Genomic DNA, 109,634 nt, shown 5'->3' with positions numbered 1-109,634 from the left:
TCTGGCAACTGCTGTCAGATTATTGTTTCCAGTGTCTCAGTACAATCAGTCGGTCAGTCAGTCAGCCAGTCAGTCAGTAAGCCAGTCCAACAGTCTTCCAGTCAGCCAGTCAGTCAGTCAGCAATCAAATTCTACTGGGTTGGCAGGTAGCCTAGTGGTTAGAGCGTTGGACTTGTAACCACAAGGTTGCTAGATTGAATCCCTGAGCTGACAAGGTAAAACTCTGTTGTTCTGCCCCTGAACAAGGCAGTTAACCCACTGTTCCTAGGCCGTCATTGAAAATAAGAGTTTGTTCTTAAAACTGACTTGCCTAATTAAATAAAGGTTAAATTAAAAAAAATCTGTCAGTCAATCAGTGTCTCAGTGCAGTCAGTCAGTAAGCCAGTCAGTCTTCCAGTCAGTCAGTAAGCCAGTCAGTCAGTAAGCCAGTCAGTCTTCCAGTCAGTCAGTCCTACAGCATTCCAGCTGGCTCTATAGAGGCTGGGTGGAATGGAACCAGGTCCAAGGTTTGGCCTCCCTCTGGGCCACAGTATTCACCAGAGGTGTGGACTCGAGTCACATGACTTGGACTCGAGCCAGACTCGAGTCACAAATATGATGACTTGCAACTCGACTTTGACTTTAACACCAATGACTCGTGACTTGACTTGGACTTGAGCCTTATGACTCGACCTGACTTGATACCCTCCTCAAGCCCAAATATTAAAAATGATGCTATTAAAAAAAGTGTGCAGCATCAACTCTTCATTTAACGGATTACAGTTTGAATCGGACAGCAGCCAATCAAATTGTGCCAGCTGAGAAAAAGTTGTGCGTGGCAGTGCAGAGGAACATCGGCGGGTGAATTCAGATGGAGCCCTTGGAAAGATGATACACAAAATTGTTATTTTCGGATATAAAGGCGACGCTGTATCAACAAAAAACGGATTGCAACTTACAAAACATGCAGGAAGAAAATGACAGACGGAGGCGCAACAGTTTCCAACTTTGTTTGACATTTGAAGCTGCACAAAGAACGGTAAGTCGTGGCTAATAAACTAATTATTACTCTTGTTAAAAATATGAAATGGTATTACATCTGGTGAAGAGCACATTATGACTTGTTTACGACACAAAACTCAAAGTTCAGGACTTGAGACTTGACTTGATACTTGCCTGTCTTGACTTGGGACTTGACTTGGGACATTGAGTGCTAAGACTTGAGACTTACTTGTGACTTGTAAAACAATGACTTGGTCCCACCTCTGGTAATTGCTGTACTTCCACTAACAAGATGAGGAGACAGAGAAAGGATGTCCCTCTCCACTACCCTGGGACAGAATATAATGGTGCTGCTGTGTCTCAACTGCTCTAGGTTGACTTACAGTGTCAGAGGGTAACAGAGGCAACGTTGTTGGGTTACAGTAATTGACCTTATTCACACAGGGGTTTTCATTCCTACTCTGGAGCAATCATGGCCGACACGTGAATAAGGTCTATTGTGATTAATCGAACAACATTCCTTCACTTCTGTTGTCACCACTGGTTATGAATGGTCAGCTCATTCCTCAGGCACTCAGAGCTGTTGTCCATCTGTCTGTCTGTAGGTGTGTGTGTGAATGAGGTTTATATACAGACACAGATCCTTCAGTCCCCTTGATGTCAATGTCATGGTGTGTGTCTACTGTAATGGGGGTGTGTCTACTCTAATTGGGATGTGTCGACTGTTACTGGGGTGTGTTTACTGTAATTAGGGTGTGTTTACTGTAATTGGGGTGTGGTTACTGTAATGGGGGTGTGTCTACTGTAATTGGGGTGTGTCTAATGTGATTGGGGTGTGTCTACTGTAATGGGGGTGTGTTTACTGTAATTAGGGTGTGTTTACTGTAATTGGGGTGTGGTTACTGTAATGGGGATGTGTGTGAGTAAGACCAACTACCATGAATAACCCTTCTTACACCACTCCAACTACCCTGAGTAACACTTCTTACACCACTCCAACTACCCTGAATAACCCTTACACCACTCCAACTACCCTGAATAACCCTTCTTACACCACTCCAACTACCCTGAGTAACACTTCTTACACCACTCCAACTACCCTGAATAACCCTTCTTACACCACTCCAACTACCCTGAATAACCCTTCTTACACCACTCCAACTACCCTGAATAACCCGTCTTACACCACTCCAACTACCCTGAATAACCCTTCTTACACCACTCCAACTACCCTGAATAACCCTTCTTAAACCACTCCAACTACCCTGAATAACCCTTCTTACACCACTCCAACTACCCTGAGTAACACTTCTTACACCACTCCAACTACCCTGAATAACCCTTCTTACACCACTCCAACTACCCTGAATAAACCTTCTTACACCACTCCAACTACCATGAATAACCCTTCTTACACCACTCCAACTACCCTGTATAACACTTCTTACACCACTCCAACTACCCTGAATAACCCTTCTTACACCACTCCAACTACCCTGAATAAACCTTCTTACACCACTCCAACTACCATGAATAACCCTTCTTACACCACTCCAACTACCCTGAATAACCCTTCTTACACCACTCCAACTACCATGAATAAACCTTCTTACACCACTCCAACTACCCTGAATAACCCTTCTTACACCACTCCAACTACCCTGAGTAACACTTCTTACACCACTCCAACTACCCTGAATAACCCTTCTTACACCACTCCAACTACCCTGAATAACCCTTCTTACACCACTCCAACTACCATGAATAACCCTTCTTACACCACTCCAACTACCCTGAATAACCCTTCTTACACCACTCCAACTACCATGAATAAACCTTCTTACACCACTCCAACTACCCTGAATAACCCTTCTTACACCACTCCAACTACCATGAATAACCCTTCTTACACCACTCCAACTACCCTGAATAACCCTTCTTACACCACTCCAACTACCCTGAATAACCCTTCTTACACCACTCCAACTACCCTGAATAACCCTTCTTACACCACTCCAACTACCCTGAATAACCCTTCTTACACCACTCCAACTACCCTGAATAACCCGTCTTACACCACTCCAACTACCCTGAATAACCCTTCTTACACCACTCCAACTACCCTGAATAACCCTTCTTACACCACTCCAACTACCCTGAATAACCCTTCTTACACCACTCCAACTACCCTGAGTAACACTTCTTACACCACTCCAACTACCCTGAATAACCCTTCTTACACCACTCCAACTACCCTGAATAAACCTTCTTACACCACTCCAACTACCATGAATAACCCTTCTTACACCACTCCAACTACCCTGTATAACACTTCTTACACCACTCCAACTACCCTGAATAACCCTTCTTACACCACTCCAACTACCCTGAATAACCCTTCTTACACCACTCCAACTACCATGAATAACCCTTCTTACACCACTCCAACTACCCTGAATAACCCTTCTTACACCACTCCAACTACCATGAATAAACCTTCTTACACCACTCCAACTACCCTGAATAACCCTTCTTACACCACTCCAACTACCCTGAGTAACACTTCTTACACCACTCCAACTACCCTGAATAACCCTTCTTACACCACTCCAACTACCCTGAATAACCCTTCTTACACCACTCCAACTACCATGAATAACCCTTCTTACACCACTCCAACTACCCTGAATAACCCTTCTTACACCACTCCAACTACCATGAATAAACCTTCTTACACCACTCCAACTACCCTGAATAACCCTTCTTACACCACTCCAACTACCATGAATAACCCTTCTTACACCACTCCAACTACCCTGAATAACCCTTCTTACACCACTCCAACTACCCTGAATAACCCTTCTTACACCACTCCAACTACCCTGAATAACCCTTCTTACACCACTCCAACTACCATGAATAAACCTTCTTACACCACTCCAACTACCCTGAATAACCCTTCTTACACCACTCCAACTACCCTGAGTAACACTTCTTACACCACTCCAACTACCCTGAATAACCCTTCTTACACCACTCCAACTATCCTGAGTAACCCTGGATTGGCTCAGATCTGAATCTAAATGGTCCATGAAGATAATATATTGAGGGAACACGTAGACGGTTGGTGCCCTTCCTTGTCTCTGTCTATCTCTGTCTAGCTGTCTCTCTGTCGTTACAGGGAGGGGGGTACGTTTGATTGTTTCCCACTCTCCTCTCTCTGGAAACAGACAGTACTTTTCCTCCATCAGTCATTGACTTAATAAGTATCAGTAGAACGATTGCTTCCATCTCAGCCACCCCTGGGAGAGAGAGGCAGGGAGGTGAGAGCTCTGGAGAGTCGAGATGGGGTGAGTAGAGAAAGAGACAGGGAGCTGGGGGCTCTGTAGAGTCATGATGGAGTCAAGATGGGGTGGGTAGAGAGAGAGACAGGGAGCTGGGGGCTCTGTAGAGTCAAGATGGAGTCAAGATGGGGTGGGTAGAGAGAGAGACAGGGAGCTGGGGGCTCTGTAGAGTCATGATGGAGTCAAGATGGGGTGGGTAGAGAGAGAGACATGGGGATGGGGGAGCTATGAGGTGGGTAGAGAGAAGATCAACCAAGGCAAAATACAGTTTAGAAAGAGAGGAGATGGGGAGATAAATGATATGTATAGACAGGAAATAGGGCTCGTCAGGTAGGAAAACAGGTAGGAAAACAGGTAGGAAAACAGGCCTACAGTGGAACAGGTTGTGAAAAGCTTATTAGGTGAAGATGGAGTTGCTGCATAAGCATTCCCAAACTAGATAGGGTGTCAAATCAAATCAAAGTGTGCGCCGAATACAACAGGGAAATGCTTACTTACAGACTCTAATCAATAATGCAAAAAGGGTATTAGATGAACAATAGGTAAGTAAAGAAATAAAACAACAGTAAAAAGACAGGCTATATACAGTAGCGAGGCTATAAAAGTAGCGAGGCTACATACAGACAACGGTTAGTCAGGCTGATTGAGGTAGTATGTACATGTAGATATGGTTAAAGTGACTATGCATATATGATGAACAGAGTAGCAGTAGCGTCAGGTTGACTAGCGGTTACGATTGTCGGGCCATGAACCGAAAGGTTGCTGGTTCAAATCCCCAAGCCACCTAGGTGAAAAATGTGCCGATGTGCCCTTGAGCAAAGCATTTAATCCTAATTGATACTTTAAGTTGCTCTCGATGAGAGTGTCTACTATAATGTAAGATAGTATAGCTGCTCCCTTGAGCAAAGCATTTAATCCTAATTGATACTTTAAGTTGCTCTCGATGAGAGTGTCAACTATAATGTAAGATAGTATAGCTGCTCCCTTGAGCAATGACAGATACTTTCTGAAAACAACTATTTTATAGATGTATGAAAGAGAAAACTGATAACACCTTACAAGCCAAAACAACGAAGCTCAGCTTCAATGCCCTTTTGCCCTGAGACATTTTGTTCAAGAGTTGCAGAGAGACGCAGAACTGTTTTTTCATTTAAAAAAAACAAAAAGTTAATCTGCAGAAGGAAGGTGTGACTCCTCAGCCAGCAGGGTCACTTCCTCTGACTGACAGGCCAACCTTACTGTAGAGAGAGAGAGAGAGATGGGGGAGTTATGAGGTGGGTAGAGAGACTCTGTTCACAAACAGACCCCACAAACACAAACCAACCAAATCACGAGAAAACTAAATTTGGTGGAAACTGAGCTGCACTTCCTAACCTCCTGTCTAACTCTCTACTGGGTGAAATACCACCATGTGCCATCACAGAGCAAGATTTGTGACCTGTTGCCACAAGAAAAGAACGAACACCGTTGTAAATACAACCCATGTTTATTTATTTTCCCTTTTGTACTTTAACCATTTGCACATTGTTACAACACTGTATATAAACATAATATGACATTTGAAATATCTTCTGTGAGTTTAATGTTTACTGTACATTTTAATTGTTTATTTCACTTTTGTTTATTATCTCCTTCACTTGCTTTGGCAATGTTAACATATGTTTCCCATGACAATAAAGCACAATGAATTGAATTGAGAGAGGCAGAGAGAGAGAGGCAGAGGAAGAGAGGGGGGGGGGGGGTATGCTCCCCAGCCAGCAGAGTCAATTCATCTGACTGACAGGCCAACCTTACTGTAGAGAGAGAGAGACAGAGAGAGAAAGAGCCTTTGTGCTATGTATCATGGCTTTGTGTGTCTCCAGCGATGACAGACTGACTCTGTTAAGCTACTGAAGTGAAGGAAATGTGCTAAATGGATCAAGACACATAACATGGTCTGTCCGTCCAATCAGCTCCTCCCTCCATGAACCTCCAGACAGAGGGAGACCAAAGTTCTTGGGCTTCACCGGATAAAACAACCCATTACAGACTCTGGAAATGTGTCTTTCCTCTTCTTCTCATCTTTCATTTAAGTCGTCACTTAAAATAAGTACAAAAGCCATATTTTCCATGGGGAATATTAGTTTACAAGACAGAACCAGTGGTTGTAATGTGATGGCACTCATTTTCCTTCCTTAGCCTTGCTCATAATAATATAAGTTTACACCGTGCTCATCTGAGATGTCATCTCCCTCACAGTGTTGTGCTTGTCAGTACACTTCCTCACTATATCAGTTGTTGAGGGATAAGATGGTTGGGCTCCAAGTCAAACAGATGGTTACTCCCAACTTGAACATGTATGAATTTCCCATTTCAAACCTGATATATAACTAGTGATTTCCTGTTCCAATACAATCTGAGAGAGATATTGTGTTGGGATGTCTTAATGTCCGCTGTAGCCTTTTATAACTGTGTTATATTATCCCCTCTCCCTATGCTAAGTCACTGACTTAGCAGGACCTGCACTACCACAGCTTGTCTGTTGTCAAGATGTTATCCCTGTTATTTTATCCCCTCTCCCTATGCTAAGTCACTGACTTAGCAGGACCTGCACTACCACAGCTAGTCTGTTGTCAAGATGTTATCCCTGTTATTTTATCCCCTCTCCCTATGCTAAGTCAATGACTTAGCAGGACCTGCACTACCACAGCTAGTCTGTTGTCAAGATGTTATCCCTGTTATTTTATCCCCTCTCCCTATGCTAAGTCACTGACTTAGCAGGACCTGCACTACCACAGCTAGTCTGTTGTCAAGATGTTATCCCTGTTGGAAAATCTCCAGAGGTGAGGGGGAAAAGACTCCCATTAAATTCACTGCATCAGATGTTTGCAGAATTATGTCTTCCTCTTTGGGGAAGGGCAAATAAACATTGCAGTCAATAACCAATTAGTCAGCTAATATTACTAAAATTGTTACTAACTAGTTACTAAAAGTTTGCATGCCAAAAATATTCTGCAGTCACAGACGTGTTCATTCTATATATAATTCCTAACAGGAAATTGCTCAAGCGAAGCATTGCTCCTCTCTCACAATCTCTCAAGAGCTTTTTTTTTTTTTTACAGCTACAGACACGTTGGTTAACTAAACTGTATTGAACTGTCTGCAGGTTTAGTCAAATGTGAAATATGATACGATAACTCCAAGCAGGTATGTTGATTAAAATAAGTGCACCCCGGTTTAGCAAAAATAATGAATAATAATTTTGATCGACACAATAAAGATGTCTTACCGAAGTAAACTTCCTTTGTGCATTTTGGGCACTTCGGCATGGTGATGTGTTGGTCTCCGGGATAGAAAGAAGTATCCTAGTTGAATTAATGCTCACAGCAGTTATACAGCAGCAACAGCCCACCTGTCCGTTCTTAACCACGCCTCGTTGTGAAATGCAGATGTTTGCGCGCCTTAGTATTTATACCGCTCAGGAAATAGTTGGGCTCCGCGGAACTGAATAGAGGGTGAGGCTTTGACAGTGTGTGTGTGTGTGTGTGTGTGTGCGTGTGTGTGTGTGCGTGTGTGTGTGTGTGTGTGTGCGTGTGTGTGTGTGCGTGTGTGCGTGATATATAAATATATATATATAGAGAGAGAGGGAGAGAGAGAGAGAGAGAGAGAGAGGAGAGAGAGAGAGAGAGAGAGAGAAAGAGAGAGAGACAGAGAGAGAGAGAGAGAGAAAGAGAGAGAGAGAGAGAGGAGAGAGAGAGGAGAGAGAGAGAGAGAGAGAGAGAGAGAGAGAGAGAAAAAGAGAGAGAGAGAGAGAGAGAAAGAGAGAGAGACAGAGAGAGAGAGAGAGAGAGAGAGAGAGAGAGAGAGAGAGAGAGAGAGAGAGAGAGAGAGAAAGAGAGAGAGAGACAGAGAGAGAGAGAGAGAGAGAGCGAGGGCGCAAAATACGGAAATGATTGGAGTTGAGTCCGTGTGCATCTAAGATCTAAGTCAGGAAATCATGTCAGAAACGTTTATGTGCACTGGCCTATTCCTTCATGATAGTTATAGGTTTGATCCCTATAGCCTACATTCTAAATAATTGAATTGAATTAAAAAATATATGCATACAACTGTAATCGCTGCCAAAGGTATATATATATATCAGTTATTAAACCATGTTGAAACTTACAGAGCCTTCAGAAAGTATTCATACCCCTTGACTTATTCCACATTTTGTTGTGTTACAGCCTGAACTTAACATTTTTTAAATATATTTCCTCCTCACCCATTACACACAATACCCCATAATGACAAAGTGAAAACATGTTTTTAGAAATGTTTGCAAATTTATTGAAATTGAAATACAGAAATATCTAATTTACTTAAGTATTCACACAGTGATTACAGTTGTATGTATATATTTTCTCTCTCTTTCTCTCTCTCTCTCTCTCTCTCTCTCTCTCTCTCTCTCTCTCTCTCTTTGGCAGCGATTACAGTTGTATGTATATATTTTCTCTCTCTTTCTCTCTCTCTCTCTCTCTCTCTCTCTCTCTCTCTTTGGCAGCGATTACAGTTGCGAGTCTTTCTGGGTAAGTCTCTAAGAACTTTGCGCGCCTGGATTGTACAATATTTGCCCATTATTATTTTCAAAATTCTTCTAGCTCTGCTAAATTGTTTGTTGACCATTGCTAGAGAACCATTTTTAAATCTTATTTCAAGGATATTGCCCTGTGTAGATTTCACCTTGTGTTTTGGGTTATTGTCCTGCTGAATGGTGAATTAATCTCCCAGTGTCTGGTGGAAAGCAGACTGAACCAGGTTTTGCCTGTGCTTAGCTACATTTATTTTTTATCCTGAAAAACTCCCACTTCCTTAACGATTACAAGTATACCCATAACATGACGCCGCAAGCACTGTGCTTGAAAATTTGGAGAGTGGTACTCAGTGATGTGTTGGATTTTCCCCAAAGATAACACTTTGTATTTAGGACAAAAAGTACATTTATTTTGTCACATTTTATGCAGTATTGCTTTAATGCCTTGTTGCAAACAGGATGCGTGTTTTGTAATATATTTTTTTCTGTATAGGCTTCCTTCTTTTCACTCTGTCATTTAGGTTAGTGTTGTGGAATAACTACAATGTTGTTGATCACTCATCAGTTTTCTCCTGTCACAGTCATTAAACTCTGTAACTGTTTTAAAGTCACCATTGGACTCATGGTGAAATCCCTGTGCGGTTTCCTTCCTCTCTGGCAACTGAATGATTCCTGTAACTTTGTAGAGACTGGGTATAGTATATTGATACACCATCCAAGGTGTAATTAATAACTTCACCATGCTCAAAGGGATATTCAATTTCTGCTTTTTAAAATGTTTACCCATCTACTAATAGGTGCCCTTCTTAGCGAGGCATTGGAAAACCTCACTGGTCTTTGTGGTTGAATCTGTGTTTGAAATTCACTGCTCGACTGAGGGATCTTACAGATAATTGTATGTGTGGGGTACAGAGATAAAGTAGTCATTAAAAATGCATGTTAAACACTGTTATGGCACACTGAGTGAGTCTATGCAACTTATTATTTGACTTGTTAAGCACATTTTTACTCCAGAATTTCTATCAGCATGTTAAATGTGCAACCAGAGGAAAAATAACTCTGGACCACCTATACTCCACACACAGAGAACAATACAAAGCTCTCCTTCACCCTCCATTTGGCAAATCTGACCATAATTATATCCTCCTGATTCCTGCTTAGAAGCAAAAATGAAAGCAGGAAGCACCAGTGACTAAATCAATAAAAAAGTGGTCAGATGAAGCAGATGCTAAGCTACAGGACTGTTTTGTTAGCACAGACTGGAATATGTTCCGGGATTACTCCGATGGTATTGAGGAGTACACCACATCAGTCACTGGCTTCATCAATAAGTGCATCAAAGATGTCATCCCAACATTGACCATACTACGTACATACCCCAACCAGAAGCCATGGATTACAGGCAGCATCCGCACTGAGCTAAAGGCTAGAGCTTCCGCTTTCAAGGAGCGGGACTCTAACCCGGAAGCTTATAAGAAATCCCGCTATGCCCTCTGACGAACCATCAAACAGGCAAAGCGTCAATACAGGGCTAAGATTGAATTGTACTATACCAGCTCTGACGCTCGTCGGATGTGGCAGGGCTTGCAAACCATTACAGACTACAAAGGGAAGCACAGCCGAGAGTTGCCCAGTGACACGAGCCTTCCAGATGAAACCTAATCTATGCTCGCTTTGAGGCAAATAACACTGAAACATGCATGAGAGCACCAGCTATCCGCAGCCGATGTGAGTAAGACCTTTAAACATGTCTCTAGCCATGAAGTGCTTTGAAAGGCTGGTCATGGCTCACATCAACACTATCATCCCAGAAACCCTAGACCCACTCCAATTTGCGTACCACCCCAACAGATCCACAGATGATGCAGTCTCACCTGGACAAAAGGAACACCTATGTGAGAATGCTATTCATTGATTACAGCTCAAAATTCAACACCATAGTGCCCTCGAAGCTCACCAATAAGCTAAGGACCCTGGGACTAAACACCTCCCTCTGCAACTGGATCCTGGACTTCCTGACGGGCCGCCCCCAGGTTGTAAGTGTAGGTAACAACACATCTGCTACACTGATCCTCAACACTGGGGCCCCTCAGGGGTGCGTGCTCAGTCCCCTACTGTACTCCCTGTTCACTTCTGACTGCACGGCCAGGCACGACTCCCACACCATCATTAAATTTGCCGATGACACAACGGTGATAGGCTATAGGGAGGAGGTCAGAGACCTGGCCATGTGGTGCCAGAACAACATCCTCTCCCTCAATGTGATCAAGACAAAGGAGATGATTGTGGAAGACAGGAAAAGAGGACTGAGCACGCCCCCATTCTCATCGACGGGGCTGTAGTGGAGCAGGTTGAGAACTTCAAGTTCCTTGGTGTCCACATCATCAACAAACTAAAATGGTCCAAGCACACCAAGACAGTCGTGAAGAGGGCACATCACCAACAAACTAACATTGTCCAAGCACACCAAGACAGTCGTGAAGAGGGCACATCATCAACAAACTAAAATGGTCCAAGCACACCAAGACAGTCGTGAAGAGGGCACGACAAAGCCTACTCTCCCTCAGGAGACTGAAAAGATTTGGCATGGGTCCTGAGATCCTCAAAAGGTTCTACAGCTGCACCAGTGAGAGCCTGGTATGCTGCTCGGCCTCCGAGCCACTACAGAGGTCCTGGAAAGGTCCTGGAGCGCCAAGTCTAGGACCAAGAGACTTCTAAACAGCTTCCACCCCCAAGCCATAAGACTCCTGAACATCTGGTCAAATGGCCACCCAGACTATTTATAGCCATTTATGGCCACCCCCCTCTTTATACCACTGCTACTCTCTGTTGTCATCTATGCATAGTCACTTTAATAACTCTACCTACATGTACATACTTCCTCAACTAACCGGTCCCCCTGTCACGTTCTGACCTTTATTTCCTTTGTTTTGTCTTTATTTAGTATGGTCAGGGCGTGAGTTGGGGTGGGCAGTCTATGTTTGTTTTTCTATGTTGGTTTTTGTGTTCAGCCTAGTATGGTTCTCAATCAGAGGCAGGTGTCGTTAGTTGTCTCTGATTGAGAACCATACTTAGGTAGCCTGGGTTTCACTGTTGGTTTGTGGGTGTTTGTTTCCGTGTGAGTGTTTGTCGCCACACGGTACTGTTTCGGTTTTCATTTTCATCACATCGTTTATTGTTTTGTATTTCAGTGTTCAGTTCGTTTTTAATAAATCGTCATGAACACTTACCACGCTGCATCTTGGTCCAATCCTTAATCTGCCGGTACACCCCCCCCCCCCCCCCCCCGCACATTGACTCTGTACTGGTACCCTGTATATAGTCTCACTATTATTATTTTACTGCTGCTCTTTAACTACTTGTTACTTTTATCTTTTTTTCTTATCCGTATTTTTTGTAAAACTGCATTGTTGGTTAGGGGCTCGTATGTAAGCATTTCACTGTAAGGTCTACAACACCTGTTGTATTAAGCATTTCACTGTAAGGTCTACAACACCTGTTGTATTAAGCATTTCACTGTAAGGTCTACAACACCTGTTGTAATTCAGCATTTCACTGTTAGGTCTACAACACCTGTTGTATTAAGCATTTCACTGTAAGGTCTACAACACCTGTTGTATTCAGCATTTCACTGTTAGGTCTACAACACCTGTTGTATTAAGCATTTCACTGTAAGGTCTACAACACCTGTTGTAATTCAGCATTTCACTGTAAGGTCTACAACACCTGTTGTAATTCAGCATTTCACTGTAAGGTCTACAACACCTGTTGTAATTCAGCATTTCACTGTAAGGTCTACTACACCTGTTGTATTCAGCATTTCACTGTAAGGTCTACAACCCCTGTTGTATTCAGCATTTCACTGTAAGGTCTACAACCCCTGTTGTATTCAGCATTTCACTGTAAGGTCTACAACACCTGTTGTATTAAGCATTTCACTGTAAGGTCTACAACACCTGTTGTATTAAGCATTTCACTGTAAGGTCTACAACACCTGTTGTAATTCAGCATTTCACTGTAAGGTCTACTACACCTGTTGTATTCAGCATTTCACTGTAAGGTCTACAACCCCTGTTGTATTCAGCATTTCACTGTAAGGTCTACTACACCTGTTGTATTCAGCATTTCACTGTAAGGTCTACAACCCCTGTTGTATTCAGCATTTCACTGTAAGGTCTACTACACCTGTTGTATTCAGCATTTCACTGTAAGGTCTACAACACCTGTTGTAATTCAGCATTTCACTGTAAGGTCTACTACACCTGTTGTATTCAGCATTTCACTGTAAGGTCTACAACCCCTGTTGTATTCAGCATTTCACTGTAAGGTCTACTACACCTGTTGTATTCAGCATTTCACTGTAAGGTCTACTACACCTGTTGTATTCAGCATTTCACTGTAAGGTCTACTACACCTGTTGTAATTCAGCATTTCACTGTAAGGTCTACAACACCTGTTGTATTCAGCATTTCACTGTAAGGTCTACTACACCTGTTGTAATTCAGCATTTCACTGTAAGGTCTACAACACCTGTTGTATTCAGCATTTCACTGTAAGGTCTACTACACCTGTTGTATTCAGCATTTCACTGTAAGGTCTACAACCCCTGTTGTATTAAGCATTTCACTGTAAGGTCTACAACCCCTGTTGTATTCAGCATTTCACTGTAAGGTCTACTACACCTGTTGTATTAAGCATTTCACTGTAAGGTCTACAACCCCTGTTGTATTAAGCATTTCACTGTAAGGTCTACAACCCCTGTTGTATTCAGCATTTCACTGTAAGGTCTACAACCCCTGTTGTATTAAGCATTTCACTGTAAGGTCTACAACCCCTGTTGTATTAAGCATTTCACTGTAAGGTCTACAACCCCTGTTGTATTCAGCATTTCACTGTAAGGTCTACTACACCTGTTGTAATTCAGCATTTCACTGTAAGGTCTACAACACCTGTTGTATTCAGCATTTCACTGTCAGGTCTACAACCCCTGTTGTATTCAGCATTTCACTGTAAGGTCTACTACACCTGTTGTATTCAGCATTTCACTGTAAGGTCTACTACACCTGTTGTATTCAGCATTTCACTGTAAGGTCTACAACACCTGTTGTATTCAGCATTTCACTGTAAGGTCTACAACACCTGTTGTAATTCAGCATTTCACTGTAAGGTCTACAACACCTGTTGTATTCAGCATTTCACTGTAAGGTCTACAACACCTGTTGTAATTCAGCATTTCACTGTAAGGTCTACAACACCTGTTGTATTCAGCATTTCACTGTAAGGTCTACAACACCTGTTGTAATTCAGCATTTCACTGTAAGGTCTACAACACCTGTTGTATTCAGCATTTCACTGTAAGGTCTACAACACCTGTTGTATTCAGCATTTCACTGTAAGGTCTACTACACCTGTTGTATTCGGCGCATGTGACTAATAACATTTGATTTGATTTGATTTAGGCTTGCCATAACAAAGGGGTTGCATAGTTTTTGACTCAAGACATTTCAGCTTTTCATTTTTAACTCATTTAAAAATGTCTAAAAACCTCATTTCACTTTGACATTACGGCCAGCGTAGGCCAGTGACCCCAAAATAAATACATTTAATCCATTTTAAATGCCAGCTGCAACACAACAAAATGAGGAAAAAGTCCAGGGGTGTAACTACTTTCTGAAGACACTGTACTCTGCTCACGAGGCAACACCCGGCTTCAAAGTTCCATTTCCTTCCTTAGTGTGCAGGTGCTGATCTTTCAATACAACCCCCTGCCATGTCCACTGCAAGCTGTGACATACTGAACACTGCAGTGACTCAACGCTGATAGAAAATCAAACAGGAAAAGCCACGTGAATATGAAGTTGTTTTGAGCAGAACACGATCATCATTTTTTAAACTTTATAATAAACGTATCATAATAACTTTATGTATATTTTTAGACTGGAGAGAGTGCCTCACCATTCAATGTATTGTTAACACATCAGGTCCTGCCTGCACTTCAACACACACACACACACACACACACACACACACACACACACACACACACACACACACACACACACACACACACACACACACACACACACACACACATCCTATTGCCCTAAACAGCGTCTGATATGAAATCATTTTTATTTGTCACATGAGCCGAATACAACAGGTGTTGTAGACCTCACCGTGAAATGCTGAATACAACAGGTGTAGACCTCACCGTGAAATGCTGAATACAACAGGTGTAGACCTCACCGTGAAATGCTGAATACAACAGGTGTAGACCTCACCGTGAAATGCTGAATACAACAGGTGTAGACCTCACAGTGAAATGCTGAATACAACAGGTGTAGACCTCACCGTGAAATGCTGAATACAACAGGTGTAGTAGACCTTACAGTGAAATGCTGAATACAACAGGTGTAGACCTCACCGTGAAATACTGAATACAACAGGTGTAGACCTCACAGTGAAATGCTGAATACAACAGGTGTAGACCTCACAGTGAAATGCTGAATACAACAGGTGTAGACCTCACCGTGAAATGCTGAATACAACAGGTGTAGACCTCACAGTGAAATGCTGAATACAACAGGTGTAGACCTCACCGTGAAATGCTGAATACAACAGGTGTAGACCTCACAGTGAAATGCTGAATACAACAGGTGTAGACCTCACAGTGAAATGCTGAATACAACAGGTGTAGACCTCACCGTGAAATGCTGAATACAACAGGTGTAGACCTCACCGTGAAATGCTGAATACAACAGGTGTAGACCTCACCGTGAAATGCTGAATACAACAGGTGTAGTAGACCTTACAGGGAAATGCTGAATACAACAGGTGTAGACCTCACAGTGAAATGCTGAATACAACAGGTGTAGACCTCACCGTGAAATGCTGAATACAACAGGTGTAGACCTCACAGTGAAATGCTGAATACAACAGGTGTAGACCTCACCGTGAAATGCTGAATACAACAGGTGTAGACCTCACAGTGAAATGCTGAATACAACAGGTGTAGACCTCACCGTGAAATGCTGAATACAACAGGTGTAGACCTCACCGTGAAATGCTGAATACAACAGGTGTAGACCTCACAGTGAAATGCTGAATACAACAGGTGTAGACCTCATCGTGAAATGCTGAATACAACAGGTGTAGACCTCACCGTGAAATGCTGAATACAACAGGTGTAGACCTCACAGTGAAATGCTGAATACAACAGGTGTAGACCTCACCGTGAAATGCTGAATACAACAGGTGTAGACCTCACAGTGAAATGCTGAATACAACAGGTGTAGACCTCACCGTGAAATGCTGAATACAACAGGTGTAGACCTCACCGTGAAATGCTGAATACAACAGGTGTAGACCTCACAGTGAAATGCTGAATACAACAGGTGTAGACCTCACCGTGAAATGCTGAATACAACAGGTGTAGACCTCACCGTGAAATGCTGAATACAACAGGTGTAGACCTCACAGTGAAATGCTGAATACAACAGGTGTAGACCTCACCGTGAAATGCTGAATACAACAGGTGTAGACCTCACAGTGAAATGCTGAATACAACAGGTGTAGACCTCACAGTGAAATGCTGAATACAACAGGTGTAGACCTCACCGTGAAATGCTGAATACAACAGGTGTAGACCTCACAGTGAAATGCTGAATACAACAGGTGTAGACCTCACCGTGAAATGCTGAATACAACAGGTGTAGACCTCACAGTGAAATGCTGAATACAACAGGTGTAGACCTCACAGTGAAATGCTGAATACAACAGGTGTAGACCTCACCGTGAAATCGAATCAATCAAAAAGTAACAAGAAATGTACATAACAATAACGAGGCTCCAGGGGGTACCGGTACCGAGTCAATGTGGGGGGGTACAGGTTAGCCGAGGTCATTTGTAAAGTGACTAGATAATAAACAGAGAGTAGCAGCAGTGTAAAAACAAAGGGAAGGAGGGGTGTCAATCTAAACAGTCCGGTGGCCATTTGATTCATTATTCAGCAGTCTTATAGCTTGGGGGTAGAAGCTGTTAAGGAGTCTTTTGGTCCTAGACTTGACGCTCCAGGACCGCTTGCCGTGCGGTAGCAGAGAGAGCAGTCTATGACTTTTTAGGGCCTTCCTCTGACACTGCCTGGTATAGAGGTCCTGGATGGCAGGAAGCTTGGCCCCAGTGATGTACTGGGCCGTTCACACTACCCTCTGTAGTGCCTTGCGGTTGCAGTTGCCATACCAGGCAGTGATGCTCTCGATGGTGCAGCTGTAGAATCTTTTGAGGATCTGAGGACCCATGCCAAATCTTTTCAGTCTCCTGAGAGGGAAAAGGTGTTGTCGTGCCCTTTTCATAACTCTGTTGGTATGTTTTGGATCATGATAGTTTGTTGATGGTGTGGTCACCAAGGAACTTGAAACTTTCGATCCGCTCCACTTCAGCCCCGTCAATGTTAATGGGGGCCTGTTTGGCTCTCCTTTTTCTATAGTCTACTATTAGCTCCTTTGTCTTGCTCACATTGAGGGAGAGGTTTTGGTCCTGGCACCACACTGCCAGGTCTCTGACCTCCTTCCTATAGGCTGTCTCATCCTTGTCAGTGATCAGCTCTACCACTGTTGTGTCGTCAGCAAACGTAATGATGGTGTGGGAGTCGTGCTTGGCCACGCAGTTGTGGGTGAACAGAGTACTAGAAGCACAAGCACAAGCATTTTGCTACACTCGCATTAACATCTGCTAACCATGTATATGTGACCAATACAATTTGATTTGATTTGATACAGGAGGGGACTAAGCACGCACCCCTGAGGGGCCCCAGTGTTGAGGATCAGCGTGGCAGATGTATTGTTGCCTACACTTACCACCTGGGGGAGGCCCGTCAGGAAGTTCAGGATCCAGTTGCAGAGGGAGGTGTTTAGTCCCAGGGTCCTTAGCTTAGTGATGAGCTTTGAGGTCACTATGGTGTTGAACGCTGAGCTGTAGTCAATGAAAGGCATTCTCATATAGGTGTTCCTTTTGACCAGGTGAGAAAGGGCAGTGTGGAGTGCAATAGAGATTGCATCATCTGTGGATCTGTTGGGGTGGTACGCAAATTGGAGTGGGTCTAGGGTTTCTGGCATGATGGTTTTGATGTGAGCCATGACCATCTTTTTAAAGCACTTCATGGCTACAGACGTGAGAGGAGGGGAAGGGAGGGAAGGGAGGGGAAGGGATGGGGAGGGGGAGGGGGAGAGGGGAGAGGGAGAGGGAGAGGGGGGAGAGAGAGAGGACAGGAGGGAAGGGGATGGGGAGGTGGGAGAGGAAAGGAGGGGAGGGGAAGGGATATCAGCTGACTGACGTCTTTGTAATTAGCTCTTGAAATATTATCTGACCCTCCTACCGGTTCCACCTGAATTACAGGGAACCTTTATCTGATAAATGATCAAAGAGGTTCCATCATTTCTATAGATGATTGAAAACATCCTCCTGGCATGGGCTGCGCTCAGCAGGGCACAATGTTGTGGAACACTCAGGCAGAAATATATCATGCAGAATAAAGATGGGCTCCCAAGTGGCACAGCGGTCTAAGGCACTGCATCTCAGTGCAAGAGGTGTGTCACTACAGTCTCTGGTTTGAATCCAGGCTTTCCTTATCCGGCCCTGATTGGGAGTCCCATAGGGCAGCACACAATTGTCCCAGCGTCGCCCGGGTTTGGCCGGGGTAGGCTGTCAATGTAAATAAGAATTTGTTTTTTAATGACTTGCCTAGTTAAATAATAATAATAATTATCTTACATGTAGAACACAGACTCAGCTCTATATCATAACATATTTCCACAACGTTTAAATATTTAATTTTAACAGGGAGTCCCATTGAGACCAAGGTCTATTTTGCAAGGAAGCCCTGCATCTCACAGATTACACAACAATTACACAATCACGGCAGCATTGATCACACCTCTGTTCTTGGGTTAGGCTGCAGTTGGCCTTTACTACAGCCTAGTAACCATGCTTCTACCCATGTGATCACAGCTACTGTGTGTTTGTTGGTTACAGTCTCTAACAGACAATCTAGGACAGCGTAGGAGTTGAATTGGCTTGTGGATACAGCGATTACGGTGTGGTGTCGTCACAAATGTCTTTGCCAAAGAGACAGGGAGTGTTTTGAGCCCGTTTCGGGCCAGCCCTGTCAGGCTTGTGTAATGATTACAACATGTTGCACACCCCGCCTAGGTCCAGAGAACAGTTAAAACACACACAATTGAACCTACAGTATATGAAGTGTGTGTTTAAAATGCAAACATCTACCAAGCTCTATGAGCACACTCACGCACGCATGCACGCACGCACGCACCCACCACACCACCACACCACACCACTCACCACCACACACCACACACCACACCACCACACACCACCACACCACCACACCACCATCACACCATACCACCACACCACCACACCACTCACCACCACACACCACCATCACACCATACCACCACCACATACCATCACACCACCACACACCATCACACCACCACACACCACACCACACCACTACACCACCACACCACCACATACCATCACACAATCAAACACCACACCACCACCACCACACCACCACACAATCACACACCACGCCACCACACCACACCACACCACTACACCACCACACCACCACATACCATCACACAATCAAACACCACACCACCACACACCACATCACCACACCACCACCACACAAGCACACACCACACCACCACACCACCACAACACCACCACACGACCACACACCACCACACCACATCACACACCACCACACCACACACCACCACACCACCACAACACACCACATACCACACCATCACACACCACACCAAACCACCACACACCACACCACACACCACCACACCACACACCACCACACCACCACACCACACCACACCACCACACCATCACACACCACACCAAACCACCACACACCACACCATCACACCACCACACCACACACCACCACACACCACCACACCACACACCATCACACACCACACCACATCACACACACCACCACACACCACATCACACACCACCACACCACCACACCACCACACACCACCACACCACCACACAATCACACACCACCACACCATCACACCACCACACCACACACCACCACACACCACCACACACCACCACACCACACACCATCACACACCACACCACATCACACACACCACCACACACCACACCACACACCACCACACACCACACCACCACACAATCACACACCACACCAGACACCACCACACCAGACACCATCACACACCACCACACCACCACACCACACACAACCACACCACACACCACCACACCACCACACACCACCACACAATCACACACCACACCAGACAACAGCACACCACCACACCACACACCACTCCACACCAGACAACACCACACACCACACCACCACACCACCACACAATCACACACCACACCAGACAACACCACACACCACACAATCACACACCACACAACACCACACACCATCACACCACACACCACACCACACCAGACAACACCACACCACACCAGACGACACCACACCACACCAGACAACACCACACCACACCAGACAACACCACACCACACCACACCAGACAACACCACCACACCAGACAACATCACACCACACACCATCACACCACACACCATTGTTCATGGAGGTTTTGTGTACTAGAGCTCCTTCTCTCTCTCCTTCTCTCCCTCCTTTTCTCCCTTATCTCCTCCATTCTTCACCTCTCTACCCCTCTCTCACTCCCTCCTCTCCCTACCTCTCCTCTCTTCTCCACCTCCCTACTCCTCTTTCTATACCTCCTTCTCCCCCTCTTTCTCTCTCCCCCTCCTTCTCTCCCTATCTCTCCTCTTCCCCCTTCACCACCTCCCTACCCCATCTCTCTCCCTCCTTCTCTCTATATTGCTCCTCCCTTCTCCACCTCCCTACCCCTCTCTCTATCCCTCCTTCTCTCTCTCTCCCTCCTTCTCTCCCTCTCTTCCTCCCTCCTTCTCTCCCTACCTATCCTCTCCTCTCCTCTCTTCTCCACCTCTCTACCCCTTTCTCTATCACTCCTTGTTTCCATATCTCTCCACTCCTCCCTTCTCCACTTCCATACCCCTCTCTCTCTTCCTCCTTCTCTCCCTCCTTCACTCCTTATCTTTCCGCTCCTCCTTTCTCCCCCTCCCTACTCCTCCTTTCTCCCCTCCCTACAGCTCTCCCTCTAGACTGATGTTTACAGTTGACCAACCGGGCCACACTATACTAAAGACCTTCCAGCACATGGCAGAGGCACAGCTATGTCTTTTTTCCCTCTGGGGCTCACTCATCATCTCCATTCGGATGCTTTTAGCCCGTTCTCACACACACAGGCGCGCGCACACACACACACACACACACACACACACACACACACACACACACACACACACACACACACACACACACACACACACACACACACACACACACACACACACACACACACTTTCAGCCCATTCCCATCAGGCCTCTCCCAGTCTGTAGCCTGCAGCATGGGGCTTCCTGTGACAGACTGAGACACGCTCGCTATAGCTGGATGAGAGGATAAGAGAGGGAGAGAGAGAGATAGAGAAAGGGGGAGGAGAGAGGGAGGGAGAGAGAGGGGGATGAAGGGAAAAGGGGGGAAAGAGAAGAGGGGAGAAATAAGAGAGGAGAGAAAGATTGGACTCAGATTATATAGAATACAGCATTCAGAGGGGATCCTTAAAACTGTCACTGTCAGGACAATGAAGGAGATTAAGAAAAATAATATGGGTAGAATTGATTTTATCATGTATGACCCACTGGTCAAAACAATGTTGAATCAATGTTGTTACCATGTCATTTTATCTAAATAATTCAATGTGGTGACGTTGAATCAATGTTGTTACCATGTCATTTTATCTAAATAATTCAATGTGATGACATCAACGTAAGAGAATTCTGTCTTTTTTTCACCTTTTTTTCAACTTTGAACCTAAATCCAATGACAGGGTGACATGTTTTGTTGATTTCACGTTGAATTCACGTTAGCTGACCACTCAATCAAATGTAAATTAAATATAGATGTTAAACTGATGTCTGTGCCCAGTGGGTAAGTACAGATCAACTCCCGCTCTCTAAGCTAATAAAAACAATCAATTTCCTGCAATGAATCTGTTAAGAATCTCCGGTAGCTTGTTTAATTGGAACTGGGACATTTTTGGCCTCTTTTATTTGCGGGAGTAGCATAGCTCCACAGAATGATGGATCTGGATCTATCCAGAGGGCTGAGAGCAGAGAAAGAGGAGAGTTAAACACAACAAAACATACAGGCTGGGATCAAGACTGTTAGTAAAACAACCCACGGCATGGTTTAGTTCATCAGTCCTGCAAATCTGTCAGACAGAGAAGGAGGGAGAGATGTAAAGAGAAAGAGCCAGGATTGAGTGGAGAATATGCTGCAGACAGAGGGAGGGAGGGAGCCAAGATTGAGAGGAGAATATGCTGCAGACAGAGGGAGGGAGGGAGGGAGGGAGGGAGGGAGGGAGGGAGGGAGGGAGGGAGGGAGCCAAGATTGAGAGGAGAATATGCTGCAGACAGATGACAAAGCGAGAGAGTGAGAGAGTGGAAGGGATAGAGAGAGGGATATGGGGAGGGAGGCCAGCCAGTAGATTCAAGCTACAGGACAGTGTCCTGGACAGAGACAAAGGGACAGTGAGGAGCTGTCAGAGCATGGGAAGTGATTGTTATTCACATGCTCTCTCTCTCTCTCACACACACACACACACACACACACACACACACACACACACACACACACACACACAGACAGAGACAAACAGACAGACATACACAGACACACGCACACGCACGCACGCACACACACGCACACACACGCACACACACACAGAATGACAGACACACACAGGAGAGGTTCTGTAGGGTCACCAACTATAGGACTGGCTGTCCTATCTATTCTCTCTTAATACTCCCATTACCTCATTATACTGATAACCCCACATTATGGTGTCATCATCATGGGAAACTTTGAGCCACTAGCAACGCTTTGATGAGGTTGCTAGGCGGATTAATGTTCCCACCACATCAGAGCTTGTCCTGATAGGCTCCATAAACACCTGTGCTGTCAATCAACTGGGTAATGACACATCACTGAGTAGCAGACAGACTGTATCCACTGTGTACCACACCCATGCTTCAAATGTTACAAACGTCTTCCATAGATGTATGATTGGTTGTCACACCAGTGGCAGCTCTGGTGGTTAAATGACAGAACATACCTTTTTATTGAGATACTGTAGGATTTAAACATATCATATCCTGAAAGAGTTTTTACCCAAAATTCCTCATTTTTGCTCTTACTATTATACTTGACATGTTTATGGGATTTATGTAGGTCCTTTGTATCATGTAGTTTTATCCGAGTCTTAGCTTTCTTCCTTTTTTCCCTCCAGCCCCTCAGAGCAGATCCAGCCTGTCCACATACACTACATTCATCATGAATAGCTGTAGGACTACAGAGCAGATCCAGCCTGTCCACATACACTACATTCATCATGAATAGCTGTAGGACTACAGAGCAGATCCAGCCTGTCCACATACACTACATTCATCATGAATAGCTGTAGGACTACAGAGCAGATCCAGCATGTCCACATACACTACATTCATCATGAATAGCTGTAGGACTACAGAGCAGATCCAGCCTGTCCACATACACTACATTCATCATGAATAGCTGTAGGACTACAGAGCAGATCCAGCCTGTCCACATACACTACATTCATCATGAATAGCTGTAGGACTACAGAGCAGATCCAGCCTGTCCACATACACTACATTCATCCTGAATAGCTGTAGGACTTCAGAGCAGATCCAGGACTAACAAGTCATAGAGATCAAAATGTTGGCTACATCCTTGTTGTTACAGAAACACTTGACTCTGTGAAAGAGTTGACGACTGCACCAAATACAACTTGAATTGTTTGCGACTGTTCGACTTTGCGTCATAGTATTATGATTGTTGTTTCTGTGTAGTTTCTCACATAGAAAACATTCCAGAGCCTCTCTGCAAGAAGTGAGACTACAGACAACTTCAATTTGTTTGACTTGGATATGTGTCAAGAAGTGGCTTATTGTCGAAACAAATATACTACCCACACATGCAGACACACACTCTCATACTCTCTGGACACCAATATGGGAACATGTAAATAGTGCATCTGTCCTGGTCTGTTCTGGGTTCTAGGCATGTACAGAAAATGTGAATGTTTAATATTAGCGTTTAGTATTTGTGAGGTGATCTACAATAAAAGGCAACATGTAACAAGAACATTTCACAGAAGTTTCTCATAATTGGATAATAGGATAATCGCATGGAATCCTTTGAGAATAGGATCAGAAAACAATTATCTCAACCCAAACCCACCACCCTCAAACTGTTGTCATAAAGAGCCATTTCAAGCCGGGCACAATGTTGGCAGGAACAGCTATTTGTCAGAAAAAAACCCCAAAAACAAACAACAGGATTAAAAGTGATGGTTTGCTAGGCAACGGGTAATTATTTATCAGGTTTGTGTGTCCTGTGCCATGGTTACGAGAAGATTCATCAAAACAGGATATGAAACGGTGGTGTGCTGTTGATGATTGTCTACAGTTACTTCCTGTTCTCTCTGGGTAGAGTCAGATTTGATGAATTGAAAAAATCTATTTTGTATTTCTATTTGTAATTCTTATTTATTTATAATTATTTATTATGGATTCCAATTAGCTACTGCCAAGGCAGGAGTTACTGTTCCTGGCGTCCAGCAAAATGAAGGCAGTTATATACAATTAAAAACATGACATTACATTTCACAACAGATGTCACAACACGTTAAGTGTGTGCCCTCAGGCCACCACTCTACTGCCCTGTTCTGAGAATTTCTGGCACCTGACCACAAGACTGGACAATAGTCCAGCTGTGACAAAACTAGGGCCTGTAGGACCTGCCTTGTTGATAGTGCTGTAAAGAAGCTATACTTAGCTATACTGTTGTATTAACATGTTTTGACCATGACAGTTTTACAATCCGGGGTTACTACAAACAGTTTAGTCTTCTCAACTTGCTCAATTTCCACATTATTCATGTGTGGTTTAATTAATGATTTATATGCTCATATAATATGCACATACATTTACACTGATTCTAACGCACACACACTCACATACATGCTGCTGCTACTCTGTTTATCTTATATCCTGTTGCCTATTCAGCTTACCCCTATACATATCTACCTCCATCACTCCAGTATCCCTGCACATTGTAAATATGTCACTATTCTGTATAGTTCTGGCCATTCCTTGGACACTGTGCTAACTAACCTCCAAACGAGCTTCAATGCCATACAACACTCCTTCTGTGGCCTCCAACTGCTCTTAAACGCTAGTAAAACCAAATGCATGCTTTTCAACCGTTCCCGCACCCGCCCGCCTGACTAGCATCACCACCCTGGACGGTTCCGACCTAGAATATGTGGACAACTATAAATACCTAGGTGTCTGGCTAGACTGTAAACTCTCCTTCCAGATTCATATTAAACATCTCCAATCAAAAATCAAAAATCAAATCTAGAATCGGCTTTCTATTTCGCAACAAAGCCTCCTTCACTCATGCCGCCAAACGTACCCTAGTAAAACGGACTATCCTACTGATCCTCGACTTCGGCGATGTCATTTACAAATACTTATTTTCCACCATAATTTGCAAATAAATTCATTAAAATCCTACAATGTGATTTTCTGGATTTTTTTTCTCATTTTGTCTGTCATAGTTGAAGTGTACCTATGATGACAATTACAGGCCTCTCTCATCTTTTTAAGTGGGAGAACTTGCACAATTGGTGGCTGACTAAATACTTTTTTGCCCCACTGTAGGTCCTTGGTCTGTGGCTACTGGTGTAATACGAAGCATTCCAGAACACTCTAGACTAGGGCATTAAATACTGTGCTGCTGTTGCTGCTGCTACAGTTGTAAAACAAACTTTTCAAAACAGATGTGTTTTAAAGGTGATTCGTCTTTCCTGCTAATAAACGTTGACAGGAAGGAGCCCTGATTACCATCACAGGGTGTTTTATGATTAAACGTAATGTCTCCAATTATCTCCACACTAAGGCAATAGCCCTTTGCTACACAATTCATGTTTTGAATTCCTTATGAGTAGAACCAGGAGGTTTCCCTGAACACATGACCTGACCAGGAAAAGCTCTGGTCCTTAGTTATTAAACAGTACTTCTTGAGAAGGTACAATAATGTTGCTGGACCCCAGGAAGCGTGGCTGCTGTTTCGGCAGGAACTAATGGAGATCCATAATAAATACAGATAGAAACACACTAGATGTAGATATTAGGACCAATAAAATGCAGACTATCCACAGCGTTTTATGACATCAACAACTGTCAATAAGAGTATAGGTCTACCTACTATCAGAACAGTGGAATAAAAAAAGCCTATTTAAATATTTTAGTGATAGCCTAGCTCCCTGGGTGTCTCCAGTGATTTGTGTGAATGACCTGTCAAGAAAGACAGAAGGAAAGAGAAAGAGAGAGAAAGAGAGAGAAAATATATGCGCAGGGTGCAAGTGTTTCTGGAATATTTATGCTTTGTTTTATCTGGAGTGGATTTCATCAGACAGCAAGAAATCAAAACCATACAATTCCTTCTGTGTGCTGAGGCCTGTATAAAATGAATTGTTAATTTACAGTACATCTACTCCCCTCTCCTTGGCCACAAAATCACCCAAAAATACAGTGTAAAAACTCGGGGTTGTAGGTTTTGTTCCATAAATTGTTATTGATCAAAATACGGAACATTGAGAGGTGCCGAATGGTTGCTGACTTTCTAGTTAATAACACCTGCCATCACATTTTCTATCCAATAAATTATAGATACGAATAGATTCGTATACACTGCAGGGATACATTTATCAATAATACAAGCACACGTTGTTTTATTACTGTACTATTGGAGATTTCTTTTGGTTAGAGAGTTACTATATATTTTCTGCAACAAAAATTAAAACTCGCACAAACTTTTTTGTGTCTCCTTGTCAAGTGTTCATTTATAATGTTGAGGAACTGAATGTGTCTACTCTCATTTGTAGGTTTGGCTAGCTCAAGGCCATCGTCGGCCAAACAAACTATCCTAGAATCTGAAGGCAGTTCCCACACTGTGCTGAGACTGAGACTGTGAGTCCCAAACCACCCATTTACCCACCGTTTTGGCCTCAACATAAAAGGTAGTCAGTCAGTCACAAAATAGGCCTAGATTCAAGACCCATATCTGGCTAGATCAACAGAGCGGGCTCCATAAATCATTTTAGCACAATTATACAACTTCTGGTCATATTGTCCATGTTCTAGGGCCCATTTGTGGTGCCAGTTTGTCCTCACAGGGTTATATTTCAGGAGCAGACAGTCTCTCTGGGGAAGACTTGGGTCTCTGTGTGTTTCTGCCATGGTAACCAAAGATTATTGAAGGATGACATCATCAGCGCTCTCCTGTTTGAAAAGAGCTCAGCAGTCGTGACAGTCCTGATGGTTTCAGTTGTGGGTGTGTGAAAAGTCATGCCTAAAGAACTGGCTTCTGTCAACTTTGGAAACTCTCTCCCATGTGAATGGTACCACTCATTTCCCGGCAACCTACTCTGGGTAGCCTACAAAGACAGAGGAAAATTCAGCATTGAATTCACAACTCTAAATAATCCTGATAAGTGGTGAACGTTGAATAGACATTAGTTTAAAGCTGTTGTTATGGTGTTATGGCGAGGTTCCACAGAGCAGAGGGAGTCAGGATGGAGTGAAGGAGGGAAGTAAGGAGAGGGGGAAGGAGGGAAGAAAGAAACAAAGGAGGGGGAAAAAGATTGCAGTTTTAAAACTGCAGTAAAAGTGCAGTAACTACAGTCGACTGTGGTATTTTGGACGCAGTAATTGCAAAATAACTGCCGTGTACTGCAGTTGAACTGCACTCTACCTGCAGTTATACTGCACTCTAACTGCTGTTATACTGCACTCTACCTGCAGTTATACTGCACTCTAACTGCTGTTATACTGCACTCTAACTGCAGTTATACTGCACTCTAACTGCTGTTATACTGCACTCTAACTGCAGTTATACTGCACTCTAACTGCTGTTATACTGCACTCTAACTGCAGTTATACTGCACTCTAACTGCTGTTATACTGCACTCTAACTGCTGTTATACTGCACCCTAACTGCTGTTATACTGCACTCTAACTGCTGTTATACTGCACTCTAACTGCAGTTATACTGCACTCTAACTGCAATCGTTTTTCGTAAGGGAGAGAGGATATTTATTTTGATTAAGAATTATAGGGTCTCCTTTATGGCTTAGTGTACCATTGAGGAGGACATACTGCTACAGTACACCAGAAAGTTCTCCATGACAACCCCCACCATTCAGAAGGTCCTGCACTCCTCCACTTTAACAGGCAATTTCAAATCACACAGTGGTTTTCTTTTGATTATTTGAAAAGGTTTAGGGTTGGTTTGAATCTCAACTGAAATTGTATTTAAACCCTGGACACTGTAGCGTGCTGTACAGTATGTAAGTAATCTTCTAGCTACCAGAGCTTTGAAGGTATTCATTTCCATCCCGTCGTATACGCCACATAAATCCCCTTTCAGATCAATCACTGTACCCATACTTCACAAACTGCAGGAAATTGCATGTCTCCGCAATTTTTTTCACTCATAAGTCATGCAAGGGGACAAGCTAACAACCCTGGCCCTGAACAGTAGTTCCACTAATAGAATAACTAGTCTAATGTAGGATTCATTTAGGGGAATTATTATTGGGCTATGATAGTCCACCTGGATAGTATTGACTTTGTATTGATTCCTGTCCAGGGATTGGGGAAGTTGTTCATAATGTGGGAACGTCCGTCGGCTTTGATCCAACAGACAGAGGTTCTGGTGGAGTAGCAGACCAGAGGGAAGCTTGAAACACGGGATGCATCGTCTCAGGGCTGGATTCATTCCATATCGCGGAAGTCTCGCGGAAGATCCACGTTAAAATGTAAAGGTCATTTCCGATTGAGCCGACATATGCAGCGTTTACCCTGAATGTCGTATCCGCGAACGCGGGAGCGTTGCCTTTAGATTTAAATCGAGCCATTGTGCGGATCCTATGCGATACTTCTGCAATACGGATTTAATCCAGCCCTTAGTCTTTTGTACAGAAACAGCTGTGGCCACTGTTTCTCCCATGAACCATTCTCCTCTATCTAGTGAAATGGCGTGAGGAGTTCATGTTAAGAAAGGCCTTCATCCTGAGTTCCCTCAGCTCCTTATGAGACCAGGCTGGAATTGCAGGAAATTTGCTTTAAAACCACAACATATTCTCTCCATCCGTGGAGAAAAAAAATGTGTAGTGCAGGAAATTCGCTATAAATGGCAAAGTGTTCTCTCGGCCTCACAGAATTTTGAAATAAAAGATCAATAACAGAGGTTTGTTTTATGAACTGCCCTCTTGTCCAGGTCTCCCTTGTGAGATAAACTGGATAAAAGGTTAAAAAAGGCTCTATAATAATGAGCAGATGTTGATCTCTGATGTTGGTCTCTGGTGTTGATCTCTGATGTTGATCTCTGGTGTTGGTCTCTGGTGTTGATCTCTGATGTTGATCTCTGATGTTGATCTCTGATGTTGATCTCTGATGTTGGTCTCTGATGTAGGTCTCTGATGTTGGTCTCTGATGTTGGTCGCTGATGTTGGTCTCTGATGTTGATCTCTGATGTTGGTCTCTGATGTTGATCTCTGGTGTTGATCTCTGATGTTGATCTCTGATGTTGGTCTCTGATGTTGATCTCTGGTGTTGATCTCTGATGTTGATCTCTGGTGTTGGTCTCTGATGTTGATCTCTGATGTTGATCTCTGATGTTGATCTCTGATGTTGGTCTCTGATGTAGATCTCTGGTGTTGATCTCTGGTGTTGGTCTCTGATGTTGATCTCTGGTGTTGGTCTCTGATGTTGATCTGTGATGTTGATCTCTGATGTTAATCTCTGATGTTGATCTCTGATATAGGTCTCTGATGTAGGTCTCTGATGTTGGTCTCTGATGTTGGTCTCTGGTGTTGGTCTCTGATGTAGGTCTCGGATGTTGGTCTCTGGTGTTGATCTCTGGTGTTGGTCTCTGATGTTGGTCTCTGATGTTGGTCTCTGATGTAGGTCTCTGATGTTGGTCTCTGATGTTGGTCTCTGATGTAGGTCTCTGATGTAGGTCTCTGATGTTGGTCTCTGGTGTTGGTCTCTGATGTTGGTCTCTGATGTAGGTCTCTGATGTTGGTCTCTGATGTTGGTCTCTGATGTTGGTCTCTGATGTAGGTCTCTGATGTAGGTCTCTGATGTTGGTCTCTGGTGTTGGTCTCTGATGTTGGTCTCGGATGTTGGTCTCTGGTGTTGATCTCTGGTGGTGGTCTCTGGTGTTGATCTCTGGTGTTGATCTCTGGTGTTGGTCTCTGATGTAGGTCTCTGATGTAGGTCTCTGATGTTGGTCTCTGGTGTTGATCTCTGGTGTTGGTCTCTGATGTAGGTCTCTGATGTAGGTCTCTGATGTTGGTCTCTGGTGTTGATCTCTGATGTAGGTCTCTGATGTTGGTCTCTGGTGTTGATCTCTGATGTAGGTCTCTGATGTAGGTCTTAAGGAGCTTTATTTAGAGTCTCGTGAAAGGTGACAGAGAGTATTTTGTTTGCTGACTTCTCTCTCTCACCAATGTTGATAGAACTCTGGTGGTTGCATTTGTGGTCTGCTGTTTACGATGTCTTTCATAAAACCGGCCCATTATGTATGACAGAACTGCGGAAAGCACCAGTAATTCAGTACAGAAGTAGGCTACAGAGTACGGGTCTACGTCTCAAATAGCGCCCTATTCCCTACATAATGCACTAATTTTGACCAGAGCCTTATGGGGCTTGGCTTAAAGTAGTGCACTACACTACATAGGGCACAGGGTGTCATTTGGGATGCATCCGGGTCTGCGATTATGACAACCATACACACCAGGATAGATACAGTAATGAAAAACACACATTAGTTAAACACGCTAACTCACTGCTTCACCATAGAGACCAATCTGAGAGAGAGTATTTACTCTGCCATTAGGCTTTCAGATGTTAAGCAGTTAGGCATAGCTCGCAGGCTGATACTCCACAGAGCAGAGCACCATGGCGGGGTTCACCCCTGGCCAGTGACGGGTGGTGGTTACACTATTTCCCCTCTCTGTACTTTCCCTTATGTGCTGTTTTCCATTCTAACTGCATGAAGATATCCTCGTCATCTCGTTTGCAGAAATGTTTGAATCACTCTCTCTGATGTGGTTCTGGCAGTTCCAGAAGCCTCCTGTGAATTCTAGAACATCTCCTCATTGCAGTGCTAACTGGTGGGACACTGAACAGATTCCATCCATAAGGTTCCGGAGGTGCATTTATGAGTATGATTGAGAGAGAAAAGAAAACAGAGAATTTGACAAACCCGGACAGGCCTAGAAATTAGTTGATTGCTAATGGCATGTTGTTTGTTCCTTCCCTGCTAAAATATACTGTACATGTTCGGTTTGATGCAAAAACAAATCTGCAGTCAATTAAATATCCAAAATCATGTGGAGCTCAGATGATTGTTGTTCATGAATAAACCACCACAGTGCTGAACACTTCTATAACAGTGAGGTTACAAAGATCATCGGATAATAAACTCATTTGAACTACTATTGTCCCTCAGAATGAGTTTCCTTTAAACTCGTTCAAGGGGAGAATACTTTTAACCGAACAACATTCTTCTCTGTTGGAAGGAACCAGGACGGTTGTTACTGTGGTTTCCTCTGATACAATCCTGTCTCAACCAATCAAATCGGGTTTCTTTTGGCGGGGATTTTAAAACCACATATCTGGCAACCCTATCACTGCCTGTCCTGCTGTGTTCCAGTCTTGTGGCTAACATGGCAACCCATAATAAAGTGCTAATCACATATCTTCTCAATGAGAGGTCGGGATGGATTTCAAGTCATTTGGGATCCAGTTCCATTAGTGTCCTGTATAACAGAGCTTCAAACAATCTAATCTGATCCCTGTAACGTCGTTCTCTATAATCTGACAACTCAGACATTTATTTTTATTTATTTTATTTCACCTTTATTTAACCATGTAGGCAAGTTGAGAACACGTTCTCATTTGCAACTGTGACCTGGCCAAGATAAAGCAAAGCAGTTTGACACATGCAACAACATCCCTCAATCTGAATCAAAACCAGCACAGAGCCTTTACTGAGATCAAAAATATAGGACTCATGAAGGCCATTGGAGAATAGAGACCAAGACAACTAACTTCCTCTCCAACCTCTCAAAGGGGGACATGGGGATTTAAATTTAAGACTGTCTTTCTCTATCTCTATCTCACTATCTCTCTCTCACTTGCTCTCTCTCTGTCTGTATGATATAAAAAGTAAGAAGGTTCGAAAATAAAACTGGAATGCACCAAGTCTGAGAACCTCGGTGCGTCTCCATGGCAACCGTCTCCCCCCTCCAAAACACAAATAAACTCAGTCTCGATTTTCTCTCCAGATGAAAAAAAGGAGGGAAAGAGAGAGAGCAGAGAAAATGCTTTCCCAAGCGGTGTAGCTGTAGAGGGGATCCTGTGGTGGTTCTGCAGTATGTGGGAACGCGTTCAGACCACTGAAGAATTCAGTACAATAATATCTGGAGCTGCAACTGTGAACTGAACTGGGCTGGCATGCTAGAATGGGATTTTGGTTGTGCCCTGCTTTTCCCGCCTGTTGACTTTAGTTCTGGTGAATGTAACAGTGCTGCACTATATTGTGAAGTTAGGGTGACCGAGGTTAAAAAGCCACAGATGTCAAAAAGCAACAGGCCACTCTGTGACTGAGTAGAAAACTACACAAGAAAATGTAGGCTATTCTTATTCTCAGGAATTATGTTAGCTATCCTTTTCACAACAAGTGTCAGGAGAGACTTGACACTTTGTATTCAACTTGAATGATTGTCTAATTGACACCTGTTCCACCTCTTTCGCTCATTATCTACTTACCCTCACTCATTATCTACTTACCCTCAAACTCATTATCTACTTACCCTCAAACTGATTATCTACTTACCCTCAAACTCATTATCTACTTACCCTCAAACTCATTATCTACTTACCCTCAAACTCATTATCTACTTACCCTCAAACTCTTTATCTACTTACCCTCAAACTCATCTACTTACCCTCAAACTCATTATCTACTTACCCTTCAAACTCATTATCTACTTACCCTCAAACTCATTATCTACTTACCCTCAAACTCATTATCTACTTACCCTCAAACTCATTATCTACTTACCCTCAAACTCATTATCTACTTACCCTCAAACTCATCTACTTACCCTCAAACTCATTTTCTACTTACCCTCAAACTCATTATCTACTTACCCTCAAACTCATTATCTACTTACCCTCAAACTGATTATCTACTTACCCTCAAACTGATTATCTACTTACCCTCAAACTGATTATCTACTTACCCTCAAACTCATTATCTACTTACCCTCAAACTCATTATCTACTTACCCTCAAACTCATTATCTACTTACCCTCAAACTCATTTTCTACTTACCCTCAAACTCATTATCTACTTACCCTCAAACTCATTATCTACTTACCCTCAAACTCATTATCTACTTACCCTCAAACTCATTATCTACTTACCCTCAAACTCATTATCTACTTACCCTCAAACTCATTATCTACTTACCCTCAAACTCATCTACTTACCCTCAAACTGATTATCTACTTACCCTCAAACTCATTATCTACTTACCCTCCAACTGATTATCTACTTACCCTCAAACTCATTATCTACTTACCCTCAAACTCATTATCTACTTACCCTCAAACTCATCTACTTACCCTCAAACTCATTATCTACTTACCCTCCAACTGATTATCTACTTACCCTCCAACTCATTATCTACTTACCCTCCAACTCATTATCGTCCTCCTACTAACCGCCTCCAGCACTTTGGTCCTCCACTCCCCTCAACAGTTTATTTGAACGGTTCATAATACACCATTTATGAGGCGTTAACAAACCGTTTGCTCGCCATTTATTAATCATTACTCCCACATCTGTAAATGTTAGTAAACTAGTTAGTCACACATGTACATATTTCATTAAACACCCTGAGTTGTGTGATTATTCTTTGACCAGGTGCTGCAGGAATGTCTACCAATGTCATTCCCATGTTTTTGTGAGAAATGACTCTGGTCACTCAAAACATTTATAAAGTATTTATAAAGTATTTATAAAGTGTGTGTGTGTGTGCTCGTGCGTGTATGCATGCGTGCGTCCATTTGTGCGTGTGTGTAATGTGTATAGTTGCTTATCTCTGTAGTGAAGGCGGAGAGGAAACTCAGTGATAGCTCCCTCTCAGAAACATGGCCGCCTCCAACCAGAAGATAAAGAGCAGAGGAAAGGTCTGGTATTGGTGTTGGAACAGAAACCAAAGGGAACTGGTTAGCTGCTGTTGGATGGCTTCACTAGCTAATCTATGATGTGATTCCCTGCCTGGACTGGACTGTGTATACTACAGTAGACCAGGGGCCAACTGTTTACACCAGGGGCCCAGAGACAAATCAACACATCCCTGTGTGTCCTCCACTGGCCCCCAATGTCCCCAATGCCAACTCTCATCACAAAACAGACACACAGCAGGCAATAACATGCAATAACATACAGTAGACACATACATCATATCAATTCCTACAGACGCCCATCCATAACCCCTGTACAAAAAGCTCATAGAATCTTCTTTGATCAAGTGTTGGTCTTTCCGCCTCATAGGGCCAATAGGGAGAGAGGAACATAGTCAACTTTGGTATAGGAAAGCAGAGGAGAAGGTGGAGGAGAGGAGGGAGGGAGGATTTTGGCTCCTGGCCTTGACAGGGGCAGGGAGCCATGGTCTTGAGTGTCTCTGCTACTCTCATCAATTGGAAATGTTAGTGTGCCTGCCAGGCCGGCCCACCTAGAGGAGTGGGAGGATCGGGGGGGGTAGTCAGGGCCGGTCCAGGGTTGGCGGTCGGTGGGTACAGAGTAGTAAGGACCAGGTCGGCCTGGGAATCTGTCTTGGCCCTCAGGGTAGCAATGGAGCCCTGAGTCCCATTTGAACCTCCTATTTCATCATTGTATCATTACGACATTAAACCTGATCACAGTTTTAAGGGGTAGTAAGTTCATTGCTCTCTTTCTCTTCAGCATGAGCAGCGAGGATGTCCTAAGGAGAGAGAGAGAGAGAGAGAGAGAGAGAGAGAGAGAGAGAGAGAGACAGAGGAGTCATCGATGTGAAGCAGACCCATCTGGGATCCAAGTAACACATCTGTGTCTAAGCCTGAGCATGACTCCAACTGCATTCCTTTTGATTGGTCCTGTTTATCTCCTCCTATCTGACTGTCTGTACTACCCAGGGCCTTGTTCACATCAGATAGGAGGAGATAAACAAGGCCCTAGGTAGTACAGACAGTCAGATAAAAGGAGATCAGCAAGGCCCTGGGTAGTGGACCAAGTGGTCCACTGGAGTCTTGGTTCCATTTTAGTGACACGTACAGTCCCTGAGATCCAATAAGCCCAGACTCTGACCACTTCACTGAGGTTTGGGACCAGACCATCTGTTAGATGAGTCCCAGTAGATATTTCTATTTAGGGCTGTAGATGATGGTGGAAATATTATTTTATGATGTGAGTCAAAATCTCTTCCCTCAATGAGGAAGCAATGGTCCAGGACAGAATATAGACAGAATAAGTAGAGGACTAAGTGTGTCCCTCTGTTGAAACAATAGTCATTAAAGGGATAGGGTAAGATTTTGGCAATTAAAACCTTTTTTTGGGGGGTCCTACTAATCATCCCAAACAACCCAAATAACCCAAACAGGTACCTCAAAGTACCCCAAAAAAACTAGAGTACCTAAAAGAACCCCAAAGTTCCCAAAAGAACCCAAAACAACCTTAACCCTTGTTTTCTACTTACCCAGAGTCAGATGAACTCATGGATACCATTTTTATGTCTCTGTGTGCAGTTTGAAGGAAGTTAAATGCAGTGTCTGGACCATTGATAACTAGCGTTAGTGCAATGACTGGAAGTCTACAGGAGCAGCTAGTACGCCAAAATCTCACACTATCCCTTTAATGATCATGCAGATGACGTTCTAGTACTGTGGTGGGAGCTACGCAGCTGTACCTGTTCCTGTTCTATAGACTGAAACTGTTGTACACAGTGAGGTAAGACTGAAACTGCATAGTAGGCAGTAGGCATTATTTTGTTTGTGTCTGTATCTTTGTGTGTGTGTATGTTTGTGTCTGTCTGTCTGTCTGTCTGTCTGTCTGTCTGTCTGTCTGTGTGTGTGTCTGTGTGTCTGTCTGTCTGTCTGTCTGTGTGTGTGTGCGTGCATGCGTTTGTGTGTTGTTCTACTCATCCTATTGAGACAACCTGGAGGCTAGGTAAGGTCAGTTAGTTCTGCTCTAGGTAAGGTCAGTTAGTGCTGCACTAGGTAAGGTCAGTTAGTGCTGCACTAGGTAAGGTCAGTTAGTGCTGCACTAGGTAAGGTCAGTTAGTTCTGCACTAGGTAAGGTCAGTTAGTTCTGCTCTAGGTAAGGTCAGTTAGTGCTGCACTAGGTAAGGTCAGTTAGTTCTGCACTAGGTAAGGTCAGTTAGTTCTGCTCTAGGTAAGGTCAGTTAGTGCTGCACTAGGTAAGGTCAGTTAGTGCTGCACTAGGTAAGGTCAGTTAGTTCTGCACTAGGTAAGGTCAGTTAGTGCTGCACTAGGTAAGGTCAGTTAGTTCTGCACTAGGTAAGGTCAGTTAGTTCTGCACTAGGTAAAGTCAGTTAGTTCTGCACTAGGTAAAGTCAGTTAGTTCTGCACTAGGTAAGGTCAGTTAGTTCTGCACTAGGTAAGGTCAGTTAGTTCTGCACTAGGTAAGGTCAGTTAGTGCTGCACTAGGTAAGGTCAGTTAGTTCTGCACTAGGCAAAGTCAGTTAGTTCTGCACTAGGTAAGGTCAGTTAGTTCTGCACTAGGTAAGGTCAGTTAGTGCTGCACTAGGTAAGGTCAGTTAGTTCTGCACTAGGTAAAGTCAGTTAGTTCTGCACTAGGTAAGGTCAGTTAGTTCTGCACTAGGTAAAGTCAGTTAGTTCTGCACTAGGTAAGGTCAGTTAGTTCTGCACTAGGTAAGGTCAGTTAGTTCTGCACTAGGTAAGGTCAGTTAGTTCTGCACTAGGTAAGGTCAGTTAGTTCTGCACTAGGTAAGGTCAGTTAGTTCTGCACTAGGTAAGGTCAGTTAGTTCTGCACTAGGTAAGGTCAGTTAGTTTTGCACTAGGTAAGGTCAGTTAGTTCTGCACTAGGTAAGGTCAGTTAGTGCTGCACTAGGTAAGGTCAGTTAGTTTTGCACTAGGTAAGGTCAATTAGTGCTGCACTAGGTAAGGTCAGTTAGTTCTGCACTAGGTAAGGTCAGTTAGTTCTGCACTAGGTAAGGTCAGTTAGTGCTGCACTAGGTAAGGTCAGTTAGTGCTGCACTAGGTAAGGTCAGTTAGTGCTGCAGTACAGCCATCTGTAATAGCTACATATGTTCTGCCATGTTGAGTTGATCCCAGGATTCAGGTCTCTCAAACACACACACACCCACACTTGGACTGGCATGGCCGAACCCTCTCTCCACACTACATGATGGCTGATGGGGTTGATCTCCTCTCTCTGATAAATGAACCAGAATACCATCACCACCAACAGCCAGTTACAAATTAGTCTCTCTGTCTGCGTCCCAAACGGCACATAGAGGCCACTGGACTGGGAGAGTCAGAGAGAATTATTTGTGACTCACATTCAGTCCCAAATAGGTCTCTGTTCCCTATATAGTGTGTAATGGCAAATTAAATATAAAATGGCAAATTAAATATAGAAGTCCCATTCAGTTAAGTGATTAACACGTTTTCTAGTTTTCCTTTCTGTAATACACAAGATTCTGTTTGTGCAAGGTCGATGTTCACTAGACTTGAATGTTATGGACAGTGCTCCTATCTGCTGATAGTATTGGCGCCAGTCACACTGGTTATTATTGTATTCTGTGAGACTGTGTGGTTCACTGCCTTGTGTTATGTCTTTTGTAACGTGTTTCCAGAACATATGTGATAAGGATATAAGGCTCAGAGACCCTGTGCTGAAGGTGTCTCGCATTTGCAACTTAAACCAGATTTTGTTTGACTTCATCAATAACTGCTTTCTTTTTTCTTCACCTGGAAAGTCCCATTACAGAGCAATAGAGAATAGTGTCCCATTACAGTGCAATTGAGAATAGTGTCCCATTACAGTGCAATGGAGGATAGGGTACCATTACAGTGCAATAGAGAATAGTGTCCCATTACAGTGCAATAGAGAATAGTGTCCCATTACAGTGCAATAGAGAATAGTGTCCCATTACAGTGCAATAGAGAATAGTGTCCCATTACAGAGCAATAGAGAATAGTGTCCCATTACAGTGCAATAGAGAATAGTGTCCCATTACAGAGCAATAGAGAATAGTGTCCCATTACAGTGCAATAGAGAATAGTGTCCCATTACAGTGCAATAGAGAATAGTGTCCCATTACAGAGCAATAGAGAATAGTGTCCCATTACAGTGCAATAGAGAATAGTGTCCCATTACAGTGCAATAGAGAATAGTGTCCCATTACAGAGCAATAGAGAATAGTGTCCCATTACAGTGCAATAGAGAATAGTGTCCCATTACAGAGCAATAGAGAATAGTGTCCCATTACAGAGCAATAGAGAATAGTGTCCCATTACAGAGCAATAGAGAATAGTGTCCCATTACAGTGCAATAGAGAATAGAGTCCCATTACAGTGCAATAGAGAATAGTGTCCCATTACAGTGCAATAGAGGATAGGGTGCCATTACAGTGCAATAGAGGATAGGGTACCATTACAGTGCAATAGAGAATAGGGTGCCATTACAGTGCAATAGAGAATAGGGTGCCATTACAGTGCAATAGAGGATAGGGTACCATTACAGTGCAACAGAGAATAGGGAGCCATTACAGTGCAATAGATAACAGGGTGCCATTACAGTGTGCAATAGAGAATAGGGTGCCATTACAGTGCAATAGAGAATAGGGTGCCATTACAGTGCAATAGAGAATAGGGTGCCATTACACTACTCAATAAATTAATGTTAACTAATCAAATTGGTCGTGTACACAGATTTGCAGATGTTATCGCAGCTGCAGTGAAATGCTTGTGTTTCTAGCTCCAACAGCAATAATACCTAGTAATCACATAATCCAAAAAGTAAAAAGAAAATTAAGAAATATCAGAACGAGCAATGTCAGAGTCTCGAGTAGGTGGACCATTTCAGGTTGTCAGTGATGTGCACGCCGTGGAACTTGAAGCTTTTGACCATCTCCCATGTGGCCCGTCGATGTGGATGGGGGCATGCTCTCTCTGCTGTCTCCTGTAGTCCACGATCATGTCCTTAATTTAGTTGATGTTGAGGTTATTTTCCTGGCACCACTCTGCCAGGGCTCTCACCTCCTCCCTGTAGGCTGTCTCGTCGTTGTTGGTAATCAGGCCTACCACTCTTGTGTCATCAGCAAACTTGATGATTGAGTTGGAGACTTTGTGGCCACGCAGTCATGGATGAACAGGGAGTACAGGAGGGGGCTAGGCACTACCTTCATAACTTGGGGTCGGACCATTTGAAAGTCCAGGACCCAGTGCACGGTGAAGGGTTCAGACCCAGAGCCCTGAGCTTAGTGATGAGCTTGGAGGGCCCTGAGTTTAGTGATGAGCTTGGAGGGCCCTGAGCTTAGTGATGAGCTTGGAGGGCCCTGAGCTTAGTGATGAGCTTGGAGGGCCCTGAGCTTAGTGATGAGCTTGGAGGGCCCTGAGCTTAGTGATGAGCTTGGAGGGCCCTGAGCTTAGTGATGGGCTTGGAGGGCCTTGAGCTTAGTGATGCACAAGGAGGGCCCTGAGCTTAGTGATGAGCTTGGAGGGCCCTGAGCTTAGTGATGCACTTAGAGGGCCTTGAGCTTAGTGATGAACATGGAGGGCCCTATGGTGCTAAAGGCTGAGTTACACATGGCTCTGATCTCTGATTGTTCCCAGATGCTGTCACAGCTTTCAAGATAAAGCAACGTTTCATGTTGAAGAATCCTCTTCAGTTCAAACCCCACTTCTCCTAACCCGTCTTTCCTCCCTTCTTCCCTGCATTCCTACCTCTTTCAATACACCCCTCCCTCCTCCCTCTCTTCTCCCAGGCTTTGGACCCCTTACATACGCAGTGTGTGAGCATAGAAATAGAATGTTCTATTCCTTCCATTTCTATGGAGGAGACATCTGAGCGTCATACTGTCCTTGTTTTGACTGTGAATATTGTCTGTCATCCTGAGCCAACTTTGTTCTAGTAGCCCACTGCAGCTCTGTCCAGCACTACTGATCAAGCTAGTCCAACACTTTCACTGTAGAGAGAAACAACAGAAGGGGGAGAGAGAAAATGTCAGAGTGAAAGGACAAACAAAAGAGCCAAACAAAGATTTTTTATTTTTATTTATTTATTTTTTTTATTTCACCTTTATTTAACCAGGTAGGCTAGTTGAGAACAAGTTCTCATTTGCAACTGCGACCTGGCCAAGATAAGGCATAGCAGTGTGAACAGACAACACAGAGTTACACATGGAGTAAACAATTAACAAGTCAATAACACAGTAGAAAAAAGGAAAGTCTATATATACATTGTGTGCAAAAGGCATGAGAAGGTAGGCAAATAATTACAATTATGCAGATTAACACTGGAGTGATAAATGATCAGAAGGTTATGTACAGGTAGAGATATTGGTGTGCAAAAGAGCAGAAAAATAAATAAATAAAAACAGTATGGGGATGAGGTAGGTGAAAATGGGTGGGCTATTTACCAATAGACTATGTACAGCTGCAGCGATCGGTTAGCTGCTCAGATAGCAGATGTTTGAAGTTGGTGAGGGAGATAAAAGTCTCCAACTTCAGCGATTTTTGCAATTCGTTCCAATCACAGGCAGCAGAGAACTGGAACGAAAGGCGGCCAAATGAGGTGTTGGCTTTAGGGATGATCAGTGAGATACACCTGCTGGAGCGCGTGCTACGGATGGGTGTTGCCATCGTAACCAGTGAACTGAGATAAGGCGGAGCTTTACCTAGCATGGACTTGTAGATGACCTGGAGCCAGTGGGTCTGGCGACGAATATGTAGCGAGGGCCAGCCGACTAGAGCATACAAGTCGCAGTGGTGGGTGGTATAAGGTGCTTTAGTGACAAAACGGATGGCACTGTGATAAACTGCATCCAGTTTGCTGAGTAGAGTGTTGGAAGCAATTTTGTAGATGACATCGCCGAAGTCGAGGATCGGTAGGATAGTCAGTTTTACTAGGGTAAGTTTGGCGGCGTGAGTGAAGGAGGCTTTGTTGCGGAATAGAAAGCCGACTCTTGATTTGATTTTCGATTGGAGATGTTTGATATGGGTCTGGAAGGAGAGTTTAGAGTCTAGCCAGACACCTAGGTACTTATAGATGTCCACATATTCAAGGTCGGAACCATCCAGGGTGGTGATGCTGGTCAGGCGTGCGGGTGCAGGCAGCGAACGGTTGAAAAGCATGCATTTGGTTTTACTAGCGTTTAAGAGCAGTTGGAGGCCACGGAAGGAGTGCTGTATGGCATTGAAGCTTGTTTGGAGGTTAGATAGCACAGTGTCCAAGGACGGGCCGGAAGTATATAGAATGGTGTCGTCTGCGTAGAGGTGGATCAGGGAATCGCCCGCAGCATGAGAAACATCATTGATATATACAGAGAAAAGAGTCGGCCCGAGAATTGAACCCTGTGGCACCCCCATAGAGACTGCCAGAGGACCGGACAGCATGCCCTCCGATTTGACACACTGAACTCTGTCTGCAAAGTAATTGGTGAACCAGGCAAGGCAGTCATCCGAAAAACCGAGGCTACTGAGTCTGCCGATAAGAATACGGTGATTGACAGAGTCGAAAGCCTTGGCAAGGTCTATGAAGACGGCTGCACAGTACTGTCTTTTATCGATGGCGGTTATGATATCGTTTAGTACCTTGAGCGTGGCTGAGGTACACCCGTGACCGGCTCGGAAACCAGATTGCACAGCGGAGAAGGTACGGTGGGATTCAAGATGGTCGGTGATCTGTTTGTTGACTTGGCTTTCGAAGACCTTAGATAGGCAGGGCAGGATGGATATTGGTCTGTAACAGTTTGGGTCCAGGGTGTCGCCCCCTTTGAAGAGGGGGATGACTGCGGCAGCTTTCCAATCCTTGGGGATCTCAGACGATATGAAAGAGAGGTTGAACAGGCTGGTAATAGGGGTTGCGACAATGGCGGCGGATAGTTTCAGGAATAGAGGGTCCAGATTGTCAAGCCCAGCTGATTTGTACGGGTCCAGGTTTTGCAGCTCTTTCAGAACATCTGCTATCTGGATTTGGGTAAAGGAGAACCTGGAGAGGCTTGGGCGAGTAGCTGCGGGGGGGGGGGAGCTGTTGGACGAGGTTGGAGTAGCCAGGCGGAAGGCATGGCCAGCCGTTGAGAAATGCTTGTTGAAGTTTTCGATAATCATGGATTTATCGGTGGTGACCGTGTTACCTAGCCTCAGTGCAGTGGGCAGCTGGGAGGAGGTGCTCTTGTTCTCCATGGACTTCACAGTGTCCCAGAACTTTTTGGAGTTGGAGCTACAAGATGCAAACTTCTGCCTGAAGAAGTTGGCTTTAGCTTTCCTGACTGACTGTGTGTATTGGTTCCTGACTTCCCTGAACAGTTGCATATCGCGGGGACTGTTCGATGTTAGTGCAGTCCGCCACAGGATGTTTTTGTGCTGGTCGAGGGCAGTCAGGTCTGGAGTGAACCAGGGGCTATATCTGTTCTTAGTTCTGCATTTTTTGAACGGAGCATGCTTATCTAAAATGGTGAGGAAGTTACTTTTAAAGAAAGACCAGGCATCCTCAACTGACGGGATGAGGTCAATGTCCTTCCAGGATACCCGGGCCAGGTCGATTAGAAAGGCCTGCTCACAGAAGTGTTTTAGGGAGCGTTTGACAGTGATGAGGGGTGGTCGTTTGACTGCGGCTCCATAGCGGATACAGGCAATGAGGCAGTGATCGCTGAGATCCTGGTTGAAGACAGCGGAGGTGTATTTGGAGGGCCAGTTGGTCAGGATGACGTCAATGAGGGTGCCCTTGTTTACAGAGTTAGGGTTGTACCTGGTGGGTTCCTTGATGATTTGAGTGAGATTGAGGGCATCTAGCTTAGATTGTAGGACTGCCGGGGTGTTAAGCATATCCCAGTTTAGGTCACCTAACAGAACAAACTCTGAAGCTAGATGGGGGGCGATCAATTCACAAATGGTGTCCAGGGCACAGCTGGGAGCTGAGGGGGGTCGGTAGCAGGCGGCAACAGTGAGAGACTTATTTCTGGAGAGAGTAATTTTCAAAATTAGTAGTTCGAACTGTTTGGGTATGGACCTGGAAAGTATGACATTACTTTGCAGGCTATCTCTGCAGTAGACTGCAACTCCCTGCATTTAGGAGGAACACGTGCAGAATAACATGCTAAAATTGAATAAATAAATTCAAAGACATACTACCAAACAGCCACACCAAGCTCCATCCAGACCAACATCCAACCACCAGTTTGGATGTTCCACCAAAACAGCCACATCTGACCAATGACTCTTACAATACAAAGAGTAAATCCAGTATTGTACATAGTATAACATTATTCTAGCTCAATCTGGAATAAAGCTATTTATTTCAGCCAGAAAAAAAAGACAAGAAAAGTCAAATGAACATACAATTTGAAACAATGATGCCCTCTTATGCTTGGGATATGTAAAGGCATGTAAGATTCCTACTACAATACCGCCCCGTAGTGGATCTTAGTAAAATAACAGCTACAGACATGGTGTAGGGTGAAGTTGCCCCAAGACGCTTATCTTGGGTCAGTTTAGCATTTCCCCCACTAATGGTTGGGGTGAAGATTGGCAGAGGGGAAGCTGATCCTAGATCTGCACCTAGAGAAAACTTTACCCTGGAGCCAGACACACACTGAATGAAACAGTGACTCTATGGACTAACCTGGACCCATAACATGTCAGCTTATAGATACTAGCACATTTTGTAAAGGACCAAAACACTTATTTCATGAGTATTGTAACATTTTAATAAACAGTGCTTTCCCCATTTTTTATTACAAAAACACACAGATAGTAAAAATCTAATTTAACCAAATAAGTTACATTGTAGTAAAAAGCACTTGAGATTCCATTCCATTTTACATCCTTAGTGTGAAATGAACCCCCATAGGAAAATAGCATACAAAGTATGCATTCATAGAGTTTAATTCATAGATATTCTTAATGTAAATCAAATGTAAAGTGTTTTATTCCCTTAACTAATTGAATGAAAGTGAATAAGGCTTCCAGCTTCTTGGCCTTTCGTGGCATGCCCTCCCTCAACTTCCTCCTTAATTCTGTTTTACAGTATTAAAATAACATGTCAAAACAAACAGTTCCCCATGACCATCTTGTGGGGAGAAAAATAATAATTAAAAAAAAGGATAAGGAGAGATACATTGAGGTTACAAAAGTAAATAGTCAGGATAAAACCTCTTCTCTCAACTGGCTAAATTATATTTCAGAGTGATATTTGACTAGAAAAAGCAAACTTGCAAGCGGCATTCCACACACTCACAAACACTCCAGAATGCATACACATCACACACTCACAAACACTCCAGAATGCATACACATCACACACTCACAAACACTCCAGAATGCATACACATCACACACTCACAAACACTCCAGAATGATTACACATCACACACTCACAAACACTCCAGAATGCATACACATCACACACTCACAAACACTCCAGAATGCATACACATCACACACTCACAAACACTCCAGAATGATTACACATCACACACTCACAAACACTCCAGAATGCATACACATCACACACTCACAAACACTCCAGAATGCATACACATCACACACTCACTAACACACACACCAGAAGAGGCTGGTGGGAGGAGCTATAGGAGTATGGGCTGTTTGTAATGTCTGGAATGGAATCGCTGGAATGGAGTCAAACACGTTGTTTCTGGTGGTGGCAGGTAGTCTAGGAGATAAGAGCATTGGGCCGGTAACCAAAAGGTTGTTGGTTGGAATTCCTGAGCTGACTAGGCAACAAAATATGTGGATGTGTCCTTGAGCAAGGCACTTAACCCTAATAGCTCCTGTAAGTCGCTCTGGATAAAAGTGTCTGCTAAATTACTACAATGTAAATGTTTGATACGGTTCCATGTATTCCATTACAATGAGCCCGTCCTCCTATAGCCCTCCCCGCCAGCCTCCTCTGACACACACACACAGTGCATAGTACCCAGGTAGGTTTAACTGGGTCCGGTAATTGGAGCTGTTCCTCTCTGCTCCCCACTGTGGCTGACTGCTTAAAGAGAAGAATCTTCAGCCTGCTCGCTTGTTGCCTTGGCGACAGATAGAGTCTGGTCTGGCGCTTGGAGGAGGCAATAGAGATAGAGATATGGAGCTTGGCAGAACGAGATATGTCGACAATAAGATAGTCAGATAGGTAGAGACATCCTTTTCTATAGAATAGGCTATAGAAATAGAATGGACATACCCATTAAAGTCAACATCATTCAACAGTCAACATCATCATGTTTTCCTCACTCTTTCTTCATGCCGTAATGATGTGGTTAGTGCTATCCCAGAATCCTTGGGATGTCCATACCCTAAACCCTAGCTTTAAACCCTCACCCTGACCTTAACCCCTACCCTTACCTTACCTAAACCGTTTTAAATTTGGGTGACATCTGGATACAAGGAATAAGAGGGAGTGTTGTCATCAGGGATCACGTGGTTCTTCTATCTACTGCACATTTACAATTCTGTTTCACATCTCTTCTCTACTCAGACTGTCATTAGATGTAATTCTAAAACCTCACAGTTCAAAGCAGACAGCGAAAGCAATGTCTTAAATAACACTACACTACAGTCAAATGAGAAAGAGATCTCCAAAGCAACCTGCCACAAAAACAATCCAAAATCACAATAATACAAGAGACAACTGTGACATCATTAATAACAATATTATTAACAAAAAACAACATTAACAATTTGATATAATAAGCAAAAAAGCAACAGTAATTTGTTGGATATAAAAATAACCTTTGTAAAATTGATTGTCGTTCATCCAAAGATAAAGTGTTGAAAACATCCAAGGCCTCGACAGTGAGGAGAAACACCACATGATGACTATAAAACAAGTGATCAGGGTAGGGATCCAACTGAGAACAGCACTTGAAACTAAGATGAAACCAGTTCGGTGAACTGAGGACCCGACGCATCTGTGCAAGCTTTTGACAGCCTTGAGTGAGTGAAAAAGTCCCAAACAGGAAAAATACAGAAACTCGCACAACAATGTGTGTTCTGTTCTCTAAATGGTTCCTTCCTTCACATATAGGTAAGCCTCCACACAGGCAGTGTTACGAGAGACGGAAGAAGTGAGACATCCCACTTTTTCTGGTTAATGTATAGTCAATGAACGAAGCGGATCAGACCCAGCTACTAATGCATTGGTGCCTATGGGAGAGCCACCCCCTTAAGCAGACTGGAACTGACCATTTTTTTCAATGGTAAACTGCCTGAGTGGGAAATCTTCATTTATCCACCATCTTTGGTGTTACCACCACATCAGTCTATCTGGGCTTTTCATGACCTGGAAGTCCTTTCAACTTCAATATTGCATGGTCCCAATCACTCATATGGTGTCCTTCTATTCATAATAACATATCAAACTGGAGGATCAGAGAGTAGAGAAAACAGTGGCCACGCCGGGTTGCATTGTGGTTCATGTAGTCTTGCATTGCCAGGCATCACAAACTATTCTAGTTTTTAAAGGCTGGGCTGAGGGTGTGGCTATATAGTTCCCACCTGATGAGTCTGTGTGCTGTGTTGTGATTGGCTGAAAGTGCTGACAGGAAGAGGAAGAAGCCAGGGGTGGATGGCAGACAGGAGAAAGAAAAGTATTGGTGTTAGAGAGAGAGATGGCATGGCTTTCTTTCCTACCCTACTGTGTGCCTGAGAGAGAGTTAACCCCTGAACACTTCACAAGCAGGTTAAAGGGAAGAGGGAGAAAACACGTGAGAGAACTTGTCCCTGAAAGTGTCAAGATAGGAGATCCTGTTCCATGAAACAATAAAAAAAGCAGTTTGTTTATAAAGACAGTTTTTTCCCAGAGAGAAACGCTGCTAAAGCAGGCGTAACAAGAGGGCGTAACAAGAGGGCGTAACTAGAGGGCGTAACAAGAGGGCGTAACAAGAGGGCGTAACTAGAGGGCGTAACAAGAGGGCGTAAAAGGGGGGCGTAACAAGAGGGTGTAAAAGGGGGGCGTAACAAGAGGGCGTAACAAGAGGGCGTAACTAGAGGGCGTAACTAGAGGGCGTAACTAGAGGGCGTAACAAGAGGGCGTAAAAGGGGGGCGTAACAAGAGGGCGTAAAAGGGGGGCGTAACAAGAGGGCGTAACAAGAGGGCGTAAAATGTCCCTTGAGTGTTAGTAGCCGTAGCTGAACACTCAAGGGCGCTAGGGTTCTGAGGCCTCAGAGTTCTGCTCTGTTCTGTTTGTTACCGCTCACCCTGACCGTGGAGAGGGCTGTCTGTCTGTCTGTCTGTCTGTCTGTCTAAGCCAGATAGATTGAGCGTACACTTGCCATAATGGCAAAGACAGGTGGGGTGGGCTCGTTTTCTATCTCTATGGTCTTAGTGCCAGTCCTCATCTTCCTCTTCATCATCATCTTCCTCAGACGAGTCATCGTTTGTGCTGTCTCCTCCGGCTGTGTTCCCCTCCCGTTCTCCGTCCTGCCGGGCGGCCAGTAACGCTGCAGCCTCTGCTGCCGCCTGGGCCGCTGCCCTCTCCTCCGCCTCCTTCTGCCTCAGCGCTGCGGCCTTCTTCTCCTGCTCCGCGTGACTCTTCATGTGGGCACTGCGGCTCTTCACCTTGTAGAAGATCCTAAGGGGAGAAGGAGGAGGAGGAGGAGAGGCTTTCGTATCTGTGGACAAGCACTGTATGGTGTTGGTTTATTGTTCGGTGTAGAAAAATAGGTCCGCACTTCAATTCGAGGAGTGTAGACATTGTCTTTACACAATCACTGTACTGTGTGTGAACCTTGAATCTGAAGGAAGGAGAACTGATGAAGTCCAGATGCCAGAAACATTTGTCCACGTGTAAATGAAATATCAGTTTTCCTCACTTCATAATCTAGGTTCACAAACCATACAGTGCTTGTGCAGAAGAGAAGGTCTGCTCTCGTGGTTTTTCTACGGTGAATCTAGAACTGTGTGATGTGCAACACCATGATAAGGCAGAATACTGCAGAGTAGTCTACAGTATATGGGCCAATGAGGACCCGGATAATGGGCGTGTTGATAATTAGTACACAGTTAGTCGCTGGGCAGAGCTGCATAGACTGGGGGCATGGCATGCCATATCACTGCTGTGTTTCAGTTGCTAGGAGACAGTTGATAATAACAGGACTGCGGTTGCTAAGGGTGAGCTCTTCTATCAAAATCGTCCAACTTTGCTTTATTCCTTCCTGCTCAAACAACCACCAAGGAGCACTTCTCACTATGTTATACACGCATGCACACACACAAACGCACTCACCCACGCACACAAAGTGCTCGGAGTGCTTCTCAAATCAGTGTTTTTGCAACCAACAACATCTCCAATATTTCAACATATCCCAACCAACCAGTAGAAGGCAGTTATCCTGCAGATGTTGTCGATATCTCAGTACCCTTTGATCAAGGTTTCTTCTCCAATTTACAATACACATCACTACTACTAGTCCATACGATTCAGAGTAAACAACTTCTACTTGCAAAACAGCAGGTTGGTATTTATTGTCATGAATCTTGCCCTGGAGGCAGCTCTGCAGAGTGGTCACTAGCTGGCACAGACACAATGTCATAAAATCTGATTTTAAACCTAACATTTACCCTAAACTTAACCACACTGCTAACCCTAATGCCTAACCCTAACCTTAAATTTAGACCAAAAAGCTATTTTTGTCAATGATTTTATTTTTTATACATATATCCAATTTGGACTTTGCAGCTGGCCCAACAAGCAGAAATCGCCCAGTTCTGCCTCAAGGGCAAAATTCATGGTAATAAGCGTCAACCTGCTGCAAAATACAGACAGATGTTTTACACTTTGCAATCAATCAATTGGAATAGCTTTATCCAAATCTTGGATCTCAAGACTATGTTTCTTTTATATGCAAATACCTTTAACCAGAAACCAACTGAGCCTCCAAATACCTTTAAACAGAAACCAACTGAGCTTCCATGTACCTTTAACCAGAAACCAACTGAGCCTCCATGTACCTTTAACCAGAAACCAACTGAGCCTCCATGTACCTTTAACCAGAAACCAACTGAGCTTCCATGTACCTTTAACCAGAAACCAACTGAGCCTCCATGTACCTTTAACCAGAAACCAACTGAGCCTCCAAATACCTTTAAACAGAAACCAACTGAGCTTCCATGTACCTTTAACCAGAAACCAACTGAGCTTCCATGTACCTTTAACCAGAAACCAACTGAGCTTCCATGTACCTTTAACCAGAAACCAACTGAGCTTCCATGTACCTTTAACCAGAAACCAACTGAGCTTCCATGTACCTTTAACCAGAAACCAACTGAGCCTCCAAATACCTTTAAACAGAAACCAACTGAGCTTCCAAGTACCTTTAACCAGAAACCAACTGAGCTTCCATGTACCTTTAACCAGAAACCAACTGAGCTTCCATGTACCTTTAACCAGAAACCAACTGAGCCTCCAAATACCTTTAAACAGAAACCAACTGAGCTTCCATGTACCTTTAACCAGAAACCAACTGAGCCTCCATGTACCTTTAACCAGAAACCAACTGAGCCTCCAAATACCTTTAACCAGAAACCAACTGAGCCTCCAAGTACCTTTAACCAGAAACCAACTGAGCTTCCATGTACCTTTAACCAGAAACCAACTGAGCCTCCAAATACCTTTAACCAGAAACCAACTGAGCCTCCATGTACCTTTAACCAGAAACCAACTGAGCTTCCAAATACAGTACCTTTAACCATAAACCAACTGAGCTTCCAAGTACCTTTAACCAGAAACCAACTGAGCCTCCAAATACAATACCTTTAACCAGAAACCAACTGAGCCTCCAAATACAGTACCTTTAACCAGAAACCAACTGAGCCTCCAAATACATTTAACCAGAAACCAACTGAGCTTCCAAGTACCTTTAACCAGAAACCAACTGAGCCTCCATGTACCTTTAACCAGAAACCAACTGAGCGTCCATGTACCTTTAACCAGAAACCAACTGAGCCTCCATGTACCTTTAACCAGAAACCAACTGAGCTTCCATGTACCTTTAACCAGAAACCAACTGAGCTTCCAAATACAGTACCTTTAACCAGAAACCAACTGAGCCTCCAAGTACCTTTAACCAGAAACCAACTGAGCCTCCAAGTACCTTTAACCAGAAACCAACTGAGCCTCCAAATACCTTTAACCAGAAACCAACTGAGCCTCCAAATACATTACCTTTAACCAGAAACCAACTGAGCCTCCAAATACAGTACCTTTAACCAGAAACCAACTGAGCCTCCAAATACAGTACCTTTAACCAGAAACCAACTGAGCCTCCAAATACAGTACCTTTAACCAGAAACCAACTGAGTCTCCAAGTACCTTTAACCAGAAACCAACTGAGCCCCCAAGTACCTTTAACCAGAAACCAACTGAGCCTCCAAGTACCTTTAACCAGAAACCAACTGAGCCTCCAAATACCTTTAACCAGAAACCAACTGAGCCTCCAAATACAGTACCTTTAACCAGAAACCAACTGAGCCTCCAAATACAGTACCTTTAACCAGAAACCAACTGAGCTTCCATGTACCTTTAACCAGAAACCAACTGAGCCTCCAAGTACCTTTAACCAGAAACCAACTGAGCCTCCAAGTACCTTTAACCAGAAACCAACTGAGCTTCCATGTACCTTTAACCAGAAACCAACTGAGCTTCCATGTACCTTTAACCAGAAACCAACTGAGCCTCCAAATATAATACCTTTAACCAGAAACCAACTGAGCTTCCATGTACCTTTAACCAGAAACCAACTGAGCCTCCAAGTACCTTTAACCAGAAACCAACTGAGCCTCCAAGTACCTTTAACCAGAAACCAACTGAGCCTCCAAATACCTTTAACCAGAAACCAACTGAGCTTCCATGTACCTTTAACCAGAAACCAGCTGAGCTTCCATGTACCTTTAACCAGAAACCAACTGAGCTTCCAAATACATTACCTTTAACCAGAAACCAACTGAGCTTCCAAGTACCTTTAACCAGAAACCAACTGAGCTTCCATGTACCTTTAACCAGAAACCAACTGAGCCTCCAAGTACCTTTAACCAGAAACCAACTGAGCCTCCCAATACAGTACCTTTAACCAGAAACCAACTGAGCCTCCAAATACCTTTAACCAGAAACCAACTGAGCTTCCATGTACCTTTAACCAGAAACCAGCTGAGCTTCCATGTACCTTTAACCAGAAACCAACTGAGCCTCCAAATACCTTTAACCAGAAACCAACTGAGCTTCCATGTACCTTTAACCAGAAACCAGCTGAGCTTCCATGTACCTTTAACCAGAAACCAACTGAGCCTCCATGTACCTTTAACCAGAAACCAACTGAGCTTCCATGTACCTTTAACCAGAAACCAACTGAGCTTCCAAGTACCTTTAACCAGAAACCAACTGAGCCTCCATGTACCTTTAACCAGAAACCAACTGAGCTTCCATGTACCTTTAACCAGAAACCAACTGGGCTTCCATGTACCTTTAACCAGAAACCAACTGAGCCTCCATGTACCTTTAACCAGAAACCAACTGAGCTTCCATGTACCTTTAACCAGAAACCAACTGAGCTTCCAAATACAGTACCTTTAACCAGAAACCAACTGAACTTCCATGTACCTTTAACCAGAAACCAACTGAGCTTCCATGTACCTTTAACCAGAAACCAACTGAGCTTCCATGTACCTTTAACCAGAAACCAGCTGAGCTTCCAAGTACCTTTAACCAGAAACCAACTGAGCTTCCAAATACCTTTAACCAGAAACCAACTGAGCTTCCAAATACAATACCTTTAACCAGAAACCAACTGAGCTTCCAAATACAATACCTTTAACCAGAAACCAACTGAGCTTCCAAATACAGTACCTTTAACCAGAAACCAACTAAGCCTCCAAGTACCTTTAACCAGAAACCAACTGAGCTTCCAAATACAGTACATTTAACCAGAAACCAACTGAGCCTCCATGTACCTTTAACCAGAAACCAACTGAGCTTCCATGTACCTTTAACCAGAAACCAACTGAGCTTCCAAATACAGTACCTTTAACCAGAAACCAACTGATCTTCTAAGTACCTTTAACCAGAAACCAACTGAGCTTCCAAGTACCTTTAACCAGAAACCAACTGAGCCTCCAAATACAATACCTTTAACCAGAAACCAACTGAGCTTCCAAATACAGTACCTTTAACCAGAAACCAACTGAGCCTCCAAATACAATACCTTTAACCAGAAACCAACTGAGCTTCTAAGTACCTTTAACCAGAAACCAACTGAGCTTCCAAATACAGTACCTTTAACCAGAAACCAACTGAGCTTCTAAGTACCTTTAACCAGAAACCAACTGAGCTTCCAAATACAGTACCTTTAACCAGAAACCAACTGAGCCTCCATGTACCTTTAACCAGAAACCAACTGAGCTTCCATGTACCTTTAACCAGAAACCAACTGAGCTTCCATGTACCTTTAACCAGAAACCAACTGAGCTTCCAAATACAGTACCTTTAACCAGAAACCAACTGAGCTTCTAAGTACCTTTAACCAGAAACCAACTGAGCTTCCATGTACCTTTAACCAGAAACCAACTGAGCCTCCAAGTACCTTTAACCAGAAACCAACTGAGCTTCCATGTACCTTTAACCAGAAACCAACTGAGCTTCCAAATACAGTACCTTTAACCAGAAACCAACTGAGCCTCCAAATACAGTACCTTTAACCAGAAACCAACTGAGCTTCCAAATACAGTACCTTTAACCAGAAACCAACTGAGCTTCCAAATACAGTACCTTTAACCAGAAACCAACTGAGCCTCCAAATACAGTACCTTTAACCAGAAACCAACTGAGCTTCCAAATACAGTACCTTTAACCAGAAACCAACTGAGCCTCCAAATACAGTACCTTTAACCAGAAACCAACTGAGCCTCCAAATACAGTACCTTTAACCAGAAACCAACTGAGCTTCCAAATACAGTACCTTTAACCAGAAACCAACTGAGCTTACAAATACATTACCTTTAACCAGAAACCAACTGAGCCTCCAAATACAGTACCTTTAACCAGAAACCAACAGAGCTGCCATGTACCTTTAACCAGAAACCAACTGAGCTTCCAAGTACCTTTAACCAGAAACCAACTGAGCCTCCAAATACAGTACCTTTAACCAGAAACCAACTGAGCTTCCAAATACAGTACCTTTAACCAGAAACCAACTGAGCCTCCAAATACAGTACCTTTAACCAGAAACCAACTGAGCCTCCAAATACATTTAACCAGAAACCAACTGAGCCTCCAAATACATTTAACCAGAAACCAACTGAGCCTCCATGTACCTTTAACCAGAAACCAACTGAGCCTCCAAATACATTACCTTTAACCAGAAACCAACTGAGCCTCCAAATACATTACCTTTAACCAGAAACCAACTGAGCCTCCAAATACAGTACCTTTAACCAGAAACCAACTAAGCCTCCAAATACATTACCTTTAACCAGAAACCAACTGAGCCTCCAAATACAGTACCTTTAACCAGAAACCAACTGAGCCACCAAATACAGTACCTTTAACCAGAAACCAACTGAGCCTCCATGTACCTTTAACCAGAAACCAACTGAGCCTCCAAATACATTACCTTTAACTAGAAACCAACTGAGCCTCCAAAGACAGTACCTTTAACCAGAAACGAACTGAGCCTCCAAATACAGTACCTTTAACCAGAAACCAACTGAGCCTCCATGTACCTTTAACCAGAAACCAACTGAGCCTCCATGTACCTTTAACCAGAAACCAACTGAGCCTCCAAATACAGTACATTTAACCAGAAACCAACTGAGCTTCCATGTACCTTTAACCAGAAACCAACTGAGCCTCCAAATACCTTTAACCAGAAACCAACTGAGCCTCCAAATACAGTACCTTTAACCAGAAACCAACTGAGCTTCTAAGTACCTTTAACCAGAAACCAACTGAGCTTCCAAGTACCTTTAACCAGAAACCAACTGAGCTTCCAAATACCTTTAACCAGAAACCAACTGAGCCTCCAAATACAGTACCTTTAACCAGAAACCAACTGAGCTTCCATGTACCTTTAAACAGAAACCAACTGAGCTTCCAAATACCTTTAAACAGAAACCAACTGAGCTTCCAAGTACCTTTAACCAGAAACCAACTGAGCCTCCATGTACCTTTAACCAGAAACCAACTGAGCCTCCATGTACCTTTAACCAGAAACCAACTGAGCCTCCATGTACCTTTAACCAGAAACCAACTGAGCCTCCAAATACCTTTAAACAGAAACCAACTGAGCTTCCAAGTACCTTTAACCAGAAACCAACTGAGCCTCCATGTACCTTTAACCAGAAACCAACTGAGCTTCCATGTACCTTTAACCAGAAACCAACTGAGCCTCCAAATACCTTTAAACAGAAACCAACTGAGCTTCCATGTACCTTTAACCAGAAACCAACTGAGCCTCCATGTACCTTTAACCAGAAACCAACTGAGCCTCCATGTACCTTTAACCAGAAACCAACTGAGCTTCCATGTACCTTTAACCAGAAACCAACTGAGCTTCCATGTACCTTTAACCAGAAACCAACTGAGCCTCCATGTACCTTTAACCAGAAACCAACTGAGCCTCCAAATACCTTTAAACAGAAACCAACTGAGCTTCCAAGTACCTTTAACCAGAAACCAACTGAGCCTCCATGTACCTTTAACCAGAAACCAACTGAGCTTCCATGTACCTTTAACCAGAAACCAACTGAGCTTCCATGTACCTTTAACCAGAAACCAACTGAGCCTCCATGTACCTTTAACCAGAAACCAACTGAGCTTCCAAATACAGTACCTTTAACCAGAAACCAACTGAGCTTCCAAGTACCTTTAAACAGAAACCAACTGAGCTTCCATGTACCTTTAACCAGAAACCAACTGAGCCTCCATGTACCTTTAACCAGAAACCAACTGAGCCTCCATGTACCTTTAACCAGAAACCAACTGAGCTTCCATGTACCTTTAACCAGAAACCAACTGAGCCTCCATGTACCTTTAACCAGAAACCAACTGAGCTTCCAAATACAGTACCTTTAACCAGAAACCAACTGAACTTCCATGTACCTTTAACCAGAAACCAACTGAGCTTCCATGTACCTTTAACCAGAAACCAACTGAGCTTCCATGTACCTTTAACCAGAAACCAACTGAGCTTCCATGTACCTTTAACCAGAAACCAACTGAGCTTCCAAATACAGTACCTTTAACCAGAAACCAACTGAGCCTCCAAGTACCTTTAACCAGAAACCAACTGAGCCTCCATGTACCTTTAACCAGAAACCAACTGAGCCTCCAAATACAGTACCTTTAACCAGAAACCAACTGAGCTTCCAAATACAGTACCTTTAACCAGAAACCAACTGAGCTTCCAAATACAGTACCTTTAACCAGAAACCAACTGAGCCTCCAAATACAGTACCTTTAACCAGAAACCAACTGAGCCTCCAAATACAGTACCTTTAACCAGAAACCAACTGAGCCTCCAAATACAGTACCTTTAACCAGAAACCAACTGAGCTTCCAAATACAGTACCTTTAACCAGAAACCAACTGAGCCTCCAAATACAGTACCTTTAAACAGAAACCAACTGAGCCTCCATGTACCTTTAACCAGAAACCAACTGAGCTTCCATGTACCTTTAACCAGAAACCAACTGGGCTTCCATGTACCTTTAACCAGAAACCAACTGAGCCTCCATGTACCTTTAACCAGAAACCAACTGAGCTTCCATGTACCTTTAACCAGAAACCAACTGAGCTTCCAAATACAGTACCTTTAACCAGAAACCAACTGAACTTCCATGTACCTTTAACCAGAAACCAACTGAGCTTCCATGTACCTTTAACCAGAAACCAACTGAGCTTCCATGTACCTTTAACCAGAAACCAGCTGAGCTTCCAAGTACCTTTAACCAGAAACCAACTGAGCTTCCAAATACCTTTAACCAGAAACCAACTGAGCTTCCAAATACAATACCTTTAACCAGAAACCAACTGAGCCTCCATGTACCTTTAACCAGAAACCAACTGAGCCTCCATGTACCTTTAACCAGAAACCAACTGAGCCTCCAAATACCTTTAAACAGAAACCAACTGAGCTTCCAAGTACCTTTAACCAGAAACCAACTGAGCCTCCATGTACCTTTAACCAGAAACCAACTGAGCTTCCATGTACCTTTAACCAGAAACCAACTGAGCCTCCAAATACCTTTAAACAGAAACCAACTGAGCTTCCATGTACCTTTAACCAGAAACCAACTGAGCCTCCATGTACCTTTAACCAGAAACCAACTGAGCCTCCATGTACCTTTAACCAGAAACCAACTGAGCTTCCATGTACCTTTAACCAGAAACCAACTGAGCTTCCATGTACCTTTAACCAGAAACCAACTGAGCCTCCATGTACCTTTAACCAGAAACCAACTGAGCCTCCAAATACCTTTAAACAGAAACCAACTGAGCTTCCAAGTACCTTTAACCAGAAACCAACTGAGCCTCCATGTACCTTTAACCAGAAACCAACTGAGCTTCCATGTACCTTTAACCAGAAACCAACTGAGCTTCCATGTACCTTTAACCAGAAACCAACTGAGCCTCCATGTACCTTTAACCAGAAACCAACTGAGCTTCCAAATACAGTACCTTTAACCAGAAACCAACTGAGCTTCCAAGTACCTTTAAACAGAAACCAACTGAGCTTCCATGTACCTTTAACCAGAAACCAACTGAGCCTCCATGTACCTTTAACCAGAAACCAACTGAGCCTCCATGTACCTTTAACCAGAAACCAACTGAGCTTCCATGTACCTTTAACCAGAAACCAACTGAGCCTCCATGTACCTTTAACCAGAAACCAACTGAGCTTCCAAATACAGTACCTTTAACCAGAAACCAACTGAACTTCCATGTACCTTTAACCAGAAACCAACTGAGCTTCCATGTACCTTTAACCAGAAACCAACTGAGCTTCCATGTACCTTTAACCAGAAACCAACTGAGCTTCCATGTACCTTTAACCAGAAACCAACTGAGCTTCCAAATACAGTACCTTTAACCAGAAACCAACTGAGCCTCCAAGTACCTTTAACCAGAAACCAACTGAGCCTCCATGTACCTTTAACCAGAAACCAACTGAGCCTCCAAATACAGTACCTTTAACCAGAAACCAACTGAGCTTCCAAATACAGTACCTTTAACCAGAAACCAACTGAGCTTCCAAATACAGTACCTTTAACCAGAAACCAACTGAGCCTCCAAATACAGTACCTTTAACCAGAAACCAACTGAGCCTCCAAATACAGTACCTTTAACCAGAAACCAACTGAGCCTCCAAATACAGTACCTTTAACCAGAAACCAACTGAGCTTCCAAATACAGTACCTTTAACCAGAAACCAACTGAGCCTCCAAATACAGTACCTTTAAACAGAAACCAACTGAGCCTCCATGTACCTTTAACCAGAAACCAACTGAGCTTCCATGTACCTTTAACCAGAAACCAACTGGGCTTCCATGTACCTTTAACCAGAAACCAACTGAGCCTCCATGTACCTTTAACCAGAAACCAACTGAGCTTCCATGTACCTTTAACCAGAAACCAACTGAGCTTCCAAATACAGTACCTTTAACCAGAAACCAACTGAACTTCCATGTACCTTTAACCAGAAACCAACTGAGCTTCCATGTACCTTTAACCAGAAACCAACTGAGCTTCCATGTACCTTTAACCAGAAACCAGCTGAGCTTCCAAGTACCTTTAACCAGAAACCAACTGAGCTTCCAAATACCTTTAACCAGAAACCAACTGAGCTTCCAAATACAATACCTTTAACCAGAAACCAACTGAGCTTCCAAATACAGTACCTTTAACCAGAAACCAACTGAGCTTCCAAATACAGTACCTTTAACCAGAAACCAACTAAGCCTCCAAATACCTTTAACCAGAAACCAACTGAGCTTCCAAATACAGTACATTTAACCAGAAACCAACTGAGCCTCCATGTACCTTTAACCAGAAACCAACTGAGCTTCCATGTACCTTTAACCAGAAACCAACTGAGCTTCCAAATACAGTACCTTTAACCAGAAACCAACTGATCTTCTAAGTACCTTTAACCAGAAACCAACTGAGCTTCCAAGTACCTTTAACCAGAAACCAACTGAGCCTCCAAATACAATACCTTTAACCAGAAACCAACTGAGCTTCCAAATACAGTACCTTTAACCAGAAACCAACTGAGCCTCCAAATACAATACCTTTAACCAGAAACCAACTGAGCTTCTAAGTACCTTTAACCAGAAACCAACTGAGCTTCCAAATACAGTACCTTTAACCAGAAACCAACTGAGCTTCTAAGTACCTTTAACCAGAAACCAACTGAGCTTCCAAATACAGTACCTTTAACCAGAAACCAACTGAGCCTCCATGTACCTTTAACCAGAAACCAACTGAGCTTCCATGTACCTTTAACCAGAAACCAACTGAGCTTCCATGTACCTTTAACCAGAAACCAACTGAGCTTCCAAATACAGTACCTTTAACCAGAAACCAACTGAGCTTCTAAGTACCTTTAACCAGAAACCAACTGAGCTTCCATGTACCTTTAACCAGAAACCAACTGAGCCTCCAAGTACCTTTAACCAGAAACCAACTGAGCTTCCATGTACCTTTAACCAGAAACCAACTGAGCCTCCAAATACAATACCTTTAACCAGAAACCAACTGAGCTTCCAAATACAGTACCTTTAACCAGAAACCAACTGAGCTTCCAAATACAGTACCTTTAACCAGAAACCAACTGAGCCTCCAAATACAGTACCTTTAACCAGAAACCAACTGAGCTTCCAAATACAGTACCTTTAACCAGAAACCAACTGAGCTTCCAAATACAGTACCTTTAACCAGAAACCAACTGAGCCTCCAAATACAGTACCTTTAACCAGAAACCAACTGAGCTTCCAAATACAGTACCTTTAACCAGAAACCAACTGAGCCTCCAAATACAGTACCTTTAACCAGAAACCAACTGAGCCTCCAAATACAGTACCTTTAACCAGAAACCAACTGAGCTTCCAAATACAGTACCTTTAACCAGAAACCAACTGAGCTTACAAATACATTACCTTTAACCAGAAACCAACTGAGCCTCCAAATACAGTACCTTTAACCAGAAACCAACAGAGCTTCCATGTACCTTTAACCAGAAACCAACTGAGCTTCCAAGTACCTTTAACCAGAAACCAACTGAGCCTCCAAATACAGTACCTTTAACCAGAAACCAACTGAGCTTCCAAATACAGTACCTTTAACCAGAAACCAACTGAGCCTCCAAATACAGTACCTTTAACCAGAAACCAACTGAGCCTCCAAATACATTTAACCAGAAACCAACTGAGCCTCCAAATACATTTAACCAGAAACCAACTGAGCCTTCATGTACCTTTAACCAGAAACCAACTGAGCCTCCAAATACATTACCTTTAACCAGAAACCAACTGAGCCTCCAAATACATTACCTTTAACCAGAAACCAACTGAGCCTCCAAATACAGTACCTTTAACCAGAAACCAACTAAGCCTCCAAATACATTACCTTTAACCAGAAACCAACTGAGCCTCCAAATACAGTACCTTTAACCAGAAACCAACTGAGCCACCAAATACAGTACCTTTAACCAGAAACCAACTGAGCCTCCATGTACCTTTAACCAGAAACCAACTGAGCCTCCAAATACATTACCTTTAACCAGAAACCAACTGAGCCTCCAAAGACAGTACCTTTAACCAGAAACCAACTGAGCCTCCAAATACAGTACCTTTAACCAGAAACCAACTGAGCCTCCATGTACCTTTAACCAGAAACCAACTGAGCCTCCATGTACCTTTAACCAGAAACCAACTGAGCCTCCAAATACAGTACATTTAACCAGAAACCAACTGAGCTTCCATGTACCTTTAACCAGAAACCAACTGAGCCTCCAAATACCTTTAACCAGAAACCAACTGAGCCTCCAAATACAGTACCTTTAACCAGAAACCAACTGAGCTTCTAAGTACCTTTAACCAGAAACCAACTGAGCTTCCAAGTACCTTTAACCAGAAACCAACTGAGCTTCCAAATACCTTTAACCAGAAACCAACTGAGCCTCCAAGTACCTTTAACCAGAAACCAACTGAGCCTCCATGTACCTTTAACCAGAAACCAACTGAGCCTCCATGTACCTTTAACCAGAAACCAACTGAGCCTCCATGTACCTTTAACCAGAAACCAACTGAGCCTCCAAATACCTTTAAACAGAAACCAACTGAGCTTCCAAGTACCTTTAACCAGAAACCAACTGAGCCTCCATGTACCTTTAACCAGAAACCAACTGAGCCTCCAAATACCTTTAAACAGAAACCAACTGAGCTTCCAAGTACCTTTAACCAGAAACCAACTGAGCCTCCATGTACCTTTAACCAGAAACCAACTGAGCTTCCATGTACCTTTAACCAGAAACCAACTGAGCCTCCAAATACCTTTAAACAGAAACCAACTGAGCTTCCATGTACCTTTAACCAGAAACCAACTGAGCCTCCATGTACCTTTAACCAGAAACCAACTGAGCCTCCATGTACCTTTAACCAGAAACCAACTGAGCTTCCATGTACCTTTAACCAGAAACCAACTGAGCTTCCATGTACCTTTAACCAGAAACCAACTGAGCCTCCATGTACCTTTAACCAGAAACCAACTGAGCCTCCAAATACCTTTAAACAGAAACCAACTGAGCTTCCAAGTACCTTTAACCAGAAACCAACTGAGCCTCCATGTACCTTTAACCAGAAACCAACTGAGCTTCCATGTACCTTTAACCAGAAACCAACTGAGCCTCCATGTACCTTTAACCAGAAACCAACTGAGCTTCCAAATACAGTACCTTTAACCAGAAACCAACTGAGCTTCCAAGTACCTTTAAACAGAAACCAACTGAGCTTCCATGTACCTTTAACCAGAAACCAACTGAGCCTCCATGTACCTTTAACCAGAAACCAACTGAGCCTCCATGTACCTTTAACCAGAAACCAACTGAGCTTCCATGTACCTTTAACCAGAAACCAACTGAGCCTCCATGTACCTTTAACCAGAAACCAACTGAGCTTCCAAATACAGTACCTTTAACCAGAAACCAACTGAACTTCCATGTACCTTTAACCAGAAACCAACTGAGCTTCCATGTACCTTTAACCAGAAACCAACTGAGCTTCCATGTACCTTTAACCAGAAACCAACTGAGCTTCCATGTACCTTTAACCAGAAACCAACTGAGCTTCCAAATACAGTACCTTTAACCAGAAACCAACTGAGCCTCCAAGTACCTTTAACCAGAAACCAACTGAGCCTCCATGTACCTTTAACCAGAAACCAACTGAGCCTCCAAATACAGTACCTTTAACCAGAAACCAACTGAGCTTCCAAATACAGTACCTTTAACCAGAAACCAACTGAGCTTCCAAATACAGTACCTTTAACCAGAAACCAACTGAGCCTCCAAATACAGTACCTTTAACCAGAAACCAACTGAGCCTCCAAATACAGTACCTTTAACCAGAAACCAACTGAGCCTCCAAATACAGTACCTTTAACCAGAAACCAACTGAGCTTCCAAATACAGTACCTTTAACCAGAAACCAACTGAGCCTCCAAATACAGTACCTTTAACCAGAAACCAACTGAGCTTCCATGTACCTTTAACCAGAAACCAACTGAGCTTCCAAGTACCTTTAACCAGAAACCAACTGAGCCTCCATGTACCTTTAACCAGAAACCAACTGAGCCTCCAAATACCTTTAACCAGAAACCAACTGAGCCTCCAAGTACCTTTAACCAGAAACCAACTGAGCCTCCATGTACCTTTAACCAGAAACCAACTGAGCTTCCAAATACAGTACCTTTAACCAGAAACCAACTGAGCTTCCAAATACAGTACCTTTAACCAGAAACCAACTGAGCCTCCAAATACATTTAACCAGAAACCAACTGAGCCTCCAAATACCTTTAACCAGAAACCAACTGAGCCTCCAAATACAGTACCTTTAACCAGAAACCAACTGAGCCTCCAAATACAGTACCTTTAACCAGAAACCAACTGAGCCTCCAAATACATTTAACCAGAAACCAACTGAGCCTCCAAGTACCTTTAACCAGAAACCAACTGAGCCTCCCAATACAGTACCTTTAACCAGAAACCAACTGAGCTTCCATGTACCTTTAACCAGAAACCAACTGAGCTTCCATGTACCTTTAACCAGAAACCAACTGAGCCTCCAAATACAGTACCTTTAACCAGAAACCAACTGAGCCTCCAAATACAGTACCTTTAACCAGAAACCAACTGAGCCTCCAAATACAGTACCTTTAACCAGAAACCAACTGAGCCTCCAAATACATTTAACCAGAAACCAACTGAGCCTCCAAGTACCTTTAACCAGAAACCAACTGAGCCTCCAAATACATTTAACCAGAAACCAACTGAGCCTCCAAGTACCTTTAACCAGAAACCAACTGAGCCTCCATGTACCTTTAACCAGAAACCAACTGAGCCTCCAAATACATTTAACCAGAAACCAACTGAGCCTCCAAGTACCTTTAACCAGAAACCAACTGAGCCTCCATGTACCTTTAACCAGAAACCAACTGAGCCTCCAAATACATTACCTTTAACCAGAAACCAACTGAGCCTCCAAATACAGTACCTTTAACCAGAAACCAACTGAGCCTCCAAATACAGTACCTTTAACCAGAAACCAACTGAGCCTCCAAATACAGTACCTTTAACCAGAAACCAACTGAGCCTCCAAATACAGTACCTTTAACCAGAAACCAACTGAGCTTCCATGTACCTTTAACCAGAAACCAACTGAGCTTCCAAATACAGTACCTTTAACCAGAAACCAACTGAGCCTCCAAATACAGTACCTTTAACCAGAAACCAACTGAGCCTCCAAATACCTTTAACCAGAAACCAACTGAGCTTCCAAATACATTACCTTTAACCAGAAACCAACTGAGCCTCCAAATACATTTAACCAGAAACCAACTAAGCCTCCAAATACCTTTAACCAGAAACCAACTGAGCTTCCAAATACATTACCTTTAACCAGAAACCAACTGAGCCTCCAAATACATTTAACCAGAAACCAACTGAGCTTCCATGTACCTTTAACCAGAAACCAACTGAGCCTCCAAGTACCTTTAACCAGAAACCAACTGAGCTTCCATGTACCTTTAACCAGAAACCAACTGAGCTTCCATGTACCTTTAACCAGAAACCAACTGAGCTTCCAAGTACCTTTAACCAGAAACCAACTGAGCTTCCATGTACCTTTAACCAGAAACCAACTGAGCCTCCATGTACCTTTAACCAGAAACCAACTGAGCCTCCAAATACAGTACCTTTAACCAGAAACCAACTGAACTTCCATGTACCTTTAACCAGAAACCAACTGAGCTTCCATGTACCTTTAACCAGAAACCAACTGAGCCTCCATGTACCTTTAACCAGAAACCAACTGAGCCTCCAAATACAGTACCTTTAACCAGAAACCAACTGAGCCTCCAAATACATTTAACCAGAAACCAACTGAGCCTCCAAATACAGTACCTTTAACCAGAAACCAACTGAGCCTCCAAATACAGTACCTTTAACCAGAAACCAGCTGAGCTTCCATGTACCTTTAACCAGAAACCAACTGAGCTTCCAAATACATTACCTTTAACCATATAACCACATAGAGAGTTGGGCCATCTTTGACAGTTGACGCTACCATGTTGCTCTGCCTATAGCCATCTAAGATATTCTATTCTAAGACATGTCTCAGACACTTACCTGCCACACTTCTTGCAAGGGAACTCTCCCTCTGGTCCGGCGGGGCCCTTGGTCCCTGATATGGTCCCGGTCTTGGGAGGCGGCCGTGGTTTCGAGGGGGCGCTGGGAGAGGGCTGAGGGGGGTGACTGACCCAGGAAGACATCTGGTCTCTCCTCACATCCTCCTGTGTCTTCAGCACCAGGACCGCTCCAGCCTGCACACACATTTACATACTTAATTGGCAACATTTTATAAGCATTCAAAAGATCATAGATGCAAGGTCACAGGCATGCATACAAAAAACACTGTCAAGCTGCGCATGACAGCTGATCACTGTCAGAGTAGTATCTTGTCAACTGCTTTGCACACACACACCTCTGGTCAGAACACACACTCACACACCTCCCAGCTAGAGCCAAACTAACCTGAACATTGCGTACCTGGTTAGTACAAAATACACTCAATAAAAATCAATATAAGGCTTGTTTTTGACACATTTTTACATCAGACCATACAAAACATAACAAAGCTCAATGTTCCACCAAAGCTCAAGAGGCCACCTTTTAAAACCATAGCTTTCTACCAGGTCACCCAACTAACTGCAGAAAATGGGGAATGGGGTCAGTTTTATGAGTCATCGTTTGCTGACAGAGTGAAATTACGCAACATGGGGAGAGAGGAAGCCAGCCAAGTCAGCTGTTCAGTGTTTAGCCACTAGAGAGCAACAAACTTAACAACGCTGCAGCTCCCTATCCACTATCCTACTGTGAACTCAGTTAAGGCAAGTTCAAAAGTGCAAATGTTGTTTACTGCATGGGGGCATCAGTGTTGATTACACAAGAAGAAACAACACATACAGCCATGAAAATGCTCATTCATCTTCTAGTCAGCGTCTCCTCCGTTCCAACACACAGACACACACACTGTCCCCCTGAGTCTCCCACTCACGTTCTCTGTGGCCTGTAACGTCTGTGTCACCCTGCTTGGACTGGAGCCCCGGTGCTTCCTGTCAACTGACCCCTCCCAATTCCTGTTGTCTTCCTCTTCCTTCCGAGATTCTAATCTCTGACAGCTCTGAGAGCTCTGAGAGAGCGCGAGAGAGAGAGAGAGAGAGAAGGAGAAAGATAAGCAATGTTCCCTCGGGACTGCCGTGCAGAAGAAATATCAGACCACGCAGAGAAGCACGATATTGAACTTTACTGAACTTTCTAGAGTTTTCCCCGTCAGTTAACACTATAAATGTTTCCCTTTACTGTTGGAATTGTGATAGAATCAACACAATATTAGCCACTTTCAATGGAACATACCGAAACAAAACAAACTATAAAATACTCTAGAATGCAAAACTAACTATGCAAAAGATTTTGTTGTAGGCAGAACGCCTCGGAGTCGGATTCTATTGACAGGCACAAGTCAGGCCCGTACGGTGTGCCATAACCAATCAGAGTTGCAGTAGGCCTATATGCAAATAGACCATTGCCATATATGGATCTGTGCCATTCACTTTGATCTGGACTGTGTTTACAGCATGAGCGGTCATCAGATGATGTGCTTGTTTTGAGATCAAAGAGAGAGCTACATGTAGCAACATGTGCACATTTGTTCATCTGTTCATATCCTTTGCTAGTTAGTGAATTATTAGCCCGGTTATAGATCATTTGTAGTCAGCAATGGGGGAGTGATTGCTTCCTGCAAGAGCATAAAATGTGTACATTTCTACCCATCTTAGAAAAGTGAGCCAGTTATAGTTTTTTGTGTGTGTTAAAGGGGCAGTGTTGCATTTTTGAGACAGGCTTGAATAAGCTAAGTAGCCAATAGGCAGAGGGTAGTATAATTTGTCTGATTCTCTGTAATAATGGTGTGGGAATAATAATGCATTTTATTTTGTAAAGTGGTTTCTGGCATCAAACAACACAACAACATTTTCAGTCACCTCCTTGTCTGTAGGACAGGTGGATAAACAGGTTCATGTCAAGTCCTGCAAGTTTCTTTCAAGTCTCATGGAATATAGGCCTACATTGACACCACACATTGGCTGCTAATGTAGGCTAAATTATAGAACAGCTATTTCCATGTTAAAATGTTATGGCATGCATTTTCTCCATTGCTTTTGATGGTAGGCCACATTGGTAGGCCAACATTATGATAAAATAGTCACAGTAGCCCACGTTTACAACTGTAACTTAAAGTGGGTACAGCCTCAGTGTTCACAGTAAACACGCGCCGGAAGTTGTACAGAATTTTCAAGTTTACACTCAGCAGACCTACAGTTTTTTGGAGGGAACATTGAAGACAATAATTATTGTACAAAGATTGCTTATGTAGTGTTGTATCTGTTGGTAAAGGGATGGATTGTTTATAGAATCTGTAAATGCTTATGTACTGCTTGTGAATGTGTTATAACATCCTTTTGTAGGTAGTCAATCAACTCACCTTGTGGTCCAGCTCCTCCTCAGTGTTCCTGCTCTCAGGTGGGTCCATGTCTCCGTAGATCAGAGCTCCGTTCCGACCCGTCTTCACCTGCCTCTTATAGCTGTAGTAGAACTCCACACACTGAGCCACCGTCTTAGTGCTTACCTGAACCACCAGACACACACACATCAACAGACACTTCATAGCTACGCCTAGTACATGTTTTAACATACTGTACTGTGTTTTCCTGCTTATAGAGTCTCAAAACTCTATTTGAGTGGTCCACCATGTGGCTTTTAAATCTCTATTTTGTATTGTCAACTAATGTATCTGTAACGTCTGCTTCCAACTCACACTCTCAAACACATAGATCCCCTGAATGCAGCTCACTCTCCAGATCCCAATCACCTGAATTCTGATCACCTGTTCACACACCTGTATGTCATTATCACACACTATTTAGTTCAGTTCTTTGCACTCCATCACTGTGAGGTATTGTTTGTTTTGTGACACGTCTTTCGGAGCTCTGTTTTTCCAGTGATTTACTCCTCCTGTGTATGACAGTTTTTGCCTGCCTTACTAGCGAAACCTTTTGCCTATTCCCTGCCTGTACTTCAGCCTATCGGGTTTCCTGTTATCAATCTATTTCCTGATCTCCCGGACGGCGATACTAGCCTTTTCCCTGCCTTCTACTCAGGCCCAGAAGATAGGATATGCATATAATTGGTAGATTTAGATAGAAAACACTCTGAAGTTTCCAAAAACTGCTAAAATAGTGTCTGTGAGTATAACAGAACTGATTTGGCAGGTGAAAACCTGAGAAAAATCAATTCAGGAAGTAGTAGTTTGTTGTAGTTTTCTATTCAATGCCATTACAGTATCCATTGACTTAGGACTCAAATTGCAGTTCCTATGCCTTCCACTAGATGTCAACAGTCTTTAGAAATTGTTTCAGGCTTGTATTCTGAAAAACGAGGGAGTAAGGGCAGTCTGAATGAGTGGACCCTGCCGTGTCACAGAGCTTTTTCATGCGCGCCGTGTCACAGAGTGCCTTTCTTGTTTACCGTTTATATTGACAACGTTATTGTCCGGTTGAAATATTATCGATTATTTAGACTAAAAACAACCTGAGGATTGAATATAAACATCGTTTGACATGTTTCTATGAACTTTACGGATACATTTAGGATTTTTTTTGTCTGTCTGTTGTGACTGCATTTGAGCCTGTGGATTACTGAAGAAAACGCGCAAACAAAACGGAGGTTTTTGGATATAAAGAGAGACTTTATTGAACAAAAGGAACATTTATTAAATAAATGAATGCCTTCTGAGTGCAACCATATGAAGATCATCAAAGGTAAGTGATTAATTTGTTCTCTATTTCTGACTTGTGTAACTCTTCTAATTGGCTGGTTACTGTTTGTAATGATTTGTCTGCTGGGCGATGTTCTCAAATAATCGTAAGGTATGCTTTCGCCGTAAAGCATTTTAAAATCTGACACCGTGGTTGGATTCACAAGAAGTTCATCTTTAAACCTATGTAAAATAGTTGTATATTTTCTGAATTTTTATAATGAGTATTTCTGTATTTGAATTTGGCGCTCTGCAATATCACTGGATGTTGGCCAGGTGGGATCACTGGATGTTAACCAGAAACCAACTGAGCTTCCATGTACCTTTAACCAGAAACCAACTGAGCATCCCACATACACTAGAGAGGATTTATTAAGTAACCTTTCATCATATTACAGTAATCACGTAGGAATTCTGAATGGGAACAGATTTATCAAAACCCTCAGTTGACTTGTGTATTCTCATTGTCACTCTTGCAGCCCATACCATCACACCTCCTCCTCCATGCTTCACGGTGGGAACCACACATGCGGAGATCATCCATTCACATACTCTGCGTCTCACAAAGACACGATGGTTGGAACCAAAAAGGACAGATTTCCACTGGTGTAATGTCCATTTCTTGTGTTTCTTGGTCTAAGCAAGTCTCTTCTTCTTATTGGTGTTCTTTAGTAGTGGTTTCTTTGCAGCAATTCGATCATGAAGGCCTGATTCATGCAGTCTCCTCTGAACAGTTGATGTTGAGATGTGTCTGTTACTTGAACTCTGTGAAGCATTTATTTGGGCTGCAATTTCTGAGGCTGGTAACTCTAACGAACGTATCCTCTGCAGCACGTATCCTCTGCCGTATCCTCTGCCATAATATGGACTTGGTCTTTTATCAGTATACCACCCCTACCTTGTCACAACACAACTGATTGGCTCAAACAAATTCAATTAACTTTCAACAAGGCACACCTGTTAATTGAAATGCATTCCAGGTGACTACCTCATGAAGATGGTTGAGAGAATGCCAAAAGTGTGCAAAGCTGTCATCAAGGCAAACGGTAGCAACTTTGAAGAATCTCAAATATAAAATATTGTAATGAAACAGCAGGGAGCAGGTCTCTAACCCTCAACCTTTTAGCCCGAGGCTCGGCGCGCTATCGTCTGTGCCGTAAAAGCATGCTTGTGTGGCAGAGTCGATTTCCGCGCTTATAAACTCAGGGTCGTTACAATATATTTAGATTTTTTTAACACTTTTTGGTTACTACATGATTCTATATCTGTTATTTCATCGTTGTAAATGTCGTCACTATTATTCTACAATGTAGAAAATATAAAAACTAAAAACACTGGAATGAGTAGGTGTGTACAAACGTTTGACTGGTACTGTACATGGACTGGTACATACCAGTTTCTGGACCATGAAGAAGTCTTTCTTATAGGCAGCGATCCCTTTGTTAAAGCAACTTCTCTCTACTGGGGTCCAGCTGTCTGACCCTGAGAGAGAGCGAGAATGAGAGAAAACGAGAGAGAAAGAAAGAGAGAGAGAAAGAAAGAGAAAAAACAGACAAAAGAGTGGTGGGGAATTAGACGGACAGACATTGACTGGTGACTGTGACTGTCTGCTTCTGTATGCACAGGGTGGACACACACACACACACACACACGACTGGTTGGACAAACAATGGTTCTCTGTCCTCTGCTTGGGATTAACCAAACGCCACAAACCCAATACCCCCCTCCACCCCCTTCTCTCCCACTCTACCTCTCACTCCGCTCCCATCACCCCCAGCGACACTCTCAATCCTCCACAGTTTCCCTTCCACAGCCAATCCCCCCCTCTCTCCACGGACCCACACCCCTCCACCCATTCCATCCCCCACCAGCTAGCACCTCCCCTCCCTTCAGCTGCCATTGTTTAAGGCTGAGGGGGGCTCTGGAGCCCATCCCTGTTACTAGAGGGGAGGAGAAAAGGACTCATACAAGTATTCAGACAGCACAGGCATGCCTGCAGGAATGCACTTTGACATAACCCAGTGAAGTTTGATTATTCTAATTTCGTAAAAGTACCCACAGAGATTTCTGCACCGAGGCTTGTCTGCAGGAAGAGTAGACAACCCACAGAGAGTTCTGCACCGAGGCTTGTCTGCAGGAAGAGTAGACTACCCACAGAGTGACTTAGAAACAAAGTAAGAGAGTGCCAGAGGAGAGAGCGGCGCAGTAACCATAGACATAATACTGTACAGATATAAAGTCTTATATGTAGGGTTGTAGAATTTCTGTAACTTTTAAAAAATTCCCAGGTTTTCCAGAAATCCTAGTTAGAGGTTTAGGGATTTTCTGCTTTCCCCCTCCTGATTCCTGGAATTTTACAACCAGGATTTCTGGAAAACCTGGGACTTTCAGAAAAGTGATCAGTATTTTGCAACCCTAGTTCTCTGTCTTGACCAACCGGAGTAGTGGTAGTATCCTAGACGGTGGTTCTTTGGGAAGATGGGGTTTTTCAATAGCAGGAGGGCCAACGCTTCCTGAAAACCAAAAACAACAAATCAAATTAACTCTGAAGAGTAATACATGAAAAATGTCCTGTTTGTTTATTTTTTACAACAGCTTATGAGTCTCCGAGCAATACTTCAAATCCAGGTTTACTTGGCTGGAGCACACACAGGACACTGATCAGAGTTCTATTGGATATTGAGAGGCTGATCTGTCCCTAATAATGAGGGGATGAACTGGGAGATATACTGTAAGAGAGCAACATGCCTCCTGCTGCTGAGACAGAGGGGGAGAGAGCACTTCACACACTGACAGCCACTCTCTGTCTCCTTGACAACAACATGGCCAAATGCTGCAAGCTGAAGCCACTAGTATAGGCCATCTTCCTCTATCTTTCTCTTTATCTCACCCCCTCTAGCTCACTGTCTCTCTCTCTCTATATCTCTCTCATTGAACACATTGCTGTGTTTCTGCCCAAGGCCCCATACATGACCTTTACTCCAGTGTGTCAGCATGTGTGTGTCTACTGTATCAGTGTATGTGTAAGTGTTTTCTACATTGGGAAGATGGAGCACTGAGCATATCTGATAACAAAACAACACATAGATTCAAGGAGAAGATGGCTACTAGCAGGAATAGTGACCTAACTAGCCACTGTGCTGCACCACATCTGTTACATGTTATATACACAGTAGTTAACTTTGCTGAGTGACAAAACTAACAATTCCTCCACCCCTAATACATTTACCATACACCCTAATACCCTTTACCATACCATTACCCTAATACCTTTACCATACACCCTAATACCCTTTACCATACCCCCTAATACCCTTTACCATACCATACACCCTAATATAATTTACCATACCATACACCCTAATACCTTTACCATACCATACACCCTAATACCTTTACCATACACCCTAATACCACTTACCATACCCCCTAATACCCTTTACCATACCATACACCCTAATACCTTTACCATACCATACACCCTAATACCTTTACCATACCATACACCCTAATACATTTACCATACATCCTAATACCCTTTACCATACCATACACCCTAATACCCTTTACCATACCATACACCCTATTACCTTTACCATACAATACACCCTAATACCCTTTACCATATCATACACCCTAATACCTTTACCATATCATACACCCTAATACCTTTACCATACCATACACCCTAATACCCTTTACCATACCATACACCCTTTACCATATCATACACCCTAATACCTTTACCATATCATACACCCTAATACCTTTACCATACCATACACCCTAATACCTTTACCATACCATACACCCTAATTCCTTTACCATACAATACACCCTAATACCCTTTACCATATCATACTGTTACATGTTATATACACAGTAGTTAACTTTGCTGAGTGACAAAACTAACAATTCCTCCACCCCTAATACCTTTACCATATCATACACCCTAATACCCTTTACCATATCATACACCCTAATACCCTTACCATACCATACACCCTAATACCTTTACCATATTGTCATGACGTTGCCCTCTTTGGGTACAGCAAGCCCCATCCCCCTCTCTCTGCCTCCTACACACAGGCTGCTGTGGTCAGAGAGAGGTCGTAAATGCCGGGAGGAGATTATCTCCTCATGGCCACAGTATAGAGATAGAGTGAATTTTCATAGAGAACAAAGGAATTTCTTCCACCTCACAGAACTTGAGGTCCAAACGACATTTATGTTCTGGAGAAGGTATAAAAGATCGGTGAAGGATCCAGCTACGAACTGGTCCGTTTGTTACAACTTGGTGAAGCTCATTGGAGACGGTGCAGCCACATTACCATAACGCTGTTTATATAATAGCCTCAGATATGAGGTTTACATCTAATTGTTGTTTAAGATTAATGAGTGAAGATGATACTGTTTGTAAAATTGTGTAATGTGATTTTGGACTGTTTAATGAAGGAAACTCCAATTCCCTTTGGAGTTGAACTATATCAGAGGACCGCCCATGAGCCCAGTTATGGTCGGGCATCCTGGGACAGGCCCTTTTCTGCAACTCCCGAATAAAACCCCAACTTTGAGAAGTTCTCAACAGACCATGTTTTCTCTCAATCATGAGAGAACAAAGGTTGCAGACCAGCTTACCTCAATAACAAGAGGGCCAAGGTTTGAGACCAGATGGCTGAATCTTTTAACCATCCCACGTGGTTAAACTCTTAAGACTATTGATTAGACTATCAATACCGACAGAATAAGAACAAGTCTTTGATATTAATTACTAGTCTGCAGCTAGGAATTCGGTATAATTGAACGCGAAGAACGACAACCGCCGACACATCTATCCATAACGACATGAATGAATGTCACTCTGAACTATCCACTCTAACCACGACAGAGAGAGAGAGCGAGAGAGAGAGGACGGAAACTCTCCAATAGAAAAACTTTTCAGCAGAGACCCCGACGACACACTGAGCGTAAATATATATATTTATTGCAATTGTTCTCGAATGAGTGAGCGTTCATGTGCAAAGGATTAGCATTTCAATTGTTATAATTATCAACTGTGTGTTGTCTTATCTCAGTCGACCCCCACTTCCCTTTTGTACACCAAGCCGCGATGCCGGTTTATCCCACTAGGGAAACTCCGTTATTATTTCCTTGTAACTATCAACTGTTTGTTTATGCATTTCTGTGAATTACTTAGTTAATAAATAAATGATTTAAGACAATTGATGTATGGATGACTCATAGTGAAGACTGGGTTTGTGCAGATAACCAACAATCTTTGACGTTTGGAATGAGACTAACGTGAGGTAAAGTAAATAATTAATTAATTCGAAGACAAATTGATCAGATATAAAATATCTGAAAAATTATAACTTTGTAATCTGAATATTTTCTTGGTGCCCCGACTTCCTAGTTAATTACAGTTACATGATTAATCATGATTTAATCGCGTAATACTAATTACAGAGAATCTTTGATAAAAACTAAAAGTCTTCATTTAATGATAGTAAAGACACGACACTACCACACACCCTACCATACCATACACCCTAATACCTTTACCATACACCGTAATACCCTTACCAAACCATACACCCTAATACCCTTACCAAACCATACACCCTAATACCCTTACCAAACCATACACCCTAATACCCTTACCAAACCATACACCTTAATACCCTTACCAAACCATACACCCTAATACCCTTACCAAACCATACACCCTAATACCTTTACCATACACCGTAATACCCTTACCAAACCATACACCCTAACCAAACCATACACCCTAATACCCTTACCAAACCATACACCTTAATACCCTTACCAAACCATACACCCTAATACCCTTACCAAACCATACACCTTAATACCTTTACCATACACCGTAATACCCTTACCAAACCATACACCCTAATACCCTTACCAAACCATACACCTTAATACCCTTACCAAACCATACACCCTAATAGCCTTACCAAACCATATACCCTTACCAAACCATACACCCTAAAACCCTTACCAAACCATGCATCCTAATACCCCTACCAAACCATACACCCTAATACCCTTACCAAACCATACACCCTAATACCCTTACCAAACCATACACCTTAATACCCTTACCAAACCATACACCTTAATACCCTTACCAAACCATACACCTTAATACCCTTACCAAACCATACACCCTAATAGCCTTACCAAACCATATACCCTTACCAAACCATACACCCTAAAACCCTTACCAAACCATGCACCCTAATACCCCTACCAAACCATACACCCTAATACCCTTACCAAACCATACAACCTAAAACCCTTGCCAAACCATACACCCTAATACTCTTACCAAAGCATACACCGTAATACCCTTACCATACCATACACCGTAATACCCCTACCATACCATACACCCTAATACCCCTACCATACCATACACCCTAATACTCTTACCAAAGCAGACACCCTAATACTCTTACCATACCATACACCGTAATACTCTTACCATACACCCTAATACCCCTACCATACCATACACCCTAATACTCTTACTAAAGCAGACACCCTAATACTCTTACCATATCATACACCGTAATACCCCTACCATACCATACACCCTAATACCCCTACCATACCATACACCCTAATACTCTTACCAAAGCAGACACCCTAATACTCTTACCATACCATACACCGTAATACTCTTACCATACACCCTAATACCCCTACCATACCATACACCCTAATACTCTTACTAAAGCAGACACCCTAATACTCTTACCATATCATACACCCTAATACTCTTACCAAAGCAGACACCCTAATACTCTTACCATACCATACACTGTAATACTCTTACCATACCATACACCCTAATACCCCTACCATACCATACACCCTAATACTCTTACAAAAGCAGACACCCTAATACTCTTACCATACCATACACACTAATACCCTTACCAAAGCAGACACCCTAATACCCCTACCATACCATACACCATAATACTCTTACCAAACCATACACCCTAATACCCTTACCATACCAGACACCCTAATACTCTTACCATACACCCTAATACCCCTACCATACCATACACCCTAATACTCTTACCATACCATACACCCTAATACTCTTACCATACCATACACCCTAATACCCCTACCATACCATACACCCTAATACTCTTACCATACCATACACCCTAATACCCTTACCATACCATACACCCTAATACCCTTACCATACCATACACACTAATACCCTTACCATACCATACACCCTAATACTCTTACCATACCATACACCCTAATACCCTTACCATACCATACACCCTAATACCCTTACCATACCATACACACTAATACCCTTACCATACCATACACACTAATACTCTTACCATACCCCCTAATACTCTTACCATACCATACACCCTAATACCCCTACCATACCATACACCCTAATACTCTTACCATACCATACACCCTAATACCCTTACCATACCATACACCCTAATACCCCTACCATACACCCTAATACCCCTACCATACCATACACCCTAATACCCCTACCATACCATACACCCTAATACCCTTACCAAACCATACACCCTAATACCTTTACCATACACCGTAATACCCTTACCAAACCATACACCCTAACCAAACCATACACCCTAATACCCTTACCAAACCATACACCTTAATACCCTTACCAAACCATACACCCTAATACCCTTACCAAACCATACACCCTAATACCCTTACCAAACCATACACCTTAATACCTTTACCATACACCGTAATACCCTTACCAAACCATACACCCTAATACCCTTACCAAACCATACACCTTAATACCCTTACCAAACCATACACCCTAATAGCCTTACCAAACCATATACCCTTACCAAACCATACACCCTAAAACCCTTACCAAACCATGCATCCTAATACCCCTACCAAACCATACACCCTAATACCCTTACCAAACCATACACCCTAATACCCTTACCAAACCATACACCTTAATACCCTTACCAAACCATACACCTTAATACCCTTACCAAACCATACACCTTAATACCCTTACCAAACCATACACCCTAATAGCCTTACCAAACCATATACCCTTACCAAACCATACACCCTAAAACCCTTACCAAACCATGCACCCTAATACCCCTACCAAACCATACACCCTAATACCCTTACCAAACCATACAACCTAAAACCCTTGCCAAACCATACACCCTAATACTCTTACCAAAGCATACACCGTAATACCCTTACCATACCATACACCGTAATACCCCTACCATACCATACACCCTAATACCCCTACCATACCATACACCCTAATACTCTTACCAAAGCAGACACCCTAATACTCTTACCATACCATACACCGTAATACTCTTACCATACACCCTAATACCCCTACCATACCATACACCCTAATACTCTTACTAAAGCAGACACCCTAATACTCTTACCATATCATACACCGTAATACCCCTACCATACCATACACCCTAATACCCCTACCATACCATACACCCTAATACTCTTACCAAAGCAGACACCCTAATACTCTTACCATACCATACACCGTAATACTCTTACCATACACCCTAATACCCCTACCATACCATACACCCTAATACTCTTACTAAAGCAGACACCCTAATACTCTTACCATATCATACACCCTAATACTCTTACCAAAGCAGACACCCTAATACTCTTACCATACCATACACTGTAATACTCTTACCATACCATACACCCTAATACCCCTACCATACCATACACCCTAATACTCTTACAAAAGCAGACACCCTAATACTCTTACCATACCATACACACTAATACCCTTACCAAAGCAGACACCCTAATACCCCTACCATACCATACACCATAATACTCTTACCAAACCATACACCCTAATACCCTTACCATACCAGACACCCTAATACTCTTACCATACACCCTAATACCCCTACCATACCATACACCCTAATACTCTTACCATACCATACACCCTAATACTCTTACCATACCATACACCCTAATACCCCTACCATACCATACACCCTAATACTCTTACCATACCATACACCCTAATACCCTTACCATACCATACACCCTAATACCCTTACCATACCATACACACTAATACCCTTACCATACCATACACCCTAATACTCTTACCATACCATACACCCTAATACCCTTACCATACCATACACCCTAATACCCTTACCATACCATACACACTAATACCCTTACCATACCATACACACTAATACTCTTACCATACCCCCTAATACTCTTACCATACCATACACCCTAATACCCCTACCATACCATACACCCTAATACTCTTACCATACCATACACCCTAATACCCTTACCATACCATACACCCTAATACCCCTACCATACACCCTAATACCCCTACCATACCATACACCCTAATACCCCTACCATACCATACACCCTAATACCCTTACCATACCATACACCCTAATACCCCTACCATACCATACACACTAATACCCTTACCATACCATACACACTAATACTCTTACCATACCCCCTAATACTCTTACCATACCATACACCCTAATACCCCTACCATACCATACACCCTAATACTCTTTCCACACCATACACCCTAATACCCTTACCATACCATACACCCTAATACCCCTACCATACCATACACCCTAATACCCCTACCATACCATACACCCTAATACCCTTACCATACCATACACCCTAATACCCCTACCATACCATACACCCTAATACCCCTACCATACCATACACCCTAATACCCTTACCATACCATACACCCTAATACCCCTACCATACCATACACCCTAATACCCCTACCATACCATACACCCTAATACCCTTACCATACCATACACCCTAATACCCTTACCATACCATACACCCTAATACCCTTACCATACCATACACACTAATACCCTTACCATACCATACACACTAATACCCTTACCATACCATACACCCTAATACCCCTACCATACCATACACCCTAATACCCTTACCATACCATACACCCTAATACCCCTACCATACCATACACCCTAATACCCCTACCATACCATACACCCTAATACCCCTACCATACCATACACCCTAATACCCTTACCATACCATACACCCTAATACTCCTACCATACCATACACCCTAATACCCTTACCATACCATACACCCTAATACCCCTACCATACCATACACACTAATACCCTTACCATACCATACACACTAATACTCTTACCATACCCCCTAATACTCTTACCATACCATACACCCTAATACCCCTACCATACCATACACCCTAATACCCTTACCATACCATACACCCTAATACCCTTACCATACCATACACACTAATACCCTTACCATACCATACACCCTAATACTCTTACCATACCATACACCCTAATACCCTTACCATACCATACACCCTAATACCCTTACCATACCATACACACTAATACCCTTACCATACCATACACACTAATACTCTTACCATACCCCCTAATACTCTTACCATACCATACACCCTAATACCCCTACCATACCATACACCCTAATACCCTTACCATACCATACACCCTAATACCCCTACCATACCATACACCCTAATACCCCTACCATACCATACACCCTAATACCCTTACCATACCATACACACTAATACCCTTACCATACCATACACCCTAATACCCCTACCATACCATACACCCTAATACCCTTACCATACCATACACCCTAATACCCCTACCATACCATACACCCTAATACCCCTACCATACCATACACCCTAATACCCTTACCATACCATACACCCTAATACTCCTACAATACCATACACCCTAATACCCTTACCATACCATACACCCTAATACCCCTACCATACCATACACACTAATACCCTTACCATACCATACACACTAATACTCTTACCATACCCCCTAATACTCTTACCATACCATACACCCTAATACCCCTACCATACCATACACCCTAATACCCTTACCATACCATACACCCTAATACCCTTACCATACCATACACACTAATACCCTTACCATACCATACACCCTAATACTCTTACCATACCATACACCCTAATACCCTTACCATACCATACACCCTAATACCCTTACCATACCATACACACTAATACCCTTACCATACCATACACACTAATACTCTTACCATACCCCCTAATACTCTTACCATACCATACACCCTAATACCCCTACCATACCATACACCCTAATACCCTTACCATACCATACACCCTAATACCCCTACCATACCATACACCCTAATACCCCTACCATACCATACACCCTAATACCCTTACCATACCATACACACTAATACCCTTACCATACCATACACCCTAATACCCCTACCATACCATACACCCTAATACCCTTACCATACCATACACCCTAATACCCCTACCATACCATACACCCTAATACCCCTACCATACCATACACCCTAATACCCTTACCATACCATACACCCTAATACTCCTACAATACCATACACCCTAATACCCTTACCATACCATACACCCTAATACCCCTACCATACCATACACACTAATACCCTTACCATACCATACACACTAATACTCTTACCATACCCCCTAATACTCTTACCATACCATACACCCTAATACCCCTACCATACCATACACCCTAATACCCTTACCATACCATACACCCTAATACCTCACCATACTATTTTATTTATTTATATTTCACCTTTATTTAACCAGGTAGGTTTATTTGTAGATTATTTGAACAGTGAGAGACAGAATAACAACAACAAAATCCAGAAAAACGCATGTCAAAAATGTTATAAATTGATTTGCAATAAAATTAAAATTAAATGAAATAAGTATTTGACCCCTCTGCAAAACATGACTTAGTACTTAGTGGCAAAACCCTTGTTGGCAATCAGAGGTCAGACGTTTCTTGTAGTTGGCCACCAGGAGGGATTTTGTCCCACTCCTCTTTGCAGATCTTCTCCAAGTCATTAAGGTTTTGAGGCTGATGTTTGGCAACTCGAACCTTCAGCTCCCTCCACAGATTTTCTATGGGATTTGAGTTGATGCCAAATAGCTCAATTATGGTCTCATCTGACCACAACACTTTCACCCAGTTGTCCACTGAATCATTCAGATGTTCATTGGCAAACTTCAGATGGGCATGTATATGTGCTTTCTTGAGCAGGGGGAACTTGCAGGCACTGCAGGATTTCAGTCCTTCACAGCCTAGTGTGTTACCAATTGTTTTCTTGGTGACTATGGTCCCAGCTGCCTTAAGATCATTGACAAGATCCTCCCGTGTAGTTCTGGGCTGATTCCTCACCGTTCTCATGATCATTGCAACTCCACGAGGGGAGATCTTGCATGGAGCCCCAGGCTGAGGGAGATTGACTGTTCTTTTGTGTTTCTACCATTTGCAATAATCACGCCAACTGTTGTCACCTTCTCACCAAGCTACTTGGCGATGATCTTGTAGCCCATTCCAGCCTTGTGTAAGTCTACAATCTTGTCCCTGACATCCTTGGAGAGCTCTTTGGTCTTGGCCATGGTGGAGAGTTTGGAATCTGATTGATTGATTGCTTCTGTGGACAGGTGTCTTTTATACAGGTAACAAAGTGAGATTAGGAGCACTCCCTTTAAGAGTGTGTTCCTAATCTCAGCTCGTTACCTGTATAAAAGACACCTGGGAGCCAGAAATCTTTCTGATTGAGAGGGGGTCAAATACTTATTTCCCTCACTGTCTCTCACTGTTCAAATAAACCTGCCATTAAAAAATAAACTGGTCATTTCTTTGTCAGTGGGCAAACGGGATCAAATACTATTTTCCCTCACTGTAAGTAAGTAAAATTCCTTATATTAAGCAAACCAGATGGCACCATTTTCTTGTTTTTGGAATTTACGGATAGCCAGGGGCACACTCTAACATTCAGACATTATTTACAAACTAAGCCTGTGTGTTTAGTGAGGCCACCAGATCAGAGGCAGTAGGGATGACCAGGGATGTTCTCTTGATACGTGCGTGAATTTGACCATTTTCCTGTCCTGCTAAGCATTCTTAATGACTACTTTTGGGTGTCAAGGTAAATGTATGGAGTAAAAAGATAAATATTTTCTTCAAGAATGTAGTGAATTAAAAGTAGTCAAAAATCTAAATAGTAGAGTACTGTCACGTTCTGACCTTAGTTCTTTTGTTATGTCTCTTGTTTTAGTATGGTCAGGGCGTGAGTTGTGTGGGTTGTCTATGTTTGTTTTTCTATGAGTTGGTATTTCTGTGTTTGGCCTAGTATGGTTCTCAATCAGAGGCAGCTGTCAATCGTTGTCCCTGATTGAGAACCATACTTAGGCAGCCTGTTTTCACCCTTGATTTGTGGGTGATTATTTTCTGTGTCTGTGTGTTCCACACGGAACTGTTTCGGGTTTTTGTTATTTCACGTTGTTATTCTGTATTTTTCTGTGTTCTATTAAAAGTATCATGAACACTTACCACGCTGCGCATTGGTCCTCCGATCCTTCCTACTACTCCTCGTCAGAGGAGGAAGAAGACCGTTACAAGTACTGATACCCTCCAAAACGACTTAAGTAGTACTTTAAATTATTTTTACTTATTCACTTTACACCACTGCAAACAACCTAATAGCCTTACCATACCCCCTAATACCCTTATCATACCATACACCCTGATACCCTTACCATAGCATACCATACCCCCAAATACCCTTATCATACCATACACCCTAATACCCTTTACCATAGCATACCATACCCCCAAATACCCTTATCATACCATACACCCTAATACCCTTTACCATAGCATACCATACAACCTAATAGCCTTACCATACCATACACCCTAATACCCTTACCATACACCCTAATACCCTTTACCATAGCATACCATACAACCTAATAGCCTTACCATACCATACACCCTAATACCCTTTACCATAGCATACCATACAACCTAATAGCCTTACCATACCATACACCCTAATACCCTTATCATACCATACACCCTGATACCCTTACCATAGCATACCATACACCCTAATACCCTTACCATAGCATACCATACACCCTAATACCCTTACCATAGCATACCATACACCCTAATACCCTTACCATAGCATACCATACACCCTAATACCCTTACCATAGCATACCATACACCCTAATACCCTTACCGTAGCATACCATACATCCTAATACCCTTACCATAGCATACACCCTAATACCCTTTACCATAGCATACCATACAACCTAATACCCTTACCATACCATACACCCTAATACCCTTACCGTAGCATACCATACATCCTAATACCCTTACCATAGCATACCATACATCCTAATACCCTTAACATAGCATACACCCTAATACCCTTTACCATAGCATACCATACAACCTAATACCCTTACCATACCATACACCCTAATACCCTTTACCATAGCATACCATACACCCTAATACCCTTTACCATAGCATACCATACAACCTAATACCCTTACCATACCATACACCCTAATACCCTTTACCATAGCATACCATACAACCTAACAGCCTTACCATACCATACACCCTAATACCCTTTACCATAGCATACCATACAACCTAATAGCCTTACCATACCATACACCCTAATACCCTTACCATAGCATACACCATTTGTGTTTGCTGGTGGTAGAGAGTGCTGTGCTAAATGGCTCAAATGAAAACATAAACATTGAATGCATTGTGTATGTATTCGGTGGTGGTATTGCAAGAAATGCTGGTATGGATATTGGAACACAGCCGGGGTCCAGTTAAATCCCACCCACCAAAGCCAAGATTGTACTCTGTTCAGTACACGCAAGATGGAAGAAAACCCTCACAAACAGAGGTACAATCTGTCAACACCTAAACACTCTTTTTCATTTTCAGTTTCAAACCATTTTGCTACAATGTGCCCTAATGAATGCGACCCAGCTCTCACCCCTCCCTGTCTTCCCTCTTCAGTCATCATGACCCATCATGCATTTCTCACCATGATGTCACCCTTGCACTCGTACAGGCAGTGCAGAGCCAGCTCCTGATTGGTCCCTCCACCATGCAGAGCGCTTGAGCACGCCAGGTTCATGAGGTCATCCACTGAAGACAGAGAGAGGGTGGGGGGAAGGGGGAGGGAGAGGGGGGAGGGAGAGAGAGAAAGAGAGGTTGTGATTGAGATACTGTAGCATGATCAGCACATGTTTTCCACTGGGTTCTTCAAATCACTACTGAATGCTTGATTTACTGACTCATTTCTATTGGATAATACCAACCTGGTTAATGACAGTATTATGACAGTATTAATGGTGGGACAGTTAGCTGATACTTTTGTTAGTGTATTACCTCTCTCCTGGTCTTCAGGTTTAGCCTCCAGGTCGTGGAGAGGAGCCCAGACCAGCTCAGCCTTGGGATGGTCTTGTTGGGCCGCTGAACGCTGCCTCAGCTCTGGTACCTCTGCCTGGTACCTCACACCGATGTTTATACGCCTGAGATGACAGAATGTATAGCCAGTGGTCAGTTGGAGAGACGGGAGACACTTTCAGAAATGCGCATGCTATGCAGTCTCTCTGTCCTGCTATAGCATAGCCTCCATTATTACAATTCTAGATCATATTGTTGTGATTGACAGGGAAGTTTGTGATTGACAGGGAAGAAAAATCATGTGAATAAGTGTTCTTATACAGACATGTAGTTAACTAGTGGAATGTTTACATATCTCGTATTACTCATCTCATATGTATATACTGTATCCATCACTATCTATTCTTTACAATCTATTGCATCTTAGCCACTCTGTCGCTGCTCATCCATATATTTTATACTTATATATTCTCATACCATTCCTTTACTAGATTGTGTGTATTAGGTTTTGTTGTGGAATTAGATATTACCTGTTAGATACTTCTGCACTGTCGGATTTAGAAGCACAACATTTTGCTAGACTCACAATAACATCTGCTAACCAGGTGTATGTGACCAATAACATTTGATTTGAATTGATAAGGTCGGCTGGTTTACAGAAATAAGCCACAGCTAATCATTTAAAAAACTGTCTGCTGCACTGAAGCAACCAGACGGTGATAAAGTGGTTGATCAGGTCACCCCAGGATACCCCTCCAATGATAGCTAAAGGCAGCTTTGAAAACAGCTCCCTGTGTACTAATTGCACCTGGCTGCAGCCTGCTAGTTCAGTTCAGTTCTCCTCCCAGAATGAGCTAGCTGGAGTGTGTTCAGCAGGGCACAACGTTGTAGAACGTTCAGATAAAAATATATTAGGCCTCTGTGGTAAAAACAAACAAGCATCTGTGGATGTAGAATAAAGAATCACTTCAGCTCTATTCATTTGGTTTCTATCAGCAACGTTCACAAAGTTTGCCTCCTAAACTGACCCTGCTGTAAGCTGATCTGGCTCACGACTACATGGACTTTTCCAATAAGAAACAATCGTGTTTGTTTCCCCGCTGCAAAACGTTTTGTTACATTGTACACTAATCAACAGGCCCCTGCTGTAAGCTGATCTTGCTCAGAGGTTTGAGGGGGGGGGGGGGGGGTGTTTAAGGAGGAAGAAGAGGAAGCAGAGGAGGCTGGTTGCTCTAGACTCAGCTGAAAGACCTGATTTATCACCACTGGAGGTTACCCCTGCCTGGCCCGCCCGCCCGCCCTGATTACTAGCCAGCTGCTACCAGTCAGAGAGAGGAAGAAAGGGAAGACAATCCACAATGCACCCTGTTTTTCTCTCACCAAGCAATCGCCACTCCCCCACCTCCCACACACACACTCACACACACACACTCCTCTGTCTTTGTGAATAAAATCAGGACCGTGATATAGGCTAACTGGGTCAGATCCAAAGCACCCAATCTATCCTTTCATAACTAACACAAAAACAGTCCTCCTCTACTGCAGCACATATCAATAGACTCAGCACCATCACTGAGAAAGACACACAGTGTACCATTTGACTAGTTGTTTGGCCTTGGATGAATATCTTCTCTGACTCTAACTTTGATTTAAGAGTACTTTGATTTAAGAGTACTTTGATTTAAGAGTACTTTGATTTCAGAGTATTTTGATTTAAAAGTACTTTAGCCTCTCAGGCTCGAATCTTAAACTTGAGATCCATACACGTAACTGATAATGGGATGAAAGAAGTATGGAGGGTGGTGTGTTCTCTGTGTGTGTGTGTGTGTGTGTGTGTGTGTGTGTGTGTGTGTGTGTGTGTGTGTGTTTTGTGTGTGTTCTGTGTGTGTTCTGTGTGTGTGTGTGTGTGTTCTGTGTGTGTGTGTGTGTTCTGTGTGTGTGTGTGTGTGTCTGTGTGTGTGTTCTGTGTGTGTGTGTGTTCTGTGTGTGTGTGTGTGTGTGTGTGTGTGTGTGTTCTGTGTGTGTGTGTGTGTGTGTGTGTGTGTGTGTGTGTATGTGTGTGTACTCACGGTTCTATGCTGACTGGAGTGGCCTCACCGATCGTTGAGAGCAGAGGTGGGGTTATGTCAACGCTGTCTGAAAAACACAACACCAAAAAAATAGTCCGTTAAATGTACTATTCTTATCTCTTCTTACAACAGAAAATATTTAGTACAGCAGATTTTGAGGAAGTGAGCTTACTTCATGCGTATTACTCAAGAAATGTTTATATGAGGGAATAAAGTTATGCTCCAACTCACACAGCTACAGTTCATTCTGATGACAGCTTGTTTAAATCCTAATGGCCGGTTTCACGTTCCCAGATTAAGTTTAGCCCTGGACTAAAAAGCATGCTCAATAGATAATCTTAGCTTTATCTGGATCTGGGGAAACCAGTGCAAAGGCATCTGCAAACCCCAGTAGCACTCAGGTAGGCTATGTTTGAACTACAACCCCCAGAAGCATCCAGCTAGGTAGAGTATGTTTGGACTACAACCCCAGTAGGACACAGGTTGAGCAGGTTTGGACTAAAAACCCCAAAAGAAACAGGTTAAGTAGGTTTGGACTACAACCCCCAGAAGAAACAGGTTAAGTAGGTTTGGACTACAACCCCCAGAAGAAACAGGTTAAGTAGGTTTGGACTACAACCCCAGTAGGCCCTAGATAGTGGTACTCACTGGATCGCAGCAGGCTGCGTGTGGCTGATTTGGGCGTGATGGGTGGAGGCAGACCCTGGGTGGAGGCAGACCCTGGCTGGAGGCAGACCCTGGCTGGAGGCAGACCCTGGCTTGATGCAGCAGAGGAGAGGAAGGTAGAAAAGTAGAGACCTGATCCCTCTCTCACCGGGCTGAGGATGGGCGGGGGGGTGTAGGGCGGCATGGTCAGGGGGTTATCTATTAGCCGGACAGGGGAGCGGAGGTGGCTCTGGTAGGGAGTGATGCAGGAGTAGACAGGAGGGGCGATGAAGGTGCCAGGCTTGGGAGGCGGGATGAAGAGGGGTTCGGGCCGGGGACGGCGTTTGGGCTTCTTGCCGTCGTTGTCGTTCCCTCCCTCCATTCCACCGTTCTAAAGAAGGAGGTAGAACATCAGTACAAACACAGAAATACATGACTGCTACTGTCCACCCTGTTCCCCCTGTCCACCATGTCCACCCTGTTCTCCTGTCCACCCTGTTCCCCCTGTCCACCATGTCCACCCTGTCTCCCTGTCCACCCTGTTCTCCTGTCCACCCTGTTTTCCTGTTCACCCTGTTCTCCTGTCCACCATGTCCACCCTGTCTCCATGTCCACCCTGTTCTCCCTGTCCACCCTGTTCCCCCTGTCCACCATGTCCACCCTGTCTCCCTGTCCACCCTGTTCTCCTGTCCACCCTGTTCTCCCTGTCCACCATGTCCACCCTGTCTCCCTGTCCACCCTGTTCTCCTGTCCACCCTGTTTTCCTGTTCACCCTGTTCTCCTGTCCACCATGTCCACCCTGTCTCCATGTCCACCCTGTCTCCCTGTCCACCATGTCCACCGTGTTCTCCCTGTCCACCCTGTCTCCCTGTCCACCATGTCCACCCTGTTCTCCCTGTTCTCCCTGTCCACCATGTCCACCCTGTCTCCATGTCCACCATGTCTCCCTGTCCACCCTGTCTCCCTGTCCACCCTGTTCTCCTGTCCACCCAGTTCTCCTGTCCACCCTGTTCTCCTGTCCACCCTGTTCTCCTGTCCACCCTGTTCTCCTGTCCACCCTGTTCTCCTGTCCACCCTGTTCTCCTGTCCACCCTGTCTCCTGTCCACCCTGTTCTCCTGTTCACCCTGTTCTCCTGTCCACCCTGTTCTCCTGTCCACCATGTTCTCCTGTCCACCCTGTTCTCCTGTCCACCATGTTCTCCTGTCCACCATGTCTCCCTGTCCACCATGTCTCCCTGTCCACTATGTCTCGCTGTCCACCCGTCCACCATGTCCACCCTGTCCACCATGTCTCCCTGTCCACCATGTCTCCCTGTCCACCATGTCTCCCTGTCCACCCTGTTCTCCTGTCCACCATGTCTCCCTGTCCACCATGTCTCCCTGTCCACTATGTCTCCCTGTCCACCATGTCTCCCTGTCCACCATGTCTCCCTGTCCACCATGTCTCCCTGTCCACCCTGTCCACTATGTCTTCCTGTCCACCATGTCTCCCTGTCCACCATGTCTCCCTGTCCACCATGTCTCCCTGTCCACCATGTCTCCATGTCCACCCTGTTTCCCTGTCCACCCTGTTCCCCTGTCTCCCTGTCCACCATGTCTCCCTGTCCACCCTGTCCACTATGTCTCCCTGTCCACTATGTCTCCCTGTCCACCATGTCTCCATGTCCACTATGTCTCGCTGTCCACCCTGTCCACTATGTCTCCCTGTCCACCATGTCTCCATGTCCACTATGTCTCCCTGTCCACCCTGTCCACTATGTCTCCCTGTCCACCATGTCTCCATGTCCACTATGTCTCCCTGTCCACCCTGTCCACTATGTCTCCATGTCCACCCTGTTTCCCTGTCCACCCTGTTTCCCTGTCCACCATGTCTCCCTGTCCACCATGTCTCCCTGTCCACCATGTCTCCATGTCCACCCTGTCCACCCTGTTTCCCTGTCCACCCTGTTTTCCTATCCACCCTGTTCCCCTGTCCACCCTGTTCCCCTGTCCACTCTGTTCCCCATGTCCACTGTCTCCCTGTCCACCCTGTTCCCCTGTCCACCATGTCCACTGTCTCCCTGTCCACCCTGTTTCCCTGTCCACCCTGTTTCCCTGTCCACCCTGTTTCCCTGTCCACCCTGTCCATCATGTCCACTATGTCTCCCTGTCCACCCTGTTCCCCTGTCCACATCCCTATACACCAGTTAGTATGAAGCACTGTTTACAGCATGCAGTCTAAGTGAGTTGTTCATCTGGTCAGACACTAGAGAGGATACATTCTACATCAGGGGTCTCCAGCAGGTCACTAGGGGAATTAAAGGAGAAATGTGGAAATGTGGAAATGTTCTATTTTGTACATTATCCCCCTACACATAACATGTCCAGTACACCACCACCCTGGTTATTGTACAGTACAGTACAGTACAGTAGTAGGAAATATATCTCCATCTATAGTGTGGATAGCCCCTGCTAATAATCTCCTTGACCTGATCTGGAGCAGCAGGGAGGGGGGGGGGGGGGGGCAGGGTTGGAATGAGGGCAGAGGGGAGAGAGAGACATGGGTGCAAGAGCATGGTGGCAGGATATGTAGGATTGTAATAGATTATATGGAAACAGAGATATGAACCAAGCCTCTACTTATGGTACTAGAGGAGACGTTAGTAAGGTGTGTGTGTGTGTGGGGGGGGGGGGGGGGGGGGGCACTAGCACCTACCTGTCCTGAGCTCTCTGACAGAGAGTTTCTGAGAGACCGCCTGCGGGTGACAATGACGGAGGGTTTGCCATCCATACTGGTCACGTCCTGAAGGGTGAAGGGTCTCTGTGGCCAGCCTGTCCCCGGGGTAGAGTGCTCCCCGTCTGGGGAGGACGAGGACGAGGACGGGTCTGGCCTTCGTACGGGGACTGACACAGGGATGACCAGGGGCATCATGCTCTCATCACGGGGCCGCTTGGCACTGTGGCCCCCTGAATCCTTGTCCATGGTCCCTCGCCCTGGCGCTGGTCTCTGGGGGCTCCAGGGCCTGTGGTGCTGTGCCTGACGATGAGACAGACAGATACACACATCATCAAATACCTGACTGGAGAGGCTACCTGAACAGGCTTCCTTTACAGATCAAATGAGCAAACAAACAACTTACGACTTCATGTGTTGTCGTACTGAAGTGAACCTATATTATAATACGACCAGGAAGGAAAAACTAGCATAATGCTGTTAATTGACTTTCAATTCCCTAAACAAACATCATACAATTAAGTGAAGATGTAGAGTATTTCATCAGCTGAAGCCCATAGGAGTGAGTGTGGCAGACACCTATAGGAGTGAGTGAGTGTGGCAGACACCTATAGGAGTGAGTGAGTGAGGCAGACACATATAGGAGTGAGTGTGTGTGACAGACACCTATAGGAGTGAGTGTGGCAGACACCTATAGGAATGAGTGAATGTGGCAGACACCTATAGGAGTGAGTGAATGTGGCAGACACCTATAGGAGTGAGTGAGTGTGGCAGACACCGATAGGAGTGAGTGAGTGAGGCAGACACCTATATGAGTGAGTGAGTGAGGCAGACACCTATATGAGTGAGTGAGTGAGGCAGACACCTATAGGAGCGAGTGAGTGAGGCAGACACCTATAGGAGCGAGTGAGTGAGGCAGACACCTATAGGAGTGAGTGAGTGAGGCAGACACCTATAGGAGTGAGTGAGTGTAGCAGACACCTATAGGAGTGAGTGAGTGAGGCAGACACCTATAGGAGTGATTGAGTGTGGCAGACACCTATAGGAGTGAGTGAGTGTGGCAGACACCTATAGGAGTGAGTGAGTGTGGCAGACACCGATAGGAGTGAGTGAGTGAGGCAGACACCTATAGGAGTGAGTGAGTGAGGCAGACACCTGTAGGAGCGAGTGAGTGAGGCAGACACCTATATGAGTGAGTGAGTGAGGCAGACACCTATAGGAGCGAGTGAGTGAGGCAGACACCTATAGGAGCGAGTGAGTGAGGCAGACACCTATAGGAGTGAGTGAGTGTAGCAGACACCTATAGGAGTGAGTGAATGTGGCAGACACCTGTAGGAGTAAGTGAATGTGGCAAACACCTATAGGAGTGAGTGAGTGTAGCAGACACCTATAGGAGTGAGTGAGTGAGGCAGACACCTATAGGAGTGAGTGAGTGTGGCAGACACCAATAGGAGTGAGTGAGTGTGGCAGACACCGATAGGAGTGAGTGAGTGAGGCAGACACCTATAGGAGTGAGTGAGTGAGGCAGACACCTATAGGAGCGAGTGAGTGTGGCAGACACCTATAGGAGTGAGTGAGTGTGGCAGACACCTATAGGAGTGAGTGAGTGTAGCAGACACCTATAGGAGTGAGTGAGTGAGGCAGACACCTATAGGAGTGAGTGAGTGTGGCAGACACCAATAGGAGTGAGTGAGTGTGGCAGACACCTATAGGAGTGAGTGAGTGTAGCAGACACCTATAGGAGTGAGTGAGTGAGGCAGACACCTATAGGAGTGAGTGAGTGTGGCAGACACCAATAGGAGTGAGTGAGTGTGGCAGACACCGATAGGAGCGAGTGAGTGAGGCAGACACCTATAGGAGTGAGTGAGTGCGGCAGACACCTATAGGAGTGATTGAGTGTGGCAGACACCTATAGGAGTGAGTGAGTGTGGCAGACACCTATAGGAGTGAGTGAGTGAGGCAGACACCTATAGGAGTGATTGAGTGTGGCAGACACCTATAGGAGTGATTGAGTGTGGCAGACACCTATAGGAGTGAGTGAGTGTGGCAGACACCTATAGGAGTGAGTGAGTGAGGCAGACACCTATAGGAGTGAGTGAGTGAGGCTGACACCTATAGGAGTGAGTATGACCTGATGCTGGAGGCCTATACACTGTTAATTCCCAGTGGAAAACTCCAGCCCCAACACCAGGACAGGAGAAAGAGAGGCATACATTTAGCTGAGCACTGCACAAGTACACCCCCCCCTATAGTAGTTTCAACCCTATGATGGAATGAACGGGGGAGGGGCTTCAGCCCTATGATGGAATGAATGGGGGAGGGGTTTCAGCCCTATGTTGGAATGAATGGGGGAGGGGTTTCAGCCCTATGATGGAATGAATGGGGGAGGGGTTTCAGCCCTATGATGGAATGAATGGGGGAGGGGTTTCAGCCCTATGTTGGAATGAATGGGGGAGGGGTTTCAGCCCTATGATGCAATGAACGGGGGAGGGGTTTCAGCCCTATGTTGGAATGAATGGGGGAGGGGTTTCAGCCCTATGTTGGAATGAATGGGGGAGGGGTTTCAGCCCTATGATGGAATGAACGGGGGAGGGGTTTCAGCCCTATGATGGAATGAATGGGGGAGGGGTTTCAGCCCTATGATGGAATGAATGGGGGAGGATGGAGGAGTGCTGAGTGAAACAGGACCAGTCAGCATTCAGCAGGTTAACCTAGCAGTCCTAGTCTATATTCTATATGGTGAGGCATGAGGCAGACACGGGGGATGCACCGTTACACGCTAGATGTAACTGCACCGTCATGTAGGGGAAGACCAAGTCGTCTACATATACCCCATACCACCCCCACGTTGTAAAATATAGAGAGAGTAAAAGCAGGGGAGCAGGTTCTACTCTTTATGGTTCTTTTCTGGTGTTTTGTGGTGGAAAACCAAGCTGGTGGAGCGTAACACAACAACCCTGTTACCCGTAGATCAGGGGTGTCAAAGTCAAATGGACGGAGGGCCAAATAAAAAAATCAGCTACAAGACGAGGGCCGGACTGTTCGAATGTTCATTGAAAAATTTTTAAATGACGCATATAGTCTAGTGAACCTAATTGAACCTACTGAAAACCTAACAAATATATTACAATATGATCAGATAAATAAAGCAATATTTTCTTATGGCTCTGTCAGTAATCTTTAATTTTCAACAGACACAAAAGACAAATTTCCTTTATATAAATATCCCCATAACATGAACATTAAATGAAAGAAACCGGTATTCAAGGCACCATCAGTAGACTATATTTTCTATTTTAGCAAAAGTGGGCTAAATTTACTTCAAAGAAAAAACAATAATAGCAATTTTCTATCATCCACTCAACTGAAATATTTTTAAAATATAATTGGATTGAAATACAAAAAAATAAAGTGCAAAAATCTATTAATCAAAAACAACACTTTGTTTAAGGAGAAGTAACATGCAGTGAAAACAAATATTAAATTTTAACTTTTAAACTTGAACTGAGTAAAAACTCTAAATATGTGATTGCACAGTAATGTTCACTTGTTTGAGGTTGAGGGTGATACTTGGTGGTGTCCCATCTTTTCCACAAGTTCATCAATGTTCGGGGTAAGGCTCTGAGCTGAAGAAATCCTCAGAATTGAGTGGAGGTGTTCAGCAGTAAGTCGACTTCTGTGTGATGTTTTGTTCAGGTTCATCAAAGAAAACAGTTGTTCACACAGGTATGTGCTGCCAAACATAGACAACGTTTGAGCAGCCTGGATGCGCAGCTGGGGCATTGTGCCGGGGAGGAAACGGGCGAACTCCGCAGCACCCACTGCCGCATATTTTGCCCTCAGTGCATCATTGCATTGGAGGTCAATCAACTCCATTTGGAGGTTTGGTGGTGAGCTTTCCACGTCAACAGCAAATGGGTTACCGAGCAGTTCCAACCTGCTTTTTTGTGCTTCAAAGTCAGCAAATCGGCGTCGAAAGTCAGCGGCAAGCATACCTATTTTATCAGCCAACTGTGTGCTCGGGAACGCACTGGTAGAGAGCTTCTCTTTCATGGTCTGGCAGCTGGGAAAGTGGCTCAAATTTTCTTTCCGCATCTGCGTCTCCCACAGAGTCAGTTTGGTTTTAAATGCCTTCACTGTACTGTACATATCAGAGATGACACGATCCCGACCCTGCAGCTGCAAGTTTATTGCATTCAGATGACTCGTAATGTCACACAGAAAAGCCATTTCACACAGAAACATTTCGTCTCGGAGTTGTGTTGTGTCTTTCCCTTTGCTGTCCAAGAACAGACAAATCTCCTCACGAAGCTCGAAACATCTTTGAAGCACCTTTCCCTGGCTTAGCCATCGCACCTCTGTGTGATAAGGCAAATCACCATGCTCCGTTTCTAACTCCGTCAGAAATGCCTTGAACTGGCGGTGATTCAAACCTTTGGCTCTGATAAAGTTAACTGTGCGCGTGATGATGCTCATTACATGCTCCATTTTCAAGGCTTTACCGCACAACGCTTCCTGGTGTATGATACAATGATAAGCTGTCAGCTCACCTGTCGCGTTTTCCTCTTGCATCTTTTCCCGTATCTTCGCCACCAGTCCGCTCCTGTGTCCACACATCGCAGGTGCTCCGTCGGTTGTCAAACCCACAAGTTTTTCCCAAGGCAGCTCCATCTCATTTACACATCTTGACACCTCTTCATACAAATCATGCCCCGTAGTTGTGCCATGCATAGGACGTAAAGCCAAAAACTCCTCTGTCACGCTTAGGTTGGAGTCCACTCCGCGGATGAAAATTGACAACTGGGCAATGTCAGAAATGTCGGTGCTCTCATCCACAGCCAAGGAATATGCAATAAAATCTTTTCCCTTTTTCACAAGCTGCTCTTTTAGATTGATGGACAACTGGTCTACTCTCTCGGCAATGGTGTTTCTGCTCAGACTCACATTTAAAAAGAGTTGCCTTTTTTCTGGGCAAACTTCGTCACAAACTTTAATCATGCAGTTTTTGATGAAATCCCCCTCCGTAAATGGCCGGGCTGATTTAGCGATCTCTTCTGCCAAAATAAAACTGGCCTTGACAGTTGCGTCCGCGTGTGTGTCCGCGTGTTTCGTTTCATAATGTCGTCTCAGATTATACTCTTTCAGTACCGCCACACTTTCTCCACACAGAAGACACACAGGTTTTCCAGCTACCTTCGTGAACATATACTCCGACTCCCACCTTGTTTGAAACCCCCGGTTCTCAGTATCCACCTTCCGTTTTGCCATTTTTGATGGGTATCTGAAAGTTAATTTTACTGTGATGCTGACGACTGCTGTGCCAATAAATATTGAAATGAAGCAGCCTACTGCTCGGTGCGTCACCTTTGCATTGTGGGAAATGTAGTATTGGTGCGTGTAAAAGATCTGCGGGCTGCCGGCTTGCTGCGGGCCGGTTCTAATAATAAATCAAGATCATCCCAGGGGCCGTAAAAAACCTTCTTGCGGGCCGGATGTGGCCCGCGGGCCTTGACTCTGACATATGTGCCGTAGATAGACAACCCTGTTAGCCGTAGATAGACAACCCTGTTACCCGTAGATAGACAACCCTGTTAGCCGTAGATAGACAACCCTGTTACCCGTAGATAGACAACCCTGTTACCCGTAGATAGACAACCCTGTTACCCGTAGATAGACAACCCTGTTAGCCGTAGATAGACAACCCTGTTACCCGTAGATAGACATCCCTGTTAGCCGTAGATAGACAACCCTGTTACCCGTAGATAGACAACCCTGTTACCCGTAGATAGACAACCCTGTTACCCGTAGATAGACAACCCTGTTACCCGTAGATAGACAACCCTGTTACCCGTAGATAGACAACCCTGTTAGCCGTAGATAGACAACCCTGTTACCCGTAGATAGACAACCCTGTTAGCCGTAGATAGACAACCCTGTTACCCGTAGATAGACAACCCTGTTACCCGTAGATAGACAACCCTGTTACCCGTAGATAGACAACCCTGTTAGCCGTAGATAGACAACCCTGTTACCCGTAGATAGACAACCCTGTTAGCCGTAGATAGACAACCCTGTTACCCGTAGATAGACAACCCTGTTAGCCGTAGATAGACAACCCTGTTACCCGTAGATAGACAACCCTGTTAGCCGTAGATAGACAACCCTGTTACCCGTAGATAGACAACCCTGTTACCCGTAGATAGACAACCCTGTTAGCCGTAGATAGACAACCCTGTTACCCGTAGATAGACAAAGCTAGAAATGTTTTAACAACAACAACAAAATTGTGAAGCTTGCATTCAATTGCCCCTCCCTGTTGCACACAACACACTTCAATTTCCTGTCACAAGGGGATTAATGGCTAATTTAAGATGAAATCATCAACCCTGTTACGGTCAACACTGTTACTTTATTTGGCACTTACTATAGTCATTTTTTTATTATCCTCTTGAGATTCTCTTTTACGAAGTTGAACATTTGCTCTTTATGACACAATGTTAAAATTAGGTGAAATCAAACTTTTTTTTCAATCAAGTTACACCTCTCAAAAGGCACTGAATTGGTTGAACGACATTTAGGGCACTAGGTTGCACTGAGGACAAAATATCCCCGTGGTTTGCATTTCTTGCTGTTTGTTGCACACACACAAAATAGGAGTATTGCTTATCATTTTTAGAATTTGCGTTATAACATGAGTAATTGTGCATCTGTAACCTAACAATAAACCGCTTCCATGAAGACAGACCGTGCTAAATCATTCAGATACTGCTGTGTTAATATTGGGATGATGATTGCTTATTCTGCTCAGTGCTAATCATTCATAAACAACATCATTTCAGGCTCGATTGGCCTTGGCAGGTGCATTAAGCTTTTTGTTTCTGATCTACTTCTAGATAAGGGAGCCAGAATCACTCTGCCATTATACAAAGGTAAACAACAACGAAATGGATTGTTTTAACAACATTCATCAAAGAGGACTGTTATTGCAGCTCCTCAAGCCCAACAGTACTAGCAGAAACAGTTACCAGGGTAGCAGAAACAGTTACCTTGACGATGTGTGGCGGTAGGGACTCCATCTCTGAGGCTTTCTGGGCCAGCGTCTCCAGGTTAACCTCCTGGGAGACCCTCCGTTTCCTGCGTGTGCTCTGGATGACCCCTGTAGGGGCCATCTGGGCAACGTGGACTTCATCCGCCTTCGGTGCTCCTCCTGGCTCCTCAGAGGCCCCATTCTGGGCCCCATCAGATGGTATGAGGAAGGGGTTGTCAACTGGTGGTGGTCCACCTTCCTTGGAGAGTCTCCTGGACCTTCGAGGCTGCAGCTGGATATGGGGAGGTTGGAGCTGGGTCTCCGTGGGGGGGAGCTGGGAGTCTGTTTGGGGGGGGATGTTTGGAGGGTCTGGGGACATCTCCTGGAGGTCTGGGGAGGATGCTGCCTGAGCACAGGGCTCTTGGGAGGGCAGTAACACGGGTGGCTGGGAGTGAGGGTGTTGGTGGGTAGGTGGGTTCTGGCTGCTGGGGTAGTATTCTAGAACATGTTGGGGTTGTTGCTGCTGCAATTGCTGTTGTTCTATTTGTTGTTGCTGCTGTAATTGTTGCTGTATTTGCTGTTGCTGTTGTATTTGTTGTTGCTGTTCTAACTGTTGCTCTTGTTGTATGTGTAGTTGTTGTTGCTGTTGATGCTGAAGCATTTGCTGCTGTTGCATCTTATGATGTTGTTGTTGCATTTGTTGTTGATGCTGTAATATTTGTTTCTGTTGCTGTTGTCGTTGTTGCAGCTGCTGCTGGAGCTGTGGATGCTGTTGGGTCTGTTGCAGCTGCTGCTGGAGCTGTGGATGCTGTTGGGTCTGTTGCAGCTGCTGCTGGAGCTGTGAATGCTGTTGGGTCTGTTGCAGCTGCTGCTGGAGCTGTGGATGCTGTTGGGTCTGTTGCAGCTGCTGCTGGAGCTGTGGATGCTGTTGGGTCTGTTGCAGCTTCTGCTGGAGCTGTGGATGCTGTTGGGTCTGTTGCAGCTTCTGCTGGAGCTGTGGATGCTGTTGGGTCTGTGGATGTGGTTGGGGTTTGGGCTGTTGGGAATTGTAGTTCAGATTAGGTAAAGTCCTATTGCCCCCCTGAAACACCTGGTAGTAGCCAGCCGTTAGGTGTTGCTTAGGCTGGCCGAAGGCTAGCTGGAAGGGCTGAAGCACGGAGCTGCTCCCAGGGTTGGATGTGCTGTGCTGCTGGGCATTTAGAGCCCCAGGCTTAAGGGTCTGTGGGAATGACTGAGTCTGTGACTGCTGTTGCTGCTGGGAAGCCTGATGCTGCTGCTCCCACTCTAGGCTGGGAGGCTTGGCCACGTCTCTAACGTCTCTGTAGGCCTCTCCTACAGCAGGCAGGGGGTTAACCACCTGCTGCGGCTGGGGAGGCTGCTTCTCTGCAGCCCTACTAGGAGACTGTGGCTGCTGTGGCTGCAGGGGTGGAGGCCCCTCACAGATCTGCTGCTTGGAAAAGGCAGTCTGGGTCTGGGACCGTGAGTCACTGACGTTGACGCCCCCTAGGTACGGAGCAAAGTTCTGACCCCAGTTAGCCATAGTGACACCCTGTGTCCAGTTCCCAGTCTCAGTCCCAGTTCTCTGTTGAGGCTGTGGTTGAGCTGCTGGGTCCTGGTGTGCCCACTTCATGGGTACAGTCTGTTGGTAATGTCCCCGACTCTGGTCTCCTTTCTCTGGACTGAAGATCACTGAGTTGAGGTACATACCAGTATGTGGAGCCTCTGGGTTGGAGGTTGTGGAGGTGACGGTGCCTGCAGCCTTACTCTGGCCAGGACCAGGATCTGAGGCTGGGGCACCAAGGCCGTAGCAAGAACCTTCTGGATTCTGTTGAGAAGACGTCTCCTTCATCGCCACTCCTTGGTCGTTAAAAAAAGAGATGCGCTTGCCTGTTCTCTTACTGTTGGGTAAACTCATGGCTGGCATGAATAACGGGGTGAGGTAGGGGGACTATGGGGTACTAGGTGCATAACAGTCCCCCAACCACACAGACCACCAATCAACGTATGTCCCAAAGTGGCCCTCTTCCACTGGCCTTATCTGAAGATAAAGGGAATAGAAAGTTCACAGCACACACCCTAGGAGAGGGGGTTGCATATTTTAATGGAAATCACCAAACCACATATGCAACCAAAAACCAAGGAGTTGGATTGGACGTAGACAAAACCCAATCTTCTCCTTCTCCCCTTGAACTCCTCTTCCTGCTGTACTGAGAGGTTGCCGGTGCTGATAGAGATGTCTGGATGTCCACTGGCCTCGTTCATTCATGGGAGACACCCTGTGAAGAGACCAGACGGGTCAAGTTACAGGACAGTCCAGAGAGGTCATAGGGTTCCTAATGGACCTATTGTTAAAGCTGCCTGCTGCCATGTAAAAACCCTTTCCAACACAATGCAGTACCAGTGAAAGGTAACGGGTTGGGTGGGAAAGAAAGACAGATAGGAATGAAAGTGTGTGTGTGTGTGTTGAAAGTGTGCCTGCCTGGCTCCATGCATGCAGTGTGTCCTTACCTCTGTCATGTGAGCTGAGCTAGTAATGACACAGCCTAGCACACACACATAGTCACACACACAGTCCCACACACACAGTCCCACACACACACAGTCACACACACACATAGTTACACACACACACGCACCTAGTCGCCCAGTTACACACACACACAGCCACACACACGCATCTAGTCGCCCAGTTACACACACAGTCCCCCACACACACACACACTGAAGCTGGACTCCCTTGCAGAAGACATGTTGTTATAAAGGTTAAATACCTGCTGATCACATGGTAACTAAGTGGTTGCAACAGTCAAATGACCGCTTCAAGCCACCATCACTTTACATTAGGTTCTGAGAGTGACACAGCAGGATGCACTACAGCCATCACACACACAGACACACACACATACACACACAGACCCTGGCCGAGACCCCACTCTCCGAGGGTGTCTCAGGGAGAGTTGGGATACGCAAAAAATCACACATTTCCAATTCACACATGCATATTAATACACACTTGTACATGTGTGAAATAGGGCAAATATAAGCACCCATGTTTTATTATTACACACACCACACAGTGTGAGAATAAGTGTGATTTTACCAATATTCACCGCTGAGGCCCATTTTCTCATTTCTACTGTCATATTAAAGCTTCCTCTTGAATGTACTTGACTTGCTGTAACAAGGGCTTTATAAATAAACTTTATTGATTGGTTGACTTGTCTGTCTGGGTAGTCTGTCTGGGCAGTCACCCCTTGACCTTGTTCCTGCTTCTTCAAAAGGGGAACCTGTCACCCCTTGACCTTGTTCCTGCTTCCTCAAAAGGGGAACCTGTCACCCCTTGACCTTGTTCCTGCTTCCTCAAAAGGGGAACCTGTCAGCCCTTGACCTTGTTCCTGCTTCCTCAAAAGGGGAACCTGTCACCCGTTGACTTGTTCCTGCTTCCTCAAAGTGGGAACCTGTCACCCCTTAACCCTGTTCCTGCTTCCTCAAAAGGGGAACCTGTCACCCCTTGACCCTGTTCCTGCTTCCTCAAAAGGGGAACCTGTCACCCGTTGACCTTGTTCCTGCTTCCTCAAAAGGGGAACATGTCACCCCTTGACCCTGTTCCTGCTTCCTCAAAAGGGGAACATGTCACCCCTTGACCCTGTTCCTGCTTCCTCAAAAGGGGAACATGTCACCCCTTGACCCTGTTCCTGCTTCCTCAAAAGGGGAACCTGTCACCCCTTGACCCTGTTCCTGCTTCCTCAAAAGGGGAACATGTCACCCCTTGACCCTGTTCCTGCTTCCTCAAAAGGGGAACATGTCACCCCTTGACCCTGTTCCTGCTTCCTCAAAAGGGGAACATGTCACCCCTTGACCTTGTTCCTGCTTCCTCAAAAGGGGAACATGTCACCCCTTGACCCTGTTCCTGCTTCCTCAAAAGGGGAACATGTCACCCCTTGACCCTGTTCCTGCTTCCTCAAAAGGGGAACATGTCACCCCTTGACCCTGTTCCTGCATGTTCAATAGGAAAAGGCAAGAGACGGGACAATGAGTGGACAAACATGAATCACAATGACCTTTATAATAACATAAAAAAGGCACATTTATTGTAGTCCAAATCTGTCTGGGCATCACTTCCTTTGCCATGACAACACGTTATGATAATCACAATCTGGATACACAGAGATACAGAACCCTTCCGCAATTGAATTGCAATTTAAATATTTTACAGCTGGCACTGATAGCATGCACTACAATCTCCAAATGAACTGTATGGCCTAGGCAGCAACCATCGAGTAAACACACACACACGCCGTAAAGCTAGAGTCCAAAATTGAAACAATAACAATTTTGTTTAGGTAAAAAGCCAAAAGATGGGCCTGGAGAAATCTAACCACTCTCAAATTCATAGACAGAGCTATGGATGCAAGGACAGACCCTCCACGATATCAAAATTATCATTTTAACCATGTTTTGAGGCTATACAGTGTCTGTTTACATTTACTTTATTTAGAAACATTGTATTCGGGAGGGAGACACTCAAGTTTTTAAATACTATATCTCTTGACACATTGAAGAAAATAGTCATGGCCTCTAAATCTTCAAGCTGCATACTGGACCCTAGTCCAACTACTGAAAGAGCTGCTTCTTGTGCTTGGCTCTCCTATGTTGAACATGATAAACGGCTCTCTATCCACCGGATGTGTACCAAACTCACTAAAAGTGGCAGTAATAAAGCCTCTCTTGAAAAAGCCCAACCTTGACCCAGAAAATATAAAAACTATCGGCCTAAATCAAATCTCACATTCTTCTTAAAATGTTTAGAAAAAAGCTGTTGCGCAGCAACTTACTGCCTTCCTGAAGACAAACAATGTATACGAAACGCTTCAGTCTGGTTTTAGACCCCATCATAGCACTGAGACTGCACTTGTGAAGGTGGTAAATTACCTTTTAATGGCGCAGACCAAGGCTCTGCATCTGTCCTCGTGCTCCTAGACCTTAGTGCTGCTTTTTATACCACATTCTTCTGGAGAGATTGGAAACCCAAATTGGCCTACACGGACAAGTTCTGGCCTGGTTTAGATCTTATCTGTCGGAAAGACATCAGTTTGTCTCTGTGGATCGTTTGTCCTCTGACAAATCAACTGTAAATGTCGGTGTTCCTCAAGGATCCCTTTTAGGACCACTATTGTTTTCACTTATCCTCTTGGTGATGTCATTCAGAAACATAAATGTTAACTTTCACTGCTATGCGGACGATACACAGCTGGTGAAGCCCCAAAATTGCCCTCCTTGGAAGCCTGTGTTTCAGACGTAAGAAAGTGGATGGCGGCAATTATTAAAACTTTTAAACTCTGACAAAACAGAGATGCCAGTTCCAGGTCCCAAAAAACAAAGAGAGAATCTTGATGGTTGTACAGTCGTCTCAAATAAAACTTTGAAGGACCTCGGCGTTACTCTGGACCCAGATCTCTCTTTTGGCGAAGATATCAAGACTGTTTCAAGGACAGCTTTTTCCATCTACGTAACATTGCAAAAATCTGAAACTTTCTGTCCAAAAATGATGCAGAAAAATGTATCCATACTTTTGCCACTTAAGACTATTGCAATGCTCTACTTTCCGGCTACCCAGATAAAGCACTAAATAAACTTCAGTTAGTGCTAAACACGGCTGCTAGAATCTTTACTAGAATCAAAAAATGTGATCATATTACTCCTGTGCAAGCCTCTCTATACTGGCTTCCTGTTAAGGCTAGGGCTGATTTCAAGGTTTTACTGCTAACCTACATAGCATTTACACGGGCTTGCTCCTACCTATCGTTCCGATTTGGTCCTGCCGTACATACCTACATGTATGCTACAGTCACAAGACGCAGGACACCTTATTGTCCCTAGACTTTCTAAGCAAACAGCTGGAGGCAGGGACTTCTCCTATAGAGCTACATTTTTATGGAATGGTCTGCCTACCCATGTGAGAGACGGAGACTCAGTCTCAACCTTTAAGTCTTTATTGAAGATTAATCTCTTCAGTAGGTCCTATGATTGAGTAAAGTCTGGCCCAGGGGTGTGACGGTGAACAGAAAGGCACTGGAGCGACGAACCGCCCTTGCTGTCTCTGCCTGGCCGGTTCCCCTCTCTCCTCTGGGATTCTCTGCCTCTAACCCTATTACAGGGCTGAGTCACTGGCTTACTGGTGTCTTCCATGCCGTCCCTAGGAGGGGTGCGTCACTTGAGTTGGCTGAGTCACTGACTTGATCTTCCTGTCTGGGTTAGCGCCCCCTCGGGTTTGTGCCGTGGGGGAGATCTTCATGGGCTATACACGGCCTTGTCTCAGGGTAGTAAGTTGGTGGTTTGAAAATATCCCTCTAGTGGTGTGCGGGCTGTGCTTTGGCAAAGTGGGTGGGGTTATATCCTGCCTGGTTAGCCCTGTCGGGGGGTATCATCGAACTGGGCCAGTGTCTCCCGACCCCTCGTGTCTCAGCCTCCAGTATTTATGCTGCAATAGTTTGCGTCGGGGGGATAGGATCAGTGTGTTATATCTGGAGTATTTATCCTGTCTTATCCGGTGTCCTTTGTGAATTTCAGTATGCTCTCTCTAATTCTCTCTCTTTCTCTAGGAGGACCTGAGTCCTAGGACCATGCCTCAAGACTACCTGGCCTAATGACTCCTTGCTGTCCCCAGTCCACCTGGTTGTGCTGCTGCTCCAGTTTCAACTGTTCTGCCTCCGGCTATGGAACCCTGACCTGTTCACCGGACGTGCTACCTTCTACCGCACTTGCTGTCTCTAACTCTGAATGATCGGCAATGAAACGTCAACTGACATTTACTCCTGAGGTGCTGACCTGTTGGACCCTCTACAACCACATCTTGGCCACGTACTGTTATAATCTCCACCCGGCACAGCCAGAAGAGGACTGGCCACCCCTCAGGTTTCTTACAAGGTTCCTGCCTTCCTAGGGAGTTTTTCATAGCCACCGTTCTTCTACATCTGCATTGCTTGCTGTTTGGGGTTTTTAGGCCGGGTTTCTGTATAGCACTTTGTGACATCAGCGGATGTAAAAAGGGCTTTATAAATACATTTGATTTAATGTTTCAAAATATATAATATTTTGGGCTGATGAGGTAGGACAGTTGAACTAAGCTCATGAGGCATTTATAAGTCATATTTTTTCAGAATCAATAGTTAGAAATTAAATATATATAGGCCTAAGTTCAAAAATGGATGTAGCAACTTTCAAATAGACAGCTGCATCAGTTCATATCCTGCACTGGGGCAACATTGTAACTTGACTGTCTGACCGACCACACTTCACAGTAAGGTAGTGCTGAGTGATTAGCCGAAATGTATGTTATGTTTTTAAACAACTAACTGAGTGACATCAGTTCATTCAATTGTTTTTTCCCCCTGTGAGTTCAATGCGCACATTGCATTTTTTCTCTAGAGATAAATCAGAACGAGCCTGAACTGTGCAATGTAGTAGGGAGTTGTAGTTTACAACAACTCATTATTCTAAATAGTTTAGCACAGAGAACATGGTAATTTACTACAATGACCCTAATCCATTGCGCACCTACTTATCCCTCTCGTCTGTTTTACGTTGCAGGCTAAAAAGAAACAGGCAGAAAAATGCATGAGAGGGATAGAGAGAAGTTGCTTCACGAGGTATCTCTAAGTGAAAATACATTATGTAAGTGATTGATAGTTGTTATTCAGCAGTCATAAAAGTATGCTTATTCATTTTGAAGAACTACTTAAATAGTGATTCATTTTTAATTATTAAACGGAAACGACTTCAAAAAGCACTAATCACTCAGCACCACGGTGAGGACCTGACACCCTGGTGCACTGGCGAGGATAATTATACCATGTTATATTATAGCATGTTCTTAATTAGGAACATTTATGTAGATGCTGTTCCAATATAGGCTATAGAAAACAATGTGGATGCATCACCGTGTTTATGAAGAAATACCTATGATCAATTTCAGGGAATTGGAGAGAAGTGTGAGCACCCTATGTCAAGAACGTGCAAGATGCATTGCCTTTGCTGAACAACAGAAATCATATGGAGTGTGTTTTGCAGTGTTGTTTTTCAAGAAGGGTTTATACAATATGAAACATGTGAACAGTAACACGATGTCCACTTAACCTTTCTGTAGGCTATCGAGTGTAGGCTAGAAGGATAATGACACAGTAAATACCCCCGGTAGGTTTTAACCAATGTAACGCCGTTAATATATAGCCTAGGTTTGACCCTCGACGTAATTACCTAATCCCGGAGCGTTTCTTAATTTAAACAGCGAATACGCACCGCGGTGAAAGCGAACGCACAGTCGTTGTATTTGACATGGGGGAGTGAGAAGAATTGCCCACAGACATCAAAAAAAGGAAAAGAAAAAACATGTTGCGTCCTACATCAGAACAACCCTTGCTGGACCCCCCACCTCTGCACCGCGTCCCCACCGCCAGCCAGCTCAGCGCTATTTACGAGAAGGCAGTCCTTTGTTGCAGAACACGGATTATCCAGTCACTAATTCCGTGGCACGTTGCAACAAAGTGAAGCAACAATGTAACCTATATAGGCTATACCAGCACGAGCTCCAACATAAAAGAAAGATAGGATATAGACCACGCGCAGCGGATCTAGGACTGCTCAACATGTAGGCTATTAACCATATTGACGTCATATGAACGGCAATATCTTCCTTTTCTAAAGAAACACTCCATATTAACCAATAAACACACACAGAGATGTCTAAACCGCTGATCATTAGGTTTAATATGCATGAAGGCCTATTTAATGTTATGGTGAACTTTGTTTACAACAACCATTCACTTGCATGCTTCTCATATTCTGATCAACAAGCCCAGATATACAAATCCCAGTTCCTATCCGAGAACTCACTGTGCTTGCCATGTTTCTGCGGTGACCACCAGTGCAGCAACTGTCCCCGGGTCCACGCGCCCCACAGTGTGCAATCGAACGGAGATATGACTGCATGCATCTCTAGCGTTGAGTCATTCTATGCTGACCTCACTATTATTTTTCAAATCAAAGAATGAGGTAGATCGATGTCATTAAAACAAACGTGCTATCCAGTCCAAAATGGAGCAACGATCTGCAGGAATATGGACAAATGTCGCACAATAAGTGTTGCACATTATTGCGTTACTATTGCACAAATAGCCTACATGTACACAACACATCCGCTGTCCTATGCGGCCTTGTTTCTCCCGCTGTAGAACGCTCTCAATCGAACAACACATTCTTTCGGCTCATCCTTGTGATCCTCTCCAGTCTGCTCGCCACACCTACTTCCACGACCATATATGGTTTTCCTCTTGCATGAGGGGCGATGTAATTTACGCGTCCAAAGTACCTCTCAGATCCATGCGGTGAAATACCGAAAATCAATGGGTCACTGATGCAGAAACCGCGGTGCCATTTCCTGGTTGCTAAAATGCAAATAGTTCGCCTAATTTCATTTTGTGACAAAACAAGCAGCCATTGTGTTGAGTATCTTTTGTAACATGTAAACCACCATGAAATCTATTTTCCATAACCAAAAGTATAGTATTTTCATCTGTTTGAAGCTGGTGTAGTTTTAGTATTACAAATGTCAGAGGCCCTTGCATAGTTTTAAAGGTCCAGTGGAGTCAAAAACCTGATTTCCCTGTGTTATCTATATGTCCACACTATGAGTTTGGAATGATGCAGTGAAATTGTCAAATTGATGAAAATGCCCTTTTTTGTAAGAGCTGTTTGAAAAGGCCACCTGAAATTTCAATAGACCAATTAGAATGATTGTTCCAAACCTCTCTGCCAATAACAGCACATTTTCAGTTTTTCCCCTCCCCACTCAGTTCCCTCCCAGACAATCCTAGCAAAATGATTGCTTGAGAAATTGCCCTTTGCTAAGAAGTATTTTTGTTTATTTTTGAACATTTTAATTGAAAACAATCACAGTAAGTTACTTAATTTTTATCCAGAAATGATTTGATATTGAGATAAAAACAGCTGCATTGGACCTTTAAGATAGACAAATAGACCTCTCTCTACACTGTTCCGCAATAGAATTGCTCTTCATGGCACTATTACAACAGTATTACAATATTATTATACTGTCTCGAACATTGCATTTACATTTTGGTCATTTAGCAGCAGACACTGTTATCCAGAGCAATTTATAGTCAGTGAGTTGCAAAGCAAATAGCATGTGTCTGCTGGCAGAAAGGAGATACTGCCAGCCCCACTGTGTCAGGCTATACTCTCTGCTGTACCTTAAAATAACCACACATGCTATTCACTGCATAAGGAATATGCCAACCAAGCTCTGCGAGACTGAGTGAGATGTGAGATTGTGTGTGTGTGTGTGTGTATATGTGTGTTTTAATAGGCCTGTAGTTTTGTATCTAGGTGATGTCCATATAATATGTACTCTTTTACTCTTCCATTGGGAGAAAGGCCTAAATGACATTTACAATCTACCTTCTAAAGAGAAAGTGTTTGGCACAGGTCATATCCATTAGCCTATCCAAATAAGATATGAATCCATTGACTTAGTTATAATTGTCTGTCACAGCAACTGGCATTAAACTGGTAATGGACGGTTAATATAACTAAAACTACAGTCTATAATCAAAAAAATCCACTCCACTCTCCAAAGCAGGACCTGTGCAGGACACGTGCAGGGCAAATTTCCACTTTCTTTCATCATACAATTGATGATAGCCTGCAATAGACCAGGAAGGAGCCAGGACGAGACCAGGACGAGTTAGCAGAAGGCCTGCAACTGTTGCATTCCTAATAATTTGATTGTATACCGATTGATAAACGCGACTCGTGATCTATTGTACCCGGGATACACAATGTAACTTTCGATCGTGACGTGGAACCCCCCCCCCCCCCCCACTGCAGAGACCAGGGGGGTTGCACCGGAGATAGGCTATCGTGCAGCAATTGTATGTCTGCCTCCACCCTTGGCATCCGAGCTGTCGAACGACGCGATTCTGCCTCTAGTCTAAACTATACTACTGCACAGAAGTTCTAGATCAATATGCAGGGTTTCCATGGAGATGAATTGATATGTGTTTTTAAATGCAGCCATTCTAGATGAAATATGCTACAGGGAGGGGACAATTAATTATGCATATCGGACCCATATCCTGAATCCTATATTGATACCTTTCTTTCACCGTAGAGAAGTTTATATACATTGACAAGTTGTCACGTTAACATTGACAAGTTTTGACATTATTACACACGAATAAATACTATTTCTACTTTAGCCTACCTTGTAGCTTATAGCCGGTAGGCTACAATGTTCTGCTCGGCATTTTCTCTCAGTCTCTTCTGAAACAGAAAACTTTTTTTTCTGCTTTTCGGAGCGTCACTTCCTAGTTCCTACTCTTGCGGCTTAAATCATTGCATGGTGATTGTGAATGTGTAGCGTATGCTTTATTATGAGTTGTTGCAAAGAAACTTAACTAGTCACGTCTCTTAATTCATTGTTGTAGAAGTATTGCGACACTCGACAGAGTAAACATTTATGAGAGCCATACAGAGTATACAGATATCATATTGGGTGAGGGCACATGCCATTTTTAATACGTAGCATACAAAAATACTCTAGCCTACTCCCTACTATAGGTGGCGCATTTGCTTAATCACAAAGAGGAGAGGACAACAAAGTGTCAACCACCACCTCCAATCCATCCAATCGCAGCATAAACACGAGAATGAAAACAACGTTTACTTCAGATATTTTGACGAGAGAAGATTCTGCATGTGCAAAGAGTACTGCTAATCTTCCGACCTGGTATTGGTAGCCTTCTCCCAAGCCAATGCAATAAGGTCTGACCACAGATAGAACAATGAGCAAAAACGTTTGGTCTGGCTGTGACCCGTGTTCAGGAAAACTCCAGGGAAACCAAGCCCCCTCGTTGTCGCCACGATTGGTTTGTTTACACAGGATCATTAACGCAGGTTAGGATAACTAACGTAGCAGGTTAAGATACTATGCTTCTCGGAGACATGGCTGAATAAGGACATGGATAATATAAACCTAGGTGTTTTTTCTATGAATCGGCAGGACAGAACTGCAGAGTCCGGTAAGATCAGGAGTGGTGGTGTGTCTCCTTATTGACAACAGTTGTTGCGCGATCTCTACAATTAAGAAAGTGTCGAGGTTCTGACTGAGTTGAATACCCCATGATAAACTGTGACCATACTATTTACCAATATATTTTTAATCTGTATATTTCGTAGCTGTCTATTTACGACCACAAACCGATGATGGCACTAATGCCGCGTTCAGAACAACTGTGAACTCGGAAAAATACGAGATCATATCATGACGTCAGTGATCTTTAGGTCGGAAAGTCAGAGCTCTAGAATGATGCCCGTTCAAAACGATTTTCCCAGTTGGAGCTGCAGTTGTTTTGAAGCACTGAAGTCGGTGATTTCCGAGTTCCCAGTTATTTGGAATGCTGCATAAGACCACACTCAACGAGCTGTATATAGCCCCACAGTGGAGGTGTCATAATACACATAAACCCTAGCGGTCAAATAGGGAAACGGTTCCAATCGTTTTCCCACCATTAATTTTTCCCATAGGGGATTTTAGAAACACTTAAAATAAGGGCTGTGTTTCGTGTAGGTTTACCCTGGCATGACGTTTTGATAACCATGTAAATATCTCTCGGACAAGGTGACTTTTATCAATATATTTGGCTCAAAGGAAGGCCCTAAAAATGGTCAAAGACTCCAGCCATCCAAGTTATAGACTGTTCTCTCTGCTACCACACGGCAAGCAGTAACGGAGCGTCAAGGCTGTGACCAAAAGGCTCCTGAACAGCTTCTATCCCTAAGCCATAAGACTGCTGAACAGCTTCTGCCCCCAAGCCATAAGACTGCTGAACAGCTTCTACCCCCAAGCCATAAGAATGCTGAACAGCTTCTACCCCCAAGCCATAAGACTGCTGAACAGCTTCTACCCCCAATCCATAATACTGCTGAACAGTTAATTAAATGTCTACCCAGACAATTTACATTAACTCCCTTTATTATGTATCTTAATTGTTTTGCATTGACTCCATGCACACTCACTAGACGCTACCAACACACACACACACACACACACACTCTTATCCCGAGCAATTAGGGCTAAGTGTCTTGCTCAAGGGCACATCAACAGACTTTTCACCTAGTCAGCTCGGGATTTGAACCAGCAACCTTTTGGTTACTGGCACAATTCTCTTAACCACTAGGCTACCACACACACACACACACACACACACACACACACACACACACACACACACACACACACACACACACACACACACACACACACACACACACACACACACACACACACACACACACACACACACACACACACACACACACACACACACACACACACACACACACACACACAAGATAAAACGGTTTCCTCATCAATCTATGCACAATACCCCATAATGAGAAAAAAACTGAAATACCTTTTTTACATAAGTATTCAGACCCT

The 109,634-nt window shown here is 43.9% G+C and overlaps 2 protein-coding genes across 6 annotated transcripts in view; both read right to left on the bottom strand.

Moving 5' to 3' along the window:
- LOC100305155 (cysteine-rich protein 1) overlaps positions 1 to 7,749 on the bottom strand; it is a 13,918-nt gene extending 6,169 nt beyond the window's left edge. Inside the window, 1 exon segment of the mRNA NM_001165059.2 lies at positions 7,594 to 7,749. Within this exon segment, the coding sequence (NP_001158531.1) occupies positions 7,594 to 7,633 (40 nt within the window). The 5' untranslated portion in view covers positions 7,634 to 7,749.
- A 36,443-nt stretch (positions 7,750 to 44,192) lies between these two features.
- Positions 44,193 to 107,643, bottom strand: LOC110505830 (uncharacterized). Of its 5 annotated transcripts, XR_016492051.1 has the most exons (14): positions 107,397 to 107,643; positions 96,135 to 98,391; positions 89,071 to 89,391; positions 86,379 to 86,766; positions 85,731 to 85,797; positions 83,644 to 83,786; positions 83,297 to 83,400; positions 70,595 to 70,670; positions 70,217 to 70,304; positions 69,551 to 69,639; positions 66,826 to 66,969; positions 65,341 to 65,475; positions 64,413 to 64,606; positions 44,193 to 48,091 (listed from the first exon to the last, which is right to left on the bottom strand). XR_016492051.1 is itself a non-coding variant. In XM_036963041.2 (13 exons), the coding sequence occupies exons 2-13, from the start codon at positions 98,037 to 98,039 to the stop codon at positions 47,842 to 47,844; spliced, it is 3,816 nt and encodes a 1,271-aa protein (XP_036818936.2). In that variant the 5' UTR covers positions 98,040 to 98,391; positions 107,397 to 107,643; the 3' UTR covers positions 44,193 to 47,841. The 5 variants fall into 5 exon arrangements, 3 of the variants coding, with proteins under 3 accessions (XP_036818936.2, XP_036818937.2, XP_036818938.2); XM_036963041.2 differs by lacking the exon at positions 70,217 to 70,304; XM_036963042.2 differs by lacking the exons at positions 70,217 to 70,304; positions 107,397 to 107,643 and adding an exon at positions 105,008 to 105,513.
- Positions 107,644 to 109,634: the final 1,991 nt, after the last annotated feature.

Source organism: Oncorhynchus mykiss, chromosome 25 (genome assembly GCF_057628025.1).
Source record: "Oncorhynchus mykiss isolate SJ-2025 chromosome 25, ASM5762802v1, whole genome shotgun sequence".
Classification (NCBI taxonomy): Eukaryota; Metazoa; Chordata; class Actinopteri; order Salmoniformes; family Salmonidae; genus Oncorhynchus; species Oncorhynchus mykiss.
This window is presented reverse-complemented; position numbering and strand designations above follow the sequence as displayed.

What these genes read in the sequence shown, in the direction of transcription:
- LOC110505830 (XM_036963041.2), bottom strand. Translation starts at nt 98,039, where the DNA reads ATGCCAGCCATGAGTTTACCCAACAGTAAGAGAACAGGCAAGCGCATC. An exon ending in TGTCAGAGAGCTCAGGACAG is followed by an intron (nt 86,767 to 89,070) that starts GTAGGTGCTAGT and finishes CTCCTTCTTTAG; the next exon opens with AACGGTGGAATGGAGGGAGG. An exon ending in ACGCAGCCTGCTGCGATCCA is followed by an intron (nt 85,798 to 86,378) that starts GTGAGTACCACT and finishes TGTGTTTTTCAG; the next exon opens with ACAGCGTTGACATAACCCCA.